Source organism: Ostrinia nubilalis, chromosome 22 (assembly GCF_963855985.1).
Source record: "Ostrinia nubilalis chromosome 22, ilOstNubi1.1, whole genome shotgun sequence".
In the NCBI taxonomy this organism is placed as follows: domain Eukaryota; kingdom Metazoa; phylum Arthropoda; class Insecta; order Lepidoptera; family Crambidae; genus Ostrinia; species Ostrinia nubilalis.
Window position 1 is genome coordinate 5,771,322 of NC_087109.1, and position 144,179 is coordinate 5,915,500.

A 144,179-nucleotide genomic window follows, 5' to 3' on the forward strand; every position below is an offset into this window, starting at 1 on the left:
GAAAATCGACTAAATCAACATTGAGCAAACACTATAGACATGCGGGAGCATGTTAAGCCTAGTTCCAGGGAGGGGACTGCACCGTGCGTATATTTAGACGAACCAATTAGAGCCACTTTTGACTCCTCATCATTCAAAAACTGCTGTGCATTAACACTTCAAATTTGGCTCAAGTATTGAGACTTGCAAGATATACGTCAGCTTCAAATTTCATAAATATACCTCAAACGGTTAATTAGGTATTGACGTTCAAAAATCGATATTTAGAGCAATAAAATATATCTATCACATTGTGAAATGTTAAAATTTACTGGTTTTTTATTTTTTCATAAGTATTTACATAACTACCTTTCTGGATGCCAAATTTGAACCTTCGAGGTCATCTGGAAGTGGTTAGAATTTGGTCTGTAGGTCAGACATGTAGATTTTTGGACGTCAATATCTAAAGAACCGTTTGAGGTATATTTATGAAATTTGAAGCTGATGAATATCTTGCAAGTCTCAACACATGAGCCAAATTTGAAGTGTTAACGCACAGTAGTTTTTGAGTGATGAGGAGTCAAAAGTGGCTCAAAGTGGTTCGTCTAAATATACGCACGGTGCAGTCCCCTCCCTGGAACTAGGCTTAACATGCTCCCGCATGTCTAGAATGATTGCTCAATGTTGATTTAGTCGATTTTCTCCTGATGGAAACATGTAAGACAAAAATAAAATTTCCAATATTACAGACCTTCTAGAGCATCCCGCGAAAACTATACAATTTATAGAAAAACTTGTCTATCTCACCTGTAGGAAATTGAATATGCTTTTTTTGGTTCAAAGTAGTCATGTCACTAGGACGCATAGTTTCCGAGGATTAAGCGAAAAACCGAAAAGTGGCTCCTTTAAACCCCCCTCTTCCCGCCGGCTCAAGGGCTAAGGGCGGGGACTTTTGCTATGTTCACCTCCTAACTAGTCTAAATAAAGTCCTGAAGTCAGAAATTGTGTTCTACAGTTTTCCATCTATAATGCTTTATTGACTGGACTAAGTTCCTACCTGACTAAATGCCATATTGACAAACTAAATACCTAAACGTATGTCAAATAATAATTAACATCTTGTTACCTAACGAAAGAAATATAAGTTCTGGTACCGGTAATATTTCTGACTATTCCAAAATCTGCTTTACTTGCTTTTAACAGATCGTTATGAATTAGTAAATGCGACAGTACTTTATCTGTCTGTCTGTTACGAATTCACGCATACAACATTGAACCGATTTTGATATTTGGTAAAGAGATAGTTTTGAGTGCCGGGTCCCGGTTTTTTAAACAGGAATGCGCTCTATATTTTTTTTCTGTGACAGACAAAATTTTACGCGGACAAAGCCGTAGGCAAAAGCTAAGTATAATGCTTGACAATATTTTTTATTCTCATGTATAAAAAATATTGTCTTCTGTAAAGTTGACTAAAAATCCGTTTAGTAGGTAATTTTTACGTGAAAGAGTATCAAACATCTATACTATTCCATACTTCCATTTGTAATATTAGTAGGTAGGACGCTAAAACTGCATAATTTTAAATTAGTCATAATATTCAACAAATTAATTGCTCAGTGATTCATCATTCAACTAGCGGCCGCCCGCATCTTCGTACCTACGCGTGGACTCCGTTTTACCCCCTTATGTGTGGAATTTCGAAAAATCCTATTATATGTTTCGTATTATTTCATATCCTTAAATAAATAGATAAATAAAATTCGTTCTTGGCAGATGTCTACAACCTACCTGCCAAATTTCAAGTTTGTAGGTGTCAGTACAGGCACCAACCACAAACACCAACCTTATTTTTTTCGTTATCAAAATGGTAATTATTATTTAACAAACGTTTAGGTATTCACTCATTTTAGGAATTTGGCATTCAGTCAAGTAGGTACTTCAGTATTTCACAAATTATGTTATAAAAATACATGGCTTTTAAATAATGTTTGCCAGGGGGGACAACAGTCCTCATATCATTGAATTAAAATCTAGTCCTGTTGTCTCCCCTAGCCAGGGGGGACAACAGGATTTCGAAATCCTGTTGGCTCCCCCAGGGGGGCCAAGCAGGGGGGACAACAGGACTGCACCTATTAAGCAGGGGTTCCCAATCTTTTTCATCCCGCGGCGCACTTACAAAAGTATTTTTTCACGGCGCCCTACTCTTTGAAAAAGATCCAGTCGAAAGACGGGCGGGTAAAGACGTGGGAGAGGTAGGGTATCAACGGTTTTCAAGCGCTAACGCGATGTAAAGGATTCACTCACGGCTAGAGATGTAATTTGACTGAATCTGACCGGTTTTGACAGTTTATGACTAGTTTTTTACCGTTTTTGACCAATTTGACCGTCGTTTATTGACGGTCAGTCAAATTCAGTCGCTTTAGTCATTTTCAACACTACTCACCACGGCGTCCTTCTTTACTTTCTACGACGCATACTTTGGGAACCCCTGATCCATACTATACTATAATTACCTTGATTACCCGCCAACATTATTCACTGTTTAAAAATGACGTTTAATTTGGAACAAACAATGCTATTCGATGTGAATTGCCTCAGACGGATCGGTGATTGGTAATTAACAGATTATTTGTAATTAAGAGTTAACTTAACACCTGTCAAACTTACGTGTTGCGTTACAGAATACAGTGTTATGAATCACAAAGAGTATTAGTGGTATTAGATGCATACGCATTATTAGTAACTAGCGGCCGCCCGCGACTTCGTACGCGTGGATCCCGTTTTACCCCCTTCATCTATCTTACGCGGTTTAGATTTTTTCATAAAAATGTTTTTTCCCGCTAACTCCCGTTCCCACACACAACATTAACTATAATAATAAAGAAATCGCAGTAAGGAACCATAGACTTGGCACGACTTTGTCTAGATTTCATTACTTTTTAGAGATAAACAAGCAGCTCCATCGAGACTTGGCTAGTTTTTTACAGAATGTTTTTGGTGGGATACCTACTTATTTCTTTATCTTTTAGCTTAGAATCAATTATGCTTAAAGGCAGACCCTCTAGCTTCAATAATACCGGTACAAAAATGGCGTGTTAATTCATAATCGTGATCAAATATTCAGGCAATGCTAGTCATAGTTTGCTCAAATATAAGTTTATTAACCAACGTCTCCCCAAGATAAGTTACAATGTCATTTTGCTCTGACGTTTCTTATGATGTTCTTATACGTATGTAGTTAGTCGGTCCGTGAAGCGATTTCATTTCAAAATTAAAACTGTCACGTTGCAACTTGTCTAAGGGGGCAGATCATAATGGCACTCTTGTTCACAGCTATATTGTTTTTAAATTAAAGTGAATTCTGTATTGTCAACAGGAGCGGCTCGGCGGAGGCGGGCTGGGGCTGGGCGGCGGCGGCTTCCGCGGCGGCGCGCAGCCCTCGCTCGCCGACTTCCAGCCGCCGTACTTCCCGCCACCATTCGCGCCGGCACCGCACCCGGCGAGCCCGCACCATCAACAACAGGTAAAATGAGACCCAGTTTCTACTAAAGCGAAGAGGAAGGATGAGCTGCGACCCTGGTTGGTTATTTCCATTATAGTGGAGAGAAGACGAGAGGAGCCAAGATGTGTGCTTTTGGGTGTACGAGATGCGGGGAAAAGACAGCAGGGAATGTGGAGCGCGAGCACGGTCGTCTTTCGGCTGCCCCACCCAAATCCGCCTGGCACATCTTCTGTTCGCCACTTTAGTTGGTATGACGCGGGGCTAAGGCTGCGTGCAACCAGGCTACCGACCATAGGCGGCTTCCGCAGCGGCGCATATTATTATTCCGCGGTGGCGCGCAGCCCTCGCTCGCCGACTTCCAGCCGCCGTACTTCCCGCCGCCGTTCGCGCCGGCACCGCACCCGGCGAGCCCGCACCATCAACAACAGGTAAAATGAGACCCAGCGAAGCTGGCTGGTTATTTCCACCAAAGTGGAGAGGAGACGAGAGGAGCGAAGATGTGTACTTTTGGGTGTGCGAGGTGCGGAGAGAAGATAGCAGGGAACAGGACGCGCTAGCATGATGGCCTCTCGGCTGTCCCACCCTAGTCCTGGCACATCTTCGGACCTTGGTATGACTCGGCGCTAAGGCTGCGTGCAAACTGACCGCCAACCACAGGCGGCTTCCGCGGCGGCGCGCAGCCCTCGCTCGCCGACTTCCAGCCGCCGTACTTCCCGCCGCCGTTCGCGCCGGCACCGCACCCGGCAAGCCCGCACCATCAACAACAGGTATAGAGAAGCCACAAGGGCCTTGATAACAGGCGGCTCCCATACAACCAGGTTACCAACTACATGCGGCGCGCAGCCCTCGCTCGCCGACTTCCAGCCGCCGTACTTCCCGCCGCCGTTCGCGCCGGCACCGCACCCGGCGAGCCCGCACCATCAACAACAGGTATAGAGAAGCCACAAGGGCCTTGATAACAGGCGGCTCCCATACAACCAGGTTACCAACTACAGGCGGCGCGCAGCCCCCGCTCGCCGACTTCCAGCCGCCGTACTTCCCGCCGCCGTTCGCGCCGGCACCGCACCCGGCGAGCCCGCACCATCAACAACAGGTAGGTCCACCATGGTTCTACTTGTAGCCAAATGTTAGGAGAAGGAGAACGCTTAGGAACTGAGTCGAGGCTCTTTTCCATTTGTGCTTAGGACAGTAAAGCCCGCGCATACAAACCTCCGACCATAGGCGGCTTCCGCGGCGGCGAGCAGCCCTCTCGCCGACTTCCAGCCGCCGTACTTCCCGCCGCCGTTCGCGCCGGCACCGCACCCGGCGAGCCCGCACCATCAACAACAGGTATAGTAAGAGAGAGGCCACAAGGGCCTTGACCACAGGTGACTCCCACACGAGCAGGTTACCAACTACAGGCGGGTTCCGCGGTGGCGCGCAGCCCTCGCCCGCCGACTTCCAGCCGCCGTACTTCCCGCCGCCGTTCGCGCCGGCACCGCACCCGGCGAGCCCGCACCATCAACAACAGGTACAATAAAGATTATTATGCCACAAGGGCGTTGACCACCGGCGGGTTCCTGACTTGATGATGATGGTGATTATAACATATAGAAAGAAATTGGGTGCTAATCGTATTAAGCTGCTGGCAGAAGTCAGTCAGAGCTACTAGTCGGGCTAGGAGCGGAGGGCTGCGACTGCGAGCCATAATAAAATATTATCGATGATTTTAGGCGACAAATGTATTTGTTTATCGCGTAAAATCGATATAATGGCGTGATATAGATGATCGCGGCACGCATCCTAGGCCTACTGGCCGGGATAGTATCGAAGCCACATCAATTTCTACTTTACTCTGTGAAGATACAGTTAAAAATCAGTGAAAAAATTATCTAAACTTGTTTCGTCCAACAGAGCCATGGCATGGAATACGGCGGCGGCGGCGGCGGCGGCGCGGAGTACGCGCAGCACTACGCGCCGCAGCAGCTGCTGCCGCGGCACCACGCGCACCACGAACCGCACCATCTGCGCCACCACCGCGACCACCACGACCCCATCCATGCGCACCACGTGAGTGCGCCCTTTAACACTTATGCCCGTTTCCACCATCAATCCCTAATTTTAAAGTTACCCCTTTTTTTTCGTCAGAAAATGCATGAAATTGCATACCCACTGGCCAGGGGGAACCAGTGGGTTATGTGAGGCTCTCCCTGCCCGATGGACAGGGCCTATTCACTAAAACCTGACGGTGTCCTCCCGAAGTCTTTGGGACGGAGCTGCGAGTTATTGTCCGAGCTAGACGGCCTAGACATTCTTTCGCGGCTCCGCCCCAGACTGTGGCTCGCTCTGTTTGAGCAAGCAACGACTGGCACTTTTTAAGTTTCCCTTAGTTTGTTTTCATAGGGGTCACGTAAAAATTAGGGATTGATGGGCGATTTTTTGTAGCGATGCAGGTAGCGATTCTGTCTCGCATTCGCATCGATACAGTCGCAATGCGGTTGCTGGCTGTGTGCCCTTACCCACATAAACACGATTTAATCGTGATGCCAACGCGACACTGTCGCGCTTCTGTCGCGATGCAAACGTGATACTGTCGCGATGGAAACGCGTTTCAGTAACGACACAAAATTACCTGCGATCGCTACAGATGCCGTGCCCTATCCTGTCCTCATTTTCATCTCCTTTCAACTTAATACAGTCCATCCACTTTTAGACATAAACCCCCCATGGATTTTCACAAAGACTGGTCCTAGTTTGCCCATTCCCATTCTCTAGACTCTAGATCGTCGGTCTATCAAAACCAAGGGGAAGCGTAAGGTCTGCCTACAATAACGTAGAGTCGCCTTTTGAGAACTTTTCTACCCCGACCTAACGAGTCTTCTCTTCTTCTTCTGCCTTGCCTTATGCCGTTACTCGGGTTCGGCTTTCCCAATCATGCGCCGCCATTTGGTTCTATCTTGAACTTCTTGTTCTTGGAGTCCCAATACTTTCATGTCCTTTTGGACATTCGTCAACCCCAACCCAACAAGTATTGAATAAATAAAAAAACAGACACAGGAACCCAAAACCACCCTAAAAAACGATTAAGGTACTCGTAGTCTCGTAGAATCCAAAATTCATTTAATATACCGTAACCACAGATAATATAATACTAGTCGTAATATTCGCATCTTTCATCTAAACACCCTTTCTGGGAATGTGAGAGATCGATCCAGAATCATAACACGGCGAAACTATGCGCCCTCCGCACACCCTGCATAGTTCGCGAGCCCAGCGAATTCTTCAAGATATTAAATGCACGGGAACTGATTTTAAATTGGCTAATAGAAATACCTACGTATGAAGGCGATTGCTGAGTACGCAAAAGTAATATGAAAGTATACAAGACTTCATTTTACTAAAGAATTCAACTAATTTAGGACATAGGTACGAGTATAACATGTAGAAAAGAAGTAGTAAAAGTAAATTGTAAGCATCTCCAGTGATTTTCATAAGCATGTGAAATAAGAATGTAAAGAATATGATTTGTCGCACAATAAGACAGTATTGGTTTAATTAACTAAGTAAGTACGTATTAAATAATGAAGAGCTGCTATTTTCTAACTATTGCCTGAACAAAACTCAGTGGACAGTGTGTGGTGGTGTGTGCGCGCTTTAACAAAATAAACAAAAGAACATCAATCTCTAAATAAATACAAATTCAAAAAAAGAACATTCTTTTCGAATCCATCTAATGTCATCCAGACGACACAATATTTTCGGCCAACAATACGATTGACGTTAGGATGGCGCCACTTTAGCAGATTAGCCGCGGCTAATGTTCCGGTCTCGTCCGAGCCACAATAGGCTGTAAGCAAGTCGATGTCGTTGCGTGGTTCTATAGCGATTTATGAAAGCCAGTATGCGACCCATTTCGATCCGTTCTTGGGATTTTTTGTTATGTTATCCTTTTTGTCAACGGTAGTTTTCGAACAAAACACTTTTGTGTACAACTGTATTAAGCTATCTCCTAAAGTTATCGCTGATAAAGTGTATTACGTCCGTATTCACAAACGTCTCACAGTGCTCGTGGACGCACAGGGTAACACACGAACCAATCACAGAGCTCTATTCCACGCTGTGCGTTCGATTTGCTGCTTCACTTAAGCAAGCATTGTTTGTGAATACGGGCCTTAATATTTTTCTTGTTAGTTAGGTGTGCATTTTTCAACACTTTGTTGGGTCAGTCCTTACTTTCTGCTTAGTAGACTGTATATTGGGATAAGACGTAGCAAGAAATGTCCAGTCATAAATTAATTTAGATTTTATGTATCTAAGTGAACGGTATGGTTCTTTCAGAGTTCCACTATTCTCATGGCTGTCTTCAAAAGGCAACTAAAGGACAAATATGTGAACATCAGGCCTACCCAAGTACCCGTCCCGTCTGGCCAGCCAGCGTAGAGAGTGCAGGCCATCCTCCATTTGCCTCTTGTAAATTATACATAGAGAGGGCCATGCTCCCTTAGTAGAGACTAAACGGCCTGATGATGATGAGAGCTGAGTATTAGTTATGTTATAAGTATTACATTGAATATGTTGTTTGTTTGTCCAGTTATCGCACGGAGGGTTCAGCTACGGCGGCGGCGAGCGACGAGCGGATTATGGTGCGAGGGAACAACACGAGCTGGCGTTACACCACGCGCTACATTCCGCCGAAGAAGCGCCGGTAAGTCACTCACAGTGTTACCAACTCACTCACTCTTAGTAGCATCCTATGGTGACAGATATTTAGCACTTAGCTGCAAGCCCTCCATCAATCGCTGCACTCCGCTGCAAAGGCGCCAGAGTCACCATCTATCTGTTCCACTCGCTCTTACCATCATCATCCAGAGTGTGACAGAGATGAAGTACTCACTGAGTACTACTCTGCTACAGCAGTGGAGAATGATGCACAGGACTTAGTTGACTCTACACCACGCGCTGAGATGAAGCGTTGTGTCATGTTCCAACTATCCAATCTAGCTGGACAAAAATTGACAAATTATTTTGCCATGACCTTTAGTATACAGATAGCTAACTAACTAACATCGTTTCAACCTCACTCACTCACAGTCTGAAATAATATTGTCCAACTATACTTACGAGCAAAAGTATGGAATCACCCTCTTGTGTTTGTTCCCAGCGATCTGAAGAACTCGATGATTATCTATGTATGTATGGTATCAAGTTAAAGTTTATAATGTAACCTTTAAACTGGTACCATTTTTTATTTAATATTCATTATATTTCGTCGCTTCATTCTTCAGATATAATTAACCAGGTAGTCCCTTTTAGGTGCTGGCAACATCGCACAACTTTTAGAGAATTCAAATATTATCTGTGTAACGACTTTTTTCCCCACCGCGGCGCCCGCGCGCTCCGATCGCTAGCTCATTCTTTTTTTGTGCGAGGCAACGAGTACACGTTCCGTCCAATATGCCGAAACGCAGTAGGGAAGAAAAGATCGAGCGTTATCGGAAGAAAATAAGGAAGTTACAAGAAAATAAAAAGACTTACCGCCGCCGGATTATTGAATCCGACGATGAAGACGAAAATCAATGTAAGTAAAACTTTCATTTTCTCAAGTGAATAAAAGTGAAAGTGAAAATTTTCCATAAATAGACCGACTAGTATGGATTGACTGCGAGTCAATAAATACAATACACAAGGTACATTGGGGTTGACTGCGAGTCTTCAACAATGATACTATTTTACACGCCCGCCATGACGGCGCCGTGACCTACATATTTTTATATCGGCCAGTAGGAATTAACTGCGAGTTAATGACTACACAATTATATTATAGATTTATATTATATAGGCATATACATCGGGGTGAATCGCGAATTTTCAACGATGTAATGCAATATTTGTTGAGTAGTTACTACTTATAACTAAACACATTTTCATAAAATAAAATATTTCTACCCACATTTTAAATATAGTTTTATATTGTTTTAGGCTACCTAGAATCGCCGTCCGAGGCATGTATTAATATACAAGAACCTCAGGACAACGATATTTCGATACCAAATGACGAATTGGTACAGAACCTATTAAGCGATTGTCCAACCGAAGCGAAGTCAGCAGAAAACATTTCTGCCGACCCGCCAAACCTAGAAGAGCCTTCGTTAGATCCTGAATTGCTCTCAGCTCTGGGTGAAACGGAATCCGATTCTCCTGAATATGGCGAAAAAATCTTAGACAGCCAAGCCAAGTTATGGCTACCAATTCTAAAGAAAGGCGTTCCTAAGGAAGCCAAGGACAAACTGCTCAAAGAATACGCTGTACCAGACAATTGTCGCCTCCTGCAAGCCCCAAAACTAAATGCAGAAATCGCAGCAGCTCTTCCAGACATGGTCCGAAACCGAGACAAGAGTTCACTCTTGGCTCAGCAGCAGCAGCTAGGCTTGGGAATAACAGCATGTAATAGAGCACTAGACCTATTACTATTGAATGGGGACAAAGTTCAGGCGATCAAGCACCTGAGTAATAGTTGTCGTTTATTGTCGGATTTGCACTTCATGTATACACAAAACCGCATAAAATTAATCACACCAAGTCTAGACAAAACCTGTCTCAACGTGATTAACGACGCTGAAAGAGATAGTACTCTGTTTGGTGAAAAACTGGGTGAGAACATCAAAGCTGCGAAAGCAATAGAGAAGCAAGGGCTTCAAATAAAGAAAGGACCAACCCAAAAAGCTCCAGTGACGTATCCTCAGCAAGCTGGCGCTCGTCCGTCCTACCAGGGAAACTGGCAATCTCCTCGCTTCCAGTCGAACAGAGGGGGGCGGGGAGGGAACCGACGCCATCCTCCAGCACCGCAGATGCGCCGGAACAATCAAACCAACAACACAAAGAACGCTCAACAGAGCAAACCTCGTGCGCCAGCGCAGTAGTAACACAGGTACACGCCGGTCGTATAAAATACTTTTATAATTGTTGGCTAAAAATTACAGAAAACCCGGTCGTTCTCGATTGGATTAAAAATGGATTTTCCATCCCCTTTTGCGACAATGTAAGACAAACAGTAGTGCCACGTAACAATTTTTCAATAGACGAAAGACGAGACATGAAACATGCTATTGAAAAATTGTTAGCGTTAGGGGCTATAACGCCATGTAAACCGAGAAATGATCAGTTTTTATCTAAAACTTTTTTGACTCCAAAACCAAACGGGGGCAAGAGATTTATATTAAACTTAAAACCGCTAAATAAATTCATATCACCCCCTCACTTTAAGATGGAAGACTACCGTACGGCAGCAAAATTAATTCCCGATAATGGATACCTTGCCACTATTGATTTAAAAGAGGCATATCTTCTTTTACCTATCGATAGCGAGGACCGTAAATACCTCAGATTCGAATTCGAATCTGATTTAAATTCAGTCATTACATACGAATTCACTGCTATGCCGTACGGTTTGTCTTTAGCACCTAGAGTGTTCACAAAAGTAATGAAAGAGGTGATATCCTTTCTAAGAAACCGAGGTTTTAGATCAACAATCTACTTAGATGACATTTTATTAATCGGTGATACTTATACAGAGTGTCTTAACAATATTAACGAAACCCTAAAGTTGTTACAATGTTTAGGTTTTATTGTGAACTACCAAAAGAGCTGTTTGATACCCCAATCTACTTGCAAATTTTTAGGATTTGAATTTAATACCAAGGACATGACAATGAGTTTGCCACATGCCAAACGTAACAATATAGCACAGCTAGTAAAAAAGTTTTCTACCTTACCAAATTGCACCATCCGTGATTTTGCCCAATTAATCGGAGTATTAACATCCGCGTGTCCAGCCGCTAAGTATGGGTGGCTGTACACAAAAATTTTAGAGAGACAAAAATTTCTTTTATTATTGGAACACAACAATAATTATAACGCAAAAATAAAATTATCGGACGAAATACTTCGAGATCTTAACTGGTGGAGTAATAATATATATTCTACCTACAACCATATGAGACACACTCATTTCCAATTTGAGATTTACACAGACGCGTCTCAAACCGGATGGGGAGCCGTTTGTACAAATACTAACCAACATGCTAATGGGATGTGGACCATTTCAGAACGTAATAGACACATAAATTACCTAGAATTATTCGCAATTTTTCTAGGGCTAAAAACCTTCTTTAGCCAAGAAAAGGACTGTACAATATTGTTACGTGTGGATAACACCACAGCCATCAGCTACGTGAACCGGATGGGGGGAATTCAGTTCCCTCATCTAAATGAACTATCCCGACTAATTTGGCAATGGTGCGAGGAGCATAACATATGGATTTTTGCTTCTTACGTAAATACGAAAGATAATGTTGCAGACAGTGATTCTAGAATTATTAACCCGGACACTGAGTGGTCTTTGTCACAAAAAGCTTTCCAAATTATTCAAGAACATTTTGGCGAATTTGAAATTGATTTGTTCGCTTCGCGCACCAATGCCAAATGCGTAAATTTTATGTCTTGGAGACCGGATCCCGATGCGATGGCTGTGGATGCTTTTACTATAAACTGGCAAAGCTTTTACTTCTACGCGTTCCCGCCTTTTTCTCTGATTTTAAAATGCCTGAGAAAAGTGATTGATGACCAAGCATCTGGCGTTTTCGTGTTTCCCAACTGGCCTTCGCAGCCTTGGTTTCCTTTGTTGAAGAAGTTAATTTGCTCAGACATAATTTATTTTGATTGTCAAAAATACCCACTTCAATCTCTTTTCAGAGATCAACACCCGCTCAGCTCCAACCTTACCCTGGCGGCTGCGAAGCTCTGCGGCAAGCCTTCGCTCAGCGAGGTTCCCCCCCAGAGGCAATCACCTTAATGCTCGCTTCGCTAGCTGACAGCACTATGAAGCAGTATAATGTTACACTAAAGCTTTGGTGGCAATATTGCTCAGAACAAGACATTAATTTATTTGCGCCTTCACATACATCAGTGCTATCTTTTTTAAGTACACAGTTCTCTAATGGATGTTCCTATAGTAGTTTAAATAGCCACCGCTCCGCGTTGTCGTTACTCTTAGGCAACAGCTTTACATCGAATGACGATGTCAAGCGGTTGCTTAAGGGAGCGTACAGGTTAAAACCGGCCACACCTAAGTACTTCGGTACTTGGGACCCGCAATTGGTTCTGAATTTTGTTTCACGATGGCACCCTAATGCCGAATTATCACTAGAAAAAATAACGAAGAAGCTAGTTGTTCTCCTAGCTATCTGCACTGCACACCGAGTGCAAACTCTCTCACTTATAAAGTTAGAAAATATCAGTTTTTCAGAACAAGGCGCAAAAATTTTTATAACGGATTTAATTAAAACCTCTGCTCCGGGTCGTCAGCAACCTATTCTGAAATTGCCATATTTTGCTGAGAATATCAGCATATGCCCTGCTACAGCTCTCAGAGACTATATTTTTGTTACAAAAAATAAGAGACCTGCTAGCACGGGTAGATTATTATTAACATTTAAAGCGCCACACAAAGCAGCGACAACTCAGTCGATAAGTCGTTGGATCAAGCAAGTGCTGTCAGATAGCGGAGTTGACACGACAGTGTTTAGCGGACATAGTACGCGACATGCCGCGACTTCGGCCGCTCACTCACGCGGGGTGTCCATGGATACCATTCGCAGAACGGCTGGCTGGACCAGCTCCTCTAACACTTTCGCAAGGTTCTTTAATCGTGAAATCCTTGAAGAAGAAAGCTTTGCCACGTCCGTATGCCTAAATTAAGATTATTTTAAGCTACATTTGCTCTTTAATTATAAATTATCTACCTGATTACTAGAAGTTTAGTCATTATTTGAGTTCAAAATTGTAATTTTGTTTTCGTCTTTAATAATATTAAAAAGACAAGTTACACTATTAAAAACTTTCTTGTTATTTCTACTCTGAAATTCTACCTGGTTAATTATATCTGAAGAATGAAGCGACGAAATATAATAAGTGATCAAACGAACTTCACAAGCGAAGTTCGATCATTATTATATGAGTCGCTTCATTCGAAGATATAAGTTCCCTCCCCCCCATAACTATATGTACTTATAACAAAGATTTGTTAACGTAATAACCCTTATCAAGAAAGTTTTAACTCTTCTCTCTAAAGAATGAGCTAGCGATCGGAGCGCGCGGGCGCCGCGGTGGGGAAAAAAGTCGTTACACAGATAATATTTGAATTCTCTAAAAGTTGTGCGATGTTGCCAGCACCTAAAAGGGACTACCTGGTTAATTATATCTTCGAATGAAGCGACTCATATAATAATGATCGAACTTCGCTTGTGAAGTTCGTTTGATCACTTATAGTCATTTAGTTCCAAAGATAACTCGAAACGAATGAGGTGATTCCATATTTTTGCTCGCGAGTGTAGATCGGCCATTTGGCCACTGTGCGTTGGTAGAATTACCGTCTAGTGTTCTCACTTATTCATAACCGCATCCAAGTGTTTGACAGAGATGCAGATCTCAGCAATATGAGTTGGTCTATCACTCTACCACGATCTGCTGAAAAAGCGCCTATAAATACATTTAAGTACACCATCTAATCATCTCACTGCATCTCACATTCTTATCATGACACGTGGACATGATTTGCCGCTCCATAAATCTTTTTCTTAAACACATGCCCAAGTGCTAAACCCTCATTATCTCAAAATTTAATTTAAAAAAAATATCAAAACAACATATCCGCCTCAAAAATGCCAATTACATCTCAATACCCTCCGATACCCGAACAAAAATGTCCGCCGGTCAATAGGAATTTAATAATAAGCTTACTAAATTAAAGAGGGAACCTCCCCACGTCTCCGGAATTTTTGTACTTACACATTTTTAGCTTCTACATCCTCATTATTTTAAGATACAGGGTGAAACCGTTAATATTGGAAATATTTTGCAACAGTTATGTGGAGTTTTTCTTATAAAATGCAAATTTTAATACAGCAAAACTTAGTTCAGTTGAACACAAAGGAGACTGATGCCCGTTTTCACCATCAATCCATAATCTTTAAGTGACCCCTATGAAAAAAATCCTGTTATGTGTTACCATAGAGGTCATTTAAAAATTTAGGGATTGATGGTGAAAACGGCCATGAGTTTCTGCCGCCGCTTCTCAGCACCAGGCCATAATGTCGTCCCGAAGTGATAATAAGGCAAGCTATATGTTTTGGGACGTGTATAAGCGCCTTGGAAAGGGCCTTAGTACTGAATTAAGGCTTTGGCTTTGACTTTGATATATTCAAGCTCCTTCAAAGGAGAGTCTTTAAGTAACTACACTCGGCATCAAATAAATCGCACCTCTCGCGACAAGCACTTATCAAACGTATGCATCCCCACTTCCCACCAACGTTGGTACCATTTGAAAGCCTAGTTCTAAACTTCATTTCATTAAAGGAAAGGTTTTTTCCCCAAAAATGTGTCTTTACAAGGATCCAGAGACACTTCTTCAAAAAATAGGTAGTTACGCTATAGCCATTTTTTATGACTATAAAACTGTTAAGTTGGGATTAATCGCTATCCATCTGTTAAAGAGGACACGTGAGATTTTTATTTGGTTTTATAACCATAAAAATTGGTCTAATTGATCCCAGAGGTGAGCCCAAAGTGAGGTCTATTTTCAAGTCACATTTATGGTAAATGTTAATCATTTATTTAGAAATGAAATGTATTTTTCTTTAAGGATATTTATTGGGCTTTCAAATAATACCAATATTGTTGGGGTACCATAATTGTGTCAGAAGAAAATCTTTAAAGTTCGCGTCGCGGAATGTGCGGTTTATTTGATGTTGAGTGTATTTTTTTTCTTTAGATAAAGATAAGCCCTATAATATGACACAGTTGTACGCCGATTGCTCTATCTCACTCAATAGGCAATAGCCTTAACTCAAGTATCTAGCCTTTATTAGAACACTAGCTGTGCCCGCGACTTCGTACGCGTGAAAACCCGTTTTCGCAACATTGTTTATTGTTGCTCTGCTCCTATTGATCGTAGCGTGATGTTGTGGGCTATCTAACGCTGAAAGAATTTTTGAAATCGGACCAGTAGTTCCGGAGATTAGCGCGTTCAAGTAAACAAACAAACAAACAAACTCTTCAGCTTTATAATATTAGTATAGATGTAGAGTTTGAAGAGAGATAGGTTTTGTTTTGTTTACTAAAGCACAGTCTCCTGCAATATTTTAACGATGTTCTTTTGTTCCAGAATGCGGCGATGGACGACACTACAGGGTTCATGACGGATCTCCCTCTACTTAAAAGTAAGTTATTTATATTCTATCCTATAAATTAACTGGAAATTTTTTACAGCCATTTCATATCGCCATGTGCCATCAACTGCAAGGCGATAAGCATATCGCTAGCAAAGACAGCTAATAGAAAATCCATATAGCATAAAATCAATGGATTCTAAAGCTCATGTCTTATTATGGATCGTTACTTAAAACTCAAAGTCAACATTTATTTATTTGCATAGACTTTTAACAATACCAACTAAGTACTATTGTTGATCGAAGGCATACACCAGATAGACTATTAAAAAGTGTTTACAAATGGTCAAATATAAAAAAAAAGACTAGTAAAACTCGATTCAAACTTGGAACTTAGGCCATTATTCGATCTCCTTCATAGATTTTTGTCCTTTGATTTCAAACTCAGGTTGCTTGAGTCTATTATATTCTTCTTTAATTTGAATGTCACGTAAGACGCACGTTATAAGATACGTAATTATAAAAAAATGCGGTTAACTATACAGCCAGCTTTCATTCATAGGTTCACTTTCTATAATCAGCTCCATTCATAAAATAATAAACTATTTTTATGCGCAATAACCACTAATTTAATACTACGGAAGTCAACGCTTTCGTTAAAAGTAATTAACTACTACTTTATGATGATTCCATGGTGTTATTTCTTAATCTGCACCTGTTTAAATACGAAAATAAATAATCGTATGTAGAGTGAGGCAATTATTCAAATATTTGAAACTGTTACGAAGTAATTGTATCTTTTTTTCTTATTGCGTAAAGCTATTTTCATTATTTTACAGCCTGTATTATTTCATGCACGATAAAGTCATACTTTTCTAATCTGATGATAAGTAATTCAATATGAATCATCAAGGCAATTAATATTATCATTCAAAACAAAGGCGAAAATGTCAAATCGTAATGATGCATCTGGCCAGAACATCGATGCGCTAAATTAGTACATAATATTGTTAACTTATCAAAGATTTTGATTGTTGCAACACTGATGACCCCAAAGATAAAACTGTAATTAGGCCTCATACTGTACTTATCGGATGGGTGTATCAATTTTTATAAGTAGATTGTAAAAAACTCTCATTCAACGGCCGAGTGAATCGATATCAAGAAATAAAAGTATCGATCAATCAATCGATGTTTGAATAGTGCGTTGTGGAAATGAGACTCCGAATATGAATGTGGCTAATAGAGTCATAATAAAACACGTCGAACAATGGAACGTGGTGTTCCAATTTCAAAAAGTTACCGCGAGTCCCCTTCCTTTTTCAAATGAGCTTTTTCTTTTTTAGTAAAAGCGGGTGTTAAATATTAAGTAGCCAGTATGGTGCAAAGTTAATGATACAGTAACGTTTATTGTATTAGGGTTGCCGTAGCGGAATATTACCCATCACAATGTCGATCACGCTGAGAGCATGTTTGGGGCGTGGCGGTGATTGTTAAGATTGCCATTGTTTGTATTTCTAAGCCGGGAATTTTGTAATCACCCAATTTTTTATACATTGGTACCTACATCTATTATTCGTTAGTATCGTGCTGTTTTTATTAGCACCTGAATAGAGAATAAATAAGCTCCTGGAGATTTAAAAAAATTTAACGTTTTGCATAAGAATAATAAACCAAATAATGTTTTTACCAAAATCTTCTAAAGGTAAAAATAAATACCAAGGTTGCTAAAAACCCCGTATTTCTTTCTTTCTAATTTCTATTATTATATTTTTAAGGCCATGCCTGGATTAAAACTTATAAATCTTTTACACCCTGTGTTAAGAAAAACAAAACTCCTAATGCATCAACATTATTAAAATGTAGTTGTTACTTAGACTTAAATATTGCAGAGTACTTTCTTAAAGATCGACAAATAAATAACTTGTTCTTAAGCAGTCTTTATACACGACTTATAATTTGTCTGTTCCCAACCAGCAATGAAGGGGCGCGACGGCCTCGGCGGCTCGGGCTCTTGCGCGCCAAACGACGTGTTCTGCTCAGTACCAGGCCGACTGTCGCTGCTGTCATCCACCAGCAAGTACAAGGTCACCGTGGCGGAGGTGCAGCGCCGGCTGTCGCCGCCGGAGTGCCTCAACGCGTCGCTGCTAGGTGGCGTGCTGCGGAGGTCAGTGGCTTACTGTTCCTAGTTTATACTGTGTGTTCTGCTGGTACCAGGCCCCTACTGTGTCCAACAGCAAGTACAAGGTCACCGTGGCGGAGGTGCAGCGCCGGCTGTCGCCGCCGGAGTGCCTCAACACGTCGCTGCTAGGCGGCGTGCTGCGGAGGTCAGTGGCTTGCTGTTCTTTTGTTTACCCTTTGCTTGAACTTGGCTTGACGCGTTGCCGCGTGTCTAGATACTGTGTCACCTACTGGTCCCAGGCCAGTTGTCCCTGCTGTATCCACCAGCAAGTACAAGGTCACCGTGGCGGAGGTGCAGCGCCGGCTGTCGTCGCCGGAGTGCCTCAACGCGTCGCTGCTAGGCGGCGTGCTGTGGAGGTCAGTGGCTTGCTGTTCTTAGTTTATACTGTGTGTCCTGCTGGTACTGGGACTATCGCTTCTGTCATCCACCAGCAAGTACAAGGTAACCGTGGCGGAGGTGCAGCGCCGGCTGTCGCCGCCGGAGTGCCTCAACGCGTCGCTGTTAGGCGGCGTGCTGCGGAGGTCAGTAGCTTGCTGTTCTTAGTTTATATACTGTGTCACCTGCTGGTAACAGGACAGTTGTCCCTGGTACCAGGCCGACTGTCGCTGCTATCATCCACCAGCAAGTACAAGGTCACCGTGGCGGAGGTGCAGCGCCGGCTGTCGCCGCTGGAGTGCCTCAACGCGTCGCTGCTAGGCGGCGTGCTGCGGAGGTCAGTGGCTTGCTGTTCTTTAGTTTATACTGTGTCACCTGCTGGTACCAGGACAGTTGTCCCTGGTACCAGGCCGACTGTCGCTGCTATCATCCATCAGCAAGTACAAGGTCACCGTGGCGGAGGTGCAGCGCCGGCTGTCGCCGCCGGAGTGCCTCAACGCGTCGCTGCGGAGGTCAGTGGCTTACTGTTCTTAGTTTATACTGTGTCATCTGCTGGTACTGGGGCTGTCCCTGCTGTCATCCACCAGCAATTACCACAAGGACCTACTAAGCTGTTGATTTTGACTGAGTGAAAAGTGGAACCCCCTCCTTCTCTTCCAAAGATGTCGTTCGTTCTCGTTTCTGGTGCTGTCCATTGCTGAACAAATTAAGGCATTAGTGAAACAAAGAAATTAATATTAAGTCGTTCAGATTTCTTAAATTATTGAATGAGAGACCATGACCGGACTTTTTTTACCACCATCATAGAAATTGATTTAAATATTCTTCAACATGTATTTTTTATACCTAATCAAGCATTTTAATTACGAATTCAACTAGTTTTTACATGTTTGACAACAAAAAACGTGTCATTGATTAACCTTTCGAGGTGAAGAGGACAGTCGACAACGTAAAACGAACTTTTTACATCAATCAAACGACTTTCGTCTGTTAAAAATGACGGAGATGATTCACAGTTTCATTCGAGAGCCGCACGTGATTAAAGTTCAATTTAAAAATAATTACAGACTGCATGCATAATACATTTTAGTCGAATTATTCGACCGCCACCTACCGGTGGACGGAATTAACTCCCATTTTACAGGCCGCGTACGTTTATTACGTTTTTTGCGCTTGCAACACTGTGGCTGCGACCGCTAAAGATATGTTTGACTTGGAAAGCTACGAAAATGCGCGCCACAACTTTGCGACATAAAACTTGTATGATCAATCAAGAAATGTATACAGACAACGGCAGCCGGGCTAGAATGCGCACCGTGATAAAATCTAATCGACGATTTTAGACGATAAATGTATGGGCTTATCGCGTAAAATCGATAAAATGGCGCGATAAAAGCTTATCGCGGTGCGCATCTAAGGCATACTGGTTAAGCTACTAAGCATTGTGTCATCTTAGATAGTTGTAATAAGTGTTTCATTGTTGTAAATGTATCGGGCTCGGGCATCGGCAGGTGTCTATAAAATTTTCTCGTGCGGCAAACCCTTTCCTTGTTGTCTGATCACAAAATAAATACTTACTTGTGTAAAAAGTCGCGTCTGCATCTCTGTGGCGGATACCACAGTCGTTTCGGTCGGTGCGGTAGTTATTAGACTATTTTTTGTGGTGCGGTCAGTCTCGGTTGGCATAGACGCGTTTCTTTCGCGTTTATCGATTACAATTATCGAGACAAGTATCGGAGAGCACCTGTTTGAGTTTAACCCTTCGCGTGCTTTGGAAAGTCATCTAAGGCTGGGTTGCACTATCCTACTTTGACTTTATCAAACGTCAAAAACGACAATCTTCATACAAAAAGGATCAGTTATCGTTATAGTTACCGTTAAAGTTAGGTGGTGCAACTCAGCCTAAGTTGAGGTTAAATGCGACGTTTCGCATTTAACCGAACGAAAGCCAAAAAACCTAAAAAAGAAAGACGGGATGATCAATGTTTTTATTATGCACAAAAATTATGTTAATATTTTAATTCGTCTAAAAATAAATGTCATGCCATCGAGATTTTCGCTGACTAAAATATGGAAATTATGTTTTATTTTCAATTGCTGAAAGCTTTATTTTTTAATTAAATCCATCGCTACAGCCTCGTCATTACTTAGCTATAGACTACAATTCTACATGCAACTTTTTTGCTATGCCCCGAAATAACAAAAGAAAACTATAAGTCTACTAGTAGAGGTGTACGTACTAATGTCAAATGTCGGATCGAAATCAACTTCGAATAAATACTAGAGTTTGGCTTTAAAATACTACAGCGCGCATGCAAAGGGTTAACCAAAGCAAACTCAGTGACCCATCAACAGTCAAATTTAAATCTCGCCCTTATTGCTTACAAACGACGTAACTTCGACGACGATTATCGCGCGACAAGACTAAGTGATCGCATTCGCTTAGATAACGTCTTCTATACGCCCGTTATATTACTGCTACCGGTTATCGTAATGGTTTTCAGAAGTAATTTAATAAACTATCCAATTATTGTTTGTTAGCTCACGTGGGGAAATTGTAGTGATTTTCTTCTCCTTTAAGGCTTCACTGGAGACCCGACTGGGTCTCCAGTTAGGGTTGCCAGATGGCCGGGAAATCCGGGATTGTCCCGGAATTTTGCGTCTTGCCCCTTGTCCAGTAATTAGACATTACTGTCCCGGATTTCCGAAAACCTAATAGTTTTGTGTCAAAATAAACTAATATGTAATAACAAATGACACGGCTGGCCTGCCTGTGAGTCCTATTAGTACGTTAACGTACATTACTTATTTAATAAAAGCCATGTATTTGAAAATAAATGGCTTTTTCTTTTAAAATACAAATGAAATCGTTTGAAAATAATGGAAACCAAGATATTTTAACTATGGCCAAGACCCGACACTGTAGTCCTAGTAAGATTGTCCCGGATTTGGTAAGTTTCCATCTGGCAACCCTATCTCCAGTGCGTTTTTCCCTACACAATCAACAAAAAACATATCAACATTCAACAAAATTGCCTACAAAAAATTTTGAATGTTGAAATATTTTTGTAGATTGTGTAGGACAAAACATGCACTGGAGACCCGGCTATATATAGCATTTTATGTTTATTAGCAACTTATTTTAATGTTTAGGATCATTGTGGTAACAGAGTCACTATTTTTTCAGAGGCCTTAATTATTAAAGCTCAAATCTATATTATTATGTCATTGATGACAATTTTTAACACAAGAAAGGTATGCTATTTAGCATAGGGATAAAGAAAATTTAATGTAATTTGTCATTTCCACCGGTAGACACTTTGACAAGAAAAATGCATTTATCGATGTCATAAATAACTTTATCGAGTGATTAGATCAAGAACATCGATTTCTGATAACCTTTAATTTACAGCATTGTCTTAAAAAAATGCATTGAGAATCGAATCTTAATTAAGGCCATCCCTAGTGTACGAATACCATGACGTAAATGATGACTAAATTTTTCATTCATTTATCATTTAAAAAGACAATTACATTTATAAATAACTTCATCGGCAAACGGTCGGCGCGATTTAAACATTACACAACAATTTTCTGCGCTAGCAACACCCGATTAAAATAAAGTTAAAATTAATTTGAATTGCGATCACCTGCGCCAATTTATACCTACCCTCGTAATTACAAGACACGTGTCCGTTTAGCAGTGTCATCGTAAACATTGTAATTGCGGAATTACCGCTGTAATTTCAGAATTACAAGTGGTCGGCTAATTGAATTTAGGACGCGTTTAGCGACAACGGGTCTTAATGATAGTCATTAGGTGGACTTCAGAGAGCTTTAAGGAATATTTCGGAAATATTAGCAATGCTTTTTAAAGTTTATTCAAAGATCAAATGAACGAAACTTACTAACGTACGAATCAAACTTACTTCTAAATATAAACCGATTTCTATTTCTCTTACTGTGTCAGTGTTAATGAAACTGTCCTAAAACTAACTGTTATAATATTCCTACCAAAGTGAATAGTGAAGAAAGTTATCCAAAGAGTCTTTATTGTCCAAAAATCTAATTTATTACAGACGCAAGATCGTCAATTATACCGGGGGTCAATATCAACAATGTAAAGTATAATAAGACACCTCGGAATGGCCGCCGCAAAACTGTATAATGACGTGCCCGTATCAAATGCCGATCTACGAGAAATTAATCATACGTGAATTTCACAAGCTGCATACCTATCTTTTAACAAAAGACAGTGTCAAAACACGTTAGGGTTGCCACTGGAAAAGGTTATTTTAACCGATAACCTGTTTTTAGTGAGGCTGGTGTTTTGGAAGACTGAAAAGAAAGTTTAATTAATTTTAAAATGATTTTATCATGAGACCGGAGGGCCTAGTGTGAGTTTACATCAAACGCGCTCACTAGCACGTATAAAAATGACATTAAATGTATGACGGATTGTACAGCGCCCCTAGCGGAAACGTTCAAGAACTAAAATCACGCGCTCACTAGTGAGGACGTTTGATGCGTTTGATGTAAATTCACACTCAGCGCACAGTATACTCGTATTCCCATGGAGTCAAAACAATCTTGTCCTACACTTATATACCTTCTGAGAAAGCCCATGTAGAACCAAAACTAATTAAAAGCACTACTTAATTGAGATAACATTATTTTTTTGCCCCTTCTGAAAATCTAAAACCCTGAAAATCTGAATCCCCGTATTTCAAGGAGCAAATGCTCAAACATAAGCATAGCTCTATCATTCTCTGTTGAAGAGTGTTAATAAATAAAAAATATAAAAAATACTATGAGTATTTAGGGAAGGGATTGTGGTTTTACTCATAAAAATCTTGCAACTAGCAGTTGGTAACCCTGTATAGTGCCATTGCGGTACTATTTCGAAATTCAAAAAGTTATTGTGTCGTAAGTAGGCACGCCATTTCGATTGAATCAATCGAGTTGGTTATTAATGGATCGAGTATTCAAGTATTTATCGTACGGACGGTAATTGGACGATAGTTATTTCGGGAATTTTAAACATTGGTGACGTGTTTCCAAGAATACAGGATTTAATTTATGGAAGACACAGTTTTACCTCCTTACGTTGTAAGGAGATGTCGATTTTTACTATACGAAATTCTGATACTACTAGGGATGTTCGTTTGTGATGTCATTTATTTGACCCTTGGTCCTGGCAAATGAAATTAGGACTACGAGTTACCTATGCTACATCATCATCATTATAAAATCTTTGTATTTCTCATGTATCAAGAGTGCACAATATTTAAAGTTAAACTGTATCAAGCACAGAGACAAAACATGCAGCAATTTATGACTTTTTATTGGCATGGACTGTCCCGCTGAAGCGCGCTACAATTTTTGTCGGTATCGAATAATTATGTCAATTTAGTCCATCACTAGTATCGCCAAAACTCATTTCTTAATGTCAATCAATATTGGACTTTAGTGTTCCAAAAATAAGAGTGTGTAACGAAGCCGCATTTTACTTCATAATTATCGTTTATGAATCAAGGAGGATGATTGATAATCTGTATAATCGCACTGGCAGGCAACGATACGAGCGTGCACTCGAATACGCCATTAGTTGTATCGATGTGTCGATTCATCCGATTTAGTTTTCCATTGATTCGAAATTCAAATTCTTTGTTTGGTTCGTTATCCGCGTATGATTCTCAATTCTTTTGTGCCAGCTTAAGCGGACGTGTGAAAATATGGACGCTGACCGGTAAATTAAAATTAAGATTATTTCCTTTTAATGATATATCAATTAGAAGCTTTATTCGGCTTAGCGGTTCTCACTTCACACGTTATTGAGTATGAATAGCAAAATGGGGTTTAAAAAGAGCTTAACTGTATAGAAGCGTAGTTGAGTAGAAAATTTTAATATAAAGTTTCGTATTGAGTATTGGAATGAGGCGTTCTCCGTCATTATTTTTCAATGAGATTTGGAATGAAGAAACTCAGATTATTTTTTTATCAATGGTTTGCACTTGGCCACTTTTTTATTAAGAATAAAAAATATAAGGCGCGTATTTCATTAGAGAGCCATTCTGCCAATATAGGTACCTATATTTTGAAAAATCACTTTTTGAAAAATCTTACATAATATTTTACTTCACTGGAAAAGCCGTTGTTATTGTTTAAAATCACACCTGAAAAGAAATTTGCTTTTAAAATGGATCAAATAATTTAAAAAAATCGGAATTGTTTCCGTTGTTACACTACGTTAGCTAAGTACAGTGTTAAAGGATTACTTACAAATAAATTCTCCACAACATGCCAGAGATCGCGGAATGCCATCGCATACCACGTGCAAGCGTAGATACCTACATTACAAAATTACTTAGCTATTTAATCAAAAACTATTTAGGTAGGTATTACTTATTTTATTATACCTACTAAATATGTAATAGAAGCACAAAGTAACAAGCAATAGGTAAGTAGCAATAAGAGCTATTAACTTAAATAACTGTCCATGAACTGGGTCGCAATTATTCATTTTACGTCTAATCAGTAAAATGATCTGATATACCTAATTGATAGGTACCTACGATGAATGATTATAAAAAAACCTTATTTAGTCATAGGCAGTAGACTTCCAATACTAATCCACATATAGGGTGTCAGATAAATGGTATATCAAGCCGACACTTACCTAACACCCTGTTTAAAAGTCAGCGTTACGTCATGTTCATAATTTCTCACACTGTTAGGAAAACTTCCATACTTAATAATTTTTTTTAAAGAAAACAAATGCAATGCGTGGTTCAATTGATCAATGTCTTTGCATAAAAATCTATCATAACATAACAAGGCACTCCAATTCTTTCGGTCAATCCACTCACAAGTCCATCATTGAAATGATTTATCGAAAACAATTTCGTTAACGAGCTATAATATAATTTCAGTTAATACTAGTAGCCAGTTTTTGAACGTAACTTCCGTCATAAATTCGGTTACGAAACAATCAACTTGCAACTCTATACCCCACTTTATACGTTTAAAAAATATTTGATAATGAGGATCAGTACTGTTGTAGAAAATTCAATAAAACTAGTATCTACGTTAATCTTTAAGACATAAGAAAGATATATCTTTTTGAATTATCCAAATCGGACCATTACTTACGAAGATATTAAGTAATAAACATAGGCCGTTTTTGGCGCTAAAAGTCAACGTACGCAGGGCCGCGTGACGTCACTATATCCGAATCGAGCGCAGCCAGCAATGGAATGGATGGAAAATATTTTTTTCCAGCTAAACTATCAGTTTTAGAAAAAAACTTTTATAACATTTATGCATCAAAATAAAGTAACCTATCGACCAGTAATTTTTAAAAATAAAAATTGTGAAAAATAAGTATCGCTATGTCTAAAAACCACATTTTCATAGGATTCGATGCAATGCGGAGACGCGGTTGGGGTAAGTGTAACTTAATGATTGTTTGTATTGAACATAATAATACATATATGATGCTAATACCCAGTTTCTGGCCTGGGGGGGGGGGGGATAAGTCATACCCAGCTTATAGCCTGGGGGGAGGGGCAAGCCTTACCCAGCTTCTGGCCTTGGTGGGAGGGGGGGACAGGCAAGTCACACCCAGTTTCTGGCCGGGGGGGGGGGGGGGGGTGTAAGTCATACCCAGCTTCTGGCCGAGGGGGAGTCATACCTAGCTTATGCTTATGGCCTGGGGGAAGGGGCTAGCCTTACCCAGCTTCTGGCCTGGGGGAGGGGGGGGTCAAGTCATAACCAGTTTCTATGGGCTGGGGGGAGGGGCTAGCCTTACCCAGCTTCTGGCCTGGGGGGAGGGGGGGGGGTCAAATCATACCCAGTTTCTGGCCGGGGGGGGGGGGGGGTATGTAATACCCAGCTTCTGGCCGAGGGGGAGTCATACCCAGCTTATGCTTATGGGCTGGGGGGAGGGGCTAGCCTTACCCAGCTTCTGGCCTGGGGGCAGGGGGGGGTCAAGTCATACCCAGTTTCGGGCCTGGGGGGGGGGGGGGGGGTAAATCATACCCAACTTCTGGCCGAGGGGGAAGTCATGCCCAGCTTATGACCTGGGGAGAGGAGGGGGGCGGGGGAGTCATACCCAGCTTCTAGGCTAAGATTAAATAGATTTGGGAGCAGCTGTCCTTTCCTGCAGCAGCTGGCCCGCCCATGGGAACGGCGAATAGATAGGTAGGTACGTAGGTTTAACTCAGAAAAACTAAATAACAGGTAGGTATTGCGTGTACATCGAAATGATCTTCATAGCAATGTCTTGTAGCCTAGGCAGAGTGTATCTGCCTCAGCTATACCTTATTGTTAGAAGTAAATAAATTAATACTTATACATTGTTATATTTTACTTGGAAGAAGATATGACTCTAACAACACTTCGTTCGTTTCAGCCAAATGACGTCCACTGCTGGACAAAGGCCTCCCCCAAGGTTTTCCACAATGAACGGTCCTGCGCTGCCCGCATCCAGGCTCTTCCCGCGACCCTTACCAGATCGTCGGTCCACCTAGTAGGAGGCCTGCCCACGCTACGTTTTCCAGCCCGTGGTCGCCACTCGAGAACTTTCCTGCCCCAACGGCCATCGTCTCTACGAGCTATGTGCCCCGCCCACTGCCACTTGATTTTAGCAATTCTGCGAGCTATGTCGGTTACTTTGGTTCTCCTACGGATCTCCTCATTTCTGATTCGATCACGCAGGGAAACTCCGAGCATAGCCCGCTCCATCGCCCTTTGGGTGACCTTGAGCCTTCTTATGAGGCCCATAGTAAGCGACCACGTTTCGGATCCATATGTCAACACTGGCAACACACACTGCTCGAAGACTTTCGTCTTGAGACACTGCGGTATTTCGGACATGAGTATATGGCGAAGCTTCCCGAACGCTGCCCATCCGAGTTGGATTCGACTGGACTGTTTGTCCCAGGTATACATAATTGTCGACAACTTCGAGTGTAGAGTCTCCAACCTTCAGAGGAGTGGGTGCAACACGGACATTAGACATGATTTTTGTCTTGTCCATGTTCATTCTGAGGCCCACTTGTTGAGAGGCTCTACTGAGGCCATCGAGCATTGTGCCTAGATCCTCCAAGGTCTCAGCCATGACTACGATATCGTCCGCGAATCGAAGGTGGGTGATGTACTCGCCGTTGATATTTATGCCAAATCCGTTCCAGTCCAGAAGCTTGAAGACATCTTCCAGGGCGGTGGTAAACAGTTTTGGAGATATGACGTCTCCCTGTCTTACCCCTCGCTGCAACTGGATAGGTTTCGAATCCCGATCCTGGAGGCGGACCGACATTGTGGCGTTTTTGTACAAACCCCTCAACACTTCGATATGAACAACAACAACTAACAACACTTATGAACACTTTATTTGAATAAATCGCCAAATATACAACCGCGGAGCGGAGACCCCAATCGCGTCTCTGCGTTCCATTGAATCGTATGAGCGTATGGATTTTTTGCGTTATTTTTCACAATTTCTATTTTTTAAAATTACCTATCGATAGCTTACTTTATTCTGATGAATAAATGTCATTACAAGTTTTTCTCTAAAACTGATAGTTTGGCTAGAAAAAAATATTTTCTATCCACCCAGTACGCCGCACAGTGGTCTGAAAATGAAGCTCCCATACCATAGAAATTTAATGTCAGAAATTAGTAAATAAAAATATGTATTGTGTTTAGTATACCTCCCTTTGTTTTACTAATATAGTATGAAGGGTATGAGTAGCTCCATGTGTGAGAAAAAAAATATTTTTATTTTTTTTGTATGGAAAAAAACACTTAAAGTGGATTTTTTTAAAACTGAATAGAACTGAAGGGCTGGTACTCACATGAGCTATTGCACCATACACGGCGATCAAGATGACATACAATTCTTGTGCCTTTGGGTGCCGCTTTGCATGTACCAAGCTTTGGAAATTTTGAATTTTCGGTAGGTGATCTTTCAAGTCTTTGATGTTATTTTATGAAGTTATTAACCGCTTTCAATACGAGAATAGTATGTAAATTAATACTCATACTCATAATAATAATTAGGAATATAATAGGGATATTTTTAAATAATATTTTTAATTTTGAAAATATAAAAAAATAAAACGTTTAATCATTGAATGAAGTAACCAACCAGTTGATAACTGACATTGTTATTAGTTCATCATTTCTGCCATAGGACGTCCACTGCTGAACATAGGCCTCCCCCAATGCTTTCCATGTTGATTGATTGGCAGCGGCCTGCGTCCAGCGCTTCCCTGCTACCTTTACGATGTCGTCGGTCCACCTTGTAGGTGGACGTCCCACGCTGCGTTTTCCGGTACGCGGCCTCCATTTCAGAACCTTTCTGCCCCATCGGCCGTCAGTTCTGCGTACTATGTGCCCTGCCCATTGCCACTTCAGCTTGCTAATCCATCGGGCTATGTCAGCGACTTTGGTTCGTTTACGGATCTCCTTATTTCTGATTCGATCTCGCAAAGAAACACCAAGCATAGCCCTCTCCATAGCACGCTGTGCAACTTTGAGCTTCTGTATAAGGCCTATAGTGAGGGGCCACGTTTCCAAGCCATAAGTTATCACTGGTAACACACATTGGTTATACACTCTAGTCTTCAGGCATTGACGTATTTTGGACGAAAAGATGTTGCGTAGTTTCCCGAACGCTGCCCAGCCGAGTTGGATTCGACGATTGACCTCCTTCTCGAAATTGGACCTACCTAGCTGGATCGTTTGTCCGAGGTAGACATACTTGTCGACAATCTCGAGAATTGAGCTCCCAACAGAAACTGGGTAGGGCGCAACATGGACATTCGACATAAGCTTCGTTTTGTCCATGTTCATCCTCAGAGTCCCGATTACGGTAACTTTTAACGTCTCCAATCCAGACACGCTTCTCGAATCTGCGATACGATTGGTCGTTCAACAGCGTACGTCAGCTGTTTTGACCAATCGTATAGCAGAATCAGAAGCGCGTCTGGATTGGAAACGTTAAAAGTTACCGTAATCGGGGCTCAGGCCTACCTGTTGGGAAACTCGATTAAGGTCTTCGAGCATTGTGCCAAGATCTTCCAACGATTCTGCCATAACCACAATATCGTCGGCAAACCGAAGGTGAGTGATGTACTCGCCATTAATGTTTATGCCGAATCCTTTCCATTCCAGGAGTGTTATTAGTTACTAACCTGCTAATGACGTTTTAATGAAAATAATAGAAATCAATATTGATTAAATAAACAACTTAAAAAATCGAACTGCCTAATAGGCCAGTAGAATTACATTTGAAATCGGAAATAATTCCTACAAAAGATTTTATTGTTTTAATCGCTTCATTTGTTACCCATTAAGACTATCCTACATTTTCGACTTCGACGGAGTTGTGCTTAAGTGGTGGGGGCCCCCGAAAGGGGCGTTTTTTCGGTTTTACGGTTATATCGCGTAAAGGACTTACCCTATCGAAAACTGGTCTTCATGACGGTTGAAGGGCATTTAATCCTGCATTGAATAAGACCACTGCTGAACATAGGCATAGGCAGAAACATGCAGGATTAAATGCCCTTCAACCGTCATGAAGACCAGTTTTCGATAGGGTAAGTCCTTTACGCGATATAACCGTAAAACCGAAAAAACGCCCCTTTCGGGGGCCCCCACCACTTAAGCGCAACTTCGTCGAAGTCGAAAATTTAGGATAGTCTTAATGGGTAACAAATGAAGCCATTAAAACAATAAAATCTATTGTAGGAATTATTTCCGATTTCAAATGTAATTCTACTGGCCTATTAGGCAGTTCGATTTTTTAAGTTGTTTATTTAATCAATATTGATTTCTATTATTTTCATTATAACGTCATTAACATGTTAGTAACTAATAACAATGTCAGTTATCAACTGGTTGGTTACTTCATTCAATGATTAAACGTTTTATTTTTTTATATTTTCAAAATTAAAAATATTATTTAAAAATATCCCTATTATATTCCTAATTATTATTATGAGTATGAGTATTAATTTACATACTATTCTCGTATTGAAAGCGGTTAATAACTTCATAAAATAACATCAAAGACTTGAAAGATCACCTACCGAAAATTCAAAATTTCCAAAGCTTGGTACATGCAAAGCGGCACCCAAAGGCACAAGAATTGTATGTCATCTTGATCGCCGTGTATGGTGCAATAGCTCATGTGAGTACCAGCCCTTCAGTACTATTCAATTTTAAAAAAATCCACTTTAAGTGTTTTTTTCCATACAAAAAAAATTAAAATATTTTTTTTCTCACACATGGAGCTACTCATACCCTTCATACTATATTAGTAAAACAAAGGGAGGTATACTAAACACAATGCATATTTTTATTTATTAATTTCTGACATTAAGTTTCTATGGTATGGGAGCTTCATTTTCAGACCACCGTGCGCCGGCAGCGTTCGGATCGGATATAGTGACGTCATCGTCCCCGCGCCGGGCGGTCAGTGAACTTTTTTAGTAATTTGGCCATAACTTCGTAAATTTTTGTCGTAGAACAAAAATTTTTGGACTGTGTATTAAGGATTTCTTAGCCCTATAAATCTGCATTCACAGCTAAAAATCGAAATGATCCTCATTGAATCGATTTGAATTTCGAACAACTTTCTACGTGTCAATCACACGCGGGGTAATCGGTTATCGGTAGCTCCATCTATCGCGCAGTAGTTGAACTACGACATCTGGTTGTATCATGTCACGTCTGACGAACCTATTAGTGCTTTTTTGGTTCCTTCGAGTTCAATGACTGAGGCTGAATGGACAAACCTGCATAGTCATGTTTGGCTAGCATTTTGATTGTGATACGTTTATAACGTTCTTTGTTCGCTGTTTTGTGAAAATAGACGCATGGAAACTTTGTATTTGTTTTTTTAATTTAATAATTATGTGGAACATTATCCTGTTTAAACATGGATATAAATAAACCAAACTCATTTTATATAAAAAAAGTTTTTTTTAATTGAACACTCTTAGCTACATCGTTTTACAGCAATGTATTTTACTAACATCTTTGATTGTTGTTTCAGAGCAAAAAGTAAAAATGGCGGGCGCCTTCTCCGCGAGAAGCTGGAGAAGATTGGGCTGAACCTGCCGGCTGGGCGGCGGAAAGCCGCTAACGTCACGCTGCTCACTTCTCTAGTCGAAGGTAATTTGATATCACAAAGGTTTAGTTCAAATGAGTGTACCTCAGTGTTCACAAAATCATACAAACCTGGTACGGCGCGGAAAAAGTGAAAGGGAAGTTCATCCCTCCAAGGTGCCAAATTTTAATATTATTGTTTAAGTTTATTTGCGCTCACTTAATTGATGCCACAGGCGCGCGCAGACACACGAGTGCCCGTTACAAGTTTAAAAAAATATTTTTATACATTTCCTTTTCACCCCATTAAAAGTATTTTTTTTCTACAGCGGAAGCAGTGCACCTAGCACGTGACTTCGGCTACGTGTGCGAGACGGAGTTTCCCGCGCGTGCGCTGGCCGAGTACCTCGCGCGGCAGTACGCGGAGCACGACGCGCGTCGCCGCAGGGACTTGCTGCAGGCTACTAAACAGGTGAATTGCTTTTTATGCTGGTCTGGTTACATTGACTAGGTCAAGCAAATGTCTATACAAATATTACTGTTTTTAAATTTGGTACTCGTAAATGAAGTATTTTTTATAAGAGAATCTCTTATTATAAAGACTTTCTGTGCCAGACCGAATGCATGGGTGATGCCGCGGGCAAAAGCTATTCTTGCCGATTAGTGGGTGGGACCTGAGGAACATCACACAAAACAAAAGCTACACAACAGCACTACAAGAAAACTCGATGAAAGACGAAATCTGAGCAGGACCACCTTGTCGCAATCACTGTCTCTTGTAATTGGACCCAGCATAATAATGTCATGGCCCATAATAACGAAGGCTTTATGGTAATCCTTGGTTGGCAATCTGCATATCTAAACGCCTAAACTCTACAGGTGACAAAGGAGCTAATGGACCTGCTGAATCAGGATCGGTCGCCGCTGTGCAACACGCGGCCGCCTCACCTGCTAGAACCAGCTATTCAGAGGCACCTCACGCACTTCTCGCTCATCTCGCACGGGTTCGGTGGCCCGGCCATCGTGGCCGCTCTCACTGCGATACAAGTAAGTAGTCATCACCATCAGCAGGTCACTTAGTCTCCAGCTCTTCACTGATGGAGTACGACTCTCTCTAACTTACCAGAGGCAGACAGGCAGAAATATAAAACCGAATCAATAGTTAGTTAGTAGTAATATAATAATAATAGAAAACTTACAGATTTGAGTCTATTAATTACAAAAAATTCTTAACCGTAACCAGTTCTTGGCGTTGTTTTAGTAGGAATTCCCTAACTGCATTACATACTTATATAATATAAATAGTTGTAAAAAATATTCACATTTATTTTTCTTTCCAGAATTTCCTCAACGAGTCCTTGAAGCATTTAGACAAATTATATCCCCAAAGCGGCATGGTGTCTTCGTCTATGGACAAAACAAAAATGGACCCTGACATTAAGAAGTAACAAAAGTATCACGACGTTTTCGTCGGATTATTCTCAACGCGCACACTCAAGACGAGCCAGTCGGGCTATACGGGACTTATGATACTTTTTACCACTAGCAAGACCTTAATGTTGCCTGTAGAAAAAAGTATCAAAACTTTTTAATATCCTAAAATTCTAAACTGCCATTGACAGGTATAGCGTGAGATTGCGTATTTATTTTTATGAACGTCTGTGGTGACCCGCATACAAATAAAGTGCAATTATAATACTCAAGATTGTGAAAAAGTGTACATATAGATAGCGTATGAACTGTAGTATTAATTAAGCATTTATAGTGTACTTAACGTAATTTTGATTGCTCGTTGACTAAGGTTACAAAATGTTTTTTTACATGGATTATGAATAGATTTTCACGGCATCCACCGCAATAAGAAAACATATCAAAATGTTAATTGTAAATAAACTAGAATATTTGAATGAATTTACATTTTTCACGAATAACAAGAATAAATAAAATTGGTTGTATATTTTGGTGAACATAGTTTTTTTTATATGACTGAGCTCACTATAAAGGGTTTCAAAACCTTTTTATTTTATTATTGCTTCTAAAAAGTTACTTTTTGATTAATAAATTTTACCAAGAGGTTTTAATTTAATCCCAACTAATATTATAAATGCGAAAGTAACTCTGTCTGTCTGTCTGTCTGTCTGTCTGTCTGTCTGTCTGTTACGCTTTCCCGCTTAAACCTCGCAACCGATTTTGATGAAATTTGGCATAGAGATAGTTTGAGTCCCGGGAAAGAACATAGGATAGTTTTTATCCCGGTTTTTGAAACAGGGACGCGCGCGATAAAGTTTTTCTGTGACAGACAAAATTCCACGCGGGCGAAGCCGCGGGCGGAAAGCTAGTTTTAATATAATGTAAGCAGTTGAATTACAAAGATCAGTGCCATTTTAATTCGCACAGAGTCGTAAGTACTCCTATTTTGTTCCTTTGTTATGTACGGATCAAAAAATTATTTGTATGATGTCTGGTGACCATAGTAATATCATTCCGTTTATAGTGAGCTTCATTTATTAAATATAAACAGTATTGTCTTAAACATTCCTTAACAAAACGAATCTCCTTAGTTGTTAATTTAAATTAGACATAGTTTTTGCTAGTGAATCAATGTGAAAGTGTGCCAATTAGTTCGTTATTGGAATTTGTAAAATATTCCAGTAAATAGGTATTTAATATTTATTATCATTGTGTCTTTGTACATATAAATTGCTGTTACCTTGCCTAAAACTTATTTTTGCTAAAGTACAACCTTTCTAAATTGAATTGAATTCTTATACATTGTACGTGGTGTGTTAAATTTAAAAAAAATCACAGATTGTTTTTCGTTCGTAACCTTTTTTACTTTATAAAGAACCCAAATACATTATAAGCCAGACATATCCACTACGAGTGGTAACTGAGGTAGAATGTCTTCGCCCAGAGTTTATTAAAATTATTTTATTTAAAGTTAACTCGTTTACTTTTTGCATAATTCATTTTTTTTATTGAAAAGAGGAAAAGGACTATGATTGATTGAATTAGTTTTTTCTGTCTCCAACTTATTTGTTTGCCATAAAATATATTTATAACATTTTATTTTAATAATTTCCGTGTGATATTTATTTTTTATTATAAATCGAATTAGTTAGTTTAAGAGAACCTTGTCTACTTTATGATGTAACGACATTGACCACACATAAATATTTTTTAAAGTACAACTCGTATAAATGTGCCAAATTTATAAGATGTCATAATTTTTACCCATTTGAAGAAAAAGTTGTTTTTTTCTTTTATAAAACTGCAGCAAAACGTTAATTTTGTATTATAGTAAAAACTTACATAGTGTATAAGTTCTCTTGTATTATTTAATAAAGAAAAATACTTTGATAATCTACACTGTATGTTGATTACCTCATTGTCGTAAGATCTAATTTAGGATTTTAAGTATTGGCACATAAAAAATAAAGGCAGCTCTGTAGATAATAAACGACGAATGTAATTATGTTCTGTTTGTTTAAAACCATTTTGTTATATCAAGAACATGTTGAAATGAAGTTGTGACACGTCAGAGACTCGCTATATAACATGAAGATAAAGGTACGGACGTTGGCACATTAAACTAAACATTGTAGCTCCTTAGCAAAAATGTATAATCTAATGTGTTGGCGAATGTATAGCCGGCATTTGTTTTTTTTAGGACTCTGTCACACCATCTCGAAACGATGAAGATTCAGAAGTTAAACCACGTTATCTAGTGGGTCAGACAGCGACAAACACCAAAATTGTATATTCAAAAAGATCGTAAAAGTAATTTTATTTTAATAAAAAAATAAAAGCCAGTCATGCACTTTTAATTATTCATCTTTTTATTTCATTCTTTTTCAATACCTATAGGACAGTAAGTAACATTAACGACAGTAAAGTTTTTTTTTTTTTCATATTTACAAGTTAATTTTAACTTACGATATTTTTACTCAAGGCATTCAATAGAAAACAAAAGAACAAACAATAAAACTGATAAAACCTTCTATTGCGGTTTAGGGAAAACCTTTGAAAAATGGTAATATAATTATGGATAAGGATAAAATAAAAATAAACAGTTAATAATATTAAATGATTTTGTCAAGTCAATAATTTTGGTAAGCAAAGTAAATATTATTGTATAGGTTAGTTTTACATACCAACAGGAGCGAAATTGAGGATGTTATTCCTCAGCAGTAAGCAGTTAAACCCATAGAGAAAAGTAATACGTTAAACCATAGAGCAAAGTAATACAGGTTAAACTTTTCCATTGTAATAAATTTCACATCAAAAATTCAAATGTTTATGCTAGCGCCATCTGCCAAAAGCTTTGAAATAAAGCTTTGCGCGCTTATAGTGAGGCTACTCCCCGCTAGATGGCGCTTCTAAAAATGATACGACGATATTTTGTCTGGCCACAAACTACAGAGTATGTTGTATACTATCTGAAAATGTTATTTAATTGTGAAAACTGAAAGTCAGATCATTTATAAAAACAAGTATCCCATTTATCATAAAAAAATATTATGGTAAAGCTAGTTAATTTCATATTTCATTGCCACGTAAAACAATAAAACAAAATGTCTGCTTGACAGTCATGTGGTATTGAAGCTTTGTTTGAAACTGTGGTTTGAAATGTCAACAAAGTTTGAATTGAAGAAAAAACCAGCTCACCGCCAGCTTTGTCGCAGTTGTAAAAAAAACTGTAACCGATCTCAAAATCTTGTGATTTGCATCAAAATGGATATTCAAGATGAGCCTGAAATTCTGAAGAGGTGTTACAAGTGTGATCATCAGTTATTTGACAGCATAAACATAGTTTACAATGCATCTAATTCCATGATCGTTATTTGGAATAAATACCAAATATTCGTTTACGAAGACCTCAACTTTGAGAGCACTGCTAAGGTGTTCATGCCCGAGTTTCAAATCCAGCAGCTGATACTATCAAACAATTATTTAATATGTTTAGACAAAAGTGGAAATATTCACACAACATCTATGAAATTCAAGAATCCTGCACAAAAACGGTTCAAAAGCAGCTTCCAGCCGAAAGAGCAAGGTATTATGATTTGTATTCAAATCCAGGATGATCATTCATCAAGTATCTTGAGTGTCAAATGTGAAAATGACCTGTACTCTTTGTGCCTTAACAAAATTAACTCCGAGTTTACTTTAGAGAAGAAGATTGCGTTGCTACACTCTGGCCGGTGGCCATTACCGACTGCCATACAGGATAAGTGCATTATAGCAATACACAAATTATCAGAAACTGAATTTGATTATGTGAAAAAAATATTTGATGTCAACAGTAATTATATCGTTAATGACTATAGCTTAATTATCATGTCTTTTGATAAGTTGTCAGTTTACGGCTGCTTATTTAGCCCCAAAATGCCTGACGAAGCTGTCAACTTGGTGAAATTGTACACATGCCCATCTGAAATATGTAACATAGAAATAACTGAAATAAACAATCTTTTTATATTGATTGGGCTCAACATTGGCACATTAGTGCGACTGAATTTAAGAAATGTTTCAAACAAGCCAGAATTGGTGCATTTAAACTCGGCCCTGTATAAATTTCTTACTCTGAAAGACACAGTCTTGTACACAGATGCTAAATCTATGTGGAAAACAGACAACACATTTACAGAAAATATATCATTCTTCCAATTCTTTGTCAAAGATGTTAAGGATTTCATAAAATTCGGTGACCAAATAATTTGCACCACATTCACGAACTTAATATACATCTTTCCTATTGACGACGAGTCCTCTTATATTAAGCCAATCACAACCGACGAGTATTGTGCAGCTGAGAAGTTATTGAACAACTCCGAGTATTTATATAAAATTATTGAGGAATTAGAGAAAAACAATACACTGACTAAAAAAATAAATGAGGAAGGCAACTTCGTGACTGCCTTTTCTTTATCAAATAGACAAGATATTATGGATAATATTATTCACCACACCATTACAGTGTATGAATACTATCAGGATGTGATACATGAGCATCCTGGTCTGATGGCAACAGAAGAACTGTATAAGTACTCGCTTCCAGATACATTTTTCATTCTGATCAACCTGTCCACTACGACACTTCAGCACATGTTCAACAACATACTATCGAATGTATTAAATGACGTCAAAATCCATATATCTCTATCAATGGACGGTAAATTACTGAAAACAACAAGCATGAAAGTTACAGATACATTCAAAAAGTTGAAGGTTCTGATGCCGGTAACTATTCAAGATGAGAACATATCAGAAATGGATGTGAATATGGAATTGGTTACAAGTGTGCCTGGAGCTTTTGAAGAGAAGCAAAAACTGTGGGTCACGCTTTACAGGAGACGCGTAGTACTTACCTCAGAGCATTTCATACAATCTGCTGTACCAAATACGGATTATCCACCTAAAAGAGAGACGAACATTGAGAAATTAGCCTGGAATTTCACTCAAGATTACTATCAAGAAATGGTGAAAGTCACTAACCTTATGAAGTTGGATAGCGTACCCAAATTCTCCATATACCTAAAACTGCCCAACAACTTTGCTGAATTGTTGAAGAAAAATGCTGACCATCTGAGCTATTTGACTAAAATGAGAGCCGAACAAATAGTACAGAATTACTCATCAGAAGAATTCTTGAAATCAAATAGCCCTGTAACATTTGAAGTAGGCAGCAATAGCGTTGCTGTAGAAATTGTGAGCGATGATTTTTCAAAGCCACTTTTGAAGTTCTCTTGTGGAAATATGACCGTAGCACACGATATAAGAAACTTATTTTCAAAGATTATTTATGATGATTTCAAAAACTCTGGGCCTGGTCAGGAGTTTGTGAAACACACACTGTATTATGAAGCTGAGGTATGTATAGTTGTAGCAATTTAATGAAATCATTTAAAACTGAATCGATTAAAAGTAAGCCATTATATGAATTATTAACTTCCTAGAAAGCACACAATTTAATGTAATGTCTAGTTTTAAAACTTAGGTCACTAACAGTAAAATTAAATATCAGGATTTACATGTTGTTTTTTATTAATATTTCATTCATAAACATTTCTAATATTCCATTTTTATTTTATTTTACAGAAAGTACTCAAGAAGATCAAGAGCTGTATACAGAACAAGCCACATTTCAAGGAATTTCAACCAGTTGCTGATGAATTTGAAAAAAATATTATAGGTGCTCTTCCAATTTAATGAATTTTTATCACAATTTAATAGTTATTTAGTAAGGAAATGTGATCTTAGTGTAAGAGAGAGAGGCTGTGATCAATATAATTTTTGTCATAATGTACCTCCTATATCGCATTATTTATTTTACCATTACCATTACATGATGTACAGGCGACAGCACATCAAAGTACAATTTTGCTGCAAACTCGCCTCTATTACAATTGTTTAAGATCCCCGCTTCCCCAGTGTTAGCCTGATGTGCTGTTGTCCGTACGTACATGTTGTCTCGATTATAGTACCATTTTGATGAGAGCGAAAGAAAACGGAAATTCGTAGCAGGAACTGTGGCCCTGTTTTTTTTTTCAGAAATAAATAATACTTTGTATTACCTAAAAACATAACCCTCCTTCTGGCGCAGTCGGGTAATTAGTACATACTAAGGCAGTTGTAGACAACCGGCGATTAGACGACGCGCGGACCGTTTTCAACGGATATCCTTTGCTCTAAATTTTCTCGCCGGACCTATGTACGATGCATGTGCACATTCATTATAAACTATACACCACCGCTAAATCAGTCAAAAAAACGTATGTTTAGAAGCAGCCTTATGCTTGTGTTACAGGTGAGTTCACCACACAAAAGTCCAGTGGGGGCGGGCGGGGTTCGAACCCGCGTTCTCCGAATCTTGACTAGTCCCACCACCCCTTCACTGCCGGGCTGTTCTGTTACAGATCGAGAATCGAGATCGCTTCCGACGCGATTTCTGACACATACATTCTAAAGCACAGTTTTAGTTTTATCAAATGCGCCCTCACATTTTGAACGCTATGTTCTTCTGATTAATTTCATAACTTTCCCCCGGGGCAGACTTGACCTTCACTGGTTGGGTTTTTATTGGCGGTGGTAAAAGCTGTAGATCCTGGCTACAGAGGAGTTGCAGCGGTGGGTATAGTGAAACGGACCCTCACACCACACGAATTACGAGTTGTTCTGTCCTGTCATTGGTCATCAATCAGCCGACGCGAACTACACACGTTGGTTTGGCCGAAGCTTGAGCCTAGGCGCAGACCACCGATTTTTAGTTGGCCGATAGTTGGGCCCGATTCTAATTTGTATGAAGAATTGGCCGATAGGTACCAAATCGGCGTAATGTGCGCACTTTCATTCATGTCCATAATGATTTACATAACAGCCCGACCCAACAACCCATAGAGTAACTTGTATCAACAACCTAGGCTAACACATGGATATAAATTCTGAAAAGGGTTAGGATTAAACAGCTAGTAAATGAAAGTCGTAAATAAATTTATATCTATTTATTTAGACCATCCTCCTCAGCAGGTCGTTGATCTTGTCCTCGCGGTTACCGAAGTCTCCGCCATCGACGTAGTGAATGGTCTTCTTGCGCCAGCCTCCAGTGGGGTTGTTCAGTTTGAAGGGCCACAGGAAATTGCTTGCGTACTGTTGACAAAATGAGGTTTTAGAGTTTGTATTTGAATAACTTTATAGTAGCACACAGGATAGAGACACGATTTCAATACACATTTCTGCGTTCACATAATAATATACGTTTTGTTTAGCGCTCGTCAGTCAGTTGGCGCCACTGTAAAATAGATCTAACTTGACCTTCACTGGTTGGGTTTTTATAGGCGGTCAAGCTATAGATACGCTAATTTTTAACGTCTCCAATACAAACGCGCTTCTTCTATCCGTAAGCGCGTCTGTATTGGAGACGTTAAAAATTACCGTAAGCGGGGCCCTGGCTACACAGGAGTTGCAGCGGTGGGCACGATAGGTGGGGATAGTGCCGTGTAAAGTCCTGTCACTCGCTAAAACGTTAGCGTTCATTGAAAATGGTTTTGCTGTCATTGTTTCGTATAGATCGCGGAACGAAAGTAGAGGCGAATACGTACTCAAATGTTAAATAAAATGAACATTGAATATTCAATACACTAGCTGCGTCGTTTCGTTAAATGTCTGCAAGCGAGACAAAAAGCACTTGTCAATCCGACTACGCAAAACAGCCTATTACGATAAAAATCTTTGCCTTTGTTGATGGCCTCAACTCTCCTTGCGCGATCTATAGCAGATGTGCGCTTCAGGCGTATATCTGCCATGCTATATGCAATCTAATCATTTCCCCAATCTAAATATATAAAAGGAGAAACTGACTGACTGACAGATCAGCGCACAGCTAAACGGCTAAACGTAGGCACTTGAAATTTGGAAGGGACGTAGCTTAGGTACCGTAGAGGTGCACTAAGAAATGAATTCCCGAAATTCCCACGGGAACGGGAATTAACGGGAAAATCCTTTTGTATGAAAAATCTAAACCGCTTAAGTTAGACGCTTGAAATTTGGTATGCAGGTACCTTAGTAAACTTAAAGCTTAGGTACAACAGGATATTGCAAAATTCCCACGGGAACGGGAGTTAGCGGGAAAAACATATGTATGAAAAAATCTAAACCGCTTAAGAAAGATGAAGGGGGTAAAACGGGATCCACGCGTACGAAGTCGCGGGCGGCCGCTAGTAGTGTATACTTTGGAACACCCACCTTGAACTTGTCTCCGACGGTGAAGATCTCGTGGATGAGGTCCTCCACGCAGATGATGTTGTTCTTGCCGAGCTTCTCCTCGATGGTGGTGTTGGACGTGATGGGAACGCGCTGGCCCTTCACCTTCGCGAAACCACGCTTGTACACCAGCTGGGAATATACATTACAAGGTTTTAATAGTGCGTCAGCATTTTTTTCTAGTGTCGAGTCTGACGCAGAATGTGCAGTTCGGAAAATGCGCACTTCCTTTATACGGGCTGAACTGAAGTGTTTCTATAAAATTAGTATGGAAATGTGCGTATTTTGCCAATTGCACATTCTGCATCAGCAAAAAATTTATTACTTTTTGATAATTTTTATATTTTCTTAATTATGTTGTGTTTTTTTTACACCAGAACACTGGTCTATCGTTTTCTGACAAGTTAATTTTCTTTCTTGCCTACATTACACAAGACTCATAGATAGATAAATCATAGGAGTCGAAAAGTAGCCTTTTAATCTTTCTCTAATCCAAAATTCTTCTATTAATGGTTGCATAAAAAGGTAACACAAAGGCTGAAAGTGTCACTTTTCCATTTAAAACAGTATGGATTTTATACTGACCTCGCGTACACTCTTCAGGTTGGGGTATCCCCAGGTGATGTAAGGCTCAGCGATACGCAGCATGTTGACGGTAGCCTTGTTCAGTCTGACGAACACACCGTTGTTGATCTGACGCAGTCTGAAGAGCTGCAGGACTTTGCGGACCTGGTACGGAGAACATGGATATTAACAAGTTTGTAGAACAAAAGAAGTTTGCCGGTCTGAAGGTGTGACGTCAGATTAGAAAGTTAACAGCATCTTTATCAGATGAACTATGCCTTTAATTTGGGATCATCATTTAGATTTTAGAACATGAAATAAACTTTGAATGAATGAATAGTTACTAAAATAGAGAAACTCGAGTCAAGTTCAATCATATACGCTAACAATAAAATGTACTTTGACAGAATATTTTTTGACAAAGAACTCTTCAGGAATTCTAATAACATGAATGCACAATATTGCAGATGTTTCATACATTTCTGCTTGAGACATGCCCATATTTGGGGGACCAGTAGCGAAATATTATGCAGTTATTGTTAATAAAAATAATGAAAATGGCAAATTACCTTGGGTGACACCTGGTTGATACCACGAATACGGATGACAAAGGCCAGTTTAGCTTCACCAGGAACATAGTAGTTGCCACGGTTGCGTGCCTGCAAATAATTTTTATTAAATAACAAACAGTAGTGTCTAGTTTACAAGGTTTTATTAGTAACCAAAATCATGTGCAAAGTAGTATCAAATAATGCATCAGAGCTTCTGCAAGCCTATGAATTGTTCTTTGGCCAATTTATGTGCTAGACAACATTCTTTTTCTTGCACTGAGAGAAAACTGAAAAATACAGAATCTAAAGAAAATATTACAACTAGTCTAGCCAAAAAGGGTTGGTGATAGAATAATAATAATTGGAATGCTGACTCACCTGTCTTGCTAGCCTAATCTCATCGCGTTCTTTGATGCGGTATTCCTTAACATACTGTTCAGCCCTCTTGAAGATTTCCTTCTTCTTCTTGATGGCCGCTGTACGCCTCTTAAGTGTGACCTAATATAAAAAAAACACATTATAACAACAACTTCTAAATAAATCTTTTATTGAAGTTGATTGGTCAGGTCAGGTATAAAGAGTAAACCATCATGTAGGTCAGTGTGATTTTTCATCATTCAACAACAAATTGCTATACAAAAATTAAAGTAGCAAGAGCATTTATTGCTGGAAATGCCTTGGTACGACAATATCCTTTTCAAATTGAATGCTAACAAGGTATTTAAACAAGAAATGAGCCTATTGCACAGCCACATCAAGACACAAAATCCCAATAAAATTATCTCTCCTGGGGCAAATTAAAATCACAATATAGGTTTAGACTATTCTTACTATCAAAATCAGAATTTTATGATAGGCAAAATAATCAACATGATGACCTAATAGAAAATGCTTTCTTCTTCTTCTTTTATTTTGGCACTAGCTTTCCGCCCGCGGCTTCGCCCGCGTGGAATTTTGTCTGTCACAGAAAAACTTTATCGCGCACGTCCCTGTTTCAAAAACCGGGATAAAAACTATCCTATGTTCTTTCCCGGGACTCAAACTATCTCTATGCCAAATTTCATCAAAATCGGTTGCGAGGTTTAAGCGGGAAAGCGTAACAGACAGACAGACAGACAGACAGAGTTACTTTCGCATTTATAATATTAGTTGGGATTAACTTGTGTTTTGAAGACCATGATTTCGCCAATGTCATGTAAACAGTAGAAAATGCTTTCCAATTTGGAAAAAAGAATTGAAGATAAGTTTTAATAAGTTGCCAGACTTTAAGTTTCCTTGTTGTCTTGATGTGTAGTGCCACTATTCTCCAATAAGTTCAAATAAGAAAACATACTTGGAGGCGGCGAGTGCGGAGATGTTCTCTCCGTTTGCGGTGCTTGAGCACTGACTCGGGGACGGCGGGCAGCTTCTTGCTGTCCTCCTTGCCCTTCACGGGCTTCTTCTCTGCCGCTACCTTCTTCTCTGTAGTCGCAACCATCGTGCTGCAACACAAAATAATTTTATATCAAACGCTGCTGAAAATCAGCAACTTTAGCCTATGTTTATGTGCAGACAAAGGTAAAACTCATTATGAAGCTTATCTTAACAGCTAGTCCACTTAATACTATTATTAATACTTTTAAATCATTATGAACATGATGGATAAATTTGAAGAATATTGTGCCAATAAAAAAACAATCTGGAATACAAACAAGTTTGAGATTTTCTATTGCTGGCAGTGTTAGAAAATAGTTATAAATACCTAGGTATTATTTTTAACTAGATCCCTACCTAGTCTAGTTGAGGATAAGGTACAAAATAGGCCTAAATGGTGAGGAATTATGAATGTGTGAGGTTAGCCAGAAGGAAATTGATGAAACGACTTTTAACTTAATAGATAGTATCCACTTTAAATTTACGTTTCATCTGTATAATAATCTAGAATGACTAGCTCAGGCCAGCAACAGGCCGTAGAAACACTCATTGTGCATGGCATGAAACATTGGAGGTTAGATTTTGGTAATAACACAAATTAACTTTGTGGACACTAATGAACATAACGAGTGTAAAAAGTCACAAATTAGAATATATTTGGATCACAGAAGGCAAATTAAAGGATAAATTCTGTAAAATCAAGACATCAACCAAGAGGCGGCATGTCATCCAACAATGTACAATCTTTTCACTTTTTCACTGTATTCCACTATTATTTAACGTATACTGACACTGTAAAAGGGCTCCTTGATTTCTTACAAACTAAATTACACCAGATTTACCACAAAATACAAAATAATTATCAACCTGCGGGGCAAAACTCCACGCGGCACGTGTGTCAAGTTATCAAAAGAAAGACAGAAAATTGACTTCCGCTGACCGCCATATTTCTATTATTTTATTTCTGGCAACACCACAGAACAGTTCAGAAACTTGTAGCCGTATTATTTATTTTCTAAAATTGTTTGTGAAGATGCACAAAAATATTGCAAAAACTGATGAAAAATATTCAAGGAACGTGTGAAGCTGAGGTCGTGTTCGCAGTGTCAAAGTTTAGAAAACATTATTTTCTTTTCGATTTTCTTGACACATCTATGACCGGCATCGTATTGACATATTGATCAAACGTTACTACAGTTACTGGATAATTTTTCATAATAAAAATGAACTCGAATTGTTAAAGAAAAATCTAAGAAAATGGTTGATAAAGATCCCCAATTAAGAGCGCTAGAAATAGGAGAGGTTGATATGTTTGTGGAAAGCATGGAACCAGCGCGTATAGAAAGTATTGGGAATCAAGCGTAAGAATTTTAATTGCCTCATGGGCTCATCCACTTCCTATCAGATAATTTTTTATTCCAAATATAACAAACCAAACTAAGAAAATAATCTGACTATATTCAAATAGCTATTTGTAGAAAAGTTTTTGAAGGAATTCAAAAGTTAATCTACTCACCACTAGATGGCACTGTACTAGGCCAAGGTTCTATCTTCCTCGGAAAGAGGCCCATAATTAATTATATCTTTTAACCCTTATTTTTAAGTTCATAATTTTAAATATTTTTGTAGCTGGATAGACTGGCACATAAGGCTTCAGAAAATAAACCAACAAACTGTACTAGAGGCGCAGTCAATGCAAGAAGAGTTTACCAAGGAGTTACTTATATCTTGTGGAAAGGTATTTTATCTATTTTACGTAAAATTTATTTAAAAAATATTATGGTGTTTTTTAAATTGTGGCGTGTTTTTGTAGGTAGATAGACGAATTACATAAAATAGTTTATTTAAAATTACAGTTACCTGTACTAGTCCGCGAAGCCATATGCATCCAAGTATGGCGCCTGAAGATATACCCTCAAATTTTGAAACTGGAGCTGTCTCCACAACATACTTTTGGCATTTACATAGTGGTAAGTCTGTAGCCGTTAGGACAAAAATGTTCTCGAGTGTTGACCACTAGAGATGGGTTTCTACCCGGGTAAAAACCCACATGAGGGTAAAAACCCAATAAAAACCCGTTTCATTCCACCCGTGGGTGTTTACACCGGGTGAAAACAAATAATTTTATAATTATTTCAATTGGTATCTTTTCTTTATTTTTATTGAATTTTTCTCATTTAAGTTTATTGATTAATAAGTAATAAGTCAAATTTAACACTAATATGCATTAATATCGTGGCCAAATCGTAAATTTGATCACGTTATGATGATGTGACCAATTATTTTATAAAATGGTGTTATTTCAAGAATCGTTGAACCGATTTAGAAGAAATTTAGTAGGAACACAATAATTTGTGATCATGGCAAGGACATGGAGGGGGGGGGGGGGATGCCAAAGATGCCAAACTCTCTCTTTGATGACATTACGGTATAAAGTTACAAATAACAACACCAACTACCTACAAAGTACTTCTGCTTAAAAACTTAAAATCGAACCGCCCTTCCGCCACTGTAACGCATTGTAACGTTTTTCAAGACCTCCTCTCCCCCCAGATTGCATTACGTAACACTAGAACGCCCCCTTAGCAACAAATACCACTTCTCACTTTACAAAAACGCTATTTTTGTTTTCACCCACCAGAATGGGTGATAATGGGTAAAAACCGGGTTTTTACCCAAATCACCCAGTTTTAACCCAATCGAGTGAAATGGGTTTTTACCCACTACCCATCTCTATTGACCACGGGCCGGAAGACGTAGAGTGGACAAACCTCCCACTAGTAGACCGACGATATAATAATATGGTGTAAGTACCTGCATGCGGGCAGCGCAAGACCGGTTGTTGTGGCAATACTTGGGGAGGCCTTTGTCCAGTAATGAACGTCATTTGGCTGAAACGAATGAAGCAATTTAAAAGGTTTACAAAATGTCTTTTTCAGCTGTATCATGAGGCTGTAGCAGTGGGTCTTCTGGAAACTGTGCTGTTCCATGAAGACGGAGCTCAGTGCGTAAGCGAGGTGATGGTAGACTTGCTGCACTATGCAATCGAGCAGTTGACTACTCTGCTGGCTCTGATAAAGTAAGTAGACTTAAGTTACTCTCGTCGTCCCACGCTGTCACACACATGTGTGTGTTTCCCGGTACACAAGCTGAAGTGGCAATGGGCAGGGCACATACTTAGTACGCAGAACTAACGGCCGATGGGGCAGCAAGGTTCTGGAGTGGAGGCCGCGTACCGGAAAACGCAGAAAATCTTACAAATACAAAATTTACATACACTACTATTTATGACACTAATAGCACCCGCGCTGCTTCAGGTGAATATATCCCCCCTGATAAATAACCCTAGATGTTCTCAATTCGACTGTATGTTCTTTTTTTATGTAAAAGAATTACGAGTACTTTCTCATTTTCTTCTCTTTCTAGTGACAACTACTTGAAGCCACGATCGGCCAATGACATTGAAAATGAGACGCCAGACCAGGAGCTGGAAAGGCAGAAACGTGATCTCCAGTTTAATATTAGCATGAGATGTATAACTATTGTACGGTATGTAGTATTCACTTGATTACACCCATCGATTTAGAGTAGACGTGTTTAAGTGATGATGATGAAGATGTGTTTATACTTAGTCGTTTAATACACCGCGAGTATCCAGCCTCCCGAGCAACCTCACATATTGATACTTTTTTTTCCCAGCTACATAGCAGAGCATATGGAATCTGTGGGGGTGGGTGCGTCGATGGCGACCGACTTATACAAGACCCACGATGTGCCGTCGCTGCTGGCGCACCTGATATCGCTGCGCCCGTGGACGCGCTCCAACGACAGCGGCGAGCAGCAGATTTTCATCCGTATTTTTTATATCAGCTAATCTGATAGACATTTGCCCCTTCCAGATCATTGATTTGTTCCATCATCTTTTAATGAGAATTTTTTCAAAGCTGTCTAGCGGTTTTTACCTAATGACTGTGGCATTGAAAAATTCTGGATTCTGTGTCGAATATTTTAATAAGTTGCCTACTTAGTTGTTGTCAGGGGTTTGGAGTAGTCAAGGGGCCACCCCTTTACTAAAGTATTTCGCTCATAGTTGACTGTTTTTTTGTTTTACTTCAATAGTAGATAAATAACTTGCCGATGACTTTAGTGGGCGACTGGTTAACTACTTTCCTAAAAAGTCATACTAATAAAGGAAGCATCCAAGAAAGACTAGCTCTTTAGCTCAATATTGCAAGCTCTGCTGAAAAGATTGAGCACCCATTCATCATTGTTTCTTGCTAGACGGCCGCTGGTCGAAGCCTTCTTCTGAGGACCTGTCGCAAATGCACCGCAGCGAGGCGCAGCTGTGGCTGTGTCTGCGACAGCTGTTGTTGGAGCCTCGTCTCCCGCACCACTACACCATTGATGACACACGCCGCAGTACCTTCTGTAGGGTAAGAACGAATTGTTTCATCCACGAAGACGCGCCCCACCAATTTTTGGTCGAGAGAAGCGCGGGGTGGTGGGCAGTTTGATCCGAGCAATCGGAGCGTCATTATTGTAGTGTGCATGTACAATCATTCACGCACATGGATAATTTAGCGTGTACCGATAACACTCAAACATTAGCGGGAGAATAGTGGGGCGCGACTTCATAGATGAATCGATCTATACATAATCTGACTTTGTATTTTATTGTACTTAGGTAATATCTAGGTTAACAATAGCACAAAATTGGGACGATAGTGACTGAATTTCTTGTGCTGCTTTTTTTTAGCTACGGTCGCTCACGTTTGCAGCAACCAAGTTCTATCAATGTAAGATAACATTAACTTTTGCGTATAGTGCCATCTAACGGGGAGTGGCAGCTTTGAACTATTTAAATAAACTCATCATGCCTTTTTGGCAATAATTTGCAGTAGGTTACACTACCTGTTTTTTTTCCACGTTCCCCTTTCTACTAAATAAATAACTGCCATGCAAACTTGGAGTATATTAAAATTTACAACTTGGAGTAGGTATTATATAGCAACAATTTACTATGGTGTCTGCTAACTGCCCTCTTCTCCGTTTTCAGCTGGAAGCAAAGTTGACGGAAGACATGTTGGACCAGATCCCGCCTCTGATAGACCTGAAGACGTTCCTGTGTCGGCTGTCAGTCGGCGACTACTCCAGCTTGCACAACCGCACTAATGGCGTGAGAGGAGGCCCAGGCTGCACGCTCATTGCGCTGGTTCCGCAGGTTGGATTGATCTCCCTTCAGTATAGCTTCAGTAAAATATGAGATATCCGATAAGAATTTGAACTAACAGCCACCCCTCTCACCGCAACTACTATCGAATTTAGTATAAAATTGTGGATTCATGGATTTCATGGATTACTTAGGGCCCCAGTTGTCCTTTCTTTTCAGTTCAATACTGTACGTCTGTACCGCGAAGGAAAGATTTGTTCAATTTACAATTTTAAGACTAACTTTGCTTACCGAAAACGAGTTTTAGAGTCGTTTTAAATTGTTTTTGCATTTCTTTACGGAGCACTTCGGCTTAATTTCGACCACAGACTACATAATAGTGGGGTGCGAGGGTAGTACAAATTTTCGCAGCGCTGGCAGTTTATCAAGGTTCTAGGATATTCAATATCGTTAATCCAGCCCCCATTATCTGCATGTTATCTACTATCTGTATGATTGGCCTATCGCTGCTGGGCGGCATCAGCAACGCGATGTGATGTTCCATCACAGATTTCACAGCTATGGATAACATTCCTTTACATGCAATTTCGTTATTAATTTTACTTCGCAAATTCAATAAAATTGTACTTAAGTGAGGAAAAATATTTTTATTGCTTATTATATCTTTAATTTGACTACATTGGCTTTTGAGATGTTAATATTGATTAATTTTAAGAAAATAAAAACTTATAAGTGAAACAAATAGTAGAGCGACGACGCCAAAAAAGGAACGTTTGATGCACTGTTGTTATCATTTGACATTTCTTATCATTGGATGACAGCTAAATAAATAGCAGTCGCTCGCTTTTTCAATTTGTTTTGCTTTTAGGCCAGTAGAATTAAACACAAAAATTGATTAAATCGGAAATAATTCCTACAAAAGATTTTTTTGCTTTAATGGCTTCATTGGTTGCCCATTAAGACTCTCCTAAGTTTTCGACTTCGACGGAGTTGTGCTTAAGTGGTGAGGGCCCCCGAAAGCGGCGTTTTTTCGATTTTCCGGTTATACCGCGTAAAGGACTTACCCTATCGAAAAGTGGTCTTCATGACGGTTAAAGTGCACTTAATCCTGCATTGAATAAGACCAAATTTATATGTTTTGGACAAACCATTCTCGCGCTAAAGTTCGGCAAAGTAGAAAATATACGTATAATTAATGACCCTCTCCACGTCCAATGGCTTGTTACCCACATGCTTCCAAGCCTTGTAAAGGGTCGCCTTAACCAGTGTAACCCTAACAAGGCTCACGAGTTTGATTCGCTTATCCTTGTTCGTCCCAGCCGTTCCTTAACTGCGGTTGCTGCACCTCTTCCTGACACTCTCCTGAACGACTCTGTGTTACCTAATGTGGCTGCCTCTCTTCCTTGTACCCTCCTGTACGATTACATTGCTTAGCTATATGCCTGGTCCAAGGTTCGATGCCACAAAATCAACTTTGTACGCGTGAAAATAGTTCAAATACTATTTTCCGTGCTTGCAACATTTTTCTTTACTGCTTCGCCTCTATTAGTCGTAGAGTAATTGTATGTATCCTATAGCCTTCCTCAATGTATGAGCTATTCAACACAAAAATAATGATTTCAATCAAACTAGTAATTCTTAAGATTAGCGCGTTCAAACAAACAAACAAAAAACTCTTCAGCGTTTTTATATGAACTTGTTGTTGTTGATTTTTGGCGTCGAACCTTAGACCAGGCATACGGCTAGGCAACGTAGTCATGCAGAAGGATACAAGGAAGAGGGGCAGCCACAGTAGGTAACACAGAGTCGTTCAGGTGAGTGCCAGGAAGAGGTGCAGTAACCGCAGTTAAGGAACGGTTGGGACGAACAAGGATTGGCGCATCAAGCTCGTAAGCCTTGATAGGGTTACACTGGTTGAGGTGGCCCTTTTCAAGACTTGGAAGCTTGTGGGTAACAAACCATTGGACGTGGGGAGGGTCATTAATTATACGTATATTTTCTACTTTGCCGAACTTTAGCGCGAGAACGGTTTGTCCAAAACATATGAATTTGGTCTTATTCAATGCAGGATTAAGTGCCCTTCAACCGTCATGAAGACCACTTTTTGATAGGGTAAGTCCTTTACGCGGTATAACCGGAAAACCGAAAAAATGCCTCTTTCGGGGGCCCCCACCACTTAAGCACAACTCCGTCGAAGTCGAAAACTTAGGAGAGTCTTAATGGGCAACCAATGAAGCCATTAAAACAATAAAATCTTTTGTAGGAATTATTTCCGATTTAAAAGCTAATTCTACTGGACTATTTGAAATTAAATAAAACTTTGATTTGGTGTTGCGTATTTTACAAATTTTCTACAATCATTGATAATTTAAGAGGTTTTTGTAAGAAACATGAAACGAGAGCGGAATACGAACTTTTCTCGTGAGGAGACCGAAAACCTTATCTCTCTCATAGAAACTTATAAAAATATTATAGAAAATAAGAAAAGTGATGCTGCGACCTGGCAAGAAAAAGAAAAAGCGTGGAAAGCCATTGAGTTTGAGTACAACAGTTGCGGTGTCGGCGTCTACAGAGATGCGAGGCATCTTAAATTAAAATATGAAGCTATCAAAAGAGACACCAGAAAGAAAGCGAACCACATTGCACAGCAAAATGAGAATGGTAGTTCTATAAATAATGTACCCCCTTTAACACCAGCCGAGCAAAAAGTAAAACGTATGCTTTCTTTGTCCATTGAAGACAGTGAAAGTTGTAGTAATTCAGATCAAAATATGGGTAAGTAAATAGTTATGTGTTAATAATAAACAACTTTTATTACAAAATTACAGCATTATATTTATTATTTAACAATTTATTTTAGTTTCAGAAAAACCCCAAGAAAACAGGCCTTTTGATAAATTAGTGGAAGCAAAACTAGAAGTAGTAGAGTTGCGGAAAAAAATAATTGAGGAGGAACTACAAGAAAAGTTATTAAAAAAACAAATGCTGAAAGATGAAATGAGTTATAAAAAAGAGCTGTTTGAATTGGAAAAAGAAGAAAGGCTTTTAAAAATTGCAATTTTAAAAAGTGAGCTGCAAAGTAAAAATAAGTTATAACTAAATAGGTACATAAAGTTATTATAAATAAATGTTTATTATTTAAAAACATATTTTTTATTACATTCTGTTCTATTTTAATGTAAAAAAAATCATTTTCATTTTGTAACTCTTACAAACTCACTCTGTTCTACAGAAATAAAGCAGATCATTTATTTTATAATTTACATTTTTTCTATAATTTTAAGAGTGCCTAAGCATTCCGATAAAAAAATAAAATTACAAGTAGACGTAATCAATGACTATAAATCATAACTGCAGCTTTTTAGAAATAACTTCTGAAAGAAATTAAATAACAACAGCCACTATTTAAGTTTGGCTGAATAATTATGCTGTATCTCTTACAGTACCAGACACTAATGAGTAGAATTTGAATGCTAATTGTTAGCGACGCGCCTAAAATTTAAACTCATTCGCGCCTAAAATTTAAATTCATTTGGTTCCGCTACCCGCCGCCCTGCGGCGCCACGCGCGAGGGGGGGGCGGGCACGGCGGCGGGGAGGGGAAGGAGCGAACCGATTGTGCAAAAATTGTTAGTCCTTGTTTGTCTGTCACTCTCAATGTACATAGTATGTGATTTGTGTGCAATTAAAAACAGTGCAGTTTGAAATAAGCAGTTTTCATTTGTCATCGCGTCCCCTGGCCCCCACACAAGCAACAAAGTGGTCTTCGAGCCAGGATCATGCTTCACACGCCGCCAACAACTCGGCGTGCGGCTTTGCAACAGCGAAAAACCGGCACCGCCATGTTGGGACGCGACGGCGAGCACGTGGCCGCCGATTGGGAAAAAGTGCACAGCGTGAAATCTGAACCTGTGCAACAAATTGGCTACGTGAAAAACAAGAAAACTGCTTCCTGTGACACCAAATCGCGCAGCAAGGATTCACACAAGTCGTCGGCCAAGCGAAAACAACTGATTTTAGAAGCCGCCAAGGAAAAGGCAAAGATAAAAATGGAGCTAATAGATAAAGCTCTAGAGGCAAAATTGGCGGCACTCAGCGACGAGGAAGACCTAGAAGTATACAGTCCACACACGTCGCTCATCGATGGAGATGAACTTCCTCGTCACATAGAACAGTGGGTGGAACATCAGAGCACACATATTGAACCCGAAGAGCAGCATGGCGTCACCACGCGCGAGCGGTGCCCCCCTGGCCCGGCGTCGCACGACACGTGCCCGCCGGCGCACGCCGTCGCCGCCGCCACCGCCGCTATCGAGGCGTCGCACGCCGCCGCCGCCGCCGCCGCTGTCCCGGCGCACCCTGCGCTCGACAGCACCCTCGCGACGCTCAATAGTATGGTTCACCTTTTGGCGAGTGCTCTCCAGCAACTTTCCACCACTGCCAGTGCCAATACTGTGCCCAATGCCAGTTTGCTCAGCCGCATCAGTACGCCTAAAGACCTACCTGAATTCTCGGGTGACCTGCTGGAGTGGCTGCAATTCAAGCAGGCCTACGAAGAGTCGTCAGCTGTTTGTAATTTCACTGAAAAAGAAAATCTGTGGAGGCTACGAAAGTGTTTACGGGGCGCCGCCAAGGAAGCTGTCTCCGCCCTGTTCATCAGCGCCACAACACCGGATAAAGTGATGGCCACCTTAGAGCTACGGTTTGGAAACCCAGAGGCCATTATTTCTCGCATCCTACAAGACCTAAATAAGCTGCAGCCGCTACAAATGGATTATCATAAAGACATAGTCGCATTCGCCGTCAAGGTCCAGAGCTTCGTGGAGGCGGTCAGAGCGGTGGGCCGAGAGGAATACCTGCGAGGCTTCAGTATCGTCAACACAATCCTGAACAAGTTACCTACCGTGCTGATCGCCAAATGGGCAGATTATAGTTACAACATCATCACGGACGGACAGGAACCGAGATTGGTAATTCTATCTGAGTTCTTACACAAAGAAGCCGTAAAGATATCCGCAACCTGTCAAACGTCAATACGACCTGATCATCAAAAACCTACACGTTCACACACTGTGTTAGTTCAAGCCGAAGAAAGCGAATCTATGTGTCAGTTCTGCAAAAAGTCTACGCATAAATTGACTGACTGCAAGCAATTCAAAAAGGCCCTACGCAAAACACGATGGCAATACATAAAAAGAAATGGCTTGTGCTTCAAATGTTTACTAAGTAAACACGAACGTGATACGTGCAAGGCGCCTGTGTGCGACAGAGACGGCTGCGGGCAAGCGCACCACTGGTTGTTGCATTACAACAACAACAACAACAACAACGCATCCAACACCGAGCGCCGGCCTACAACAGCTGAGCAGTCGCCGGCCGCGGCATCGAGTACGCGCGCACCGACTAGTGCGACGACGAACGTTCAAGACCAACGGAGTTCGGCAATTACGTCTGTGCCACCTGAGACTCTAACGTTCATTAACGCGAGTGATCGAGTGCTGTTAAAAGTAGTGTCAGTGCGCGTTTCCGGGCCTAACGGTGCTGTGGACAGCACGGCGTTGTTGGACGATGGCTCGTCGGTGTCGCTCATGAGCGCCTCCCTGGCGGCCCGCGTCGGCCTCCGAGGCCGCAGCTGCGCGATGCGTGTGCGGGGCGCATTCGGCGATAGTGAACTGCAATGTGACTCGACGGTTGTGAATGTGGACCTTACGGGTATGGACAATAAGGTACATAATATAAGGATGCGCTGTGTTGACGAGTTAAATTTACCTTTACAAACCTTGTCTATTTTGAATTGTGTAAATTACTCTCACTTGAAAGATATAAAAGATAAACTGTGTAAGTCTGACTTGAAACCTGAATTATTAATAGGACAGGACAATCATCATTTGCTGTTACCTTCTCAAATTAGGTTAGGTAAATTAAACGAGCCGTCCGCTACTCTTACCCCCCTGGGCTGGTGTGTACATGGTAGAATGTGTTTGACCCGGGCCCCCGGCCACCGCCGTCGTCCCGCCGCCGCCGACGCCGAGACTAACCTATTTATTTCAGAGAGCGACGAAGCGAGCGTCCTGCGGGAGCTGCACGAGGAGGTCCGGCGGTCTTTTATTTTAGATTCTGTAGGAGTGTCGTGCAGGCCGCGCCAGAACGCCGAGGAGGTCCGCGCCGTCGCGCTGCTGGAGGAGTCCGCGGCGCTGCGGGATGGCCGCTGGCACGTGCGCCTGCCATGGCGCGACGCGCGCCGCTTGCCCGACGCCTACCCCGCCGCGATCACCAGGATGAAGGGTATCGAGAGGAAGATGTGTAAAGACCCAGGGTTCGCTAAAAGGTATGAGGAACGAGTGAATCATTTATTAGAGAACGACTACGCCAGTGAGCTGATGGACCCCGCGACCACCACTGATAGGACGTGGTACTTACCTCACTTCGGGGTCGACAACCCCAACAAAGGGAAGCTCCGCCTGGTCTTCGACGCCGCCTGCAAAGTAAACGGTAACTCGCTCAATGACTACTTACTTACCGGGCCGGACCTGCTATCATCGCTGCTGGGTATTATACTGCGCTTTAGAGAGAACTCCATCGCAGTAACAGGTGATATCAGGGACATGTTTTTGAGGATTAAAATTCACGCCGAGGATCAGGATGCTCTCAGGTTCTTGTGGAGGGACAGTCCCACAGAACCTATGAAAACGTATGTAATGACGTCACTAATTTTTGGCGCCAACTGTTCGCCATTTATAGCTCAGTTTATAAAAAACAAAAACGCGCTGCGGCTCGCTTCGCAGTACCCGGCCGCTGCTATCGATGCAATTTGTAAGTCACACTACATGGATGACTATATTGATAGCATAGACGACGAGGCGTCAGCGGTCGAAATGGTAAAAAATGTATCTGACATCCACAGGGCCGGCGGCTTTGAAATAATAAACTGGACGAGCAACAGCGTCGCCGTCTTGAATAGCGTGCCAAAAGAGACCCTAGGCTCAGCTGCAGTTAAGTTCAAAGTCGGCCAGCAACACGAGAGTGAACGAACTTTAGGTATGATGTGGTATCCCGCGGACGACACGTTAGGTTTTGATTTGTCACTAAAGCGGATCCCGGAATGTATTATTGAAGGAACCGAACGCCCGACGAAGCGTTTAATGCTAAAGGTAATTATGTCAATATTTGATGTCATAGGCTTTTTAGCTCCTTTCACCATCCAGGGCCGCATAATGCTACAAGATACTTGGCGACTACATACTACATGGGACGAACATATTCCCGACAGCATTTACGAGAAATGGCGTAAGTGGCTTGATTTATTAAAATCGGTTCATGCAATACGCATACCTAGATGCTATAAACAGTGTAGCAAAACATCGGTGACGGCGGCGAGCGACGGAGAAGCGGCATCGATACCTGCGAGTGCGAGCGAGATGGAGGACGCGCCGATCGACTCCACTGCTACGACACGGGCTACGGTAATACCTGTCCCGGTGACGTCATCGCTCCCCGCGCCCGCGCCACATAATGCTACGAGCGCCAAAGGCTTCGTAGCAGTGACTACGAGCCGCGGCCGCGCCGCTACGACAGCAGCCGCATCCGATTATACTAACGTACAGCTACACATCATGTTTTGCGATGCTAGTACTAAAGCGATGTGTACTGTTGCGTATTGGCGGTGGGAATTGAATGGTGTCATTCACGTTGCATTCATCGCAAGTAAGTGCAAAGTTATGCCAGTAAAACCTTTGACGATGCCCCGGGCCGAACTGCAAGCCGCCTTGTTAGCCGCTAGGTTGTCTAACACTATTGGAAAGGAACATAGAATAGCGCCCGCACGTAGGTATTTTTGGTGCGACTCGACTACGGTTCTCCATTGGATTCGTAACAACGCGCGCACGTACAAAGCGTTCGAAGCGAACCGCCTAGGTGAGATTGACGAGTTGACGCGTGCGGAGGACTGGAGGTATGTACCTACAAAATTAAACGTTGCAGATTTAGCCACTCGGGAGAACTTCGATATGGCATTGCAGGAGGAATGGTTTGCAGGGCCGAAATTTTTATACTGTGATGAGTCTGAGTGGCCTAATGATGTGATTCGGCCGAGCACAGTTGAACCGACGGTGACGTCAGAGTGCGTTGCAGTCTTGAAACACGTCTCGGTTGACCTGCCCGTACCAGACCCGGAACGATTTTCTTCCTGGCTTCGTTTGGTGCGGACTACGGCTACCGTGTTAAAATTTATAAATATCTGCAGAGGACGGTCCGGGCAGATCGACCGGGACCTAATGGAGTGTGCTGAGCGGTTGTTGATAAAACAATCGCAAAGCGATAGCTTTCCGGATGACTTGGCTGCGATTACGAACGAGAGGTCATTGCACCGCAGCAGCAGGTTACTTTCCCTGTCTCCCTATCTAGACGAACATGGCGTGCTCAGAGTCGGCGGTCGCATCGACGCCGCGGCGAACGTGAGCATGGAGGTGAAGAGACCGGTAATTCTAGATGGTCGACATCCCGTAGCCAGACTTATCGTACGTCACTACCACACGAGGGCGGCTCATGGTAATCAGGAGACTGTTGTGAACGAGTTAAGACAGCGTTACTGGCTGTTGCGGCTGAGACCTACCGTCAAGGCCGTAGTATCCAGGTGTATGCTGTGCAGGATTCGCAAGAGCAGGCCGCAGGCGCCACGGATGGGTGAGTTACCCGAAGCCCGAGTTGCACATCACCAGCGACCTTTTTCACACTGTGGGCTGGACCTGTTTGGGCCGATGGAGGTTTCCATTGGCCGGCGACGGGAAAAGCGCTACGGTGTCCTATTTACCTGCCTCACGGTGCGCGCAGTCCATATTGAACTGGTTCCCTCCCTCACGTCGGACTCGCTGATCATGGCGTTGCGTCGGATGGCGGCCAGGCGTGGCTGGCCTCTTCATCTCTACTCTGATAACGGTACTAACCTGAGGGGCGCTGACACGGAGTTGAAGCGATCGATGCTGCTTTTGGACACTGAAAAGTTAAGTAACGAGGGTATTAACAACGGGATGGAGTGGACTTTTATCCCTCCCGCCAGTCCCCATTGGGGTGGGGCGTGGGAGAGGCTCGTACGTAGCGTGAAGACATCGCTGAAAGTCATATTATCTGAGCGTGCACCACGGGAAGAAGTGTTGAGCACTCTGATGGCTGAGGTAGAAAATATTGTCAACAGCCGCCCCCTGATGCACGTGTCTGTCGAACCAGGGGACGTTGAGTCGCTTACCCCCAACCATTTTCTTCTCGGTACGTCTTCCAACTTACCTGTCATAGGAAAGTACGAGAACTCAGACCTGCACTTGCGCAAGCTTTGGCGTACGGCGCAACGACTGACTGACATGTACTGGCAGAGGTGGGTGAAGGAAATCCTGCCTGATCTCATCCCCCGGAGGAAATGGCGGGATAAAACGACATCAGTAAAGGTCGGGGACCTTGTTTTTCTGGCAGACCCCCAGTCTACGCGCAACACCTGGCCGAAGGGGGTGGTTACACATGTCTTCCCTGGCAAGGACGGGGTCATCAGGCTGGTCGAAGTGCGTACTGCGACCGGGAGGTTACGGCGGTCGGTGGCCAACGTAGCACCTATCATCCTGAGTGATGAGTGCTGTGACAGCACTAGGGTGGGGGATGTTAGCGACGCGCCTAAAATTTAAACTCATTCGCGCCTAAAATTTAAATTCATTTGGTTCCGCTACCCGCCGCCCTGCGGCGCCACGCGCGAGGGGGGGGCGGGCACGGCGGCGGGGAGGGGAAGGAGCGAACCGATTGTGCAAAAATTGTTAGTCCTTTTTTGTCTGTCACTCGATTTGTGTGCAATTAAAAACAGTGCAGTTTGAAATAAGCAGCTTTCATTTGTTATCGCGTCCCCTGGCCCCTACACAAGCAACACTAATAATAAGAAAAAACTCAGTTTTTAGCCTAGGCACAGACCATGGATTTTTCGTCGATCGAAGTGCTCACTTTCATTCGATTTGGCCGATTCTTCATACAAATTAAAATCGGGCCCATCGGCCAACTAAAAATTGATGGTCTGCGCTTAGTCTTATCTGTAATCCTTCTCCAACGTATTTTGGTTTGTCCATAGATCAAAGACGAGTATCTAAAACAAGTCCACAAACGCACGAAGCAGCTTGCTAAGATGCACATCGAACGATTCTTTCTGAACGGCTCAGAGGAGTCCCGCGACGTGGCCAAGAAACTCGTGGAGTCTTACACCAGTGATGCGGCGTTGGCTCTGGACAGCGGCGGAGCCAAGTGTGCTAAGTGCGGCGACAAGGCTAGCAAGAAATGCTCTAGGTGTAAGAGCGAGTGGTACTGTGGCAGGTAAGCTGTGTAGAAGCTAGAAAATGTGTGCCAAGAGCAGACGTATCTGATCCGTCAGGGTCAACAGGGTTCCAATTCTGACATTCAGTGTGCAGGTACGTAGTACTTATTATTATTCTGTGGTGCAGGATGTAAACCTTAGGGCCTGAGTACGCCACTTTTTTAACGGATTCTTTGTCGCCTACAGAGCAGTTCGCTGCAAAACGCATTTGTTTCGCTTCACACGTGTTATGTTATCGCCCCTATCGTTTATTTCGCGACTATTAGTTAGCCTTAAATATCTGTAAGGGATTAAGTTATAACAAAATGCTTACCTACTCATGTTTTAATTTTCAGGGAATGCCAAGTGCAGCAATGGCCGAAACACAAAGATATCTGCGATCAGTTCGCCAACCTAGCTGTTTAAGTTTTTACTAAGACAAGAGAAATAAGGCTGTCGTATCCCTATACTTTTCTGTAGTTTCCTCTTATTTTAGCAATATAGTAATTATTGTTTTATTTATGTATGTATATTAAGGGCTATAGTTGTGTACTTTTCGAAAAAAATGTTACCTAAGGTTGAAACATGAGCCCATGATTGTGTTATTGAAAGTAACTTGGATAGTAATAAAAAGAAATTCAATTTTTTTGGATTTTTATTTTTAAAACTTAGCGACTACACCTAGGAATTAGCTCGACGACTTGAGGTAGTCTTTGAGCACGTCCAACGCTGGTGTCTCTTCACCGAAGTCCTGGAAACAAAATCATTCATTGCTTGAATAAGCCAGAAAATCGAAAATCCTAGACACTATTTACTAACATAGCTTTTATTGTCCCTAGAAATATCGATCAATTTTCAGGGTAACTTTTTATGAGCCTTGCAAAAAATGTTCGAGTGATAGGAAGGTAGCCTGTGCAAGTAACACGACACCATAGGGTCATTCAGTTGATATAGCGCCGATTAAATGTACACTAACAGCTTACAAAAACTGCTAGTGTTCGTGCTAAGCGCATAACAATACGAATTGCTAATACAAGTTCATTCAGTGGTACATTCCCCTTAGATACAAAGAAATGTACATTATTTTCCGTTAGTCCATTTGAAGATTCCAGTAGCATTATCTACCACTTGCGGATATCGCAACTCCTTTCGCGACGTTCCGTCCGTCAGTAAAAGACAATGATGGGGGGCAATAGACGGCATTATTTCATCGAGTACAAGCCTTTAGAGAGATGCCACACGGGCGTTGACGTTGCAGCAACCTACATTAGATTTATGAACTTCGAAATAGCGCGAACATAGGAGAAATTCGACAGTCAGGTGGCACACTAACCTGAAGCCAACTCGTGACTACTAGAATTACTATAAAACTGGGTATTATAATCTAGCTTTCCCCATATCGCTCACTAAAGCTAAACCGCTAAACAGAATATAAATACCAGACTTACTTTGATCACCACGCACGAGCAGCCGACAATCTTTCTGGCTTTGCCGTCCTTGTCGATCTTGCAGAGACCGGCCCATTCGCCCAACTTCTTGTTGTTGTCAACCTGAAATAGTTCGAACATTGATATTTAAATGATCGACCCATATTTAATTAGTCTTCAATAAATAATAATTAAATTGAATAATTATAATTAGTGTAACATTAGAACCGTTTTAGCAATGACTTCCATCGTCAAATTATCATCAATCCCAAAAAGAACATGTGTAGTAGAAAATAGCAATAAATGTATGGGTGCTAGGAAAGTTGACTCTGCATGGTGCAGGTCACCATAGGGGCACACAATTCACTCTGCGCTCCTTGTGCCAACCAAAGCATGGGCTGTAGTGGCTCGTGCGGAGCGCTGGATTATCTTTAGAAAGAATTATTTGAATACAGTAGAATCTCAATTATCTGGACTCATTTTTTACAGCTCTAATTACCGATTTAGGGTCTGGACCCATCAATACTGCATGGCGCCTTGGTTCATTGTTAAAAATGAATTCACCCAAAATGGTCTAAATGATGTATGTAGAACTTTTTCTACAGTAAAAAAGTTTAGTTTGATTTCACTTTGAAATCGATTATCCGGATTTTCGATTATCCTGAATACCCCTGGTTTTAATTGATCCAGATAATCGGGATTCTACTGTATAAATAACCATTGATATATTCCAGCATGAACAAAATATTAAATAGTTACCTTGACGAGAGGAATCTGATGTTCGTTGCAGAGGGCCTGAACTAGCTTCTTGTAGGAGGCTTCATCACAGTTCTCGGCGAGGACACACAGCATAGCTTGCCTCCTGACAAATCATTAGGTTTTTGTTAAGACTGGCCTGGCAGAACATGTTTAGCTACAAAATAGCAGCAGGATAAAGGTATCTTAACTTTAGTATCAATTATCACATCTATGATTAATTAGCAGGTGTTCGAACAAAAGGATTGATTCAAGTGCTCAAATGCAACATCTTTTCCCAAAGAATGTTCAATTATTCAGAAAAACTTACCTTCCCATACAAATTGTCATCAGTAATCAGTCATTTAGGGGCCATTCATAAAGTACGTCACACGAATTTCATTATTTTTTTACCCCCCCTCCGTCCTTGTCACAGGTAGTCACATTTCTTAGACCCCCCCCTCCCTAGTGTGACGTCACATGTTTTGCAATTTCACATCGAAAAATTATTATATCCGAAATTAGTTTTATTTCCATTTAAATTAAGTACATTTTTTTATGAAATCAACATTATATCAAATACTTAAAACAATTGAAATGTGATGTCACGAAACTTAGGACCCCTCCCACCCCTTGTCACACCATGTCACACTTTGTCAACCCCCTCCCCCCCTCTTTATGTGTGAAGTACTTTATGATGAATTTAGATATTGATCATGTAAGAAAATAGTTGTACTTGAGTAGTAGAATCAACCTTCTTTGTTTGAGTACCACATAATCACCTGTGTATAGCCGAAGCTTCTTTACTAAGGCTAAAAAATTCTTTTATATAAATATTGATATTGTATTGTAGCACACTTGGGAGGCCACAAAGTTGTTGGACAAGCACTGTGGTACTATGTATGTGCATTTGTTATTGGCAACAGAGTGTATCCAGCGTAACTTGAATATTACAGTAGATATTTCCACATAGCATATGACTAGAACAGCCACACACTGTGTGAATGTTTGTGAGGAACTTTGTTGCCTAATTTGATAAACATTACAGAAAAATATATCACAAATTCAAGGTTCCAAATCAGTTTTTCAATGTATACTCAATATCAAGAATAGATTCAAGCTTATGATGCAATAAATTTAAATATTTAGACCACTTAGGGGCCGTCCATATATTACGTCATTCTAAATTAGGGGGGGGGGGTTGGTCTGCGGATGACGGTAAATGATTATTAGGGGGGGGGGGGGGTGTTTCGAAATTGACGTCATTCTTATTTATTTATTTATAGTTTATTGTTCACGTACAAAAAGATTATTTCTAAAAAGAAATTTCTTCCAGCACACCTAGTAAGTGAGACTGCAAATGTGAGAGGCGGCTAAGGCGCGTACAATACTAAAATAACTCATAATAAACATACATAATGCAACATAGATGTACACAAATACAGTAATAACTACAGATAAAATACTCTAACAATAATCTATATACTTATAATAAATCTGTAGAGAGGTCAATTCTGTACATGAAATATATTTTCAAAATAACTATCAGGGGGTGATTAGTTATCGATACTGATGCCAAAAATGCAATCAGTAAAATTTTTGTCTGTCTGTCTGTCTGTAAGTTCCTTATAGAAACAAAAACTACTCGACGGATTTTAACGAAACTTGGTACAATTATTCTTCATACTCCTGGGCAGGTTATAGTATACTTAGGAATTCCCACAGGAACGGGAATTAGCGGGAAAAAACATTTGTATGAAAAAATCTAAACCGCGTAAGATAGACGCTTGAAATTTGGCATGCAGGTACCTTAGTAAACTTAAAGCTTAGTTACAACATGATATTGTAAAATTCCCACGGGAACGGGAGTTAGCGGGAAAAAACATTTGTATGAAAAAATCTAAACCGCGTAAAATAGATGAAGGGGGTAAAACGGGATCCACGCGTACGAAGTCGCGGGCGGCCGCTAGTATTACATATAATACTAGCTGCCCGCCCCGGCTTCGCCCGTGGTACTTACATGTATTATACATATAAACCTTCCTTAAGAATTACTCTATTAAAAAAAAAGGTGATTCTATAACCAAGTGTTTTAATTTTGTCAAACTGGTAATGACGTCAATTTTGGGAGAAGGGGGGGGGGGGGGTCCTTAATAAATGACGATAGGATGATTGTAGGGGGGGGGGGGGTCTAAAATCTGAAAAAATCGATGACGTAATTTATGGACGGCCCCTTAGGGCTGATTTTTCAATCAGTTAAGTACTATTGGAAAATCAGCCCTTCAATAAAATTTATCTTGAGTGTTATTTTAAAAAGTTCAGAAATAGTTTTATTTTCAAATGGATCACAGGCTTTCTTACAGTTAAGCATCACAGTGTTTTGCACTAGTTTACTACAATTAAAAAAGTAGAAATTAAGAAATACAAAAAGAAATTATTACACCTATTGTATCACAAGTGCACAATTTCATACTTTTGAATAAACCCACAAAATCAGCTGTAATTCAAACTCTATTTCAAGTGAATTATTGCTCTTGAATTAAAATATACCACGTACTACTAATTAGCAGCATGTGTTGAAGCTATACTATGTGAATTTCACATGTAAACAAATATGTACATACTTGTCAAGGGCCTTGGCGGCTTCGTGGAGACCATGGACGAGTCCGCCGTGGATGAGGGCGGTCTTCAGAACCTCCTGGAGGGCTGTGTTCACGTCCATAGCACCTCCGCTCAAGACGGGGTTCACGGGCACTTCACTGTAGGAAAAGTACACATAAATAAGAGAATAAATTTACTAAAGCTGTAATAATAACGTTGGGGAGGCATATAGGAGCCACAGTTAGCATGGTGACGGTAAAACACGCTCAATCGCATGAAGACAGCTAACCTCTAAACATTCTGAGGTTATGTTGATAACATGTTTACATCAATGTTCTTGGACAATTTATAATTAAATTACTGGTTTAAACCAAACTTAGAGAACATAGAAGAGTAATTCAGAACAATTTTAAAGACAAAGGGAAAGAGATACACCGAAAAACAACAATACTTACACTTCAATATCAGCCATGATTTATAACTGTTTGCCGACCTGAAATACGGATTAAAGTAGATTGAATATAACTTCCACATTTTATAACGAATAACACAATCACAATATCCCGAAAGATTATTAAAATAACTCAAGATAGCGAAAAATTCTTCACGAAACGTTTGACACTTTACCTTGCGCACCGGAAAAAGACTAGTGATGTGGCGAATGAAGTACTTGATATGTCAAATTCAGATTGAATAATCGATCATCGATTCTGATTTTTCAATAGTTTTAAAACAATGAAACCATTGAAAATTTAAAAAATTGTCTTATTTCAAGCCAAACATAATTCTAAATAATTGAATTCCACGCACATACAACAAAAACTAATTTTTTATGATTTTTTTTTAAATGAATTTCTAAATCTAACGAGACTGCTGCGCTACAACACTAGTGATTTATACGTTCCAATTTACACACAGTATAAAATTTACTAGTTAACTAGTTAACAAGCAAATTATATATTAGATTTAGCATTTCCTTTATTTAAAAATATTTTCTGTTATTTCACAATAAATATTGAATTAAAACATACAAGGAGTCTTTGCAAAAATAAATCAAGTTAGGCCATCTTAACAGTCAATGCGGCGGTAATTTTAAAACAAAAGAGAGATAACGACAGTGTCATTTTGATTTTGAGATATATTTTATTTTTGTAAATTTTATTTAGAAATATGTTTGTGTGAAGAAATCATAGTGCTTAGTTATTTTATTCAGACTGTGTTTTTTAGTTATAAAATGTGCTATCGAATAAGTTTATACTTACCATTTTTGGTGCAGCCATGACGCGCAGCCCTGATATTCTGTTTATGGCAGAATATATTAAAAACGTGTTATATTTTGCGACAGTACGACAAGGGAAGACCCTCAAAAGTACTGCAGATACACATTATTTTTGTATAGACAACGATTTAATATACGAGAACTATTATTCTGATTTTGGGCCACTAAACTTGGGTTGCGTTTATAAATACTGTAGGATATTGAATGAAAAATTAAAGCAGCATTTGAATAAGCAAGCAATAGTTCATTACACATCGATAGATCCGAAGAAAAAGGCGAACGCAGCTTTCGTATTAGGATGTTATGGTGTTTTGTATTTAAGTTTATCACCAAGAGACGCACTGAAGCCTCTTCTGGTTCATGGGCAGAGTTATCGGTATGTATATTCACTTAGATTCACTTCCTAAGTTCTGTACTTCTTATCTGTAGATTTGTTTTAAATGTAACGTAATTAATCGATTCTCTTTTAATACTACTCCCCGCTAGATGGCGCTGAAGCGGTGCGAGAATTCGTAGTAAACTCATTTTAAATGGGTAAAAAAGCGTTTAGTGTAACTTTTTTAAATAAAAGTACCTACGGCAAGTGTGAAGCCCGTATATAGTCTTCAGCTATCAAGCTTGAACCTAGTTACCTATAACTGGATAAATATATTTATCCAGTTTTGGTCACAAAATTGTAATTCAAGCTGACCCTGTTTCTTTTTATTTAGACCTTTTCAAGATGCAACACAAGGTGATTCTGCATACACAATATCTCTGATCGATTGTCTCAACGCTATTAAAAAAGCAAGAGATTTGGGTTTCTTCAATTTCCAAGATTTCAACTACGAAGAATATGATAGACTTGACAAAATACAGGGTGGCGATTTGAATTGGATTGTTCCTGGTAAAATAAAGATTCTCTTTAATTTTTTTAATACTTTCTACAGCGGATCTGGGAATTTTATTTTATAATTATGTAAGTACTTACATTCAAAATGATCATTTTTTAGCAAAGTTTCTGGCTTTTATTGGGCCAGTGGATTGCAGCGTATCTTTATACCATCCGCCAGAAATGTACATAGACTATTTTCTGGAAAACGATGTAAAAATTGTTATTAGATTAAACAAAAGGCTTTACGATGGCAATGTGTGAGTATAGTTTTACCAATAATTTGTATTTAATTTAAAACAAATGTAATATGAATGTAGCTTACATGAAACGAAAACATTACAGATTTAATAACGCCGGCATAACTCACTACGACTTATTTTTCCCCGACGGGTCATGTCCACCTCGAAATATTCTCTTCAAATTTCTGCAAATCAGCGAAGAATCCGATTGCGCTATTGCTGTTCATTGCAAGGTTATGAATTTACTATTTTCATTGCGTATGCCACAGCTAAAAGTATATTTTTTTCTCAGTCATTTAGATTAAATGGTAAATATCCAGTTAAACATTGAAAAATACTGATGAATAATTTGTTTAGGCAGGTCTAGGGCGCACTGGCTCACTGATCGGTTGCTATCTGATCAAGCACTACCGTATGACCTCTCACGAAGCTATAGGATGGATGAGAATCTGCAGGCCTGGTTCTGTCATTGGCCATCAACAGGTATTCAAATTACATTTTCGTGCACTAGTTTAGTTTTCCTCGTTTCTGGACCCTCAAATTAAATATTGTATTTGAAATTTTGATTGTGTTATGTGCTTAGTTGAAATTATGTTTTATCAGGGTTGGCTGGAACAGTTAGAGCCGTGGTTGATCAAGCAAGGAAATGTTTATAGGTAAACAGGTGATGATTTTGTAATTAATAGATAGATTTTATGCAATTTGTAACCAGCCTAGCCTATAACTGATTTGTAGACTAGACAAAATTGAAAATAGCCGTGTGTGTTCTAAATGCTCCGTTATGACAGAAAGCGCACGTATCAAGACACGGAGAAGATACCCACACACGAATTCGGGGTGTACTCGATCGCTGAGAAGGCTATCAAGCAGCGGCCTGTGGTCTTCAGCAAGTCTCCGTCGCCCCCGCCTCCGATGCATCGGCAGACGCGGTCGGATATCACTCCTCCGATTAGAGCGCAGGCTTCGAGAGTCAGAGAAGGTAAAAATGCCTGTGGTAGAATAGCGACTATTCCCTCATCCTGTTAGCCTAGGTTGCACGCCATTTTACGTCATGAAGCAGTTAATCGATTTCAGCCCATACATTAATTTGTCATCATAAGCAGAAAGTGAATTAGGTATTTAGTAATTTTGAGTAGCGTTACCAAACAGTGTTATTTTACAAGTGTGTCAGGAAAATTCAAACATCTGTATTCATAATTTAAAATAACACTGTTTGTGTTATATTTTTTGCAGCTTTACGCAACGCATTGCCAATACCGGTTTAAAGATCAAAGAAAAAATTTAAACAGTGTTATTTTAAATATTTTATCACTCGTTGGGTGACTGATGGAATGTTTCGTTCCTCACACAGAGAGAACGGATGAAGATGACGAGGTTTTCATAACGTCTTGCGATCTGACTGAGCCAACTCGGACTCCTATGACTCAACTGAAAGGATGCGTGATAAAAAATACAACACTCTCGGAAGAACACGATCCTAATGACAACATAAGAGAAAATAAATTGTCCTTTTGGAAAAAGTACTTCTGCTGCCGTCCCTGTATTGAGAGTTGCAATGATAGCATCTGGGTATTGGCGGTGCGTTGCGCAAAGTTGGCACCAAATACGTGTCGAGCAAATAAGTGTTGTTTTTTCTTAGATAAGGTAAGTTATATTGAAGATTACTATAGGTACTTTTTACTCATGTGAATTTAAAATTGTATGTAAAGTAGTACAAAATTATTATGGCTCCTATTTTGTTTAGAGCGACATTGAAGGGCATAGTGTTGACATAATCATCATTATTATGCATCTCTGAAACTTTAGAAAACATCCATAGTAATTAATAATAATGTAAATAATTTTCGATTATAGCTTTTAGTAAGGCGCCCGAAAAGGAACCCAGTGAGTGGCGCGTGAGAACACCCAAGACTAACATCAGTCAAAAGATCAATTACAAAAGGTCAGTCAATATTATTACTAATTTTCATCTTTTTCTTTAATCTTAGAGCCTGTAATAACGCCGTCTCATTGTGTATTATTAACTTTTTTCTTCTCAATGCCTTTAGGAGTGGCATTTTTTTGTTTTAATAAACATTGTTTGGGTGGCAGAGTTAAAACCAATAATTTGGAATAAACTGAGGATTAAACAGATCCCAAAATTATTACTACACACTGGATGCAGAGGTCTTAGGCTCATTTACCTTCGGTGTCAGTGTGACGTGCTAATTTTGAGACACCCTGTATAGTATGTATAACAATTTTTCCCAAATAAACACACCTACTACTTGCTAACCCCCTTACTAATAAAAAGTTACACAGTTGTTGAACACTGTTTTAAAATTAATGACATTCCCATACTAAACGTCACTTTAAAACACTGTTTAACGAGCGTGTAAGTTTTATTATTAAGGGGGTAAATGTTTTTTCTAGTGATCAAAACAACATCACGCGGCGTGGCAGTGGCAGCGGGGAACCCCGGCCGTCCTCGCCTCCTTCGCGGGGAAGCACCGCCAGGACGCAGCGGAATAGCGCCAAATCTAATGTAAGGCTACCTAAAATAATCGTTGGGCTAACGAGCGCACGAGCCTTCAAATCGTTCCTTAATTTAAATAATAATTTATTATGTAATTATTTATGTACCAATGTCGTTTTTTTTAGGACTCCACAGTGAGAAGTATCGCCGGCTATCAAACACCACTTCCAACATTTCGAACCTCACAGGGTCCTGTTATAAAAACGATCAACGATGCGAGGGTAAATACATTTTTTTTTACATAAACGAATTTTTATTTATTAGCGTTTTGCTGATATTATTTAGAAATACTTAGTTTTCTTTGCTGTCCTAAAAGATCTCAATATTTTGATCGTGGATATTTATTTTATTGCTCAATGTCTTCCAGCGTTGCCAGTTTTTTTTTTCGCCAAGTCGGGACTTTGGTACTTTTTGAGTGAAAATAGCGGGACTCTTCCGTCAGAAGCGGGACATAGTAAAAAAACGTATATAATCAAAGGTTTTCAAATACATATTTATCTTTTTATTTGACTTAAAATTACGTTTACGTGACAATAGATAGCAAAAGTAGATATAGAAAATGTATTTTAACAAAAAAATAATATTTTAAATCAGATTTACTCTATCGTTAAATTCGTCTTTAGAATAAAAAAAAGAAAAATCGAAATTAAACAAGTTTTATTCTTTAGAATAATATGGCGTTTCAAACAATAGTCTGGTGAAGTGAGTGTCTCTCTCCGAAAAGCGGGACCGAGCCTGTCCCGCGCGGGACATTTAAATTTGATTTAAAAATCGGGACGTCCCGCCAAAATCGGGACGTCTGGCAACGCTGGCATCCAAATCTTTGAGAATATTCATTTAGCGCCATCTAGCGTTGAGTAGCGGTAATAATTATATAAGATTTCTAATAATTTAATAAATTCTATTCAGAATTTCCTGATGAGGAGCTCCATGAACAGAGATGACCGGGACAGGCATCTGAACTCCTCCGTCACGGTCACCCCTCACTACTCTCGGGTGTCGCAGTACGGAGGCGAGCACTCCACTATTGGGAATATGGCCCACATTACGCCTTCCAGTTTTAGCACAGGTTAGTCCAGTCATTGTCATGTTTCTGGATAGGATAGTTGAAATATCTCTACAATTTTTATTGCTTTTATTAATTAATTTAATTTATTAATTGCTAAAGTTAAAAGAAAGGGTTGCCAGGTTAAGTTACCATAATCTCGGGAGAATTTTTTTTTCGGGATTCTGGGACTTAAGTAGGTCGGGAGAAACATGAAGTGTTTTGTTTCACAAACATGAAGTGGATTTTCGGGAGTTTTCTACTTTCTCGAGGGTCGCGAGGACATGCAAAAACGCGGGAGAGATTTCCGCCTATCCCCAACATCTGGCAACCTTAGCTAATGATTAGAAATTATTAAGTTTTCAAATAACAAAAAATATTTCTTAGTCTATATTTATATTTTGTCAAATACTGTGATCACAATTTTATAATTATTTTGGTAAATGGCATATAAACATTGATGGAATAAATAAAAAAGTCATGAAAAATGAAAATAAATTTTTTGTCTAATTTGAGACAGACTATAAAAAGTCAAACTAGTGCGCTGGCAGAAAAACTAAGTAATAAAAAATAATGCTAGAATTTTTAGTGCAATATTTTTATCTTATCAAATTAATTCTGGCGTACCCTGTGGAACCAGGAACTAGTCAATAAAATCATATGTTCATTGTAGCAATTTTCTTGAGTTTTTTTACCAAGTCTCTCCTTCTACAAGTTTCTAAAGCATCACATAGTTCAAAAAACCAATTTTGACTGTCTGCAATTTTTTGGTACATATCCATTATTGTTTTGGCTCTTAAATGCAATGGCTTGTTGCTCTCGTTGAGTTTGTCGATAATCTTTTCTTTGATATCCAAACTCCTTGCCAGATCACGCCAGTATGTGCCAATGTTGTCAATGACTGTATCAATGATACGTTGCTTCTTGGCTTCACTCATAGCTGTATTCGGGTTACTGGTGACGAAACTTTCCGCGGGTCGATGTGGTGTGCTATGTATATTTTCAGACGCTAAAACAAATTGCAATAATTTATAATTCAGATAACATCTTTAGGTACCTACATTACAATCTCTACATTTACTTACTGGCAAAAATCTCTCAAGCATATAATATTTAACTTTCCTTAAGAGATATTTTCATGAATTACAAGTCCAAAGTAGATCATAAAAGGGTTTTGATCTTTACAGTTCACACAATAGAAAGAGAGGATTCTGATTAAAAAAAAAAAGGAAAATTTAAAGAAATTGATTCTTACCATACAAGTTAACAAACTCAGTTGGGACGCGATTCAACTCATACTCATTAATTTTTTGTAGCAAATCATTGCCGTTTGGAATCCTACGTGCAATTTCTTTCAGTGGGCCGACGTTGTTCTCTGATAGAACGTCTCTTATCTCCAAAACACGCAATAACTGACCAATGGATACTATCTTTTCATATCTTCTGGGCGAATTGATGTCGTCTCGAAAGTGCTCCTTCAAAGTACTTAGCAGTTGACTGTGCCGTTCACTACCACCGACATAAAAAACTAGTTGCTGCTTCAATTGTGTATATTCTGATAAAGTCATTGCTAAAGATTGAAAAGCGCACAAACTTTTACGAAATTAATATAGTGCTAGCACAGCAAAAGATACGAGATAAATGTCAAAAAAACGTTTCGTACCACTTGAGCCTTTTTATTTCTGCAATGTTTTAATCTTTTTATCAATTATGGAAAGTATGATACTTTAGCTAGCAACTCAGTAAATGAAGATTATTAATTTTCTTTCTTTTCTAGTAATTAGAAAGTTTAATAGGTATCATTAAACAAGAAAATATTTAAAATAAATGAACATATTTTTTGTATAGAGGAACGTTGTGAACAAACTTTTTGACAGGGATTTTCCCAAGAACTTTTCCTGCTGCAGCTGGTTGTTTATGTGTAGTGAATTTTGCATTTAATTTTATAGCGTCCCGAGGTTCAACACAACCACAGCATCGCCGTCGCCTGGGTCGCAGCCCGAGCCCTCCACAACTCAGAATGGTGACAGAGCAAACTCGAGCGACGAATACTCCATCTTGTGCTGGAAAGTTTTTGGCTAAAGATGCTTCAAAAACTGCCTTAAAAGAAGTATTATCTAGACTTAAATGTAAGTTTTTTCATTTTATTTGTGTTTTACATATGACCCGATCTAGTTCACCCGACAACATCATACTAACATAACACTTAAGCGCCTCTTTGCGTGCCAGCGGTTAATCGCGGGAACGTCTAACCGCCCGGCTAGCGGTTTTCCAGTTTTTTAGGCAACCGGTTGTGATTTTATGCATTTGAAGCCGCAACAGCATCAGATTTTGGATTCGTGATTAAACCAGACGGCCATCCATGCATTCCATGCCAATACCAGTTGCAGTACTTTCAGTGCGGCTACTTACCATTACTACGCATTGTGTGTACTTACCTTTACTTACAGTAGGAGAGTTTTGTCCTTTTTTCTATGACACATTTTTTTACTCTGGTAAGCAAGCAAGTGCAATTTTGTTTTTCAAAATTCGAATGTCATTTTGGCATCTGTCACTATGAAATTCTAACCTAGCTTCGTGAAATTTAAAATGAAATATTTTTTGAGTGAAAATAGATGATGAATTTCAATAAAAAATATAAAACGTAAACTCAGTTGTGCTAACGCCACCTAAGATGGGTGCTTTAGTGACCAGAGCTTTGAGACCGATCAGATCTTTCAACATTGAAAACCGTGCTCATCGTGTTATTTCTAAAGAAAAGCCTGACCCGGCGCCCACCTATCCCCAAAATATCGCGGATTTGAAAAGGACTCTTGAAGCGGTTCCTGATATTGACGAGAAGCTGGATAAGAAAGACCCAGGACTTGATGATAGACTTAAGGATGTTTATGTAACCTCTCACGGGAGGCCTGAAGATGACATTACGCGAGAGCGGCAACGCCAGAGCACTGATAGGCCTCTGCCTCAGAACCGCGAACTTTTAGAAGATTATGAATTGGGTTTTAAAGAGCCAGAACGCGTTTCTTACGGGAAAACAACTCTCAGACACGCAATAGACTTTATAGGGGCGCATCAAATGAATCCCAAAGAAGCTACTCCTTCCAAAATAGCCTTAGAGTATAAATTGAAAGAAGTCGATGTGCATAGTGTGTTGAAGTACTTTAAAACGTTTGAGGTTTACATACCAAAAAGCAAGACATCCCCAGCAATCTTTGCTGGGCCAGCTACGTCCAGAAAAAAGTTGGATGAACATGAAGCTACCAATAAATTAGAGAGTGGTGACAGTAAGAAGGTTTTAGTTAATGAAGAGAGTGTTAAAACATAAAATATTTACAGACCTTTATGAATGAATAATGTATATTGAAAATCTAATTGCTATGAATAATATTGTGGTTCATAGCTTGTGGTTTAAAATCAGCACTTCTCTTAGTGGGGGTTAAAGCACACTATCAAAAAAAGTGATAAATGTTAAATTATATTATTTTAAAGCTTAATGTTACATCAAAACTGCATTCTTAAGATATCTGTTGAAGTTATCATAAACCTTTACTAAAACTAACTAAGAGATTGATTTAATATTTATTTAGTGAGTGAGAAGAACAAATTTTGATTACAAACCTACCTACCTACCTATAAAAGTCATAGCATATTATATTTTTTAAAATATAAAACAGATCAAATAATTGCATTGCATAAATGTAATTTTAGAGATATGATTTTATTTTCTGTATAAAACTATTTCATGAGTTTGTTCAATAGAAAAATGTGTAATTTAATATTTTTAAAGTGCAAGCTAAGTGCATACTTTTATTTATCAAATTTATTATACCATGCCGGTAATGTGTTAGTAATCATTGTCATTTGGGACGATGGGATAATGTGATTTAGTTGTAGATGAGAAAAATAAAACATGTTTTGTTCATACGATAATTTTATTTTTCATTCTAAATATTATAATGACCTTGCATTGCATAGTAGCAAAAGTATAGTATGAATACAGCATTGAAGGTTCTAACTTTATCATGCAGTATAATAAAAGATAATGGAGTTGGTATACTTGGTTTTTAAGGTATTTTTTTCATGGCATCTACATAATAATAAACAGAAATAATTTATCTTTAAATTGATAGAACAGAAAAGTACACGTAAACCTAGTATATTCCTACATACATATTTACTACTAAGTACATAATATTTTACCATAACAGATTTTACTAGTAGCACCATTGTATGAATCCTAGGCGTATAGAACGCACTAATCCATATTATCTGTGATAGAACGTCTTTTTCTACGTAGGTTCATGGTTGGAATGTCCACATTTCAGTGGTGACGGGTCGGGACGGCTCAATCGGCGCGGCTTCGGTGGGTGCCGCATCGCTGGGGGCGCGGCGGGACGCCCCTGCGCCGAAGCGAGCGCCTAGCGTCCGCTCCGACGAGCGCCCACTGGCCACTCAGGGAGACATGCTGAATAGCATAAAGGTGGCTTAAACTATTTATAGTTGTTGAAATTCCCGAAGGCGAGTGACCTTTACATGTGTGGTAGCTCGCTACTGTTCGTTTTTCATAAGTTTTGAAAGACATTACACTATCGTTATCTACAGGGTGTTAGGTAAATGGGTATATGAGCCGACACTAGCCCATGTTAACATGGTCATATAATTTAAATGGTATGGTGAAGTCAGAAATTTGATATCATAATTATTTTTTTTTAATTTTCATACAATTTTTTTTACAAAATCTTACTTGTATAAAAATTAAAATAATTAAAATGAAGATATCAATTTTTGATATCATAATTATTTTTTTTTAATTTTCATACACTTTTTTTACAAAATCTTACTTGTATAAAAATTAAAATAATTAAAATGAAGATATGAATTTTCTGACTTCACCATACCATTTATATGACCATGTTAACATGGGCTAGTGTCGGCTCATATACCCATTTACCTAACACCCTGTATATGTAGGTAGGCACGTTCACACTCGTGTCGTGACACACAACACAACACAAGTAAGTAAAGCTCACTCGCCTTCGTGAGTTGTGTAAGTTGGCGTAATATTCAACTTTGAGAACCCACCCAAATAGCACCTGCACGGGTAGCACCTGGCCTATTATTCCACTTAGAGCACCTATCGATATTTTGGGCAGGTCTGTCCATAATTCAGTCAGTCGAATCACTGACAATCTCACTCAGTTAAAAGATTTGTGTAATACTTGTTAAGTTGGTCTCGGGGTCGTGAAATAAGTTCGTAGGCACAATTCAATCATCAACAAGTATATTGTCAATTTAACACAACGAAATGTACATAAAACTTGGGTAATATCAGTCAGAACAATATCTAAACACCAAAATATTGGGAGAGTAAAATAGCGCGCGTCGCGGCCATGGGCGGACTGGCAATAAGGTCGATTTTAGAAAAGACGCCGGCGACCGTTGGAATGGTGAGAGCGCGCCGGCAGAGCGCGCGAGCCCGTGAGTTGTAAAATAAAGCCCGCCAAACTCGAATACGAGCATTATCCACAGAGGTCGCGTTACAACCTCCCCCTCTGACCAAGACATAGCGCCCTCGCGTCAAGGTCAGCAAATGATACCTTGGGTCTACTACGCCTATGCCTCTGACTGAGCCGTTTCGGCGGTCCATCGCCTACGGACGGGGTCAGCTGTGGGACGCGATACCCTCCTGCGTGTTCCTCCGGCCAGTATGCAGTACTCGCGGCCTCCCTAACATGACGAAATCGTTTTCTTCGATATAAATCGCCAGCGGTATAATAGCGCGCGGAATGAATATGACGTACTTCGTCAGCGGGGTTGATGACGTCAATTACATTATGGAACCCCTTGTAGGGCCCTCTCCTCCCCCTAGACGGAACGTCGGATGGCAGCATGTCACGTGACTCTGGGTACTCGATTTGGTTCTTACTAAAAGAAGCTAAATCAACGTCGGCACAACATGGATGTAGTGGTTTTCCGGGAGCCTCCCCCTGCATTGAACCTGCCCCGGGGCAATAACCATCGGGAGGCGATATCGTAGGGGGTTTCCGGTCGCTCCGACCGTTAACACGTTGAGTGCCGCGGGCTCCGTGCACTATACAGGTACTCAGCTGCATCGTCGGTCTTGATACGCCCTTAGGCCTTACCTTCCCCTGGAGTACCCGGTCTGCTGCTTCTACCTTCATCAGCTCTGCCTTGCCGGTGGTAGATAATTCAAAGCTGGTGATGAACGGATGCCAACGTCGCGGCCCATCGTTGAAACACCAGCTGCTCTGCGGTAAGTCCAGCAGGATACCAGCTTTGGTAATAAAATCTCTACCTAATAGGGTTCTTGTTCGCGCGTGTGGTAGCACCAAGAACACGGTAGGTATTATACGACCTTTCAAGGCGACATTGACCTCGCCTTCGAGCGTCGTCTGTAGGTGTTGCGATCCATTTGCAAGCTCTACGATACGTTTGGACTCCCTAAATGTAACACCTGCCTCACGTAAAATATTATACAGCACGGGGCTTGCGATAGAGTGTGTGGCCCCCGTGTCAATAATCGCCACCCCCGTTCGGTTTACGACCTGAATTTCTATCAGCGGTCTCGGATCGTCGTCGCTGTCTATGACATAGGCCGTACTAAAGTCCGACTTATTCGTACTACTCGAACCGGGTGCGCCTTTTAATATCGCAAAATAAAAGCACCTAGATCTTGGAAGTAGATACAGCTAGATAAATGAATGGATTTGACTGACGACTTTGCTTTATTATACGTTTTCAGTTCCAAAGAAGACTTCGTGACTCTTTACATTCGGAGAAGCTTAGTGGTCTGGTTCAAGAAAAAATCAGGTGCGCAAGTATTAATTTCTACTGTACAGTCAGCGTCATAGTTCGTGACACCCAAAGTAGCCCAAAAGTTCGCAACACGTCTTGGAATAAGGTTGTGTTGTCAACCTTTTGGCCACATCATTAAAGTATCGAAAATGTTGTTTTGCTTATAATTCTTGACCTTTTTTTTTTTCATTATTTTAGCATGACTCCAAAAGAAAAATCAAGCATCAAAGATGTTCACTCCAGAACTAGTACAGGGACCAGACCGAGTTTGCACCATGACACCAGGTAGGTAACTAGGTACATATTGATTTTGATTACTTACTTACTCATAATTATTTGATTTTGATTTTGTAATCATTTTTTACAGTGGACCCAAAGAGAGGACCAGTACTACGTCAAGAGGTTTCTTCGGGCCACAACGACCATCGTCGCCGAAAGGGCGTCGGAACTCTCATGCATCTTACTACTGATTTTTTCTCAATACTTCTTGACCATTAAGCCTAGAAGTAGTTTTACGGTAGTATGGTTGTAGGTATTGTTGTGTCAAGCTTTTTGATCACTATGCAAAGTACCTTTTTGTTGATTGATAAATTACAAGTGATGTGTCCTTATATTGTGATAATGGAATACATACAAATAAAGCAAGGCTGATTAAAAAAAAGTTTTATTTAAACATAATATTGCCGTACTTACATATTGGCGTTTCATATCCGGCGGGCGGATTCCGGCGTTAATCGATTTGAAAATCGATAATATTTTGCGAGCCCTATCAGACTGGCTAAAAAAGGCTTGTGCCCAGAGCCGTAAAACTTAATAAAAAAAATAGACACTGACAGGTGATGTTCGTTCATTCATTTCATTGTTCGTTCATTCATCTTCAACTTTATTCTTTTTCTCTTTTGCTTTTGTTTGCTTTGATTTTCATCCATCATCTATTTATTTTTCTGTATCTTTCTTTCTTTTGCACTAATAATAAACGTGCATAACGGCTACTAAATTGGGTAAATTAAACAATAGCAGTGTGTAATCGGAAGAATTTGTTAATATGTTTAGTCCGTTGTTATTTACAGTGGTTTTCCATTGAGCGTTTATTATGCTGTTTTATTTAAACTTACAATTCTTTCTACGTTTTTCATTGATTGGGCATTACCAAAAGGTGTCTCAGGATTTGTACCGATCGTAACAACTATTGTCTTCCGCCAGATAAGCAGCTTTGTAAATAATCAAAGGTTTCTTCCTGGCAATGATTCCTTATAATCTCGACCAGCTCTGATTGCAGTTGTTGTTATATAACTCGATATTCAACCTGTGTTTATAATGTTAATTTTCCTTCATAATGGGATGTTCGATGGTTTGGGTTGTAGAAATCAATAATGTCATTAATTTTGCATAATGGCGTCAGCATAGATGAATAAATCTGAGGCTGTCCAGTGATAGTATCATTAAAGTTGGTTAGGGCAAGGTTGTTTTTTTATTATTTAGTTGGCACTGTGTCAAGATTTGATACGTATAATTTTGGTGTTTATGCTGGTTAACCTTTTTGAAGAGGTGATTGAAGCCCGTTTTGGTGCCGAGATACATCCATATATATATTTGATAATTTGGAGAGCATTCAAGCCTACCTATTTTTTCACTAGTTAATCGTGAAGCTCTGGAACTTGTCTATTTGCTCAGCATTTATCTTCACATGCTTTTAAGGGCTGAGCGGGGGAGCCTAGTGGCACAGTGGCTCAGTAATTGTTTTAGTTCCTTGTTGTGTTTTATCATTTTATTGACATAAAACTTTTATGTCAATAAAAGTATTTTTACCCGACTACGGGAAAGCAAAAGGAGGGTTATGATTTTGCCAGGCTTTATGTATGTATGTATGTTCATCTGTTCCCTCGTAACTTCTAAACTTCTTATCAGAATTCGACAAATGTATTAATACAACTTAATTGTCTGCTGGTTATAGGCTATATGGGCTTCCACAAAATCTAATGTGGCGCCCTCTAGCGGACACACGTTACATATACCACAGAATAATAATAAGCAGGGTTCGAAAATATCCGATATTTATTATAAATATCAAAATATCGGATATTTATGATATACAGTGTGAGTCACGTTAAAGTGTACATATGAAAATAGATGAAACTAGACCTATTTTTATCGACAAAAAAGAGGTCAAAAAATTTTTGAGATTTTTTTTTAATTTTTTATAGAATTTTTTTTCTTCCAATTACTTATTGTAAAGAAAACGTAATAACATTTAAACTAAGCGGTATATCCTGATAAAATAAAAACAGTAATAATGCTAAATAACAGGCAATACTAAAAAAACACATAAAATACACAAAAAAGGCCAACAAATAATAAAAAATGATACTTTTTGAAAAAAATCTGCTTTAAAATTCGTGTTTTTTTTGGTTATTTGATAAATTTCTCCAAAAAATGCCCCTATAACCGGTGGTTTTTATTACTTTGTATTATTCTCTATCGTATTACCTTCGTAAAACCAAAAATCGCATGTCTCTATCCCTATCACAACGTTTGCAATGATCGTTTGAACTAAGCCTCTCCGGGCGCGCCATTCAAAGCATCGTTATCAACAAAACTGAAAATGACTCTAGATTTGTAATTTTGATAAAGACAAGTTAGATTTCAAATAAAAACAAAAAATTTCGAAGTAAAATAAGCATTTTAGTTAAAATTAAAATTGTCTCTACCTGTAGCGGAGAATAATGTGGTGACAGGCCTTTGTTCAAACGTTCATAGCAAATGTTGTGATAGGGATAGAGACATGCGATTTTTGGTTTTACAAAGATAATACGATAGAGAATAATAAAAAGTAATAAAAACCACCTGTTATAGGGGCATTTTTTTTGGAGAAATTTATCAAATAACCAAAAAAACACGAATTTTTGAGCAGATTTTTTTCAAAAAGTATCACTTTTTATTATTTGTTGGCATTTTTTGTGTATTTTATGTATTTTTTTAGTATTGCCTGTTATTTAGCATTATTACTGTTTTTATTTTATCAGGATATACCGCTTAGTTTAAAAGTTATTACGTTTTCTTTACAATAAGTAATTGGAAGAAAAAAAATTCTATAAAAATTAAAAAAAATCTCAAAAATTTTTTGACCTATTTTTTGTCGATAAAAATAGGTCTAGTTTCATCTATTTTCATATGTACACTTTAACGTGACTCACACTGTATATCAACTTTGATATACAGGGTGTCCCGTAATGTAACGTCAAGCCGGAACTGGGTGTTGAGGCAAGTTGTGCTGGTTATCAGAAAAATATAAAAAAAAATCTATGTGGCATATTTTAAAAATAATAGGCATTTAAAAAAAATAAAAAAATTCTTCTCCAGGTGACGGTCCTTTTACTCGTGTTGCCACAAATCTTCACTTTTTCCGAATTTTTTTTTTGTTATATAACCCTGAATAATGCTTCTCTAAATTGTTATCAAAATTACAAAACCAGCTGCTCCAACTTGGATGAAAAAAATACATTATTCCCAAAAAAAAATATCAAAATAAAAATTTTGCCTAGTTTAAACGGACTGTACTGAAAAAAAATTGTACTACGCCAGTGTGGCAAGTGACGTCATAATTTGGCGCATTTAGTAAGGATTCCAAAATGGTATAACACTTTGTAAAATCTTGCTGTAATTGTCGACAATTTTTGTTTTTTTGGAAATAGTCCCGTTTTTAACTTTATCTACCTTGGTTAAAAATATTATTCTAATGTGCCCAAAATTCAAGTTTCTGGCTTAAGTGAGGTGGAGAAGCCATTTTAAAAGGTATGAGCGGGACGGAGAGGGCCATCTTACCAAGCAGGGATGTTATGGATATCCGTAACCGTAACCGAAACTATCGGATATCCAAAATAAAAAAATTTCCATAACCGTAACCGAATCTGATTCAAAAGTTACGAATAGTTTCGGATAAAGGCCAAACTGCAAAACTCTATGAAATCTGCAGTATACACGCCGCAGCTGCAATGCCGCGCTGCCGATTTCATAGTTTTGCAGTTTGCGGTCTGCGGCCCGTCTTGGAATTGTACCTTAAATCTTAATATTAGTTACCAACTTGTCTGGCATTCGCTGGCACCATCTAATATGCCAGCCTGTTTTACCTTTATCATACATAGGTGTCGTCTTAGTTGGTACATAAAGTAGCTATGTGGGTCACGCTCACGCAGCATCTTGCTATTTGTATTATACCTGCATTTTTGCAATTCTAATAATTCCGTAACCGAAATTATCCGAGACTTTCGGATAATCTGAAATGATTTCATATCCGTGACCGTAACCGAAACCGGTATAATATTATTCTAATATCCGTAACCGTATCCATAACCGAAACTTCATATCCTTATTATCCCGGTTACCAAGTACAAGTGCAGGCAGAGCAGGTAGTAAAGGCGCGCGCACACGGGTGACTTTTGTCACAGTATGTCAACTACTAATTACTGTCATGGTGACAAAAGTTTCTGTGACTGACTGTACGGTAGTCAGTCACAGAAACTTGAATTTTGGGCACATTAGAATAATAATTTTTAACCAAGGTAGATAAAGTTAAAAACGGGACTATTTCCAAAAAAACAAAAGTTGTCGACAATTACAGCAAAGATGTACCAAGTGTTATACCATTTTGGAATCCTTACTAAATGCGCCAAATTATGACGTCACTTGCCACACTCGCGCAGTACATTTTTTTTTCAGTACAGTCAGTTTAAACTAGGCAAAATTTTTATTTTGAAAAATTTTTTGGGAATAATGTATTTTTTTCATCCAAGCTGGAGCAGCTGGTTTTGTAATTTTGATAACAATTTAGAGAAGCATTATTCAGGGTTACATAACAAAAAAAAATTTTGGAAAAAGTGAAGATTTGTGGCAACCCGAGCAAAAGGACCGTCACCTGGAGTAGAATTTTTTGATTTTTTTTAAATGCCTATTATTTTTAAAATATGCCACATAGATTTTTTTTTATATTTTTCTGATAACCAGCACAACTTGCCTCAACACCCAGTTTCGGCTTGACGTTACATTACGGGACACCCTGTATATCAATTTTGTATGAAAGCCATAGTATTATTTTATTGTATTATTCATGAATACTATTGCATATGTGTTACATAAACATGTTTTTAATGTTTTTACAACTTTAAATCAGACAAATAAAGCAAAAACATAAAATATTCTTTTAAATACGGCAAAATCAACTAAAAAAATAAAAATCTTATGTCAAAAAGTACAAATACAGTAACAAATTTTAATAGTTGATATATATCATCAAAACCGATTGATATACAGGGTCCTTCTAAACTAGCTACATTCCTTTTAATGGGGGCATCTATACGGTACACTGAACAAGTTCACCAAATTTGAGTATGTGTTTTATAATGATTTTACAAAGTTACATTTTCTAACAAAAATAAAAATTCATTTCGTCTTACATAATGGAACATGCTGTATTTTTTACTCACACAACAAAGCTGTAGTGTATTCATTCTGCACAGGAACACGAGACACAACACACACAACGCTCACTACCACTGCACTTTTTTGTTGTTTACACTCACGTCATAACAACTCACAGCAGTCGTCACAGCTGATAGCCGATTAGCTGATCGACTGATTGGGCGAGCTATCACTTTAATGTTACAGGCCTACTCTCATATCGTTGTCTATCCTTATTATCTTATGTTAATCACAGTAAAACGGACTCACGATACCATCGAAAAATCAACCAGCAAAGGCCATGATTTTTAAGGCGCGTCTTAGTAAATTTATTTGCATTTGTGCATCTGTGCGTCATAGTTCACTTCACGAGCACTACAAAACGCACCTTCACACAAGAAAGCTAATCAAAAACTGAATTAAATCAAAGCGCACGCGCCGACAAATGCCGACAAGCCGCACGCCTTTTGTTGACACAAAGACGCCGACGCCGCCAAAGCAAGAGTCGAAAAGTTGGCATAAGCGTACAGTCGACGACAAAAAAGAAACTTATTTGTTTATTATTTTATCTGCTTGCTTTCGATTTCAATTGATTCGAATCTAAATTATGGTGTTGTGTATTTCATGGTAAAATATCCTATAACAGATAATAATTAAAAATTAATCGAACTTATTGTTTTGTGAAGGTAATTCAATGGCCTAGTCAATTATTTAGAAACATTAAATTAGACTATTGAAGCAAATAAAACTCTTCAATTTGTTTGTATTGATATTCCATTTATCCTAAATCAAAGTCCATTCTTAAATTAATCGTTAATGTCATCATTTCTATTACAATAGAAAAGTAGATGAGGTAGGTAGGTACCTAATTAATTAGTTAAATAAAATTTCCGAATCATTTCCGTTCCAACTTGGTATTTATTTATGACCTATCTTATTATCCTGTGATTTAACAATAAACACAATTTTAATTTGAATAGTAAAAAAAAGTTTGTTGCATTTCTTAATTTTATTTTGGTGAGTGTACATTGCGCTAGCCGGCGGCCGCCGGCACGTGTCTAAAGGCGGCGGCACACGGTGGATCGAAATGGCATTAAAGTGGACATAGGGATTTTTTCCGGAAAATCGAATTTTAAAAATTGCCAATCGATAGTCCTTTGCTCACTCATCACGACATGTCATATCACATTTTTCTCTAAACCTGATACTTTAGCTTAAAAAAAATAATTTGTGTTTTTTTTGTATGAAACGAGACATAAAGTGCTAATTTTCTCCGAAGACCTGCTAGATCGTGACTTGAAACAACCTAGGTCGGTATAACTGCATTATTTATTAATATTCTAAGCTATTTCCAGCTGCTCCAAACCGCAACTTAGCCTGTTAAACGATTCCGAAAAAAATTAAAAATTGACTCTTCTTGTAATTGTATTTTAGTTCTTTTTTTTAGAAAAAGCTTCAATTACGGTACTAGAAAGTGATTTTATCGTTAGGTGACATTGTTATCTATTCTCAAAACCTGTTAAACCCTTTCTTTCCTATCAGCACATGACTTTAAAACAACAATGAAGTTACTCATACCTCGTAAATAACGTGTTTTGCGAATAAGCAGATAATGGTCAGGGGTGGGGGTAAAAAACAGATAAGGATTGTTTATTTTTTTTAAATTTAGTTTGGGCTGTGTAACGTCACCAATAACATTCAACTTTAAATGCGGTTTTTAACATGTAATTACAATGGAAGCTATTGTGAATAATATAGATTTGTTCGTAGTCTTAAGAAATACCTTAAAACCTTTCATGGACAGTGAGGAACTTTATAATCACCTTTAGCAGAAAATGGTACATTTGTCAGAAGAAAACAGTGTTAAGTTAAAAAAAGTTTGCCGGAATTTTTGTACTAATCTTAATGGACGATGGACAACCTGTCATCTATCTCTTCCCCAATTTTTAAGAAGAAACAGTGATTGCCTTGAATCTCCAATTAACTGGGTCTGGCAACTAGTTTTTGATGAAGACAAAATTGAGGAAAATGTTGGTTCAATTACTGAACCTAGTGAAAAAACAACGTCAAATATAGATGCTATTACAGAAAACATGTCAATTTCTACACTACATGCTTCGACTACTTCCTTTATCCCAAAGAAACCGTTACATAAATTAACTCAGAAACAGAAAAAAAGATTAATTACACGTTACATAAATTAACTCAGAAACAGAACATTTTCCTCAATTTTGTCTTCATCAAAAACTAGTTGCCAGACCCAGTTAATTGGAGATTCAAGCCAATCACTGTTTCTTCTTAAAAATTGGGGAAGAGATAGATGACAGTTTGTCCATCATCAAGAAGAATAATGGTGTAAAAATCACTTTGATTTTTGGGTATTTCACGTTCTTTGAATTTGTGATTTCTTATTGTAAAATGCTTAAATCTAAGAATTTTCTCAACTAACTATTTGCCTAAAGACCTATGCTATAGGATATAAATGTTTGTTATATCGTTTTCACAGTATTTTTATAAAAAAAATCATCAGCTTGTAAACTGACGCTAAAGTGGAAATTTGAAAACCTGTGAGGACTTATCTTGATAGAATTCTTAAATTAATACTATACTAATCGAAATATTATCTCAACTAACTATTTAGACGACGAAATTGCCTAATTATTTATGCCTATAACATATTTGTAATGTAACTGGTTAATGATTGTAACGGGTTAAAAAAGTACTTATCGGGTTACAAAAGTAATATGTCGGCCGTTTGGTGTAGTGGTTCGGAACGGACTACTATTCCGGAGGTAGCGGGTTCGATACCCGCACAGTACAAACATTTGTGTGCATGAACATATTTGTTTGTATTGGACTGGGTGTTTTCTATGTATAATAAGTATGTATTTACAACAAAAAAAGTATTTAAGTATGTTTATATCCGTTGTCTAGTACCCATAGTACAAGCTTTGCTTAGTTTAGGACTAGAAGCGCAGTGTAAAATGTCTAAGGATATTTATTATCATTTATTTATTTTATTATTTACTGTTTTTGCGCCAAACGGCGTAAACGCTCTTAACACTGTTTTCTTCTGACAAATGTACCATTTTCTGCTAAAGGTGATTATAAAGTTCCTCACTGTCCATGAAAGGTTTTAAGGTATTTCTTAAGACTACGAACAAATCTATATTATTCACAATAGCTTCCATTGTAATTACATGTTAAAAACCGCATTTAAAGTTGAATGTTATTGGTGACGTTACACAGCCCAAACTAAATTTAAAAAAAATAAACAATCCTTATCTGTTTTTTACCCCCACCCCTGACCATTATCTGCTTATTCGCAAAACACGTTATTTACGAGGTATGAGTAACTTCATTGTTGTTTTAAAGTCATGTGCTGATAGGAAAGAAAGGGTTAAACAGGTTTTGAGAATAGATATCAATGTCACCTAACGATAAAATCACTTTCTAGTACCGTAATCGAAGCTTTTTCTAAAAAAAAGAACTAAAATACAATTACAAGAAGAGTCAATTTTTAATTTTTTTCGGAATCGTTTAACAGGCTAAGTTGCGGTTTGGAGCAGCTGGAAATAGCTTAGAATATTAATAAATAATGCAGTTATACCGACCTAGGTTGTTTCAAGTCACGATCTAGCAGGTCTTCGGAGAAAATTAGCACTTTATGTCTAGTTTCATACAAAAAAAACACAAATTATTTTTTTTAAGCTAAAGTATCAGGTTTAGAGAAAAATGTGATATGACATGTCGTGATGAGTGAGCAAAGGACTATCGATTGGCAATTTTTAAAATTCGATTTTCCGGAAAAAATCCCTATGTCCACTTTAATGCCATTTCGATCCACCGTGCGGCACTTGTCTAAAAGTTCGTTTGCTGCGCGCCGGCTAGTGTTGTACGATACGACACTCGAGTCTTGGAATCTTACTTATTAAAAGTTTGAAGAAAATAAAATAGCTATGAATTAAGACTGTGTGTTTATTATTTTATTGGACCGTTTTAACTTTTTGATTACGAAAATCGTCAGTCTTTAGATGGATACTTCTGATTCGATTATTTGCGTTTAATGCAATTTTATTGATATTACATTTGTATTGTGCGATTTATTTTATTTTCAATTAGGATATAACATACGGATGATGATATGAAATCACTCATTATTGCCTATTAGTATACACCAACTCAAGTTCATGTCATGATTCAGTCTAGCTCAAAGAACTTAAAATACTCGAAAGGACTCGGAAGACTCAATTATTCCCTTATTCATGTGACTAACGAGTCCTAGTCTTAAAAATAAACTCAAGTCTCAAAATAAAGACTTTAAAGACTCGAGGTTCTTACAACACTAGCGCGGTCGGCTATTGGTGGCTATTGTGAGGGACGGCTGTCTTTGATACCACCGACTCCGCCACGCATAAATAAGGATGTCAACTCCAAAATTCTTTCTAATCTTAATAATAATAAAACTATCATTATTTACTTTTATAATTTTTTTTTGTTTCTACGATGATTTTAATGATTATTATTTCAGTTTAAAATTGATAGTTGGGAACAATTATTTACTTATTTACTTCGGAATACTAAAGACTGCCGATAATCACAGGTAGATAATTCGATAGCGTTTAGTTTCTGCTATGATCGAGTCAATTACGAATCACATTTTTATTTAATTTGCTAAGGGGATATTAAGCGATTAAAATTAACATGAAAAATGTGCCTGCTTTATCGTAATAATAACCGTAATTCTAAATTTCATAGTCATGGTAACTATCCCATTTGTGTATGGCATAAAAATAAGTCATTGATTTCGGCAACTAACTTTTTTGCTTCGTTTCGTTGCTACGTTTGAAATAAAAGATTTTTACAAGCGCAAAAGTATTTTAACGAACTTTTGAATAAACATCATTCCATTAAGGCCACTAAATAAGTACTTACCACATAAGATTTTTTTATGTTACCAAAAATAAATAAACTTTAATTTTCTGCTTAATTTAATTCCTTAAATAACTAGTAGTAGCCCTAGAATAGCTTGTGTGGCGCCCGGTCCGTCGTCCGGCGGCACTCTTGTGTTCGCGGCCAGTGGCCCAACGGCAGCACAAGCGCAATGGCGGCCATTACGTAAGCTCGTGTGCGTGCGGATTTTTGTCAGTGTAGTAGTGAATCAGCTGAACAGGGTGTTGTATTGGGTTGATAAGAAATGAAGTTGTTTCCTTAATTACCTCGGAAACTAGCCTGAATTTTTGGCTCAAACTTTGGGAACGTATTCAGTGTGACGTATACATGCTCCCATTAAACGGAACGTAGCTGATTTAGAAGGACCCTATATATCCCTTGATATACAGTTAGAGAATACAATCCCGAGCATGTTTTTCAATCCCGGGATTACGGGATTTTTGATGGGTAATCCCGGGATCCCGGGACTATCCCGGGATCAGCCTTATGTGGTATAATTTCTCAAAAGATGTTTTAAATATTGTTAGTTGCAATAATACTAAAATAAAATAAAAAAAATATACAAATCAAAAGCACTATTTATTTTAGAATTTCGGAAATAGAATCTTAGAAATATCAAAGCATCCAATATAGCCTGCTTCGTAATTTATTTTCTACAAAAGCAGCAGCTGATAACACTCGCTCGGGTTCTACACTCGTTGGAGGTATAGAATAGATACTTATATGCTAATTCTAAGTGATATCCATCCACGAATTCCGCCATTTTCAAACAGGCTCATTTCACGTCTGATACTATTTGTCAAGCCCGATTCACTTTGTAGTTGTACTTCAGGATCTGGGCATTTCATACTCTTATCAATTTTAAGCTGCAACTTTTCCTTTAGTGACAATTGGGGTTGGGAGGTTTGTGGCATTAGCTCAAGTTGTGATCCTGTCTAAGGTCTACGAAAAAGATATTATTAGGGCCGAACCTGTATATTCCGTATCCGTATCGTACCTTAGATTTGTTTTTTATCGTTATACAGGGTGGAAACGATAAGTGATCTCACTCGATTATTTCTAAACTATACAAGATATCCAAAAACTGGTTACTGATCCTGAAAGTCCTTCACGAGCTCTATCCAACGGTACCAATAACAAGTTACATAATAAACTGGATCTATCCGAAAATTCAAGTTTCCAGCTTCCATACTTTTAGTACTGTCACAGTCATGGCACTCAAGGCTTCATAATATTATAGCATGTAAAGCCTAAAATCAACGTTTTCCTTGAATAATTTAAAATAATAATGCAATTTACGAGATCATTAAAATTTTAAGTGTTTATTATTTAATAAAAAAAATTAACACTTCTAATATTGTGTGGCTGGCATACATTTAGTATTGAATTTTCGGATAGATCCAGTTAATTCTGTAACCTATTACTGATATCGTTTGAAAAAGCTCGTGAAGCACTTTTAGGATCAGTAACCAGTTTTTCGATATCTTGTATAGTTTAGAAATAATCGAGTGAGATCACTTATCGTTTCCACCCTGTATAATTTTATGCTAAGGTAGAATCTAGGCAAGGTCATAGTCAAGGCGCAACGGATCGTAGAATGCAAAATAGACTTGTTTTATATCAATCCCGAAAATACCGGGATTAGCCAAGTACAGTCCCGGGATTTTCGGGATCAGAAAAGGGTCGGGATCCCGGGATCCCGGGAATCGGGATCCCGGGATTGTATTCTCTATATACATATATCCTCGAACCCTGATAATAAGTACTACGTACAGAAGTTTTTCTTCGCGAAGATATTCAAAAAAACCGGCCAAGTGCGAGTCGGACTCGCGCACCGAGGGTTCCGTACAAACCTGCAAGGTTTACAAAGTTCGTTCATTACGACAATCGAGTCATAACTATGGTATTTTTATTGCAAAATGAAATTCATAAGTTTATATTTATTAAAAAATATATATTTTGTAATGTAACTAAAAATTTAAGGTTTTCGGAATTTTTCCTTTATGTGTGCTATAAAACGTTGCTTCATGCCAAATTTCAAGATTCTAGGTCGACTGGAAGTACCCTTTAGGTTTTGATTCCCTTGCGAGTACTTGCGAGTTTCAAAATATGCAGCTTAAATTGCTGTTTCTTTTGATTGCGTTGACATAGAAGTTTGATTTTGTTACAGCTTAAAGGTATTATAGACCTGAGTATTTGGTATGAATTTCAATTTAATACCTCTACGCGTTTATGAGGAAATGGGTAGTAAGTTTAAAATTATTTAAAAAAATATGTATTATGTGATGTAACTAAAAATTTATGGTTTTCGTAATTTTTCCTTTATCTATGCTATAAGACGTTGCTTCGTACCAAATTTCAAGATTCTGAGTTCACGGGAAGCACCCTGTAGGTTTTGATTCCCTTGCAAGTGTCGAAAATTTGCGGCATAAACGGCTGTATCTTTTGATTGCGTTGGCTTAGAAGTTTGATTTTTTCACAGCTTCAAGGGACAGTAGACCTGAGTAATTGATATAAATTTCAGCTTCATACCTCCACGTGTTCCTGAGAAAAAGGGTCTTGACAGACGGACGGACAGACGGACAACAAAGTGATCCTATAAGGGTTCCGTTTTTTCCTTTTGAGGTACGGAACCCTAAAAATGTATGCTCAATGTCATCAACAATATGGTGTAATTTAGCTTGTCTTAAGAGTCGAACACCGTTTTGTTGACTTACGTCAGTGATCGGTACTGTCTTGATGCCATAGGGCTGACTGCTACAAGAAGCTACTGTGTCGCCATCTAGCGCACCACACTTGCATTCACTACTCTTCGCGGCAACGCGCAGCTACATGCGACCGCCAGTTATATAGTGTAAGAGCTAGCACCTAAATATTTTATAACACACATAACTGTGACAATTTATTTCACGTGGGCGAAGCCAAAAAGCTAGTAAGAAATAAAAATTCAATTCAGTAGGTATTTCAAACCAAATTTTATTACATAAACAAACATTATACTAATTTCATTATGGGCCCTTAGTATGTGAAAACTGCAATTGACGATATTTCGCACTGTTTTCAATATTATGTATTACAGAACGTATGTGTGATGGGATGATATTTTCGAAAACACGATTAGAAAAAAAATTTCTCAAAAAAAAACATTTACCTCTGGATTTTTTTATAAAAGTTTAATATGACCGTGTTTTACAATAAAATTCCTATAAAATCACAAAGGTATCATGTTTGCCTCTTTGATTTCCTGGCTGTTTTAGATTTCAAAAACCTAAATATATTAATTTATTAACTTTCTGATAAAAATGTGAATGGCTCTTACGATGTCCCCCCCTTAAATCAAAATGTCTTTATTTGGTCTATATGCCCATCATCACTACGTAATAATTATAAAAAAAAGTCGCTTTCCTGTCTGTCTGTCCCTATGTATGCTTAGATCTTTAAAACTATGCAACAGATTTTGATACGGTATTTAGGGTTCCGTAGCCAAATGGCAAAAACGGAACCCTTATAGATTCGTCATATAGTCTGTCTGTCCGTCCGTATATGAAACAGCCATTTTTTTCCGAAACTATAAGAAAAAATACTGATGAAACTTGGTATGTAGATGTATTCTGTGAACAGCATTAAGATTTTCACACAAATTAATATAGAAAAAAGCAATACATTTTGGTTTTCATTAAACCCATACGTGTGGGGTATCTATGGATAGGTCTTTAAAAATGATATTAAGGTTTCTAACATCATTTTATATGTATGTACATACATTGTACATCATGAAAACTTCCAACGAAAATTGGTTTGAACGAGATCTTGTAAGCAGATTTTTTAAAATATTTTTGAAAAAAATCTAAAGTTTCTACTTATTTCCTTAATTCATATTAAATACTCAGGTCTATAGTACCTTTAAGCTGTAACAAAATCAAAGTTATATACCAACTGGCTTGTACGGAACCCTAGCGAGTCCGACTCGCACTTGGCCGGTTTTTTTTTAAATAGAGTGATTCAAGAGGAAGGTATAATAAAATACATTGTACATTGTGGAGCAGTGGCGGGTCACTAGTACTATGATAAATCTAACTTCATAAATTGATTCTTATAAAATCTCAAAAAATGCTTATAAGGAGCCTTTAAAATGTCTCATTATTTTTTTGCCCTATCAGTGCTTTGTAAGACAAACATATTTTGGCAAGTGCTGAGAAGAAACGAAATACTCAGTCACGACTACGCTTCTTTGTCACTTTGTTTACCCAAAATTATGCAAGCATCTATAATAAAAATTATAGATGCCTAATTTTTAGATATTTTTTATTTCTTTTTTAGAAACTTTAAAACATCTGTTATTGAATTTTATTGTTGCGTATATGCGTAGCCTGGTAAACAATTTTAACAAATATTCTACCGGAAAACAAGAGCACGGAGTTTGTGGAAGTAAGGTTTTAAATAAATTATATATTTGTCTTCCTGGATTAAATTGAAGGAATTTTTCAAAGTTATGTGTAAAACTTGCTTCTAAACTCCGTATATCCCAACTAATATTATAAATGCGAAAGTAACTCTGTCTGTCTGTCTGTCTGTCTGTCTGTCTGTCTGTCTGTCTGTCTGTCTGTTACGCTTTCCTGCTTAAACCTCGCAACCGATTTTGATGAAATTTGGCATAGAGATAGTTTGAGTCCCGGGAAAGAACATTGGATAGTTTTTATCCCGGTTTTTGAAACAGGGACGCGCGCGATAAAGTTTTTCTGTGACAGACAAAATTCCACGCGGGCGAAGCCGCGGGCGGAAAGCTAGTATTCTATAAATTCTCTGGGAGGCATTTTCAAACTGCCATAAAATTAAGTGTTTTTATTGAAGGCTTTATGATGAGTAAACAAATTGGTTTCCCCCAACTCAGCAACAGATCCCAAAACTTTGTTTAGATTCATACACTTGTGTTTATTCATGCATTTAAACAGAAGGTAGCCAGAGACGTATGTTATTGCATTTTCTTTCGGTAAATCTAGTCTATAGTCTGTGTCTCCATCCAAAAGTACAGCAGTACTGCTTAATGGAGTCACCACGCTTTTCTCACTCGTGTTTCTTAGTCTTATTATGTTTTCAGCTTTCAGAAGAATTTGGCAGAAATCAAGTTCACAATTAGCAACAGGGGAATTTTTCAACATGTTGCAAAAAAAGAGCTTGGAAAAAGCTCTTCGGAACTGGATGGGTGTAGGTTCAGTGCAAGAGCCACCTTGCTGCCTAATTGACCCAAAAAAGTTTTCAAGGGCGTCTTGATTTAGTTTTCGAGTAAATAAATACTGAAATCCATTTTCTTTGAGATCTTTGTACAACATTTTGATTGCCTGGATAGATATTTGAAAATTAACAAAAGATTTGATGCGTTTTGTGTTGTTCTTTCCTGTTTTTTTATTTGTGGCTGTAATAGTCGAAAACATATTTGTAGCTTCAATTAAAACTTTTTTCTGTACGTCGGTTAATTTAAAGGCAGTTTTAAATTTGTTTTTATAACTTAGACTGCTGGAATTTAAAACATCAAAAAGATTACGTAACATTTATTTTTTGCATTCGGCTCTTGGTCTAACCCAAACGAAACACGAACAACTAATGAACTAACAATGAACAAAGTTGATAAATTAGTAATATGTAAATAATGAATTTGTTTTACGAGCTGTCCCGGCGTACTTCGTACCGCAAATTAATATTAAGTTGTTTAGGTGATTTATAAAATCGCAATATTAATTTTTGAAAGTAGGGTCATTGTGCTGGTTTTCTATCTAACTTCGGTTTTCGTCCATTTCACTGAACTGCCATAAACACATGCGTAAAATTTGAATACAAAGTATTGTATTCACAGAAGGCAGTAGCCATCCCGCGCTAGTTTTGTTGCAATCTATAATGCCTAAGCAACAGTTCTACCTAAATGAAAATGTAATTTAAAAAGTAGTGAGTTCCAAAAAATTACGTAAATGCGCGGCCATACACCGGTCACCGGTACATTGCAGAAATCATCGCGCTAAAAAAAAAACGTGCTGACAGGAAAAGTTTTTGGCTAATTGATAGCATTATAAACACAATTTTAAGTGTTTATTAAACTTCTTCATACAAAATTAAATCTTAGATGACTAAGGGTCATTTTTTTAAAGCATAGCTCAGGTCATATAGCAGGCAAATCAACTCGGAAAGGGATCAACAACGTATCGCCTTTTGTGGCATGGAGGTAATAGTGGAGAGGAAATATAGATCTATACAAAAATTCGACAAATTAATGACAAACAGCTGTTTATCTCTTTCTAACTTACCCCTGGTGATGTATAAAAAAAAGAAATAGATAATGTTTGGTCATTCTGGCAACATTTTCATGTGACGTCACTAACAACCTGACTTGTGCCGAGTAGGTACCTACAAGATTTAAGAAAACAACATATTTATAGGCAATCAGCTGACAACTACACGCACACACACACACAAATACCTGTCAGCTGATTGCCTATATTGCGGCCATGTTGTTTTCCTAAATCGTGTATGTATTTATAATGCGTGTAAGTGTGTGCGTAATGTACCGAGTACGTTTATTTTAAAGTTACGCCAAGTCCATGAGACATTGATATACGTCAGTGTTTTGCGAGCTGTCATTGCCCTTCGCGCGCTGTCATCGGCGAGGCAAGGCGTTTACGTTACGGTGCGGATTGTGTGTGCGTTGCAGTATGGACTTTAGTTGACTGCCTTTATGAGCACTCGAACGACATAAAATAATATGATACATTTATGTAAGGGTATTTTAAGATCACAAAGTTGGCAACTCCGATAGTTGGACGAAAACCAACGCAAAGACCCTATCCTGTTTGACACCTATAATAATTATTGACAATAGCTGTCTCGGCGAACTTCGGCAAACTAATGTGTGACGTGAAGTGCCAAATCGCGGAAAATGTCGGAAGAAATACATGAATTTGCATGAATTATCATGAATAATAATAACCACTTATTTACCTCTCAGTGTCTTCAGGCAACTTAATTGTGTGTTTTTATTATTATTTAGGCAGTTAAATACTGCACAGTATTTTTTACACAGTATTTTTTTATTTTTTTCCATAATACAAGAGTACGCGTGCGTGTGTCAATGCTCGCTCGTATCTCGTATGTGACGCCTTGTCGAATCGCCTCCTGTAGGTGGGCTATCGTGCGTGTTTTGTTTTCGATGTGAACTCGCGGAGATGAACAGGCCTGCATATACCTACCTACCGTAGCACTTTGACAACATGTGACTGCAGTTTTCCAAACATGAAAATTACTATGCAACTACATTAGCAACTTTGTTAAGTTCAGTATTCTGAAAATCATGTTTTATACTTTTTCAGCGTTGTTTTTTGTCGTAGTTGGGTTTTAGTTTTTTTACTTTTTATTTATTTCTATTTTTGTGTTGCTTGTAAGACAGATAAAGGTCGTACGTCGTCGTCGGGAGTACCAAAGGGGGTCCATTAAAATAACACTGAATTTTTTTTTTGAAAATTGCAAAAAACAGTGATCAAAAAAAGATACTGATTTTTAAATTTTTTGAAAAAAGAAATTAGGTTTTCTAACACTTTTATAATTTTGACGACTAGTATGGAGTTTAAACAGCCGAATTTTCGAGCGTAGGTAATTTGTATGGAGCCAACACTTAAAAAAAATTTCGACGGCTTCAGTATAGAGTTTAACTTAGTCGAATTTTTGATCGTGTTTTGTATGGAGTTGGGACTTGTAATATTTTTAACTTTTTGCTTTCACTTAGTGTAGCAAGGGGGGTCTCAGAACAGCCGAATTTTCGAAGGCATTTTGTGTGGAGCTGAGACTTGTAAAATTTTCGCAAATTTACTTAAGAAAAAATGACCGACTCACACTTGACCGTTTTTTGAAGTCGGAATATTATGGGCCTGGGTGCCGGACGGTGTTCTAAATGGGGTTCAAAATTTCATTATTTTTTCGATCCGACGCACCGTTACTGAGATATTTGCAGTTTTCTAGTTTATTAATCTATGTATAAAAGACCATTATTTATCCCGACTCGCCGTGGTCCTTTGGCCGTGGTCAGGCCCGGTCTGGCTCCATTGGAGGCCCTCGGCTAGATGGTGATTTGAGGCCCCCCCCCCATAACATAAATAATTATTACATAAAGAAGTTAAAAAAAAATTGTGTTAACCGTAGAAAGACGACAAAAATTCCTACCATAGTGATAGTAGCCTTATTAACGATTGCCTAGCCTATCCCATCAGTTTTCTTTTAAGTTCGTCACTACTACTGGCCACGACATTAATGATTTCTTCTCTGTCGATGTCAGAAAACAAGTCTCTCTCTATGTTCATAAAAATAAGGCTAGACATAAGGTCTTGGCCTAAACTAGCCCTAAGACGATTCTTAATTATTTTTAACTTCGAAAAAACCCGTTCACATGTAACCTGTGTACAGGGTATCGTTAGGATAAATTTATAAACTACATATAAGTTAGTGAACAATCCTGATCCAGAGAGTTCAAAAATAACTGAGAAGGCGCATGACAAACACTTGAAACATTTTTTACTGTCATTGCAGAAACCACGAAAATTGTCTTCTTCTGATTCAGGTTCCGAATCGAGTTCACGGTCTTTTAAAATTTCTTCTGCTTTGTTTGATTCTTCGTCTGGGATCTGTTCATCTTGAGTTTTTACAACTTTTATGAAACTTTTGTACTGATCTGCAAATTGTTTAAGTTCTATTAATAATATACTTCTTTCAACATTGCAAAGTTTTGAGATACAAGAGAGGACTCCAGCCGGAAAGTCTTTTGTCGTCATTATGTCATTAAATTTTCTTGGATTTAACCAAGAAAGGTCCTCTAAAATTTCTCTGTTGGGGCAAAATCTTTCTTCTATGCTTATTCTAGCACAGTCTAACATATTGAAAAATACATGCTTGAAATGTTGAGCTGCTGATATTTCAGGAGCATCATCACTGGATTGTTCCCCAGGCATTCGTTTTTTCTTTGAAATTCTTCTTTCCGTAAAGTCCAATTGTAATTCCAAATCAATATTGCTATCTTCCAATTTACTGTTAACAGCAGTCGCATACTCTTTTGTTTTCGTGTACAAAAATTCAAAATGTTTGTCATTTCTTTTTTCATTGATCTGTTTAAGTAGTGTTTGAACCAAATCCCAAGCAATAGCGTAGTCCAATGTTTTAGTTTGCAAATATTTCGAAACAGGCGTTATAACAAGAAACATAAATATCTAGTAAAACGAATGAAATAAATAGGTTTTCAAATTTCGCCCATTGACTTGCCAAATTTCTGGCCATATATCTGGATTTGCAATCAAAATTACCATCAGATATTTCTTTGAATACGGTAATGACGTTAGTTAATTTGTCCGTGGCAATTTCCCCGCTCCTTAAAACACTTTCATCAATTATCGATGACAGAGCCTTATGTTTACTCCACCACCTAGTGGCTCCTATTTTTTGCAGTCTATAAAGTTTGTCGTGGGCGGTATGTTGTTTTTTTGTTTCTTTCTCCCACACTGCCATTCGTTTGTAAGATGTACTCAGAAAAACTGCAGATTCCTCTACCAATCCAAATACGTTTTCTGCTTGAAGAAACTTTACTGTCGAGTCAGCTACTACTAAGTTTAAGACGTGAGCCATACAGTGAGTATAAATCATATTTTCATTTGCCTTTTTGAAGTGAGCCTGTAAGCCATTGTAACACCCTTTCATATTACTTGCCCCGTCGAATGAACACGCAACTATATTTGATGCTTGAATTCCGTACTTTGCTAATTCCGATGTTATTCGCTCGTACAATGCTTGTCCACTAGAGTCATCAATAACAGTCATCTCTAGTAGCCTTTCATAAACCTTTCCTTGGACAACGTAGCGTACGCATATAGCTAATTGGTCCATCACTGCCACATCTTGGGTAGAGTCTACCATCACGCTGTAAATAATACTATCTTTGAGGTCTTTCAATATGATATTACGTCCAATTGTAGCAATCGTTTTAATTAACTTGTTTATAAACGATTTGGACAAAAATGTGATCAAAGAGCCTCGCCCGTACTGTCTTTTGGTTGACTTTCCGACAAGTTTTCTTTTCTCAATTGTTTTTTGTTTATGTTTCTTACTCTCCTCAATGCACTGTTTCACATGGTTTTGTAAAATGACGTCATAGTTTGCAACCATCATGACAAGTTCGAGAAAATTACCATGATTTTCTACAGAGTCAAGTGAGTAGGCCCCTTCTGCTTTGTCCCCTCTGTAAGCAATGCCTTGTCTACCCAGAAATAAAACTATGTCAATCAAACGATGAACAACTAATCTTCTTGTGTGAACTTCTCTTTCCCGTTGTTTAGATTGGTGTCCCGCTAGAAGACTCTCAATATCACGACCTTTTAGGCATTGAAAAGCTGTCTTGGCCGCAAGTTCATGATAATGGGAGTTTTCATGAGTTTCCAGCGATTTATAAATGTGTTTTGGTGTAACATCATGTCCAGTAATAAATGTGGAATCTCTGTTATCCTTGCCTCCGAAAGCCATACAACAAGAACAATATACTTTGTTGAGCTCAATGGAATAAGATAACCATTTTCTGTGTATTTTTTCTCCATTCGGCAAAAGACGATAGTAGAGTTTGGATGGATCAAACGGAAGTTTAACTCCTTTTCCCTCATGAACTTGGATTGGATGTTTTTCCATAAAAGCTTTTTTTATTCCAATGTGATCACTTTCATTTGGACATATGAAACAACCAAGGTTTTTCTTAGAAGCATCAAGCGTGTCTTGTTTAGATTCTTCATCGCTGATTTCTGAATCAGAGTCAGAGCTTATTGACGAATCCCTGTCGAAATGCGTCAACGACGGTTTGGGGTGGTCTAGATTTAGGTCTAGAAATTTTTGATTGCTAGTAGTAGTTTCTTCCCTCTTATTTTCACTCCCACCAGACGATGTAGCTACAGTAGCCTCTGCTTGGATTGAAGGAGGCTCAATTTGATCTTCGTTTCCTGAAAATAAGTAATAACATCGTGGGTGCAAAATAATACGAAATACAGTAGTCTTATACAAAACATCTTAAACAATTATTCTGTTTACATTAGCCTTTTAAAATAACTTAATCTTACAATCGTAGGCGTGGCAAATGTCCCCAAAACAATATAGAAAACTAAGTATTATTAAAATTATTCATAATAAACTTTAATAACGGTCATGGAAATTCGGAAAGTTAAGCATTATAATAAGACTAGCTTCTGCCCCTAGCTTCGCCCGGGTGGATTTCGGTTATATCGGACTCCTTCAGGAACATATAATTTTTCCTGAATAAAAAGTATCCTATGTGTTAGTCCCGGTAATAATCTACCTATGTGCCAAATTTCATTGAAATCGGTTCAGTAGTTTTTGCGTGAAAGAGTAACAAACATCCATACATCCATACTTACAAACTTTCGCCTTTATAATAGTAGTAGGATTGGCTCTCTTATAGAGCTGAAAATGACGTCGGGTAAATATCAAATAAATGAACACATCTTCAGGCTTAAATGAATGAAAGAGAGCACTAACAACGGCAAAAACTGGAGGAAACTATTTCAGAGTGCATTTGGGTAAAGTTGAGAGGGGTGAGGGGTAGAGGGGTGGGTAGAACTGGGAACAATCCGAGTCCGAAATTCACTGATAAGATGCGATGGCGTCCGCGTCGGTGGCGATGCGTAAACATCCTGTCAACTAAACGGAAGGTCATTCACCTGTTATGAAAATTACCATCAATTTAAATTTTTTTACAGTATTTATGATTCTACACTAAGGTATCAATAAGTTTTAATTTGTATTTAACTTATAGCTGCAATAATATGTAAAGGCCTATTCTTAAAATTGCTTTAAGTCTTAAATTTAAAAAATATGACCAATAGTACCTAGTTTTTATACAACAACAATAGTTAATGATTTAAGGGAGTTTTTGCCATACCCAGTAAAAAAGAACGTCCGATTTTTTTATATTTTGAATACATCTATGTATGAATCACATTTACTGTTTATCACACATTTTACTCCAAAAATTTACTTTAGCAACAAATACAAACAATCAAAAGTATTTCAAGTTAAGGGCTTATATGCTCATAAAAATCTTCTGATATTTCCGCCTACCTGTTTGCGTTTTTTCAATGTTTTCAGGATTGGAACTGGAACCAGCTAACCATAAATTCAAACTTTGTGAACTTTGTTTTATTTCGAAAGATTTCCTCTCCTTCTTTTTTCTTTTACTTGCACCACTTGGGTGCACACGTTTCATTTTATAAACTGAAAAATTCACCTTTAAATTTCAAACAAACTCACAACGCACATCAACTCACCGACAGCAGGTCAATTCAACTGACAGCAAACAGCTACGACGCGACATGCAGGTGCGCGCGGGGGGGTGACCGAGTACTTCGAGCACCGAGCGACTTACTATTACTTTTTTAATATACCTAGGTTAACCTTAGCTGTAATTTAATAAAAAGTAGGTTACTGTTTATTTAAAATTGTTTTTGCTGTATTACGTCGCTGTGGAACAGTAAAACAAAATAATTTTTTATAATGAAAAAACTTTTGTATACTTGAATTTTTTGGCTTTTGGAGGCCCCCTTGAGCCGGAGGCCCTCGGCGATCGCCGACCAGCCGCCCTGGCCAGACCGGGCCTGGCCGTGGTACTTGTCTGTCCGATACTAGAGTGTAATTCCAAAGCCGGAGGCGCGGAGGGTGAGCAGCCTCCGCCCACTGTAACTGTGATTACGCCTTGTTACGTAAGGGCGAAGAGGCTGCTATTCCCGCAGCGTCGGAGACGAAGAAAACCGAATTAAGCCATCTCATTACGGCGCGTCTTTTCAACATTCTGTGAGACAATTTTGGCTATTTTTCAACCCCCCCGTCCCCCTTGGTGAGATTTTGCCTGACCCCCACCCCCTAATCTCACGTGATATTTTTTTAAAATTTGGCCAAGTGCGTGTCGTGCCACGCGCAGTGTACGGTTTCCGTAGTTGTCCGTCGTTAACACAATATATTTCAGAAGCAAGCAATCAGGGTAAACCATACAATGATTGGCACCTTAAGCCTGACCTCGCTTTAATTCTTATGTTTTAATGATTATTTTTAAGGTCTTCAGCGTATTTATTTGTTTCCCGCACTATTAACGAAAAGATGTCTGCATCCCAAATCTTTTCAAAGATTTGGAATGAAGACAATCCTTCCGTTACAAATGTAGGACCAGCAAGTCCAGCAACCCCCGTAATGTGTACTTTTTTTGGTAAGGCGGCTTATGCAATCGAAGGCCCACGTCTGAGATCGAAGTATACGCCCACGGTGATATTTACGAGTGCAGAGATGGGTTTCATCCATCTCTACCACATCGTCATTATTCGTCATCTCCACCAATCAGTTGTCTATCATGGGCCTCCGGTATCTCACAAACTTCTCTTAAGAAGTGAAAAATTTGAATTGCGCTTTTTTTGGTTACGCCTACATCTAATGCAGCTTGGCTCACTTTATCCTTTCTGATGAAATGGAGGATTAGGCGTAATGTGGCCAAGATGGATACGTGGCTCCTCTCAAAGATGCCCTACAAATTTTTCTGCCGCACCGCCATCTAAAACCAATTTTGTAAGACGGTTTGGTATCTCTCGTCATCGTATTGTGGCAGTTTGTACAGCGTGGGGACATAATATCTGGAATCAGAAGTCTTGCCTGTGCAGCTGCTATGGCTTCTTCTTCGCTGCGTATATTTGAAGCGAAATTCCAAAGCGAAAAATTTCGCTGTAACAGTCAAGAGCATTCATTTTCGAATTCGTTGTCTTAACTCCATAATAAAGCCGTAGAAATTTTTCTTAGTGTCGGCTCCATACAAATTACGCTCGAAAATTCGGCTATGGCTCGGACCCCCTTTGCTACACCCTAAAAGTATTGTCTATATACCTTCTTTTCTTCATAAGTTGACCCTGAAAATATTATTTGTCTATTTGTAAACCTCTCAAAGATACCGCTCAATTGTTTCTATCACATTGAAGGCCTTGATTTCCATACCCCTTCGGGCTTGCCACCGGGGTGGTGGTTGGCACTAATATCTTAAAATATTTTCGGTCGCTTCACAAAATGTCTCGTAGCACTATGTCTTTTGACATGTGCTTGCTCCAATGCTTTCCTTGGTTGTCTGTAGGCCCTGGTCCAGTAAGGTCTTACAGTCAGTCGACATAAATAAAAATATATCTGGGGAAAATAAATTTTCTGACAGCAACATTCAATAGGTTCTCTCCTCCATTGCCTCCATTCTCAATCATCTGGACCCTGAAGCTGATACCTTCTCTCGGGTTCGGTAACATATTAGGCAACTTCCAATTCGTTTTTACTAGATTGACCTCTATTCTTAATTCTTAGTTTGGCTGTTGGTGCTGCCTCAATATGGTTAATCCCCAGGATCTAAAGAAAACTGGTAGTGTTTTTCACTATCGAGAAAAGGTCTACCGCAGCTATCTTTCCTTGGGTGCAATGATAGGAATTCGGTCCCAAATTGGCTCCACTATTAGTAATTGGCTTCAAACTTAAATTAATGCCAATAAGTGAGCAGCCTCCGCCCACTGTAACTGTGATTACAAATCGCGGCACGTAACTCTAGCGCTGGACCAAACGTGGAGGAGATAGCTGCGCATGGGTACCGTCGCGCACGCAATACAAATTAATATCTAGTGTAATTATTTAATTAAAAATAGCAAAATAATGTCAAATAGTAAGTAGAACAAAATGTAAAAACGACCATTTCATGTTACCTACAATATCATTTTTAACAAGGTTATGGGGAGTAGAAAAATAAATACATTATCGAATTTGTCAATTTTTATTTTAGATACCAAGTCTAGTCTAGCTCGAATTACATATGAATACTGAAGTCTCCTCTCAGGATAGAGGAAACCTGACAGTTCGGTAGGGTGTGCACATCAGACGCCGCATTCTCCTGTCTGTCCAGTAGGTGCCGTTATTTATATCTAGTCCGAATCAGAAAATGGTATCACACCTTCAACGGTAACTCGTCAGGGCCTTTTGCTGACTGAGGGCCGACGGAGGCTCAGGGCTGCTTCGGTCGTCGGCACTAGCAGCGTCATCGTCATCAGACTCACCAAGGCTATAATCTGAACTGTCACCATCAACGCGAATGATGAATTCTTCTGTAACCAAATCCACGATATGGTCACTCTTGGCATATTGCTCTTCTATGTCCTTTACCTTTCGGCATAACTTCCTCCAATCCCAAGCACCCATCAGCAAAACTTTTTCTTGGATCAGCTCAATACATTTAGCAACACTCAACTTCACATTTTTTCTGCCTACATATTGCTTTATGTCAGACCATGCCATTTCGATAGGATTTAGATCTGGGTGGTATGGTGGCAGTCTTAGCACTTGATGCCCTTACTCTGCTAGTATCCTGTCAATTGAAAATGTTTTAAATCTATCTTTGTTAGCCCGTATTAAATTGTATAATTGAGGTTTTAATAGAGTTTCCTCATATTGTATGCCCTTTTCAGTAAGCCAAGCCTGCATGTCAGCTTTTTTTGAATTAGAAGTTGGTGCGAGGTCCCATTGCTTATTATGGTATGATGCGTTGTCGACTACCACAACGGAATTAGGCGGTAAGTTCGGCATTAACTGTGTCCGCAGCCATTTTTCATAGTTTTCGTAGTTCATATTGGCGTGGTAGTCGCCTGATTTCGCACCAGCTTTAAAAGTTAGCAGTGCGTTCGCTATGAACCCAGCCTCTTAGTAGGGAATTTAGTGCAAGAACCCCTCCACTTTGGTATAGAAGGCTCATTTTTGCACCAGTTGTTCTTTGGGTGCTTCTGAGTAGATTTCCGTCGGTAGACATCGGGAGCCCCCCCTGTGGTAGCAGGGGGAGGGGGGGTAAGTTTCCTTCTGCCGCGCTTCACTTTAAGGCCCATATCTTCAAAACTATGGGTATTAGGGCAAGTGTGGTGTCATTTTCGGATAAATAAAGGATGGCGAATTCATTTCTAGAACAAACTTTTTGCCTTTTCATACAAAAAAATAGAAATATGGAGTAAAATTCACAAAAACCAAAAAGTATTTTTTTAAATAAACGTCATTTACTTTTAAACCACTGGAGATAATCTAATAAAAAAAATATGTCCTAAAAGCTACATTTATCAGGATTATAAATATATACCATTGTATGGTACTTTTTTTGAAAAAAGTAGGTGAAAAAAAATTTTCTTCAGGACACAGCGGGCGAATTTTAATGCGCGTCGGAAAAAAATATTTATTTTATCCATGAATTCATACTATTTGGTTCATAAGCAAGTAAAGATTATTATTTTAGAATTTATTTAGGGTTCCTGGCACATCATGCTACCATGATTTGTATTTTTTCTTCAATTAATTTTGAACTCTATGTGTAAGACATAAGGTTGAAAATAGTTTAATTACATTTGTAACACGACGACGCGCCGCCCGCGCTCGATGACGCAGCGCCGCCCGCGCTCGATGACGCAGCGACACCCTGCCCCGCACGCGGCGGCCCCGCTATGGACGGAGCATATAAAAGGCGTCGACGCCGTACAGAGGCCAGTCTGCGTTCGGAGCGTTCCGGGCGCACTTCTCTGCATCGACTTAGGTCGGTCTTTGAAAGCGCCTGATTCCCCCCGAGCATAGGCTACTCCGCGCGTATATTGTCGTTCACGTGTTGGCTTCGTTAGCGAACCGCACGGCGTTCTACAATATACGTTGCTACTTCGCCCCCCCCAATACTTAGCCCTCTTATTAACTAGCCGGTCTATTATTTATTGTTATTATATTAATAGTTCGCAACTTACTTGTAGTATTAATTACTTTGTTAAAACAATATAGTTTATTTTGTTACAATCGTTTGTTTAAATTTATCTCTATAGGTACACATACCCCCACTGTTACAAATTGGCATCCCAACGCGGGGCTTCTTATTTTTTTTTTAATACAATAACTTATATGGTATGTATGTGTATGTATCTTTATTTATTTAGTACACCTCATTAGATTACCAAATTAAATTTTATCTAGCCATTTAAATTTATTAGAAGTAAATAGTACTTTGTTGTCATTAATAAGTTCATAGTTTATTTATATATACCCACATTTTTTTTTTTTTACAACTATTTCATAATTTTGAATATCCCTATTGATGAGCCGGCGTCGTCAAGAGATGTCGAACGTTAGCTTCACGGACGATCAGTTCCGGGACCTCCTAGGAGTGATAGCAAGCAGGAATTCCGCTTCACCCCAAAAAACTGGTAGCTTCGCATCATGCACAGCCCGTTTCGACGGAACTCGCGATAACTCAGTGGTCGAAGCATTTATATCAACCATCACCACCTTCAAGAAAATCGAATCTATTGTTGATAGCGATGCCATCGAAGGCCTAACGCTTTTACTCACTGGAGAAGCTTCGATATGGTGGTTAGGTGTTAAGAACGATATCCACACATGGCTGGAGGCAGTATCGCTTCTGCGTACTACATTTGCGCCTAAGAGGCCGGCATACAAAATATATGAAGAGATAGTATGCAATAAACAATCACAGCCAAGAGGTACAGAGCTGTTTGTAGCAAAGAAACGTGCACTTATGGCCGAATTGCCTAAACCTTCTCTCAGTACTTCTCAATGCTTGGACCTCCTATACACCTCCTTGCATGTAGATATAAGGGATAAAATTCCCCGAGACAGTGTGTCCAATTTCGATGACTTCCTTAAGAAAGCTCGCCAAATCGAAGAAATCTTGGCTGAACGAACTAAGTGTACAGTTGCAGATACGCCGTCAGGAAAAAGAACTCGATGCACATTTTGCCGCGCTTTCGGACACACTGAAGACACCTGCCGGAAGAAGAGTGCGAATGATCAGCGAGCACAGCCTTCTGCGAGTACCTCCTTTGATCACAAACCAATTTCAACCAAGATCACTTGCTATGGATGCGGCGAGCCTGGTGTAATAAGGAGTAAATGCCATAAGTGCAACCCACCTGCAAAAATAGGCGCTGTGGAAGTTGGATTCTATGCACTGAGTCCTAGTCTCGCCCACATATCTCGCCTGCGCCCAACAGTAGATATTAAAATTGGCGGCATCAGCGGACGAGCACATATTGACTCTGGGGCTAAGTTAAGCGTGGCTTCTCAGTCTCTCTTCAAGGTCCTAAAAGAACTAGGCTCTAAGTTTATAACTGAGTCTGCAACTATTACCTTGGCTGATGGGCTACGACGTCGGCAGCAAATAATGAGAACATCGGTGCCTGTTACAATTAGCAACAAAATTGTAACGACTAACTTCATCATTTTGCCAGAGTCTCAAGATAATAGAACTCTCTTAGGAGTAGATTTTATACAAGACGCTAAGATAGTGCTCAATTTGCCCCAGCTCCTGTACCACTTCCTAGATGAACCTGCTAAAAAGTTTGATCTCATAAATGAAGATGACGAGTCGACAGCAGTGGCCATAATGAAGACAGAGACATCACCAGCAACAACTATCTCCAAATTAATCAAGATGACCGCATTAGAACCAATGGTGACTCCAATGCAAATGACTCCATCTCCAAATGCATCCTTTCCAAGTCACGAACCCCCAGAAATGGTGTATGGACCTCCGATAAAGTTGAATTTCGTTACGCCACCATCATCACCAACACATGAAGGCCATAAACTTAATGGTTACTCACCAAGATTTGTTGGTTCTTTGTACAGAGATGCCCAGATGGCGATCAATATGACCGAAATTGAACTTTCACCCGATAGCTGTAACAAGTTCGGCCCCAATATTGACATTGCTATGGTGGCGGTTGAAGGTGTGAGGGATCTCGACCAGAACCAGGAAATGCAGTTAGCTACTATATTGGAACAGAATGCAAGTGTATTCTCGGCTAATGGGAATCCGGCTGTTTTGGTTGAACATGTTATAGAAACAGGAAACCATTCCCCAATAGCTGTACCGCCGTATCGAATGTCACCACTACGTAAGGAAATATTACGCAAAGAAATCAACCAGATGTTGGAGGAAGGGATCATTGCACCGTCGAATTCCCCGTGGGCAGCACCAGTAGTAATGGTCCCGAAGAAAAACGGCGATGTAAGAGTCTGCATCGACTATCGCCAACTTAATAGTATAACGATACCAGATGCATATCCATTGCCAAGACTGGACGACCTTCTGCACGAGGCCAAGCCAACACCCTTCATGACGTCATTGGATCTGAAATCTGGCTATTGGCAGATTAAAGTACGCCTTGAGGACCAGAAGAAGACAGCGTTTATCACACCTTTCGGATTGTATGAGTTTAGAAGAATGCCGTTTGGATTGCGGAATGCCCCGGCCACCTTCCAAAGATTTATCGACCGTTTGAGAATCCAAATAGACGCGCAGATACTAGCATATTTGGATGACCTAATACTGCTGTCCCCCTCATTTGAGCGCCACATGCAAGACCTGGATGAACTGTTTCAGCTCCTAAAGAAGAACAACGTCGTCGTCAATAAGAAGAAGTGTCGGTTTTGCCAAGATCAAATCCCCTATCTTGGTCACATTATTACGAGGTCGGGCCTGCAAACAGACCCCGCAAAGGTCGCAGCCATAATAAACATGCCCGTACCAAGTAATGTTAAGCAAATTCAATCATTTCTGCAGACCTGTTCATGGTATCGCCGTTTTGTGCCGAACTTCGCAAGATGCGCCCAACCACTAACCCAGTTGACAAAGAAAGATACTAAATGGGAGTGGGGAACCTCACAACAGGATGCATTCGACGATCTAAAGCGTCGCCTAACCAGTGCGCCTATTTTGCGTCAAGCGGACTTCAGCAAACCGTACACCATCAAAACGGATGCTAGTGATTACGCCATAGGTGCTGTTCTAGTGCAGGGGGAGGGTGCTGATGAACACCCAGTAGAGTACGCGAGTCGCTTGTTAACAAAAGCTGAAAGGAATTACTCAACGACAGAACGCGAAGCACTGGCAGCAATATGGGCCGTATCAAAGTTCAGAGGCTATATAGAAGGGTCTTCGGTGATAATCGCCACGGATCACCAGGCATTAAAGTGGTTGATGTCCATCAAGTCTCCCACTGGACGCCTTGCAAGATGGGCTTTACAACTACAGCCCTATAACCTGGAAATTAATTACATCCCAGGAAAAACAAACATAGTCGCAGATGGCCTCTCCAGGCCACCATACGAGCTTGAAAATATCAGTCACGATATTTGTGTAGTTTCTGTCGACCTACCACGGTACTCTGGAGCCGAAATAAGGCAAGGACAAATCGCCGATCCTGAAATAAAGAAGATCATTGACACTTTGGAAAAACCTGTGAAGGATGAGGACGCGGTTTATTGGTCAAACAAAGGGTACTTCATGAGCAGTGGAATGTTATATCGATACCTGGAGGATAGCAGTGATGATGCTGGACAGCTTGTTATACCCCAAAGCGAGAGATCAACTGTGCTACAACAATACCATGATGAACCATCCGCTGGACATTATGGGGCAGACAAAACCTTTGAACGTATATCAAAACGGTACTACTGGCAGGGTATGCGAAAGGATATTGAGAATTATGTCAGGAATTGTATCAAATGCCAGCGTTACAAACCTAGTAATATGAAACCTGCAGGCTTGTTGCAAACTACGGTTATGAACCAAAGGTTCGAAACTTTATCATTCGACTTGTTCGGTCCTCTGCCACCATCAATAAATAACCAAACATGGATATTTATAGTCGAGGATGTTGCTACGAGATGGATTGAATTATTTGCCCTAGAACATGCAACAGCAGACGCGTGTGCAGATGTTTTACTCAATGAAGTATTTCTTCGCTATGGAATCCCACGGAGAATCATCAGCGACAATGGAACACAGTTTATTAGTGCCATAATGCAGAAATTAACATATTGCCTTGACATAACTCATGCATTCACTCCCGTTTATCACCCTGAAACGAACCCCGTGGAGAGACGAAACCGCGATCTTAAAACACAATTAGCCATTTTGGTAGGCGATGACCATCGATCTTGGGTAGGTAAACTGCCAAGCATCAGGTATGCCATGAATACTTCAAGATGCGCCAGCACGAGCTATACTCCTGCATATCTAATGTTTGGCAGAGAGCTAAGAACTTTCGACGATATTAAACATGATCTGAGACAAATAGCTTTGTCAGAGAACTTTATTCCTGAAATCACACCCAAACTTCTTCTGTTAGCAGACACCGTAAAGAAGGCCCAAGAAGTCCAAGAGCACAAGGAAGAGGCGAGAAAGAAGATAGCTGACGAGCACCGTCGGCCATCAACTGCATATCAACCAGGAGACCTCGTGCTGGTGGCATCCAACACGCTGAGCAACGCCTCTCGCTATCAGACAGCTAAGTTAAACCCACGCCGTGATGGCCCTTATGTTGTCCTGCGGCAGCATGGACCTTGTTCTTACGAAATAGCTGACCCAGCTCAACCAAATGTACCTCTTGGTACTTATCACTCTTCAGCTCTGACTCCTTACAGAGGAACAGACCTCGTTTTGCCTAATCCCGAAAAACCTTTGCGCAGACGAGGAAGACCGAAGAAAGCAGCCACGAGCACAGCCACGAGCGCAGCCACGAGCGCAGCCACTGGACTCCTCGCCGGGGCGTCTTCGGGTCCAGAGGGGGAGCCTGTAACACGACGACGCGCCGCCCGCGCTCGATGACGCAGCGCCGCCCGCGCTCGATGACGCAGCGACACCCTGCCCCGCACGCGGCGGCCCCGCTATGGACGGAGCATATAAAAGGCGTCGACGCCGTACAGAGGCCAGTCTGCGTTCGGAGCGTTCCGGGCGCACTTCTCTGCATCGACTTAGGTCGGTCTTTGAAAGCGCCTGATTCCCCCCGAGCATAGGCTACTCCGCGCGTATATTGTCGTTCACGTGTTGGCTTCGTTAGCGAACCGCACGGCGTTCTACAATATACGTTGCTACTTCGCCCCCCCCAATACTTAGCCCTCTTATTAACTAGCCGGTCTATTATTTATTGTTATTATATTAATAGTTCGCAACTTACTTGTAGTATTAATTACTTTGTTAAAACAATATAGTTTATTTTGTTACAATCGTTTGTTTAAATTTATCTCTATAGGTACACATACCCCCACTGTTACACATTGTATTAATGAAAATATCATAAGAAGAAAGCACTAAATAAAGAACTTGAATTTGTCTAAACGTCTAATGATTATTATTATTATTTTAACTAACATTTTTATTTCTACATACTATTGTACCAGTGATAACGGAAAGGTAAGTGTGAGGAAAGAGAAGATTGATATTATCATAGTATGGGAGATTATTTTTAACACAAAGGCTACTGCTGTGACCATTAATATAGTTGTTTTTTTTCAGACAGCACCAGCTTCTGCACTACTTCTTGCACTTGCATCTCACCATTTCCAGGCAAGCTTCGGCAGCTTCCATGTTGCTATCGACTCTGGTCCACACCCAACCAGTCGGATAAAGGGAAGACTGAGTCGGTTGCTTGCAACTGATCCTATACGCGAACCCCTTCATATACTGCCAGTAGCCAAATGCTGATACAATGCTGTCTGGGTTATTTTATGTAGGGTCACACCTAAGCGTAGTCCACAGCGACCCATTAGGATCTTTATTCTCCCTTTTTTATTCCCTATCATCCAAAAAAATCCTATCCATTATTTAAGTGAATTAAGCGTCTGAGTGAAAGCCACCTAATAGTCTTCTGATGCCGGATATGCTGACCCAAGCAGACCCATCCTTACAGTATTAAGTGTTTCATGAACTCCACATTGTATTCCACATGCTCGAGAGCTTCTGTTGTTAGGCCCATTTTGTGGGACATGTGATTCGTTCCATAATGCCCAGTTTGCGTACCTGTAATTGCTTGGGCATACTTTTGAAAAGTTTTCTTCATGACCCTGTATTTCCCTTTAGGAATGATTTGGAGAGGCTTATATCGTTGGAGCTTTCCCATTCAGCCCTGTTATTCTTGGATATGGCCATATTATGGCCATGAGGTACCTAAGCTTTTAGATAAAGGTACTATCAGTTCTGACCCAATAGGTATCGTCTCTGACCCTTGTCTCGCTAGACTGTCGGCTCTCTCATTGCATTCGACACTTTGTCATGCCTTCAGAGTTTGTTCATCTTTACGATTGCATCTAGAATACCTAATTCTAGACTCAACTTTCACTGAGGCGATGCTTTTGTTTGAGTGCTGCCTGGCTGTGGCTAAAGATGTAAATATTGCGTTTCTTATACCCCTGTTTTTAGTGCACACATAATTATAGCGTAGAATTCAGCTTGAAATACTGTAGCACTGTGTTTATTACTACATGCTTGACTATGAACGAGTGCTGTAAGTGCCCACCAACCTAGGCAGTTTTGTATCAGTATATCAAGGGCAGTAATTATGTCCTTATGATTTTTTCAAATTATTTAAAATTTAGTTGGTTCAAGGGGTTCGCGTATAGGGTCAGTTGCAAGCAACCGACTCAGTCTTCCCTTTAACCGACTGGTTGGGGGTGGACCAGAATCGATAGCAACATGGAGCCTACATGGACCAATTGCCCGTAGCTGCCGAAGCTTGCCAGGAAAGTAGTAGTGCAGAAGCTGGTGCTGTCTGAAAAAACAACTATAATGGTCACAGCCGTAGCCTTTGTGCTAAAAATAATCTCCCGTACTATGATAATATCAATCCTCTCTTTCCTCACACTTACCTTTCTGTTATCACTGGTACAATAGTATATAGAAATAAAAATGTTAGTTAAAATAATAATAATGATCATTAGACGTTTAGACAAATTCAAGTTCTTTATTTAGTGCTTTCTTCTTATGATATTTTCATTAATACAATGTAATTAAACTATTTTCAAACCTTATGTCTTACACATAGAGTTCAAAATTAATTGAAGAAAAAATACAAATCATGGTAGCATGATGTGCCAGGAACCCTAAATAAATTCTAAAATAATAATCTTTACTTGCTTATGAACCAAATAGTATGAATTCATGGATAAAATAAATATTTTTTTCCGACGCGCATTAAAATTCGCCCGCTGTGTCCTGAAGAAAATTTTTTTTTCACCTACTTTTTTCAAAAAAAGTACCATACAATGGTATATATTTATAATCTTGATAAATGTAGCTTTCAGGACATATTTTTTTTATTAGATTATCTCCAGTGGTTTAAAAGTAAACGACGTTTATTTAAAAAAATACTTTTTGGTTTTTGTGAATTTTACTCCATATTTCTATTTTTTTGTATGAAAAGGCAAAAAGTTTGTTCTAGAAATGAATTCGCCATCCTTTATTTATCCGAAAATGACACCACACTTGCCCTAATACCCATAGTTTTGAAGATATGGTCCTTAAAGTGAAGCGCGGCAGAAGGAAACTTACCCCCCCTCCCCCTGCTACCACAGGGGGGGCTCCCGATGTCTACCGACGGAAATCTACTCAGGAGCACCCAAGGAACAACTGGTGCAAAAATGAGCCTTCTATACCAAAGTGGAGGGGTCTCCATACAAATCATTGCACTAAATTCCCTACTATCTGATCCTGCGTGGACTATGACCACCCGCTGTCCTTTGGAGATAGGTTTTTTGAGACCTTTAGTAGTACCATCGGTCCAGGCTTTTGGAGAGGAGTGCGATGAATCTACGTAAGATTCATCTGTATATACGATAGGCCTTTCCTCTTGGCGATATTGTTTTATTTTGCGTAAGTATTCGATACGTTGCAAACGTATGTTTGAAGTTTCAATAAGCACTTTTCGGTTGTTTTCAGTATTTTTCCACCGAAACCCTAAACTCTTAATTATTCGTCGAAGACTTCGTTCTGAGCCTTTGAAATTTATATCTTCCTCTAACTTCTTCTTTAGGTTTCCGACGGTGGGAAGTTCATTATTTGTCCTATGAAAGTTATGTATGCACCTCTTTATTACTCCTTGATCGAAGTTATCAATATCTGTGACCGGTTTTGATCTAGAGCGTTTTTTGCCTGGTGTTCTAAATACTGATAATAAATCGGAACTATTGGCTTCAGTGGAGATTTTCCTTACCGTTGCTATGGACGTTTTTGTAGACTCAGCTGTCCTTTTTTGAATTTTCCCCAAGTCACTAATTATACTTTTTAATTTAATATTTCCTGCCTGAATAACTTCTGCAGTTTGTTTTATTTGGCTTAAATGTACAGTGCTGCCCGAATCGAGTAAAATACTCGTAGCTTCGCCAATTTCACTTTGGATTTGTTTCAAGGAATCAATGAACTCATTAGATTCCCTTTTCAAAAAACAATGCACGTCATACACCATTTTCCGTGCCTGTCTTCTCAAAACAGTATTTCTTCTCGGCATTTTCACTGTTTAAAAACTGTTAAAACTAAATAAAAACAGTTACTACAACAGTAACTAACAAACACAACAAAGAAATCAACAAAACAAACTTAACAAAAAAACAGCAACAAAAATTAACAATGACAACAAAACAATTTAGAACGCGACTGTACACTGGAAGTGCGCGGGACGTACAGGGCAGTACGGGGGACGGAGTACGACTGGAGAGCCAACCGGCGCATCGCACGCCCGCCCTTCACCCCTCTATTCCACCCCAGACACCTTATTTTTGACTTCTGCGCAATAACGGTCAGCGCTAGAGTTTCGTGCCGCGGCCTGTACGCCTTGTTACGTAAGGGCGAAGAGGCTGCTATTCCCGCTGCGCCGGAGACGAGGAAAACCGAATTAAGCCATCTCATTGCGGCGCGTCTTTTCAACATTCTGGGAGTTAGGGGGCGTCCATTAATTAATTAACGTGAGACAATATTGGCTATTTTTCAACCCCCCCGTCCCCCTTGGTGAGATTTGGTGAGAATTTGCCTGACCCCCTCCCCCACCCCCTAATCTCACGTGATATTTTTTTTAAAATTGGCCACGTGCTTGTCTTGCCACGCGCAGTGTAGGATTTCCGTAGTTGTCCGTCGTTAACACAATATATTTCAGAAGCAAGCAATCAGGGTAAACCATACAATGATTGGCACCTTAAGCCTGACCTCGCTTTAATTCTTAATTATGTTTTAATGATTATTTTTAAGGTCTTCAGCGTATTTATTTGTTTCCCGCACTATTAACGAAAAGATGTCTGCATCCCAAATCTTTTTAATGATTTGGAATGGAGACAATCCTTCCGTTACAAATGTAGGACCAGCAAGTCCAGCAACCCCCGTAATGTGTACTTTTTTGGTAAAGCGGCTTATGCAATCGAAGGCCCACGTCTGAGATCGAAGTATACGCCCACGGTGACATTTACGAGTGTAGAGATTGGTTTCATCGTCATCTCCACCAATCAGCTGTCTTAAGAAGTGAAAAATTTGAATTGCGCTTTTTTTGGTTACGCCTACATCTAATGCAGCTTGGGTCACTTTATCCTTTCTGATGAAATGGAGGATTAGGCGTAATGTGGCCAAGATGGATACGTGGCTCCTCTCAAAGATGCCCTACAACTTTTTCTGCCGCCCGCACCGCCATCTAAAACCAATTTTGTAAGACGGTTTGGTATCTCTCGTCATCGTATTGTGGCAGTTTGTACAGCGTGGGGACATAATATCTGGAAAATCAGAAGCCATGCCTGTGCAGCTGCTATGGCTTCTTCTTCGCTGCGTATATTTGAAGCGAAATTCCAAAGCGAAAAATTTCGCTGTAACAATAGTTCTAGAGCATTCATTTTCGAAGAAAACAGCAATTGAAGATTGAAGGTTTTTTTTTATTGAAATTTTCGAACGATTTGGGTCAAAAAAGAAACCCGTCCGGCACCCAGGCCAGGCCCATAATATTCCGACCTCAAAAAAACGGTTAAGTGTGAGTCGGTCACTTTTTACAAGCTTTATATTGACTTCACTTGTTAGTATGTGTGGGACAAATCTTGCAACTGAATTTAAGACCACTTCCCCTCAACCGATTGAGCTGAAATTTGGTATACTTATGTAAGTACGATGACAATGCAATGTTATGGTACCATTGAGCTGGTCTGATGATGGAGTCAGGAGGTGGCCATAGGAACTCCTAAACGAAACGGCGGAATCGCATCGAGTTTGGGTTCGTTGGATTTGTCTTTTCGAGCAGTTTAGTGCTAGATGATGTCCAGGGTCCTGATGATGGACTATGGAGGTGGCCATAGGAACTCCTAAACTAAACGGCAGAAACTCATCGAGTTTGGGTTCGTTGGATTTTTCTTTTCGAGCAGTTTAGTGCTAGATGATGTTCAGGGTCCTGATGATGGTGTCAGGAGGTGGCCATAGGAACTCCTAAACGAAACGGCGGAATCGCATCGAGTTTGGGTTCGTTGGATTTGTCTTTTCGAGCAGTTTAGTGCTAGATGATGTCCAGGGTCCTGATGATGGAGTCAGGAGGTGGCCATAGGAACTCCTAAACGAAACGGCGGAATCGCATCGAGTTGGGTTCGTTGGATTTGTCTTTTCGAGCAGTTTAGTGCTAGATGATGTCCAGGGTCCTGATGATGGATTAGGGAGGTGGCCATAGGAACTTCTAAACGAAACGGCAGAAACTCATCGAGTTTGGGTTCGTTGGATTTGTCTTTTCGAGCAGTTTAGTGCTAGATGATGTCCAGGGTCCTGATGATGGATTAGGGAGGTGACCATAATAACTCCTAAACGAAACGGCAGAAACTCATCGAGTTTGGGTTTGTTGGATTTGTCTTTTCGAGCAGTTTAGTGCTAGATGATGTCCAGGGTCCTGATGATGGATTTAGCAGGTGGCCATAGGAAATCCTAAACGAAAGGGCAGAAACTCATCGAGTTTGGGTTCGTTGGATTTGTCTTTTCAAGCAGTTTAGTGCTAGATGATTTTGTTTAAGGGACGCGCTTTGGTACCTTGAAGAGCTTTTCCAGCTTCACCGGGCAGAGTGGCGAGTACAAAAGGTACTCTAGCCGTTTGGCGATCGTCGGTCGCAGACCGACGTTCGCGATCGGGCCGTATCGAGCGCATAAGGCGCCCACTAGAGGGACCCCCGCGCAACTAGAGGGTTGCCCACCGCGGTGTTGGACCAAAGTCCAGCCTACGGTGGGCTCACTCTAGTGGGCCCGATCGAGGGGGACTACGGCAGACGCGGCCTGAGGGCGCCACGGTAGGCTCGGACCTCGGCTCAGGCCGTGTCCGGGGGACGGATTGGGGAGAACCGGCCCGGTACATGTCTGTACCATCCGAAATGAAATGCAGGACCTCGTACTCGCCGGCGAGTACGGTGTAACGAGCTACTGTGTTGTGGAGTAGTTGGCGTGCTTAAGGCAGTGATGTCTGTGTTCAGAAATTCGGTAATAGGATCGTCCGGGTCGTCTAAGACATGCCTAGGTCGTAGGTATTGGGCAGCGACATCTTTCTGGGGTGTGTACGTGGCGGTGCTAACGATAAGAGGGTTCTTGTGGTTGATCGCTTTATCAAAGTAGCGGCAAGAGGCTTCTTTCATAAAGTGATCAATCGATGGGATCTCGAAATCTCTATGGAGATTCGTGTTACGCACGAACCACGGGGCATCCGCGGCTCTGCGTATGAATTTGTTTTGGAGGGTCTGGAATTTCTTAAGGACTGTGCAGGAAGTGTGAGCAAACACCGGAGTGGCGTAAGTCAACACTGGACGGATGCAGGTTTTGTAAATTGTCAACTTATTTCTAAGCGACAATTTACTTTTCTTTCCAACTAGGTGGTAGAATCGGTGGGTGTAGTGGTTCGCACGGCTCAAGACGCGTCTAAGATGCAGAGAGAACGATAATCTCTGGTCGAGTGTGACAACTAAGTACTTGGCCTCACTCTTCCAAGGAATAGTTTGGTCAAATAAGGTGAGATGGGTGGGGACATTAGGACGAGTGCGAACCGGAGGACGTTTCGCAGACAAAGCCCTAGAAAAGTACACTGCTGCCCTTTTTTCGGGATTTACCTCGATACGTCCGACGTCCGACGTAATTCCGATTACGTCCGGACTTGTAGAGTGCGGTGTCGTCCGCAAAGAGGGCTAAATCCGTATTCGGATATTTGGGGATGTCATTGACGTACAATGAAAAAAGAATGGGTGCTAGATGATGTCCAGGGTCCTGATGATGAAGTCAGGAGGTGGCCATAGGAACTCCTAAACGAAACGGCGGAATCTTATCGAGTTTGGGTTCGTTGGATTCGACTTCTTGAGCACTTTAGTGCTAAATAATGACCCAGAGATTGAGATACAACTAAAAAGTGTAAAATAAAATTATAATAAAAAAAAACTTTTTTAAAAACAAGCTTTATCCTGAAATGCAGTTGTACTAAAACGAAAAAAAATAATTGTATGCTTGGTTCAAACAATTTCGAAAGCTTGTAGCGCAAACAGAAAAAAAGAGGAATAAATTCCATGCGCGATACAAGCTTTCGAAATTGTTTGAACCAAGCATACAATTATTTTTTTTCGTTTTAGTACAACTGCATTTTTTCTAAGTAAATTTGCGAAAATTTTACAAGTTTCAGCTCCATACAAAATGTCTTCGAAAATTCGGCTATGTTCTCAGACCCCCCTTGCTACATTAAGTGAAAGCAAAAAGTGAAAAATATAACATGTCCCAGCTCCATACAAAACACGATCAAAAATTCGTCTGTCTCGGACCCCCTTTGCTATACACCCTAACCCAGATAAAGTCTGTCTATATACCTTCTTTTCTTCATAAGTTGACCCTGAAAATATTATTTGTCTATTTGTAAACCTCTCAAAGATACCGCTCAATTGTTTCTATCACATTGAAGGCCTTGATTCCCATCTACCCCCTTCGGGCTTGCCACCGGGGTGGTGGTTGGCACTAATATCTAAAAATATTTTCGGTCGCTTCACAAAATGTCTCGTAGCACTATATCTTCTGACATGTGCTTGCTCCAATGCTTTCCTTGGTTGTCTGTAGGCCCTGGTCCAGTAAGGTCTCACAGTCAGTCGACATAAATAAAAATATACTACTTAAGTATGTAATCAATATAATCAGTTGTAGCTAACTGGGTAACTGGTCTATAATGTAAGCAATAAAAGAGATTGCCCATAAGTCTGTTACAGTCAAAACTCATAACTACTTTTGACTGTAAAAATCAGTCAAAACCACTTTAGACTGCAAAAAGTTAGTCAGATATCAAATGTCCTGTTTGTCCTCTTGACATAATGAAAGATAATCTGGTGAAAATAAATTTCTGACAGCAACATTCAATAGGTTCTCTCCTCCATCCTCAATCATCTGGACCCTGAAGCTGATACCTTCTCTCGGGTTCGGTAACATATTAGGCAACTTCCAATGCGTTTTTACTAGATTCTTAGTTTGGCTGTTGGTGCTGCCCCAATATGGTTAATCCCCAGGATCTAGAGAAAACTGGTAGTGTGTCTGTCGCGTAGCTCTCTTTCCTTGGGGGTGCAATGATAGGAATTCGGTGTCCCAAATTGTCTCCAAACTTACTATTAATTAATGACAATAAAGGATAAGTTTCTATTGTTCTTATCAACACATGGAATTTGCTAGTGGATCTGATGCTATCTGGTGTATTATTTGGTCCTAGAGTCATCATTTGATCGTAGACTCAACCATGACTGTCCTAGACATCCTATATTTAGCTACAAGGAGCCCCTAAGTTGTTGAGGCACCGTTCAACATTCCCATCGGCATTCCCCCAGTCACGGTAATACTATCTATACAGTATTCCAACTCGGCCATATTTTTAAAATAAATGTCAACAGTCGCGCGGTACGTCACAGTATGACAACATGCGATAGGGCTGCCCACCTACAGTACCCAGTTTAATTACATCTGCCTACTTAGAATTTCTATCTAGTTTTGTGATTGTATTTTTTTATTTAGTTAGACAAACAAAATACTTTGTGAATGGAATAGGTTAAAAATGTGTGTTGTTTTGTGATTAGTAGATTTAATTTATTTAAAACTACTTAAATAATTTTGAAACTTTAATAATCATAATGATCTGTTACGTTAATTTCGGGCGAGCGAAGTCGTGGGCAAAAAAAAGCTGGTTTAATACAATATAATTTTCATTTCAAATCAAACTGACTGAAAATGACAATTTGACTAGTTTTTGAACAATTTGACCGTAAATGACGGTCACTCAAATTCAATCAGTTTTGTCATTTTTAACACTTGGCCACCGACGTCCATTCGGCACATTCGCGACACCCCCGACTTTTGCATACCGAGCGCATACCGAGATTTGAATTTCGAAATAAATTTCTCGTTTCGTCTGTTTATATGAATATAGGGGGCGTCCATAAATTACGTGAGACTTTTAGGGGGGGGAGGAGGTCAACAAAAACCTCACTAAATCTCACGTGGGGGAGAGGGGGGGTCTCAGGAAATATCACGTAATTTTTTCCGCAAGAAATAGAGAAATAGAGTTTGCCAGAAAACTGGGTTTAAATCTTAAGTAAAAAAATTGGCCAAGTGCGTGTCGTGCCACGCGCAGTGTAGGGTTCCGTAGTTGTCCGTCGTTAACAAAATATATTTCAGAAGCAAGCAATTACTTCATCTAAAGTCGCTTTTAATATTTTCTTCTAAGGAATTTTTATTAGATATGAAATTTTATAATACATGAAAGTTAAATGACTATTACTCTTAAAGTAACTGACCTTTTTTTTTTACGGGGAAAAAATGCGTTGAATCGCATACCTACCCTCCGGGGACAGGGTAGGTTATTTGGGGCTCACCAAGTCAGAAGGACGAGGCATACCCACTAAAAAGACCCCGGTGCTCCGTACCCTAACCGTTATAGTTTTCTTGAAAGTTCATAAAAAGCAGTATTATTGTGAATTTTTCCAGATTTTTCAAGCCAACAGTCTAGTTTTTAGGGGGGGGGGGGACGCCCTGCTCGAACCAAAATTGGCACTTTAAACTTTAATAGTTTGCAAACGGATCCCTAATCGAAAAATAGTCTTTGAAACCCCCAAGTCATCCAACGATATCCTACACGATGGTGTAGAAGATGAAAAAAAATTCATCCCCACTTTACATGTAGGGGAGCTACCCTAAAGAAATGTTTTTCAAAATTTTATTCTACCGTTTTGTCGGCGTGATTAATATACATACCTCCACAAAATTACAGCTCTCTAGTGCCAATAGTTTCCAAGCAAAACCTCGGACAGACAGACATATCGAAACTATAAGGTAAGGGTACTATGGGACCCTAAAAAATTATATTTTCTATGATGATAATGACATTTTATTCTATACCGTCTAAACAAATAAAACTAACAATGCTCCCGTCTGCATGTGTGAATACTAAAATGCAGAATAAATGTCAAAATTAAGAAAATTATAAAACAAGTTTTTTTATTATCAAAATCGATTTTGCTAGATTACGAGTATGTAGAAAGGAACAATAATTAGTTATAGGTACTTCTGTAAAAAAAAAAAACAATGAGACCCTAGTACTAACCGCTGTCACTACACGTGTTTTTCTGGATCTATTCGTACCTAATCAGTGGGCTTAGTGCGAGTTTATATCGATCCTCATCCGCTAGCGACTGCGTAAAAAATGACATGCATTAAATGTATGATGATTGTACAGCGTCCCTAGCAGATACTTTCAAGAACTAAAATCTTAAACTTTATAGATCTTTTTGATGCACTCGTTAGCGACAACGGTAAATGCAAACTCGCACTAAGCACACAAAAAAAAACTTCAGTTAAATTACTCCAAAACCATTAAATTTCGGATTTTTTAAAAATATCACGTGAGATTAGGGGGTGGGGGAGGGGGTCAGGCAAAATCTCACCAAATCTCACCAAGGGGGGCGGGGGGGTTGAAAAATAGGCAAAATTGTCTCACGTAATTTATGGACGCCCCCTTACAATACTGTATGATATTATTACCGTGCCCCAGTCCCCCACTAGAGAAAATAAACTCCCTATCCTCACTTAGATTGGGTTCAATCTTTTGTAGCAATGGTTCAATTCTTACGACAATTATTGGATAAACGAGGACCTTCAATCTATTTAAATTCCCCGTTTATCCAATAAATTTGTCCTAAGAATTTATTGCTTCAAGTCATCATACCACTCATACCAGGCTACACTTGAAAGAGGTGGCACTTTCAAATTATGGACATGACAACACCTGCGTTTTTAGATAGCCTTTTCCACCTACTGCTGTTCATAGTCTAAATTATTTATGTAATGATGCGTTAAGGCGAACCGGGGCCAAGGCATTCGTTCCATTTTGTGGCATCCTCGGTTTCCTAATAACTCGACTTCCTGGTTGAAGTATAGCCCGCACACATCCTAGTGCTTTCCATTAGTTTCCATGTTGTTAGTAATCATTTTCTCACCGCTTATGGAGAAGGTTGACCCCAGGGTCAGGGTCAGAGTGCCAGCACTCTGAATTGTAAACAGAGGTCAGGGTGGAAATAATCACGCAGAATTAATGACCAGTATTTATTCGGGTAGAGTTACCCCTTACGATTAGGAACAGAGAAATGTCTCGAATAACACCGTACACTCCATTTTTACACAATTACCACTCAACTTCACGGTTTAGAACATAACAACAACTATTAATTTCCATTAAATCTCATTTAACATACCTATTAGGCTGACCTAAATAGATAAATATTAATTTAAAACAATTTAATTAAGATTCATATGATCAAATCAATTTGTAAGGCATTATTTAATCATTTAAGACAATTAGCGGAAGTTGGTAGAAGTGCTGTAGGAGGGGCGTGACGTTTCTCCGGAAATGGTCGGTAACAGAATATAACAGTTCAAGTGTGTAAAATAATGGTCAAAAACAAAGCTTGCCTCTAATAAAAATAAAAAAAAGTTTCGGTAAGTACCGAAAATATGGCCAAACGGTGACCATAATTTGAAGTTATGCATTATTTTTGTTTTCATATTCTTAAATATGCTCACAAGTGACTATTATTTATTGTCACTTACCTTTCGTTGACGAAGTTGTTCTTTTGTCATGGTTTCTAATGCAGGATTTACTGCATCCATATGTCCCGCAATGCTTCATCACGAGGCAGCGAAAAAAGGCTCGTAGTCTGCAGGCTTTTAAAATTAAATGGTATTTTATAAGTTATTAGGTATGATTGGGATATGGTATGAGAACATTGTTTCCCTTGGCTTCTCCAGTTAAGATTGTGGCCTTCACAATATGGGTGAATATATGCTATTTGTTTTTTTTGTGTCTCTGAAGGAAATGTAATTTGTTCCATTCAATTTTGATTATTTCTCTATTTGACATTATTTTGTAATGATGTGGGCCACAAGATTTTTCCACTTTTTTTAATTTTATGAGCACCAGAGGAAAATGTGTTACCAGAGTAGTGACAAATTTAGGCAGGGAAATGACAGGCCATTGATTATTAGCTAAGAAAGGGGAATAATATTAAATTAAACATATATAAATTATAGTATTTGAATATTTTTAACATACAAGATTCATTCAGTCTTCACAGTTTCTAAATGCAACCTTATTTTTTAAATTAAATAATGGTTTGTTAAAAGACTTAAATTTTAATTACCCGTATCAAATAACAGAATTAATCATTTCTGCTTATCATTTTAATCTGAGACGAAAGTCACAGTACATATTGTTTGATTGTTTTTAATTACAAAACATTCATAAACTTATAAGACACTTGAATGCCCTTTAATCTGAATAAAATTTAAACAAAAATATAAACTTCTTTTACAAAACAAAACAATAGTACCTACTATCTAATGATACATCTATCAGTCTCAAAAATATTTAAACAAATAAACTTAAAAATTATCAGTGGACAGTATAAATGAAAACTTCCAGTTCTTGCAAAGAACAGAATCAATAATTGTAGGGAACTAAATATTTTTAACTTCAATATTAAAAATGAACAATTTACTTTTCAAATACATCAACAGGCTTTGGAAACTTGTAGAATACTCTATTACCCTTCATAAGTATATTTGGAACTGGTAGTATAGTCAAGATCTGTTCCCATTTAACATCAGACATGTCATTCTCATTTATTCTAAAAAGCTTAGCATTTTCATTGGAGATCTTTAAAAAATCATCAAAATCTGACGAACATACGCCGGCATATCTATATTTTTTATTATTAATATTATATTCCACAAGTACAAAATCTCCGTTCTTGACAGTCATAGCAGTGACTGCATTGTCTATAGTATTAATCACATGAGTAGATGTTTGTGCAACTATTTGGTTTTGCACATCTTCCTCAGAATCGGTGTATACTGCATCAACATCTAATTTGTTTATTTAATTTTGGGGGTATTTAATGTCGCCTAAGTGAAAATGGGGATAAAACTTGTTACAAAAGCAGCTGAGGCTCTTCATGTATAACGTATTGCTGAAATAGTTTCCACGTACTTGATGTACTATTAGTGTACCAGTAAAAGGTTTGATGTTTGGTCGATTATCTTCCATTATCTTCTTTTGAAAATCAATTTCTTCTTCGGGTATCACAAAAATTTTAATGCCGGGACAAGATTTGTTTAATTCCGTAGCAAAGTCGTCAATCGTAGCAATGTCAGTTCCTAAAGCTACAATTGTCAGCGGTTCGTTTACATGTCCCTCCGATACCATCTGGAGCTCCTTTACCATGACCGGCTTCATGATAGTTCCAGGTAAAATCATAAATATTCGGATAGCTTTCAGTCAATTTACAAACTAAGTAAAAAAACATATCCTTGTTACGGTACTGAGTAACAGGACCATCGCTTAAGAAATAAACATTTTCTACCGAGGACGGAAGGAGTTTCATGACAGGTTTTAGATGAGCCCAGATAACAGGTACATTATGGTTTAGGTTTTCTCACATTGTAGCGAAACATTTTGTTTCTCCCTTTTCATATTATAAGACCATAGTAATAAAGTATGCAAACTTATTTGCGTACGTGAACCACCAAAATGGAATGATTGAACTTCCGAAGAATATTTTGTATTATAATTTTCGGAAAAGTCACACAGCATCTTTTTCAGTTAAGTTATCTTTTAGACTTTTAATGGTTTCATATTGATGCACTATATTTGCTTCATGCTTTAAAAAAATATCAAGGTTTTCTTCAAGTTTCATCACAATGTCTTTTGGAGCACAGTTCAATGTTATTTTCTTATATTTTCGAACCCTGCGTTTTTTCTTGGTTTTATTATCCTAAATGTCCTCTGTAATACATTGCCATGAAGAGTATTTTATCAAAACAGAATTGTCAAACTCACGATAACATATGGAACGTGATTTGCAGTTAAGACATTCTCGCATAAGACATTTTTCATTGTACTGGTCGCAACATAAATAATTAAGCATGCTCTGATAGTTTGGAAAATCTATGATGTCTGCCTGTTTTAGGGAAGCCAAGGTTAGCTCCATGTTTGCATGAGTTACACATAAACAAGTTTCTCTTTGGTGGATGTTTGGGGTTACAACCCAAAAAGGTCGTAGGCGGCAAAACAGCGTGTAACTCAATTTATATTTTTTGTTTTTATAAACTTGGCGTGTATATTTTTCATGGTTATTTTACCTTTTGTAATGCTATCTTTTTTACCTGGGCATAATCTGCTATTGCAATCTTCTTCAAAAAACTCTGCGACTTTTTTCTCTAACTTCGTTTTATCGTTTCTTGTCTTCCGTGTCATATCTAACAAACTTTTATTTGCAGTAGATGACTGTCTTATAGGTTTCATGTTAATTTTTTATTTAATTTATAATGCCAACCTTCTAGACTCTAGAAGCTAGAGCATGTGCGTTGTTCTTTATTGACGGATGATGGGCTTTATTCTTTATATCAGAATGATATGGTGCTGTTGTGTATGTGTACGGGGAAACAGGACTTCAAATAAACACCTTGTAGATGCCAATACTAGTTTTATTTGTCTTTGTAATAACAGAATACAATCATTATAATTATCGACTTGAATCCTTTACTGAATTTAATAATGAATGACTGAATAACACGAAGAATTGTAGTTGTGAACTAAAACTTAAACTTAAACCAATAATGTACTACTTGACGACCATGACTCACTTGAGCGACCATGGGTACTACTATAGTCTGGTCTGTGAGCACGTAGAATTTTGTCCAATGACCCCAAGCTACCCATCCTTATCGCTCGCGCGTAATTATATTGCTGTCGCGTATGTGCGACGGGCGCCTGCAGTGAGTGTGCGAGCGCGACAGCAACATAATTACGCGCGAGCGATTAGGATGGGTAGCTTGGGGTCATTGGACAAAATTCTACGTGCTCACAGACCGGGCTTTAGTACCCATGGTCGCTCAAGCAGTTATGGAGTGCAATCGAGAGTGTAAGTGGGCGGAACCGGATGTCGCTGACCTATCAAGTCCGGATTGTCATAGAGATACGGCTGTAGTCTGAGATGTAATAGAGATAAGGCTGTATCCAGTGGCCAACAGGTGCATTATCCATTACAATAAATTGATGGATCTGTGTTGTTACGGTTAAAATGTTGTGTAACTCATTTTTTTTTGTTGTTCATTTCTGAATCCTCTTGCTTATTGACATTGACACCACTAAAAACTATTCGTATATTAGATGCGACGCCTTTTTCGCTTCCGGAATGTACTAAGTATTATCCACCTCTTGCTCTTTGAAATATCTGTGAGAATACCATCAGTTTCGATTGACTGATTGATAAACATTAAAAATTCGACTGATGCAGATCAGATACTCTATCAAAGGAAAGGTTGTGGTGGGATAGTGAACTGTTAATAGCATCAAACATTCAATTTGCAGATTCATCACAGTTTTCGTTGACTGGTTGGTTAATTTTTTCGTAGCTATTTTTTAGCTTTTTGTCTTGAATGCTCTAGACAAGATTTGTAAATAATATAGCATACATTAAATAAAATGAGTAATAGAAAATGTATTGCAAAATCTTAAAATGTCAAAGGCTTACACTCTTCTTAATAATAAATCTTATGTCGCTTCCATGTCTTCTCGCCCGGCTGGCTGACCAGGCGAATACGGTATGGCGGCTCGACGATCTTGACGGGCTCGACGAGATATGCCTCTGCAAAAAACAACAATATGTTGCAACGGAAAATATTTTGAAAAAAACTTCCACTTAAGCGTAGGCGCACACTCGGCAACACGCGATAGCGGCAACTCGGCGACATAAACGCGACGACAAGCTAATATATGAAATTCTAGAATAGGCGTGTATATATGAAATTCTAGAATAGGCGCTCGCACACTCACTGCGGACGCCAGTACAGTCGCGACAGCAATATAATTACGCGCGAGCGATAAGGATGGGTAGCTTGGGGTCATTGGACAAAATTCTACGTGCTCGCAGACCGGGCTTTAGTCGCCGAGCTGTCGCTGTCGCGTCATCGCGTGTCGTCTAGTGTGTGCCTACACTAAGCAAAAAAACACGCTACCGTTGAAGATCGTCACGACGCGGGTCCACAGCTCCTCGCCCGGCAGTCTCACCTTTATGGCTTTCATTCCAACGTATCTGTAGCGCACTTCATACTCTTGCGGGCGATCCATTGCGTCTCTGTAAGAAAAACCATTACTCTAAGTACCTTTACTCTAAGTATAGGTAGTGTAGGCAACCGCCTTTCTTTGGGTACTAAAGGGAGAATATCTTCAAATAGACCTTCAACTAACTGCTTGGAAAGTCTGTTAGTTTTGACGAAGTCTTCTTCAGACGTATTGTCGAACGGATTTATAGAGCTGTTCCGCAGTTCGTTTCATCGTCGGCGCCTGTCTCTTTCGTTAGCTAGGTCTAAAAGTACAGGGTGTCCCGTGGCAGGTTTAGGATTTCTTAATTAAGTGATGTTATTATTTTAGAATATCCTTAAATTTGTCATAAAAAGAAAGACGAGACATGCTAATTTTATTTTTTGAAGATCACTCCGTCCAAATGTATTCAGAGTGACGTCACAAACAAAAACGACATACATAAACAAATTATAAAATTTTTCAACTACTTGGAAATCATTTAAGCAGCTGTTAAATAAATTAAAACTGTAAAATCGAATATTTGTCGTCATTCCACTGGAAGATACTCGTACCTTTCGCTACCAAATGGTCAGTTAGAACTGCAACACTGACTATAAACAGTTGTGTTGCCAATTTGATCCGCATATTTTCTTGAATGTGTTCTTCTGTAAATTTACATATTTTTTATTTTGTCCCTATGTTTTATTAATATAAAACAGATAATTATAGTTTTAGAACTACCATGAATTTATTTGTTTCGCAAAAATAAAAATAAACGTTACAAATGCTCGCATAGATAAGTCGATGAATATAACGTAAGATAACGTATAGCAATGTCTCGAAGTTTGGGCAAAGAAATTGCCTTTTGGCTCCAAAAATCTTCAAGGTTAATTCCTGATTGGAAGGTGTCTTTTAATTTACTATCATGCTGCATTTCAATTACTTCTTCTTGAATTTCATCAGAAACCTCGGAACTAGAGTCTAGTTAATTCTTCAAGATTGCAGGTCGCGTTGTTTTTAGTCTCAAATTATTTCTGATGCCTTTTATTAGAGGACCGTCATAAAGTGGGACTACTTTGTGGCCCTTAATTGGCATAACTTTAGGGAGTCGCTTAACTTCAAACTCAGATAAATCCACTCTACCCTGTTAGGAGTCTTAGGAGATATTAAAAAAAAAAAGCGTTGACTTAGATGAAGTCATCTTCTACAATTTCTTCTTCGTACATTAGTCGCCCTATCACATTTTCACTATTAAGCTCTTTTTTATAATATTTCAATTCCACCAACGATGTCCACTTGTCCAGTCTTGGCCAAAGTACGTTTCCAGCCAGGCCCTAAGTTAAAGGAAAACAAATAGTTTATTATAAATCCAACCCACACAGGATGTTATGCTCCAGGCGCTTAGCCGCGAAGCGCGGGCAGTGTACTAAAAGGTGCCAAGGGTCTTGAGGGGAGGAGTCGTCGCAGGGGCAGGCATAAGATGTTGAGATTTTAAAACGGTGCAGGTAGCTGAGGTGCGCCCCGTGTCCCGAAACAAACTGTGTCAGCTCAAATGACGGCGGAGCCAGCGCTCGGAATCGCAATATGTCCGCGAGGGTTGGGAATAACCTCCTTGTCTGGGATCCTTGAGGCGCCTCCTCGTACCTAGGGGAGGGCAAAACTCCCTACCACCCCATCAACCCCCTCCAGCAGCGCGGGCTCCACCCTGGCCTCCGGAGGGCAGGTCTCCAACCTTTGGCCGGCGTAGAAAAAGAGGCCCCGAGGATAGGAGCGGGCATACCGGTTCACCGGGACTCCGTAACCCCGGTGCCTCCTTGAGAAGTGTCTGGCCACATGGGAACTGATGTGCTTCCCACATAATATGCAAAGTCGATATTCCCTTGCCGCCCCCCCCTGGGCCGATGAAGTCCAACCCCAGCTCTGCAGTAGAGCCGGGGGAGCCCCGGATGTTGCGAGTGCATGAGGGGGGGTGGGCATGGTATGCATATTTTCCCGCCGCTGAAGGGCGGGGGAGAGGGAGCGGGAGCGAGCTGCCGCCGGCGGAACCCGGAGCCGGCCAGGGGACGATGGTGATAGGGCCCTGGGAGAAGAATGTCCCGATCCCGGCGACTGCGAGCCCGAAGGCCCCGGGGACCCGATTGGAGATATTAGAGGGTCAATACTGGCCATTCCAGCCAGAATGGTTCCCACCTCCGGACGGGCCAGGCCCCCCGGGCCCCCCAGATCACTTCCGCCAGAGGCCAGGGCCGGTGTCGCGACCGCGGGGTCTGCGACCGCGCCAATGGACCGGCCGACAAGCAGGTGGCTTTCCTCCCTAGCCGGCCCCAGGATGGTGTCCAAAAGCACTTTGTTCTAATTGTGGAGCCCTAACAACTGCGATTCGTATTTCCGGTACCCCTCCAGATTTTGGAGGAGTCTTGTGTGCGCCTCCCTAACGGCCACACACCGAGGGCTGACGCAGCGCGGCTTGTTAGACATGTTAATGACAATAGGCAGTCAGCAAGGCGACAGAAACAAAAGAAAGTTACGGTTTCCAAAACAAGGAAGAAAAAAACACTTAAAGACCAACACAAAAACAGAATTTAGTATGAAACGGTGCTAATCAAACGTCACGGGAGTGTTAAACCGAAAAGGTTGAATCTATTTAAGCGAAAAAAAATTGAAAATCCGACCAAAAATGACAAAGTTATAAAATTTACTATGGAAATTTTCTAAGTTTAATTTAGAAACACAAAAAATTCAATAAATTCGCGAAATGAAATTGTAGGAGTTTCAAAGTGGTACGGGGGTGTCGGCAAGAATTTTGCGCTCAAAATGATATATAATACCTATACTATAGGTGTACATTTATTTTTTTTTGAGTTAGATTTTGTCGAGCTTGACTCGCCGAGATGAATCCAATAGCGAATTTTCGTTAATATACTATTCTATGTACAGTTGTTTGGTTCCATGCTGGTTAAGCCGCGGGCCGGGCGTGTGGGCAGCGGGCCAGACCTAAGCGCCATAGCCATTATAGCCAACCGTCCCCGCACCCGACCCGCGGCCCCCAACCCAGCACAGATCATCGCCCCATTACATAACGTGATTTAAACTACTATACAGGGTGGCCAAAACAGTGAGGTCTAAAAGAAAAATTTAGATTCCTTACATCAAGGTGTACCTAAATCACCCCCATGTATATAATACGATTGTGCTTAGTTTAGGATATAGAGTTAATTTTGTGATATTTTAAAATTTTGTGACCTAGTAGGCTTTAAACATTTTTATCTTTTTTTTGGGGTGACTTTTCTCAGATTTCTTTTTTACGACAGATTTGTTATTAATTGCAGATGTTTGAAAAAAATAATCAACTTCCTATCTTTGATTCAAGATACAAAAGTTTTGCTAGAAACATTACAATTATGCTTTTATCAGAACACTATCAAATTTTCAACTTAAAAGTTTAAGTAAAAAACAGAACTTCCATAGGTTCAAAACCATTTTAAAAACTGCGCCGTTTCCTGAACTTTCATAATAATACAAAAAAACATGTACTTAATGGGCCACTATTTCCTGTAATCGGTCCACTAAAGTGGTAAGTCGGAGATTCCGTTACATGTTTTTGACTTTCTTAGAGTGAATTGATATTGGGAATCCTCTAAGTTTACATTACGTAGAACAGATTTAGAGCAGTAACTGGACAGAACATGTTTTTATTCTCAACGAGGAAGCTCTTGCCCTTCATCACACCTGGTGGAAACTGATGATTAGGCTGAAGGTGGAAGAGAACTTTAACTACAGAGGACTATAGCTCCTAGTTTATTAGGAGCTAGTTTATTTTGTAACCTATTATTGGTACCGTTGGATAGAGCTCGTGAAGCACTTTCAGGATCAGTAACCAGTGTTTAGATATCTTGTATAGTTTAGAAATAATCGAGTGAGATCACTTATCGTTTCCACCCTGTATACAATCAAGCGCACAACTGACCGCACCAGCTCGTCCTTTCCCCCCAATGCCGCAAAGTCGAACGGCTCCACCCCCCTTAACCCACACAGGATGTTATGCTCCAGGCGCTTAGCCGCGAAGCGCGGGCAGTGTACTAAAAGGTGCCAAGGGTCTTGAGGGGAGGAGTCGTCGCAGGGGCAGGCATAAGATGTTGAGATTTTAAAACGGTGCAGGTAGCTGAGGTGCGCCCCGTGTCCCGAAACAAACTGTGTCAGCTCAAATGACGGCGGAGCCAGCGCTCGGAATCGCAATATGTCCGCGAGGGTTGGGAATAACCTCTGTCTGGGACCCTTGAGGCGCCTCCTCGTACCTAGTTTGCCACGCCTGGCGGGTCTCCGTCCGTAGGATCCCCTTGACATACGACATTGGAAAGTGGCAGTAGCTTGGGGTCGTTCTCATGGCCGCCGCCGCCCCGGCCTCCATGTCCGCCCGGACATTGCCCGGAATTGCGGCGTGGCCCTTGACCCAACAAAATCTTATCTCACCGACTAGAAAGTGCTCATACACAATACGATGTATCGCGGTCAAGATGGGTGCAACCGTGCTCCGTTGCTCCAAGGCGGTCAAGACGGATAGGGAGTCCGAGCATATCAAGAACTGTTGATGTGGAAGCTACAGCTGCAATATCCGCTGACTGTACATTTTCCATGATCTTGTCGGCTAGTGCCGCAAGTTCCTCCAGCTTAGTGTCTTGTGCCACTGACAGAATAGCTTTTACTGAATTCGGAAGACGAGATATCCATAAAGGTTTTGAAGCTTCCTGTGATACTTGCGTATTTACCGCTAAATTAGACATTTTTCTGAGTAACTGCGTCAACTTTTGCGATCCTAGGCTCATTTCAGATACCAAATCGTCGTCTTACTTTCTCAACCTCGTATCTATAAAATCTTAAAATGTTCAGGAGACACAAAAACTGTTTTTTTTTAAACTAAATTTATTTAAAATCGTTAAACTACACTTGATAAACACTTGTTGAATACTACTTTTGGAGCTGGTTTTACCTTAATGTCATTTTAATTTTAATTTATAAGTTTATTTTTATAGATACGAGGTTGCTGAATTAAAACTATGATATCATTGCAGTATTTTTATTATAAAAACAAACAAATAGTTACAATTCAGGTCTCACTCGTGCAGCAAAGTGTCATAGAAACTATGGTAGTCTTTAGGAAAAATATTTTTTTTCATGCTTTGGAGGTCGTTGAATTTACGTGTAGTTATGGGTAAAGAAGACTGACTGTATAGTTTTTCTGCTTCAGATGTAGAGGGTCGTATCGGTAACAGTTTCCAATCGTGGTCAAAATGCAGTTTGTATTCTATTTTAGAATCAGTGTATTTCAAAGTCCTAATATCAACTACACAAGGATCTCCAGCTTTCGTGCCCGGTCTTATAGATTTATAACAATTCGTTTTTAAATAATCAAGAAAGAAGTCATGATCAATGTAGTAAGTAAGAACCACTGCTCTAGAGACTCAAAACTACAAGGATACACATGAACTCCAGTTTTAAATCCGTTGATATCTGCTGCATCAGCCATGTTTTTGGCTATAAGATTCTTCTATCTTACGGCTTAGACCTTTAGCTACAGACCTTAGACAGTATTTTTGTGAAAATTCTTACGCATGGTGGAGGAAGGGACGCTCTAGACCAGCGGTACTCAACCTTTTTTTTATACGGGCCACAAACACGGTTTAGTCATGATGTCGCGGGCCGCAAGCAGAAATAATTTAGGAGTAAAAAGAATTAGTTTTCCAAAATTACTTTAATGGTCGAGAAAGTGAAGGTAGTTACAATAAAATTAAAAATATTAGCCAAGATAACGATAAGACAGAAACTAAAATTTTGAAAAATAGTAATAACAGATGTAAATCATTCAATGTGATGTTTGAAACTGTGAACGCTTTTTCATTACTTTGTCCAGATCTGGCTTGTCGCTGCACGCTAACCTTATTACATCATCCAGGTGAGAATCTGTAAGTTTGTTCCTATACAAGTTCTTTATGTATTTCATTTTTGAGAATGACGACTCACACAGGTACGTAGACCCAAAAAATGTTAATAAGGTTTGGGCACTTCTCTGAACCATTTTATATTTTTGGGGAACAATGCTCCAAAATTCTACATATTCTTTGTTTTCCCTTTTTTCTTTAAACAGAACTTCTAGGTTGGTGTCATTTTTAAAATCGATGAATTCATCAAACAACTGTGAATAATTACAGTTTAAAACTGAAGCCAACTCACCAATAGTTGTTGTTTCTAAATGCCATGGATTTTCTACCAGTAACAAACATTTTCTTATTTTTCTTAGATCCTGAAATCTTTTTTGGAACTCGTTTAACAGTGCAGTTATATAATCCAAAAATATAACACAGTTTTTCTCAGAAATGTTGGAAAGGTCTTCTGTGGTCTTTAACATAGTGGAAAAATTTTGCAGATTTTTGTTCTGTAATTCTTTATAAAAAATACTTATCTTTTCTTCAAAAGCAAATACTGTATTGGCCATATTGGAGACTATCTTATCCTTACCTTGCAAACTCTGATTCACATTATTTAATTTTTCTGTGATATCACAAAGAAAAGCTAAAAGACACCACCATTCATCCTGTTGTAATTCAGGGTAAATTTTATTATTTTGGTCTAAAAAAAGCATTATTTCATGGCGTAAAGAAAAAAACCTTTCCAAAACTTTTCCTCTACTAAGCCATCGCACCGAGGTATGTAAAAGGACGTCGCTATACTCGCTTTTTAATTCTTCCAAAAGACTTGTAAATTTTCTGTGGTTCAATTCTTTTGCTCGTATATAATTGACAATATTGATTACTGTCTTCATTACTGCTTCTAAATCGGGATTCACAGCACGCGCGATCAAGTTTTCTTGATGGATAAAGCAGTGAAATGTCACTAAATTAGTTAAATTATATTTTTTCTTAAACAACGCAATAAATCCATTTTCGGACCCAGTCATTGAAGGACAGCCATCTGTACAAACACACACAATTTTTTTAATGTCAATATCATTCTGCTCTAAATAATTGCAAATAGTATCAAGGTAATCTATGCCTCGGGTTTGACCTTTCATTGATAAAAATTTCAAAAATTGTTCGACAATTAGATTATTCTCGGTACAATATCTAACAAACAACGAGCATTGCGATGTAGCTGAAATATCGGTACTGGAATCGAAAGCCAAACTAAAAAACTTGCACTTTCTCAGGTTATCCAAAACATCTTCATGAATATATTTAGAAATGTCTTCAATACGCCTCGTACAGGTTGAGTCGGAAAGCTGTATTTTTTTTATATCAGCTAGTATTTGTTTCTTGTTACTGAATTTATCAAAAAGTATATCAGCAGCACTAACAAAGCATTCTTTTACGATTTCTGCATCTGTAAAAGGTTTCATATGCTTACCAAGAATGTAACAAATTTCGTATGATGCCTTAGTTACCGCGGAGTTTTGTGACAATGCAACAGACATAACATTCTGTTGTTGATTTAATGATCTCTTAAAAAACTGCAATTTTTCATTTCTTAAAGACGATCCAGGAGGAAACGTGTCGTTGAACGAATTATGTTTTGTAGTAAAATGACGAGAAATATTGTATTTCTTCAATGTAATACTTTCACGACATATCAAACAAGTAGCTGCACTGTTTTTGTTAGGCACAACAAAATATTCAGTTTCCCACTCATCTTGAAACAATCTATTTTCATCAGATATCTTTCGTTTATACTTAGAAGATACTCCTGACATTGTTTTTAAATTAAAACAATAACGAAACACTGAACAACTTCAATAAGTCAAACTCAAAACAAGTTGCAACCGGCAAACAGAACGACACGCGCTCACGTAGAAGAGGGATTCCCGCTCGCGGACCTCCCTTTCTGCCAAACACTCACTGGATGGAACGCACCGCCGACCGCGGCCGGCTATCTAGTTACCTATTGTTTTTCTCTGCTGCTCGTGCACTATTTCGCCGACGCGTCGCGAATGGGCGCGAAATTCAAAATAGTATACAATTATCTCTGAGTGTACGCGGGCCACTGATAAAGGCCCGGCGGGCCACATGCGGCCCGCGGGCCGCAGGTTGAGTATAGCTGCTCTAGACACTCAAGTCTACAAGGAGTCACATCAACTCCAGTTTAAAATCCGTTGCTGCTGCATCTGCCATCTTTTTGGCTAGAAGATTCTTCTATCTTACAGCTTAGACCTTTAGCTACAGACCTTAGACAGTATTTTTTATTATTTATTTGTGTCAGTGTGCTCTTGTAAAGAGTGTAAGACGATTGTATGTAGGTACTATCAAAATGTAATTTTAACTCATTGGTTTTGTCTCATATTTGAGGAATGTACTATGTATCATGAGTAGAGTCTTCGTTTAAAAGGATGCGAACGATTTAAATTTCAATAGGAAGACAAAATTGATAATTCTTAATTATCAAAAATTTAAGCTTTCTCCAGTAACACTGATATTATTATACTGTGACTCATCAAAGTCATCATTGTCAAAAATATTGACAAATCGCGAACTGTCACGGCCAAAAAACTGACACGCGTCCGTCCTCCGTAAGCGCCACCGCGCGACTGATTGAGATTGTCTAAGCCGTCATGGACGATTTTTTCCACATTTTTTAACATAGTAACTAAATAGACGCAATATAAAAATTTCATCCGTTAAAAGCCCTCAAGTTATTTCTGAACTTTAGTTTAGTAAAAGATTTAGAATCTCAAATCGCTTATTTTAAAAATAAAACCATAAATAGAAAACGAATAGAGGTAACTTTGGGAATATATTCTATCGAGTCAACTTCATCAAATCGTGTTTCCATCCGTTAATAGCCCTAGAAAATATCCTCAACTATGCCCAATAAAAATCTTAGCCTTTAATTTTACTGTTTAGTACCTCAAAAATGAAAAATGAAAACCTCATTTTCGCCATTTTCTCTGCTACCCGGCCTTAAAGGGCTCCTAGTGATGCAACGGAACTGGCATAACGGAAGCAGAAACGGAAACAGACGTCAAAAGTAAATCTTAACGAAAGCGGAAACGGAAGCGTTAACACTGAAAAAAAGCACAATTTTGCATTTTTTTTTTTTTATTAAATTTGTACTTTAGTAGTCAAAATTAAACAGCGGCAAGTTATTGTATTTAAAAAAGAGTAGGTAACTTGGCCTCTTTTTCACCTTTCAGCCTATTTCGATGTTCTTCATATATTAAACCAGCTTCGCTAAATAATTGCTCGCTGGCTACACTGCTGGGGGGAGCTGATAAGTATTGGCGAACTATTGGCAAAATATGGGGGTATTTGTGCGCATTTCCATTCCACCACATAAGGGGATCCTCATGAAGAGGTAGTCTTTTTTCTTTCTTGTACTCCCGAAGGTGTCTGTATCTTTAAAAGTAAATTGGGCTCCATCCCCTTCAACCCGCACAAGATGTGCTCCAGGCGCTTGGCCGCGAAGCGTGGGCAGTGTGCTAAGAGGAGCCCGGAGTCTTGGGCTTGGGGGGAGGAGCCGTCGCAGGGGCAGGCGCAAGATGACGAAATCTCGAATCGGTGCAAGTAACTGAGGTGCGCCCCGTGTCCCAAGACAAACTGCGTTAGTTAATATGACGACGGGGTATGCGCTCGGAAGCGCGAAAAATCCGAAAGAGTTCGAAATAGAAGTTTTGTCTGGGACCCCTGAGGCGCCTCTTCGTACCTCACCTGCCACGCCTGGCAAGTCTCAGCCCGAAGGACACCCTTGACGTGCGACATGGGGAAGTTACAGTCATCTGGGGCCCTCATAACCGCCGCCGCCCCAGCCTCCATGTCCGCCCGGACATTGCGCGGGATGGCAGCGTGGCCCTTGACCCAGCAGAATCTAGGGATGTGACATTGTAGATAAAAAATCCATTTTTAATTAATCGGTTAACAAAAAAATCGATTTTAACGTTGTGATAGGGATAGAGACATGCGATTTTTGGTTTTACGAAGGTAATACGATAGAGAATAATACAAAGTAATAAAAACCACCGGTTATAGGGGCATTTTTTGGAAAAAAAATTCAAATAACCAAAAAAAACACGAATTTAAAAGCAGATTTTTTTCAAAAAGTATCATTTTTTATTATTTGTTGGCCTTTTTTGTGTATTTTATGTATTTTTTTAGTATCGCCTGTTATTTAGCATTATTACTGTTTTTATTTTATCAGGATATACCGCTTGGTTTAAAAGTTATTACGTTTTCTTTACAATAAGTAATTGGAAGAAAAAAAATTATATAAATAACTAGCTGACCCGGCGAACTTTATTCCGCCTTAATGGCAATAAATAAGCAGACTTTTTTTTTAATTTTGAACGGGATAAAAAGTATCCTATGTCCTTCTCCTGGCTCTAAACTACCTCCCTGACAATTTTCAGCTAAATCGGTTCAGCCGTTCTTGAGTTATAAGTGGAGTAACTAACACGACTTTCTTTTATATATACACCGTGTTACTTTGCATTCTTGCCATATTCACAGAGATAAAAGTAGGGAACAATACCTATTATTTAAGATAAACAAGAGACTCCCATAAAGAAAGTACACTAAGATTTTAGTAAATTTGGTTTTTCAGTACAAATTGGAATAAACCCATTTTGTCTCGCACGTTCTACAGGTGCAAGTGGAATAAACCTAGTGGGCGTGGCCTAGTTCTTAATAACCTGTTGTTTTATGGCTCTGGGTACCAGCCTTTTTATCCAGTCATAATAATTATTTTAAAATACTCTTCAGTTGATTTCAGATTTTCCTTTCTACTTTACGGGCTTAGGACCGTCAAAAATACGTAATAATTATTAGGGTTTTAATTAATTTTAACATTGTACCCTATTTTTACAAATTAATAAATTAAGTATGAAATGAAATCACCTTATTCACAATTAATTATTTATTTATAAGTTCCTACTTAGGTGGACCTTAGGTCTACTAGGTGGACCGACGATCTGGTAAAGGTCGCGGGAAGAGCCTGGATGCGGGCAGCGCAGGACCGTTCATTGTGGAAAACCTTGGGGGAGGCCTTTGTCCAGCAGTGGACGTCATTTGGCTGAAACGAACGAACGAAGTTCCTACTGACAAAGTTTACGTACTGCGAAGCAAGTGTTCAAAGTGTCCTCCTTTCTGATGAAGGCCTGTGCCTTTACGGCGGCGAATCTAGCACGGCGAAGCGTAGGTTTTTCACTTTAGTTTTCGCAACACATAAACGTTTTGTCTCACAGTTTCACTAAAACAATCCTTTCATGTAACTCGTTTACACTGTTTATCTCTTCTGCGCATACCAGTCGTTTCAAGTCACTCCAAAAATCCATTGGTGTCAGGTCCGAGGATCGTGGTGGCCAAGCTACTGGACCACTCGTCCAATCCACTGTTCACCAAACGTATTATTCGCGCACTTGACGTCCTTATTGTGGGGGAGCACCATCCTGCTGGTAGTAGAGCATTTGGTGTAACGCTAAGGGTACGTCATCAAGCATTTCGTCTAAGACGTCTTGCAGACACTCCAAGCACCATTTTGATTAAATTATTCGTTGTTTGAATACACTTCAGACATTTTTGTATTATTTTTAACGTGATTTGTGATTGATGGATTTCTCAGTTTTTTACAAGTGTCAAAAAGACATTTTAAAGACAATAGATTGCAATAGATATTTAAAAATACAATAAAAAGTAAAAAAGTCTTCATCGCCATCGCCAACAAGTGATGTGCATGCGTTACGATAATTAGTGATGTGTTTAACAGATTGTCGATAAAATAAAATACTCAAGATTAAAAAAAAAAATTTTCGGGCATTATTTTTTTACGGATTTGTGTTCAGTATCAGTAATATGGTAACCTCTGTAAATATGGCAAGAATGCAAAGTAACACCCTGTATAGATTAAATTTTTGACCTCTTTTTTGTCAATAAAAATAGGTCTAGTTTCATCTATTTTCATATGTGCACTTTAACGTGACTCACACTGTATAATCGTCACAAATTAAAGTTTTAAAATAATCTTTTTTTTTACATTAATCAACAAAATTAAATTATTCAAATTCAAAAAACTAGATATTCGTACTGAAATAGTAAATTCTTATAAAATCAATATAAATTAAAGTTTTAGAATAATCAAATTAAAATAAATCAACAAAATCAAATTATTCAAATAAAAAGGAACTAGAAATCCGTAGGCAACGAGTTCAGAAATAACAGCTTAGGTATGCGTTTGGATAATATTCGGCTCCTGGTCTTTGTTAATATGGCGCCAGCTTTCGAGAACAATCTCTCTGCTGGTGCCGAAGAAGCCGGTACTAATAGGTGCTTACACGCCAAAGTGAGTTTGGGATAAGCTCCCTCATAGCTTTTCCAGGATTCTAAAGCGTCTTCTTTTAATCCTATTAGAGGCGCAGCTATGTACAAGCTCAATTCAGATGTCTGAATGTGACTTCGACTGGTTCTCCTCATAGTCTCCAACAACAGCTTGTTGTGAGTTTCCCAAATGTCATCATTATCGACATCATCAGCGGCCGAAGTTATTGACAGTGGGCAATCTTCAGGTTCTCGGTTTTCTTCAATGGATCGTTTAATGTAGTTCATAGTTCTTGCCAAAGATGCTCCGTCATCAAGGTGTAATTTTTTAAAACGAGGATCTAAAAATGTTGCAGTATTAAATAAATGTTTTTTTTGTATGTGCTCAAATCTTTTCTTAAATTTATTTATTATTGAATTTTTTAATTGAATGGCCAAATCATGCGATGTATCTGTTTTTTCCAAAAACTGTTTCAAGCATAATTATAATGGGAATATCTTTACTTGCGCTAACATATTTTTCAGAGCACATCTCCTCGCTTACTTTTTCAAACGGTTTGAGAATTTTTACGACCTCTTTCAGTACAGCAATTTCACTAGCTTGAATCATAGGAGGAGCATTTGGGTAATTCAACAAAATGCCGCCTACCGTCCCACTCATAGCTATAAACCTTTCAAGCATATGCAATTGTGAATTCCACCGCGTTGAAACATCTCCTACCAGGTGTTAAATTTTTCCTTCCGGTACATTTTCAGCCTTTTGAGAATTTCTCAATTGGTCTGCAGCAACTCCGCTCTGATGGAACCATTGTATAATTCTGCGAACTTTATCAATGAATATTTTTATTTCATTCACCATGACTGAACTTTGCAAAACATAAGGTTTAATGTGTGGGCTATGCAACGAATATGCTTTGCTCTTCCAAATGCTATATCAATGGCTTTTACTACGGCCACATCAGGAATTTCCCAATGTTCAACAAATATTTTTAATGGTGGTTGATAAATATTCGGCGGTATGACTCTCCGAAAGCGGCTCACAAGCTATATTGAAAGAAACAATCTTAAAATTTTTGATAAAATGAATAGTCACTCCCAGATAGCTCTTCATTTGTAAATCCTTCCATTCGTCAATCGTTAAACATATATTGGTAACTGATTGTAACTTTTTGATTATAATAGCTTTTTTTTCCTCGTATTTTCCATCAATGATGCTGGTTATCGTTTTGCGACATGGTATTTTATATAATGGAGCAAGTAATTTGATCAATTTTCCAAACCCTTCTCCTTCGACCACGCTGAAGGGAAGATTGTCGCGGTATATCAGTTCTGCTATAGCGTCTGTAATCTGTTTGTTTTTTGAACCCCCTGATCCAAATTCAAATATTTTTGAGAATGATGCTTCTATGCCTATTTTTTGTCGTTTAGGAGTTGAAGACCCTACAGGATCTTCAATTTGAGATGTGGAAGTAGTCGGTATCATAATCACAGATTCTTCATAATGTGTAGATGTCGATGGCTTTTTTTTTCAGCTCCTATTTAGCCACAACAATTATTATATTATTAGTTAATTCCTAATGAACGATTGTTTTCACATACATTTTTTGTTATTCACATTTGTTCCACCCAGACCCACCGAGGCGGTAAGGTATGCCTGCTCAGGGTGGGTCGGGAGGAACGGGTATAAAGGGGGAAAAGACTGGGAGTGCTGGAGGAAGGAAGTAGAGAAGTTTCCCCCAGCACTAGCCTTTACAGTTTCAGACCATAGTCAATAGGCCGCCCAGTGCAGATGTATACAGGGTGGAAACGATAAGTGATCTCACTCGATAATTTCTAAACCATACAAGATATCGAAAAACTGGTTACTGACCCTGAAAGTGCTTTACGAACTCTTTCAAACGGTACCAATAACAGGTTACAGAATAAACTGGAAGTATCTGAAAATTCAATGTTTCCAGCTTCCATACTAAATGTATGCCAACCACACAATATTAAGTGTAATTTTTAAAAATTAAATAATGAACCTAAAAAAAACTCGTAAATTGCATTTTTATTTAAAATTATTCAAGGAAAAAAATTAGTTTTAGGCTTTACTTGCTATAAAGTGTTGTATCAAGTATCAAGAGATGAGTGCCATGACTGTGGTAGTACTAAATGTATGGGGGATGGAAACATTGGATTTTTGGATAGATCCAGTTTATTCTGTAACTTAATATTGATACCGTTGGATAGAGCTCGTGAAGCACTTTTAGGATCAGTAACCAGTTTTACGATACCTTCTGTAGTTTTTAATATTATGAGGCTGTACCAAATGTATGGAAGCCGGAAACATTGAATTTTCGGATAGATCCAGTTTATTCTGTAACCTGTTATTGGTGCCGTTTGAAAGAGCTCGTAAATCACTTTCAGGATCAGGAACCAGTTTTTCGATACCTTGTATGGTTTAGAAATAATCGAGTGAGATCACTTGAGGAGGTTAGGAACAGAAAGTGACATTTACACTTTTTAATTATATGAATAAATTAAGAAAATAAATATTTTTGTTGAACTTTATGTGTTTTGTTTTTTTTTGTTTTTAATATTATGGGTTAATAAGACATAGATTACAAGGTATTAAAAGTTTTCATGTATGTTTTAAAATTTACACAAAATTAAATAAAGAACAAATCAGATGTCACCTTTTGATCAAGTCACAAGTAAATGTCACCATTTGATTCAATAGTTTTGTAAAATGTTACCTTTTGAAACTTACTGTCTGAAAAATGTCACTATTAGAAACAAATACAAATCAATATCCATACAAAAAATGTGTTTATTATTATTTTAAATTCTTATACATGAAGTTCTCCGCAATCAGGTTCTAAGCAGTCACATCCATTTTCATCATTTTCATTGTCATTTTCACTTATATTATTTTCATACAAGATATCACAATACCATTTTAAAGAAGGATCATTTTTCCAGTTTTCTCCAAACTGTTTAGTTAATAAACTTTCTACATCCTTTTTCTTTGTACCTTTTATGAAATGTCCCAGTTCTTTCTCAACAAGTTTGATACTCAACAGGTTTGTATTTCTCTTTAAAGGATTTATTCCTTTTGATTCTCCAGCATTTTCAAATCTGAAGTTTCTGAAACATTTAACTATTGGCTCAGTTCTTTTTTTTATTTGTTTCTTTTCTATGCATATGCGTTTCATGTCCCTTATACCTTCTACTTTTTTAAAATGTTTATCAAGGTTTTTGATGTCATAATACTTCCAATCTTTGCCTAAAATATTTACTCTTCCATGCTGTAATAATAGGTCATGATAATCTTCTCTGTTTGTAATTACTGTTTTTTTTCTCAAATCTTTTTCTACGCGACCAAATACACGATCGGCAGGTAAAAAGGAGTGACCACGCACAGGAAAAACAATCTGAATTTCTTTTAAAGTTGCTGGAGACTCTTTTATTAACCAGTATATAAGTGTGTCAATATTATCGTTTCCACCCTGTATAAAACAAATTCTTATACTAACTTAACTAGCTCCTCATCATTATACACCCGACCGCTCCTGTCGAGCGTCGGAGTTGGTGGATTGCGAGCAGCTGTTTATACTGGGGAGGAGCTGTTGAACTCCCCTAAACGCTCATAAATGTACTCCACCAGTTCAACCAGGGAACGAGCGAGCCCCCCACTGTTGGCGATGGCAGCGAAGTCACAGGGGTCCACAGACTTAAAATTGCACCGCGCTACGTACTTGTGCCGCCTGGCAGCAAACCGGGGGCAATGGATAAGGAGGTGGAGGGGGTCCTGGGAGGTGGTGCCGTCGCAAGGACAGGCGTCGGTGGGGGATATGTGGCATCGGTGGAGGTAGGAGAGGTTGGCCCCATGGCCCGTGAGGAATTGGGTCAAATGGAAGGATGGGGAAGTGTGGATTCGGAACTGGGAGATGGTTTGGAGGTCTGGGAAGAGGGTCCTGGTGTGACTGCCCTGCGGCACCTCGGAGTACCTTGTCTGCCAGTCTTCAAACGCGCGAGCACGGAGGGCGCGCTTGACGTATGACATAGAGAAACAGAAGTAGTCGGGGGCCCTTCTCAGAGCCGCCGCCTCCCCAGCCTCTATGTCGGCGCGCTCGTTCCCCGGGATGCCCGCGTGGCCCTTCACCCAGCAGAATCGAATGGTTCCCGTGGCCTGGTGCGATTCGATGACTTTGTGTGTCTCCACGGTAAGGGGCGCGACTGAGCTGCGCTGCGCGAGAGCCGACAATGCTGATGAGGAGTCCGAGCACACGAGTGCATCGCTGTACCCGCGCTCAGCCGCAAGCCGGCAGGCCTGCAAGATGGCGAATGCTTCGGCCTGGAACACCGTGCAGACATTGTGCAGTTTGTACTTGCGGACGGTGACCGAGGGGCGCGCGTCGATGTCGACGCACACCACCGCGGCGCCCACCGAGCCGTCCTCCTGCTTGCTACCGTCAGTATATATCTGCACGGTGCTCTCCCGGCACGCCCGATTGATGTCTTCCGGAGAGAGAGCCGTGTCATACTCGGGGGAGATGCACCGAGCCGGGTGGAGGAGCTCCGCAACGGGGACCGGCGCCTCCAAGGTGATATCGTCGGGTAGGAGGGCTGACACGCGCCGAAGCCTCGTCCTATCCACTTCGGCAACGCGCAGCACCTCCAGGTCTAATGGCGTGAAATAAGCCAACGCTGTAGCGGCGTTGGTTGACACCGTACGGTATCCCCGGATTGCTTTGATGGCGAACCCTCTCTGTAAGGACAGCAGCGTTCCTGCGTGCGACTTCCGCCGCGCCGCGTCCCCCCATATCCCAGCACCGTAGGTGACTATGGGGACGATGACATATTTATATATAGCGTCCACTGTGCCGGGGTGGATGCCCCAGGTCGGCCTTGCGAACAGGGCGAGCCTGTTATAGAGCCGATGGGCGATCTGGACGGCGTGGCGGACGTGCGGGCCGAACGAAAGGGACTTGTCGATAATGACCCCCAGCAGCCGGAAGCTGGGGGAAAACGGGATTGGGTGACCGGCCATGGCGATGCGGGCGCGTGCCGCCCGAGGCGAGAAGGCCAGGGCTTGCGTCTTCTGGGGTCCGAAGACCAACTTGAGCCGGTGGCCCCACGCGGCAATCCTGTCCAGGGCGTTGGTGGTGCCGTGTGATAGAGCGGTGGCGTCGTCCGCTGCTGCGATCAGCAGGACGTCGTCTGCGTATGCCTGGATGTGGCAGCCGGGGGGCAGGGAGATGCCTAGGAGGTCGTCCAGGATCAGGTTCCACAGCGCTGGGCCGCAGGCTGATCCCTGGACACACCCCCTCTGCATCCCCTTCGAGGCATCTGCCCCGGCGTAATTTAGAGTGACGGTGCGGTCTTTGAGGTAGCTATTGACTAGCCGGAAGATGTTAGCCGGGCAGCCAATAGCCCTCAGGCGGTCGAGGATGGCAGGCCACCATGCCCACCATGCCTGGTTAAACGCTGATTGTATGTCAAGCGAGACCGCCACGCAGGGCAGTCCCGCCCAACGATTGCTCTTGATACTGTTTTTAAGCCAACAGTTTAGTTTTTAGAGGGGAAAAACAAAAATTGACACTTTAAACTTCAATAATTTGCAAACAGACACCTAAATGGAAAAATGGTCTTAGAAACTACTAAGCCATTTTAAAATACCTATCCAACGATGGGGTAGAAGATAAAAAAAAATCATCCGCACTTTACATCTGGGGGAGCAACCCTAAAAAATTGTGTTTTTCAAAATTTTATTTTACCGTTTTGTCAGCGTAATTAATATACATACCTCCTCAAAATTACAGCTCTTAGTGTCAATAGTTTCCAAGCAAAACCTCGGACAGACAGACAGACATATCCTTGTCAGGACTACGGAACCCTAAAAAAGTAGCTCACTAGGGTCAAATGGACGAACTTGTATTCTTAAAATGACCTTACCTATACACCACGAAGTTTGTCAACCTTCCGCCAAACACCCTGTATATTTGATTTTTTACAGGAACATTTTAAATAACCTTGGCTACCAAAGTGCGACAATTATTGGCATATTTCTCTTACAATTTTTCATTTGGTATAGGATTCAAAGTAATGTTTGAAAGCTGTATTGCATTTCTGGGTAGGTAACCAATCTTTCAGGATAAGTACCAACTGATGTTCCAATTTTATGACTTTCATTTCGCTTTTCTAAAATTTTTCCTAATACATTTTTTATCCAATGGTCTACGATCTATCTTGGTATCTCTTAAGAACTGAAGATCCCACGTCAATGTCAGGAAAT

At 39.5% G+C, this 144,179-nt stretch overlaps 8 protein-coding genes and 1 long non-coding RNA gene across 13 annotated transcripts; 6 read left to right on the plus strand and 3 right to left on the minus strand.

Moving 5' to 3' along the window:
- The first annotated feature begins 3,197 nt into the window (after positions 1 to 3,197).
- On the plus strand, positions 3,198 to 33,441 carry LOC135083037 (transcription factor AP-2-epsilon). Its single transcript, XM_063977800.1, has 15 exons — positions 3,198 to 3,209; positions 3,356 to 3,502; positions 3,790 to 3,909; positions 4,139 to 4,365; positions 4,463 to 4,574; positions 4,666 to 4,810; positions 4,882 to 4,991; positions 5,375 to 5,530; positions 8,052 to 8,165; positions 15,681 to 15,735; positions 17,662 to 17,851; positions 31,305 to 31,423; positions 31,687 to 31,829; positions 32,237 to 32,404; positions 32,698 to 33,441. Exons 1-15 carry the CDS (start codon positions 3,198 to 3,200, stop codon positions 32,803 to 32,805), a joined length of 1,926 nt encoding a protein of 641 aa, XP_063833870.1. The 3' UTR covers positions 32,806 to 33,441.
- On the plus strand, positions 8,889 to 13,132 carry LOC135082688 (uncharacterized). The gene is made up of 3 exons (XM_063977470.1): positions 8,889 to 9,038; positions 9,440 to 10,388; positions 12,212 to 13,132. Exons 1-2 carry the CDS (start codon positions 8,915 to 8,917, stop codon positions 10,378 to 10,380), a joined length of 1,065 nt encoding a protein of 354 aa, XP_063833540.1. The 5' UTR covers positions 8,889 to 8,914; the 3' UTR covers positions 10,381 to 10,388; positions 12,212 to 13,132.
- Positions 33,442 to 35,985: 2,544 nt separating the features above from the next.
- LOC135082897 (uncharacterized) lies at positions 35,986 to 38,673 on the plus strand. The gene is made up of 2 exons (XR_010259513.1): positions 35,986 to 38,230; positions 38,459 to 38,673. It is a non-coding gene; the product is annotated as an uncharacterized LOC135082897 (long non-coding RNA).
- A 1,173-nt stretch (positions 38,674 to 39,846) lies between these two features.
- LOC135082892 (large ribosomal subunit protein uL30) lies at positions 39,847 to 44,624 on the minus strand. Of its 2 annotated transcripts, none has more exons than XM_063977656.1 (7): positions 44,515 to 44,624; positions 43,568 to 43,715; positions 42,613 to 42,732; positions 42,253 to 42,342; positions 41,705 to 41,848; positions 41,102 to 41,251; positions 39,847 to 40,006 (listed from the first exon to the last, which is right to left on the minus strand). In XM_063977656.1, the coding sequence occupies exons 2-7, from the start codon at positions 43,709 to 43,711 to the stop codon at positions 39,866 to 39,868; spliced, it is 789 nt and encodes a 262-aa protein (XP_063833726.1). In that variant the 5' UTR covers positions 43,712 to 43,715; positions 44,515 to 44,624; the 3' UTR covers positions 39,847 to 39,865. The 2 variants fall into 2 exon arrangements, with proteins under 2 accessions (XP_063833726.1, XP_063833727.1); XM_063977657.1 differs by lacking the exon at positions 44,515 to 44,624 and adding an exon at positions 44,439 to 44,510.
- A 194-nt stretch (positions 44,625 to 44,818) lies between these two features.
- LOC135082693 (zinc finger MYND domain-containing protein 10) lies at positions 44,819 to 59,780 on the plus strand. The gene is made up of 10 exons (XM_063977473.1): positions 44,819 to 45,008; positions 45,277 to 45,385; positions 45,504 to 45,617; positions 46,587 to 46,726; positions 47,074 to 47,196; positions 47,347 to 47,501; positions 47,929 to 48,080; positions 48,704 to 48,868; positions 58,916 to 59,154; positions 59,491 to 59,780. Exons 1-10 carry the CDS (start codon positions 44,905 to 44,907, stop codon positions 59,558 to 59,560), a joined length of 1,371 nt encoding a protein of 456 aa, XP_063833543.1. The 5' UTR covers positions 44,819 to 44,904; the 3' UTR covers positions 59,561 to 59,780.
- LOC135082695 (small ribosomal subunit protein eS12) lies at positions 59,772 to 64,463 on the minus strand. The gene is made up of 5 exons (XM_063977474.1): positions 64,353 to 64,463; positions 63,921 to 64,055; positions 61,321 to 61,423; positions 60,583 to 60,684; positions 59,772 to 59,885 (listed from the first exon to the last, which is right to left on the minus strand). Exons 1-5 carry the CDS (start codon positions 64,367 to 64,369, stop codon positions 59,823 to 59,825), a joined length of 420 nt encoding a protein of 139 aa, XP_063833544.1. The 5' UTR covers positions 64,370 to 64,463; the 3' UTR covers positions 59,772 to 59,822.
- A 552-nt stretch (positions 64,464 to 65,015) lies between these two features.
- Positions 65,016 to 77,326, plus strand: LOC135082884 (dual specificity protein phosphatase CDC14A-like). Of its 4 annotated transcripts, XM_063977643.1 has the most exons (16): positions 65,016 to 65,552; positions 65,887 to 66,062; positions 66,169 to 66,307; positions 66,393 to 66,522; positions 66,647 to 66,772; positions 66,893 to 66,945; positions 67,078 to 67,268; positions 68,144 to 68,231; positions 68,702 to 68,813; positions 68,930 to 69,025; positions 69,714 to 69,873; positions 71,799 to 71,978; positions 74,175 to 74,329; positions 76,613 to 76,680; positions 76,864 to 76,950; positions 77,033 to 77,326. In XM_063977643.1, exons 1-16 carry the CDS (start codon positions 65,176 to 65,178, stop codon positions 77,133 to 77,135), a joined length of 2,241 nt encoding a protein of 746 aa, XP_063833713.1. In that variant the 5' UTR covers positions 65,016 to 65,175; the 3' UTR covers positions 77,136 to 77,326. The 4 variants fall into 4 exon arrangements, with proteins under 4 accessions (XP_063833713.1, XP_063833714.1, XP_063833715.1 ...); XM_063977644.1 differs by lacking the exon at positions 76,613 to 76,680 and having other exon boundaries at positions 77,033 to 77,121; XM_063977645.1 differs by lacking the exons at positions 74,175 to 74,329; positions 77,033 to 77,326.
- Positions 70,333 to 71,503, minus strand: LOC135082893 (uncharacterized). The gene is made up of 2 exons (XM_063977658.1): positions 71,105 to 71,503; positions 70,333 to 70,858 (listed from the first exon to the last, which is right to left on the minus strand). Exons 1-2 carry the CDS (start codon positions 71,415 to 71,417, stop codon positions 70,506 to 70,508), a joined length of 666 nt encoding a protein of 221 aa, XP_063833728.1. The 5' UTR covers positions 71,418 to 71,503; the 3' UTR covers positions 70,333 to 70,505.
- Positions 72,379 to 73,771, plus strand: LOC135082894 (protein NDUFAF4 homolog). The gene has a single exon (XM_063977659.1). It carries the CDS (start codon positions 72,524 to 72,526, stop codon positions 73,172 to 73,174), a length of 651 nt encoding a protein of 216 aa, XP_063833729.1. The 5' UTR covers positions 72,379 to 72,523; the 3' UTR covers positions 73,175 to 73,771.
- Positions 77,327 to 144,179: the final 66,853 nt, after the last annotated feature.

Coding starts and splice junctions, on each gene's coding strand:
- LOC135083037 (XM_063977800.1), top strand. Junction 4,992..5,374: donor GCCCGCACCATCAACAACAG/GTACAATAAAGA, acceptor TTCGTCCAACAG/AGCCATGGCATGGAATACGG. Junction 31,830..32,236: donor TGCTGCAGGCTACTAAACAG/GTGAATTGCTTT, acceptor TAAACTCTACAG/GTGACAAAGGAGCTAATGGA.
- LOC135082688 (XM_063977470.1), top strand. CDS start 8,915: ATGCCGAAACGCAGTAGGGAAGAAAAGATCGAGCGTTATCGGAAGAAA. Junction 9,039..9,439: donor CGATGAAGACGAAAATCAAT/GTAAGTAAAACT, acceptor ATATTGTTTTAG/GCTACCTAGAATCGCCGTCC.
- LOC135082892 (XM_063977656.1), bottom strand. CDS start 43,711: ATGGTTGCGACTACAGAGAAGAAGGTAGCGGCAGAGAAGAAGCCCGTG. Junction 42,343..42,612: donor AGATTAGGCTAGCAAGACAG/GTGAGTCAGCAT, acceptor AATTATTTGCAG/GCACGCAACCGTGGCAACTA. Junction 41,849..42,252: donor TCAACCAGGTGTCACCCAAG/GTAATTTGCCAT, acceptor TCTCCGTACCAG/GTCCGCAAAGTCCTGCAGCT.
- LOC135082693 (XM_063977473.1), top strand. CDS start 44,905: ATGGTTGATAAAGATCCCCAATTAAGAGCGCTAGAAATAGGAGAGGTT. Junction 47,197..47,346: donor AGATGTATAACTATTGTACG/GTATGTAGTATT, acceptor TTTTTTTCCCAG/CTACATAGCAGAGCATATGG. Junction 48,081..48,703: donor GCCGCAGTACCTTCTGTAGG/GTAAGAACGAAT, acceptor CTCCGTTTTCAG/CTGGAAGCAAAGTTGACGGA.
- LOC135082695 (XM_063977474.1), bottom strand. Junction 60,685..61,320: donor ATCAGATTCCTCTCGTCAAG/GTAACTATTTAA, acceptor GAACTATTTCAG/GTTGACAACAACAAGAAGTT. Junction 59,886..60,582: donor GCTCGTGCGTGGTGATCAAA/GTAAGTCTGGTA, acceptor TTTTGTTTCCAG/GACTTCGGTGAAGAGACACC.
- LOC135082884 (XM_063977643.1), top strand. CDS start 65,176: ATGACGCGCAGCCCTGATATTCTGTTTATGGCAGAATATATTAAAAAC. Junction 65,553..65,886: donor GTTCATGGGCAGAGTTATCG/GTATGTATATTC, acceptor CTTTTTATTTAG/ACCTTTTCAAGATGCAACAC. Junction 66,773..66,892: donor CTGTCATTGGCCATCAACAG/GTATTCAAATTA, acceptor ATGTTTTATCAG/GGTTGGCTGGAACAGTTAGA.
- LOC135082893 (XM_063977658.1), bottom strand. CDS start 71,417: ATGACTTTATCAGAATATACACAATTGAAGCAGCAACTAGTTTTTTAT. Junction 70,859..71,104: donor TGAGTTTGTTAACTTGTATG/GTAAGAATCAAT, acceptor AATTTGTTTTAG/CGTCTGAAAATATACATAGC.
- LOC135082894 (XM_063977659.1), top strand. CDS start 72,524: ATGGGTGCTTTAGTGACCAGAGCTTTGAGACCGATCAGATCTTTCAAC.